The 106,461-nt window shown below is 41.4% G+C and overlaps 2 protein-coding genes across 7 annotated transcripts; one reads left to right on the forward strand and one right to left on the reverse strand.

Annotated features, from left to right (window-relative positions):
* Positions 1–8,695: 8,695 nt before the first annotated feature.
* On the reverse strand, positions 8,696–68,051 carry actr6 (actin related protein 6). Of its 3 annotated transcripts, XM_068059042.1 has the most exons (13): positions 67,815–68,051; positions 64,762–64,803; positions 56,201–56,395; positions 55,983–56,100; positions 45,969–46,037; positions 40,868–40,991; positions 40,616–40,751; positions 39,385–39,441; positions 33,745–33,843; positions 26,226–26,304; positions 12,386–12,557; positions 10,481–10,619; positions 8,696–9,155 (listed from the first exon to the last, which is right to left on the reverse strand). In XM_068059042.1, exons 3-13 carry the CDS (start codon positions 56,266–56,268, stop codon positions 9,026–9,028), a joined length of 1,191 nt encoding a protein of 396 aa, XP_067915143.1. In that variant the 5' UTR covers positions 56,269–56,395; positions 64,762–64,803; positions 67,815–68,051; the 3' UTR covers positions 8,696–9,025. The 3 variants fall into 3 exon arrangements, with proteins under 3 accessions (XP_067915143.1, XP_067915145.1, XP_067915144.1); XM_068059044.1 differs by lacking the exon at positions 64,762–64,803; XM_068059043.1 differs by lacking the exons at positions 64,762–64,803; positions 67,815–68,051 and having other exon boundaries at positions 56,201–56,524.
* On the forward strand, positions 67,480–102,139 carry tcp11l2 (t-complex 11, testis-specific-like 2). Of its 4 annotated transcripts, none has more exons than XM_068059038.1 (11): positions 67,480–67,639; positions 73,220–73,272; positions 74,947–75,113; positions 78,959–79,091; positions 85,135–85,255; positions 86,252–86,472; positions 86,721–86,857; positions 87,604–87,794; positions 90,954–91,135; positions 97,893–98,065; positions 99,881–102,139. In XM_068059038.1, exons 3-11 carry the CDS (start codon positions 74,954–74,956, stop codon positions 100,120–100,122), a joined length of 1,560 nt encoding a protein of 519 aa, XP_067915139.1. In that variant the 5' UTR covers positions 67,480–67,639; positions 73,220–73,272; positions 74,947–74,953; the 3' UTR covers positions 100,123–102,139. The 4 variants fall into 4 exon arrangements, with proteins under 4 accessions (XP_067915139.1, XP_067915142.1, XP_067915140.1 ...); XM_068059039.1 differs by lacking the exon at positions 67,480–67,639 and adding an exon at positions 67,725–67,930; XM_068059040.1 differs by lacking the exon at positions 67,480–67,639 and adding an exon at positions 68,082–68,250.
* The last annotated feature ends 4,322 nt before the right edge of the window (positions 102,140–106,461 follow it).

Genomic DNA, 106,461 nt, shown 5'->3' on the forward strand with positions numbered 1-106,461 from the left:
ACCTCAGTCCTTTATGATTTTACTGGCAGAATGAAGCAGTCTCACTGTGGAGATTATCTCATTCCCCCTCCAGTGGCATCATTTTGTTCCACGTATACACAACAATCATTTAGTTTTCATTTTTTAACCAAAAGGTGTGGCTATGCATATAAGTACGCAGGAACGGGAATAAGCCATTTAGCCCCTTGAGCCTGCTCGCCATTCAATGAGATCATGGTTTGGAACACAGGAGCAGGCGTAGGCCATTCAGCCCTTTGAGCCAGCACCGCCATTCTAGATCATGGCTGATCGTCTACCTCAGTGCCATATTCTGCACTATCCCCATATCCCTTGATGTCATTAGCAACTAGAAATCTATTGATCTCTCCTGAACTTACTCAGCTTCCACCACCCTCTGGGGCAGAGAATGCCAAAGATTCACCACCCTCTGAGTGAAGAAGTTCCTCCTCAACTCAGTCCTAAATGGCTTGCCCTTTATTCTGAGACTGTGTCCCTTGGTTGTAGACGTCACAGCCAGGGGAAACATCTTTTCTGCATCTACCCAATCTATCCCTTTTAAGAATTTTATAAGTTTCAATGAGATTGCCTCATTCTTCTAAACTCCAGAGAATACAGGGTTGATCTGTGAACTAACTCTATACACCCATCTTTGCCCCATATTCTTTGATTGATTTTTGTTAACCAAAGCTTTTAATCTCAGATTTTAAATTAACAATTGATCTAGCATCAATTGCTGTTTGCAGAAGAGAGATCCACACTTCTATCACCCTTGTGTTTAAAAGTGTTACCTAATTTGACTCCTGAAAGGCTATAATTTTGAAGACTATGCCCTCTAGTCCTAGAATCCTTACACAGCAGAAATAGTTTCTATCGACCCGGTTTCCCATAATATCTTGGGAACTTCAATCAAATTACCCTTTTAACCTTCTAAATTCCAGGGACTATAACCTTAGTTTATGTTCCAGGTATTATCTTGGTAAATCTACACTGCACTCCCTTCAGGGCCAATATATCCTTCCTATGGCGTGGTGCCCAGAACTCCTCACAGTACTCCAGGTGTGGTCCAACCAGGACTGTGTATAGTTGAAGCATGACTTTTAACCCCTTGTATTCTATTCCTATAGATATAAAGGCTAGTATTCCATTAGCTTTTTTGATTATGTTCTGTACCTGTCCATGACATTTTAATGATCTATGTATATGGACCCCCAAGTCCCTTTAGACCTCCACAGTTTCTAGTTTTTCAGCATTTAGGGAGTGTCCTGTTCCACCCTTTTTAGGTTAAGAGGAAGACCTCACATTTGCCTACATTTGAAATTCATTTGTCACAGTTTTGCCCATTCACTTTATATTTCTTTGTAATTTCATGCTTCCATCAACACCTCCTACAATCCTGCTGAGCTTTGTGCCATTGGCAAATTTGGATATGTGACTTTCTATTCATATAAGTCATTGATAAATTCGATGAATAGTTGAGGCCCCAACACAGATCCTTGCAGGACACCAGTAGTTGCATTCTGTTAATTAGAGTACTTGCCTATTACCCTTACTCTGTCTCCTGCCACTCAGCCAATTTCCTAACCAGGTCAATAAATTGCCTTCAATTCCATGGGCTTTAACTTTAGTTAACAAGCTGTTATGAGGGACTGTATCAAATGCTTTCTGTAAGTCCATATAGATGATGTCCATTGAAAATCTCCTACCCACTACTTTAGTCACCTCTTCAAAAAAGTTCAAACAGGTTCTTCAAGCATGTCCTACCTTTTACAAATCCATGCTGGCTTTCTCTGATCAACTGAGAATTTAAGATGTTCAGTCTACTTATCCTTAATTATAGACTCTAGTTTCCTGGCAACAGCTGTTAGGCTAACTGGTCTATAATTCCCTGGTTTCCCTCAGTCATCTTTCTTAAATAGCTGAGTGAGCTGCATAATTTTCCAATCTAAAGGTATGGTTCCTGAATCAAGAGAACTTTGGAAGATTATAGTTAGGGCGTCTGAAATGTTCTCACCTTCTTCCTTTAAAACCCTGATTGGAAACCATCCCACTCTAGGAATTGGTCACTCTTTTGTGCCATTATTTTATTCATTACTGTTACTTTGTTTATGGAAGATTTTATTTACTAATAGTAAAGCTCAATAGATTGGCTGGTGAGTATTTCCTATTAATTAAGTAAATAATTAATTAGTTATTTAAAACAATCAGGATGACAGGATAGGCAATGTGTTGCAATTGCAGTATGTGGGAAATCGTGGTTACCAGTGTGATCCACGGCAACCATGTCTACAGTAAATGCCTACAGCTCAAGGAGCTTTGGTTCAGAGTTGATGAGCTGGAGGCCAAGCTATGACACTGCGATGCATCAGGGAGAGGGAAAGTTACCTGGACACTTTGTTCCAGAAGGCAGAAACACCCCATAGGATAGGGTCTTCTGATTTGGTCAGGGACAGGAGGGTGTGACTGCGAATGAGGCAGGTAAGGGGATCGAGAAGGCTCAGCCCTTGCAATTGTCCAGCAGGTTTCAGGTTCTATCAGCTTGTATGGATGACAGCGAGGGCTGCAAGGTGGATGAGCAAACTGACCATGCTCAGGAAACCATTCAAGCAGAAGGAGTACACAGAAATGTAGAGGTAGGAGATAGCATAGTCAGAGGAATAGACACAGTTCTCTGCGGCCAAGAGACAGAGTCCAGTGGGCTCTGTTGCCAGGGTTCAGGATATCTGCTCTAGGCTGGAGAAGAACTTGCAGTGGGAGGGGGAGGATCCAGTTGTCATAGTCCACGTGACTACCAACAACACAGATAGGACTAGGAAAAAGGTTCTGTATAGGAAGTATGAACAGCTAGGGACTAAATTAAAAAGTAGAACCTCAAGAAACCACAAGCAAATTGGTATAGAGTAAATAAAATTAGAGAGATAAATGCATGGCTCGAAGATTGGTGTGGAAGAAATGGATTTCGATTCATGGGGCACTGACACCAGTACTGGGGAAAGTGGAAGCTGTACTGCTGGGATGGTCTTCACCTGAAACGTGCTGGGACCAGTGTTCTGGTGAGTCGTACAACTAGGGGTAAGAGAGGGCTTTAAACTAAATAGTGGGGCAAGGGATCAAGTGAGAAAAAATATGATAAATTGGAGAGGACAAGGCAGCAATAAGGGAAATAAAGTGTGGCAGGAAAGGACAGCTTGTACAAAGTTAATAGTGTGTAAGCAGCTTAGGGTACTGGTTGCATAAATAGTAAAATGCGCATTGCATTCATAACAAAACAAATGAATTGATAGCTCAAATAGAAATAAATATGTATGATCTGATAGCCATTACAGAGACATGGCTACCAGATGACTACCTGAATATTCAAGGATACATGACATTTTGGAAGAACAGGAAACTAGGAAAAGGTGGAGGGGTAGCTCTGTTAATTAAGGATGACATTAGTACATTAGAGAGAGATGACCTTCGTTCTAAAAATCAAGATGTAGAATCAGTTTGAACAGAGATAAGAAATAGTAAAGGCTGGAAGTCACTTGTGGGAATAGTTTATAGGCTCCCTAACAGTAACCACACTGTAGGACAGGGTATACAGGAAGAAATAATTGGGACGTGTGAGAAAGTTACGGCAATAATCATGGGTGATTTTAATCTACAGATTGGATGAATCAGATTGGCAAAGGTAGCCTGGAAGATGAGTTCATGGAGTTTTTTTTGAGGGACAGTTTCTTAGAGCAGCATATTCTAGAACCAACCAGAGAGCAGGCTACTCTGGATCTAGTAATATGTAATGAGATTAATTGATGACCTCATAGCAATGGTGCCTTATGTAGCAATGATCACATGATTGAATCTTGCAGTTTGAGGGCGAGAATAATGCAAAGACTAGTGTTTTAAATTTAAATAAGAGTAATTATGAAGGTTTGAAGACGGAGCAGGCAAAAGTTAACTGGGAAATTAGGTTAAGGGATAGGTCAGTAGAGATGCAGTGGCAGACATTTCATAACACTCAGCAAAGACACATTCCAGTGAGAAAGACTCTAGGGGAAGGACGCACCATCTGTGGCTAACTAATGAAGTTAAAGATAGTATCAAATTGAAAGAAAAAGCGTACAATTGAGAAAAGAGTAATGGCAGGTCAGAAGATTGGACAGAATATAAAAAATAGCAAAGAATGACAAAGAATAATAGAGAGAAATTAGAGTACGAGAGAAAGTTGGCCAGAAATATGCAAGAGTTTCTACAGGTATTTAAAAAGGAAAGGAGCAAGTAAAGTGAGCATTGATCCTCTAGAGAGTGTGTCTGGGGAGTTAATAATGGAAAATAAGGAAATGGCAGAGGAATTGAACAGATTTGTTTGCATCTGTCTTCACTGTAGAGGATACAAATAATATCCTAAAATAATTGTGAATCAAGGGAGGGAGGAACTTAAAAACAATTACCATCATCAGGGAAAGGATACTGAGAAAATTATTAGAACTAAAAGCTGACAAGTCCCCAGCTCCTGATGGACTTCATCCTAGGGTCTTAAAAGACGTGGCTGCAGAGATAGTGGATGCATTGGTCTTAATTTTCCAAAATTCCCTAGATTCTGGAAAGGTCCTACCAGGTTGGAAAATAGCGAATGTAACTCCATCATTCAAGAAAGGAGGAAGGCAGAAAGCAGGAAACTACAGGCCAGTAGCTTAACATATGTCATAGGGAAAATGCTGGAATCTATTATTAAGGAGGTTATAGCAGGTCATTTAGAAAATCTCAATGCAATCAGGCAGAGTCAACATGGTTTTGTGAAAGGGAAATCATGTTTGACTAATTTATTAGAGTTCTTTTGAGGAAGTAACAAGCGACGTGGATAAAGGGGAAACTGTGGATGTGGTGTACTTGGATTTCCAGAAGGCATTTGACAAGGTGCCACATCATAAAATAAAAGCCCATGGTAAAGGGGGTACCATATTAGCATGGATAGAGGATTGGTTAGTTAACAGGAAAGAGAGTAAGCATAAATGGATCATTTTCAGGTTGGCAAGCTGTTAGCTAGTGGAATGCCACAGGGATCAATGCTGGGGCCTCAACTATTTGGATGAAGCAACAGAATGTATGGTTGCTAAATTTGCTGATGACACAAAGATAGGTAGGAGAGTAAGTTGTGAAGAGGACATAAGGAGTTTGCAAAGGGACATATAGATAGGTTACGTGAGTGGGCAAAGCTGTGGCAAAGTGTGAACTTGTCCACTTTGGCCAGAAGAATAGAAAAGCAACATATTATTTAAATGGAGAGAGATTGCAGGACTCAGATGCAGAGAGATCGGAGTGTCCTAGTACACGACACACAAAAGTTAGTATGCAGGTACAGCAAGTGATTAAGAAGGCAAATGCAATGTTGTTGTTTATTGCAAGGGGAATGGAATATAAAAGTAGGGATTAAAGCAAAATACTGCAGATGCTGGAAATCTGAAATAAAAACAAGAAATGCTGGAAATACTCAGCAGGTCTGGCAGCATCTGTGGAGAGAGCAGAGTTAGCGTTTCAGGTCAGTGACCCTTCTTCAGAACTAGTAGATATTAGAAATGTGAAAGGTTTTAAGCAAGTAAAGTGGGGGTGGGGCAAGAGATAACAAAGGAGAAGGTGTAGATAGGACAAGGTTACAGAGAATAACTGACCAGAAGGTCATGGAGCAAAGGCAAACAAAATGTTAATAGTGTGTTGAAAGACAAAGCATTAGTACAGATAGGGTGTTAATGGACTGAAAACGCAACAGCCACAAATACAAACATGAAAAAAGGGTGGGGGGCCTGGAGAAGAACAAAAGGGAAGGTCTGTGATAGTGCAGAGGGCAGGAGAGATTAAAAGACAAAAGATGTCATGAATAAAAGGCAAAGACAGCAGTAATAGTTATAGTAAAAGACTAATCATTTGTCTAGATGGAGTGTTAATGGCAGAGTAATGAACCTCTCCGTCTGAAAGCAAAAACATGCAGAACAAGTTTAAGGCTGGATCATGGTCTGAAATTGTTGAACTCTATGTTGAATCCAGAAGGCTGTAAAGTGCCTAATCGGAAGATGAGGTGCTGTTCCTCGAGCTTGCATTGAGCTTCACTGGAACACTGCAGCAGGCTAAGCACAGAGCGGAGGTGTTCCGCAAAGCGGTCAACCAATCTGCATATGGTCTTCCCCACTGTAGAGAAGGCCGCATTGTGAGCAGCGAATACAGTATACTAAATTGAAAGTACAAGTAAATCACTGCTTCATCTAGGAGTGTTTGAGGCCTTGGATGGTGAGGAGAGCAGAGGTAAAAGGGCAGGTATTACACCTCCTGCGAATACACGGGAAGGTGACGAGGTGTCGGTGGTGATGGAGGCGTGGATCAGGGTTCTGCGGAGGGAATGATAAATTTGGAATGCTGACAGGGGAAGGGAGGGGAAGATGTGTTTGGCGGTGACATCATGTACTGGAAGAGAGTTGGGGGAAGAGGGTCCGAGCAGGACTGGAACAAGGAATGCTGGACATACCCCACAAAAAGATAGGCATAACTAGGACCCATGCGGGTGCCCATATCAACACCTTTTATTTGGAGGAAGTGAGTGGAGTTGAAGGAGACGTCGTTCAATGTGAGAACAAGTTTAGCCAGGTGGAGGAGGGTGGTGGTGGATGGGGACTGGTTGGGTCCCTGTTTGACTAAGAAGCGGAGAGCCTTCAGACTGTCCTGGTGGGGGATGGAGGTGTGGAGAGATTGGACATCCATAGTGACGAGGAGGCAGTTTGGGCTGGAAATTGTTGAAATGAGGAGGGCATCAGAAGGGTCACGGATGTAGGCGAGAAGAGACTGGACAAGGGGCGGAAAAAAAAAAGACAAGCTAGGAAAAAATAAGTTCAGTGGGGCAGGGACAGGCTGAAACGAAGGGTCCACCAGGACAATCCTGTTTATGGATTTTGGGAAGGAGGTAGAAGCGGGCTGTTTGGGGTTGCGGGATTATGAGCTGGGAAGCTGTAAAAGGAAGATCTCCAGGAGATAGTGGCTTGATGTTCGGTGGTGCGATCATAGTCCAGAGGGAGGTAGGAAGAAGTGTCTGAGAGTTGGCGCTCAGTCTCTGCAAGGTACAGGTCGGTACGCCAGACAACAACTCTACCCTCGCAGCGGGTTTGATCACAATATCGGGGTTAGCCCTGAGAGGACGGAGTGCAGCAACTTCAGAGGGAGACAGGTTACAGTGAGCGAGGGGAGCAGTGAAATTAAGATGGCAGATGTCACGCCAACGGTTCTCAATGAAAAGATCAAGAGCGAGTAAGCGGTCAAAGGGAGAGGTCCAAATGGAGGGAGAATACTGGAGGCGGGTGAAAGGGTCCGCTGGTCAGGGAGGACTCCTAGCCAAGGGAGTGAGCCCAGAGGCGAAGGAAGAAGAGCTCAATGTCATGCCGAGCACGAAATTCATTGAGCTGGGGGCATAAGGGCATTAAGCTGAGTCCTTTGCTAAATAGAGATCATTCAGCGTCAGAGAGGGGAAGGTCAGAGGATATTGTGAATACATGGCAATGGGTGAAATTGGAAGAGGGATGGGGTCAGAGGGAAGTGTAGGGGAAGAAAGATCTGGAGGGGCATTTGTACCCATGAGTTGTTGGAACTTGCAAACCTGAAAGTAAGAGAAAAGGTTTTTGTCAAAGTGTCAGATAAGATGAAGAATGAAATGAAACTGTGGAGTGGGACAGCTTTGAGATAGGGTGAGTTGGTGCTGCTGGAGAAAGGTCGAGTGTGTACATGTAGCAGCACATGGCACCGTGTGGATCTCAGGATGTGATGAGAACAGTGGTCTGAGGAGCGTTGTATGTCTCAAAGATACCTGTAATCCTGGGTGGATTTGAAACACAAAGATGGAACTTCAGTCGGAATCCACATGGAATAAGTTGGAGCTGGAGACAGTTGCTGAGGAAGGAGATGTGGCTGTGAAAACGAATTTCAGTGGACACCTTATCGAGCACCAGGAGGTAAACGGAAAGCAATGAAACTCTTGCTCTTTAGGGGTATAAACTGGTTCTGTATCATGTTCAATCATTTATTGAATACTTCTCACTGTTCTTCTGTTGTTTTACCCATTAACAGATTATCCACTAATTATATACAATAAAAAGTTGACACATCACACGTCAGATAGAAATTTCTCTGTCGCATCTAAAAACAAATAGGAAAAAAAATAGAAAAAAGAAACAAATAGAAAAACCCAGTCTAACCTTTGATATTTAGGATCTGTTGAGAATAGTTTGCCTGACTGACCCAGTGAAGGTGCTGCAATTGCTTTAAAGGGTCACATCAAATTACACAATAATAAATTGTGTATTACATGTGATAATTTTCCTGTTATTATAAATGCATCTTGTGTACTGTGAGCAGCATCACAGGATATCCACTATACATATCAAATTATAAATAAACTTATGTGATAAAAATGACAGAATAGCTAAATTTACACAAAAAACTAATACAGCATTAACTTTCTGCTTTCAATGATGTTACTCTATTTATTAAACATGTCAATATATTAACTGAAGAAAATGTGCATAAGTTGTCAAAAAGAAAAGTTTATAATACAGTATATAGAAGTCCAAAAGGAAGAGAAGTAGTTAGCCAAAATGAACAAAAGATTATTAAAAAATCAGATAAGCAGGGAAAAGTTTCCTTCATGCATTGTGTAGTGGATTCATAAACATGGACTATATTTATAAAAAGTGATTGATTTATTTACACAAAATGCACACAAAGTCCTTGCCGGTGATCTCTCTCCTCCCCACACCCCAATTTTCTAGATAAATTACAGAACTGCCTTTGACAAAACTATAGGGAATAAGCTGCAATATCAATGACAGTCAGAGGATCACACACCCACTGTTAAGGCAGTTATTCTGATTCATTATACAACAGTTCATAACTGCAGCATCAATGTAAGATACACATTTTCTCTATTCAAAAAGCATCACCAGTGTATCTGCAGTATCCTCTTCACTTTCTTTTAACTAACCAATTTCTCTCATTTGAAAATCTTTTTACTTCAGATATCAAATTTCTCTTCACAGATGCAGTGCCCATTTTCTTCATAATCATCTTTGGTAACAACCAAGTCCATGAAATCTGAACTTTCAGAAAGTAATTTTCCACCTTCCCATGAGTGTGTGATAGGGCTGCAAGAAAGAAAAAAATAACCCAATGTTACTGCTTCATTAAAGATTTGAATGATATAGTAAAGATCACTTGAATTCCACAACAGACTCTCATATTTTCACAGCAAAAATTGAAGAGTGGCAAAACACAACACACCAATCAATGTGAAAACTGAAATCACATAATTCATGGAGGGAGAATCCCCACTTGTCAAGAACTGAATTAACTCATTTTAGTGCTAGAGATGCATTTGGTTCTGCGCATAATGACACCAAGTATCTTTCTGGGTAACACGTGGACTGTAGCAAGTGACATCACCGTTATACCCTCTTCTCCCTTCCCGTGCCTACATTTCCCAACTGATATCTGTATTTCCACATCGGATCTCCTACCGATCCTTTTCTTTTCCTCCAGTGCACTCACGCAGCAGCAGGGCTGAGTGAAAACACAATATTCTTTTTGTTGGTACTACTACTGGGATGCCCCTGCTTCCAGGCATTCCATCATTAGAGCAATGCCGCAAGGAAGAATCCGCAGAGGGAAAGGTAGATAGCAAGAAGATTAAAGTGCAGATTGAGACAAGCAGCCAGGTGTGCATGTGCATGCATTTTGAAAATGTGAAGTTTTCAGTTAATTCCTACAGTGATCATTAGTAATTCCATCACAGATATTTCTGCTAATGCCCTTTTATACTTTGATTTGTGTAGCTGGGGTATACAAGCACTGGCAAATAAATTTAAAAATCACAGAACAATTACAGCCTTGAAATCACCTTAATGTATATTTGGACCAGTATTTCTGTGGAGTTTGTGGATGTAGTTTTAATACCTATTCAGTATGATGTCAGAATCAGCCCATGCTCACTGCATGAGTTAAATGGTAAACCCTCTGTAGAACAATGTGATCGTGAGATAATAACTTCAAGGTTATTCAGTGATAAATCACAGTTCATTATCAGAAAATAAAATCAGTATTTTGTGCAATGCATTAAGCATACGTAACCTGAACGACAATTTAATGTGATAACAGGCGAGAATTGACAGTAATGAAAAGTTATGACTGGAGTTTTTAAAAACATTATAATTTTCACTTCTGTCCAAATTTAAACATGATTAACAGGATTTCATATTGGGGACATATTACAGCTTGTCAGAATGGTTTTAGCAGATGCTGCGAGAAGACCCAGAGTCAACTGCCCATCCACTGACTGACATACAAAAGGCAGAATGTGAGAGTACGAAGGAAAGAAAATAGGAATATAGTGCATTCAAAATAAAGTTTAAAAAGATTCAAAAATCACATTTTTGAAATTAAAATAACTAATGGTATCCGAGACAAAACTTACTTTTCAGGCAGCAAAACAGATACATCATAATCGCTTGGAGTAAGAGATCGGACATCAGCATAAACACGATCTCTGAATCCTGGCAAGAGGGTGTTACCACCAGTTAGGACGATGTTCTTATAGAAATGTGGATGCATTTCTGGTTTAAAAAAAAGCAAGTTTAATTTTTTTTTTAAATTGGATTTCAACATATTCAAAAGAAATTATAGATAGCTTGCATGAATATTTTAGTTTTTTGATGAGGTAACAGAAAGGGTCGATGAGGGTAATGCTGTTGATGTGTACATAGGCTTTCAAAAGGCATTTGATAAAGTGCCACACAACAGACTTGTGAGCAAATTAAAGCTCATGGAATAAAAGGGACAATGGCAATATTGATATGGAATTGGCTGAGTGACAGTAATGTTAATAGCTGTTTTTCAGATTGCAGGAAGATTTGTAGTGGAGTTCCCCAGGGGTTGGTGTTAGTATCCTTGCTCTTCCTGACCTAGACCTTAGTGTACAGAACGTGACATGAAACTTGGAAGCATTGTGAACTGTGAGGAGGTTAGTGTAGAATTTCAAAAGTACATAGACATGTTGGTGGAATGGGTGGATAAGTGGCAGATGAAGTTCAATGCAGAGAAGCATGAAGTGATTCATTTTGGTAGGAAGAACGCAGAAAGATAATATAAAACAAAGGATACAATTCTAAAGGGGGTGCAGGAGCAGAGGGACCTGGGTAGATATGTGCATAAATCATTCAAGGTGGCAGGACAGGTTGAGAGAGTGGTTACAAAAGCATACAGTATCCTAGACTTTATTAATAGGGACATAGAGTACAAAAGCAAGGAAGTTATGTTGAACTTGTGTAGAACACTGGTCCAGCCTCAACTGGAGCATTGTGTCCAGTTCTGAGTGCCACATTTTAGGAAAGATGTGAAGGCATTAGAGAGAGTGCATAAAAGATTCACAAGAATGGTTCCAGGGATAAAGGATTTCAGTTATTTAGATAGATTGGAGAAGGTGGGACTGTTTTCCTTGGAGAGAAGGTTGAGAAGAGATTTGATGGAGGTATTCAAAATCATGAGGGGTCTGGACAGAGTAGATAGGGAAAAACTGTTGCCATTGGTGGAAGGATCGACAAGAGAGCACAGAATTAAGATAATTGGCAAAAGAAGCAATGGCTACATGAGGAAAAACTTTTTCACGCGAGTGGTTAGAATCTGGAATGCAGTGCCTGAGAAAGCGTGATGGAGACAGGTTCAATCAAGGCATTCAAGAGGGAATGGGATTGTTATCTGAAAACAAAGAATGTGCAGGGCTACGGGGAGAAGGCAGGGGAAGTGGGTAAATTGCTCCTTTGGAGTGCCAGTGCAGACCCAACAGGCCGAATGGCCTCCTTCTGTGCTGTAACAATTCTGTGAAATATGAATTATAATGATGCTGCTGGATAAACACATCATAAGACTTGTCTCGATTTTAAAATCTCATCCTGGTTTTCATATTCCTCCAGGACCTCACCCCCTCACGATCTCTGTAAACTCCTCCAGCCTTACAACCCGCTGAAAACTCTTGTATTCCTCCAATTCTGGCCTCCTGCACATCCTCAATTTCCATCACTGTCAAATCTGCCTTCAACTGCCTAGGTCCCAAGCTCTGGAATTCCCTCCTTAAACATGTCCACCCTGTCCTCCTTTAAGACACTTCTTAAAACCTACCTCTTTGACCAAGTCTGATCCTAATCTCTTGTTAGGTGACTCAATGTCAAATTTTGAATGATAGCAGTCCTGAAAAGTGCCTTAGGACTTGATATGTTAAAGATACTATCTAAATGCAAATGGTTGTTGCTGTTGCAGATCGGGATCCAAGAAATGTTTATGCAAAAAGTCATTTGAAACAGTTTCGATTCCTGAAGCTCCTCACCTTCAGGTAAACTTTGCACAGAATGAACTATTGCTTCTGGTATTCCCATCTCCTGAATGCCAATGTCAGAAGGGTGAAAGAGGATTTCAGGAACAGCAAATCTCTCATTAGTCAAACGCAGAATCTGTTCATTTGTCTTGTATTTTCCACTAAAAACCATCTCTTCCAGAGGCTAAATTAGGAAAAGTCAGAAGAAACCAACACAATTGAGAAATCCTTAAAATAAAATACACAAACAGATGAAAAGAGAGTCTCCAGTTCTGAAGCCCTAAGGTCATTATGCAAACTATTTATCAACAGCTAAATATCAATTTGAACAATTTCTGAAACCAGGCAATAACTCTGGAATGGATGATTTGAAGCACTGCTCTGTGCTTAAAAAAATGCATTAATTCAATAATTTGAGTTAAGTAACGCAAGTAAGCAGGAGTGAAGAGAGCAAGTCTGAAGGGAGGATGTGCAAGAGAGCAACAGAGAACCAGCAGCAGAGGGTCAGTCAGAACAATAAGTTAGAGTCAGAACACGAGCTGAATGCGGAACACCAAGAAAGAAATTCTAAAAAGTGACCTCACTGTTGCAGAGGAAGCGGATTTGGGGCAACAATTAAGCGTTTGTTTTATTAAATTGTCCATTTTTTCAATGTTGAAATACACTTGATGGTAGTTTCCATTTCATTTGAGATTTATAAATGTCATTTCCAGTGTTTGTAGTTACTTTTTTACTACTGTCTTTCAGAGGTCCGTTTCTCAAATTTGTATATGTCAGAATCTCAGTGCCTTAGACACAAGTATCTTAGATTGTTAGAGTTCAGTCTCAAGCATTTTAGTTGTCAGGGTCTCAGTAATTCAGAGGTCAATGATTTGACTACCATGGCAGGCCAGCTGGCACCCATTGCATATGCATCCTGTTCTACGTGAGAACTCCAGAACACTTCATGTATCCTGATGCGTCTTTCTTTCTTTTGGAATAACCATGAGTGCAGGAAATGCTACCAGTTACTTGAGCTCAATCTCCGAGTTTCTGGCTTCAGGAGCACCTGCAGTGCACCTGGGACTCAGAGTTTCCTTGAATGCATGTTCCATGAGGTGGTCACCCCACTGCTATAGAAGGTGCAGGAGGTGATAAAATGGATGATCACCAGCCAGGGTAGGAGGAAGACACAGGTAGTGCAGGAATCCCCCAAGTCAGTGGCACTCACTAACTGGTTTTTAGTTTTGAATACTGGGGAGGGTGACAACTCCTTGGAGGAATAGAGTAAGAATCACCACATGCCATGGCTCCACAGGAGATTTGACTGCACACAGGGGGGGAAAAAGGAAGAGTAGAAATGCAGTCGACATAGGTGATTCAAAGGAGCAGATGCAGGCCATTCAGCCCCTCGAGCCTGTTCCAACATTCGACTAGATCTTGGCTGATCTTCAACTCAACACCATTTTCCTGCACAATCCCCATATCCTTTGACATCTTTATTATCTAGAAATCTATCAATCTCTGTCTTAAACGTACTCAATACCTCAGCCTTCACTACCGTCAGTGAAGAGATTCCTCCTCATCTCAGTCCAAAATGACCTATCTCTTATTCTGGGACTGTGCCCGGAATTTTACACCACCCCAACGAGCCGGTATTGCGGGGGTCGGGTGGGGGTGACAAAGGGTCCGCCCGCCCCAGGCCAATCAAGGCCCTTAAGTGGCCAGTGAGAGCTGCCGGCCTTTCCGCGCCCTGAGTGGGTGTCGTGACAATCGGACACAGGGTGCCCAATTGAGGGCCGTCCCCGCCTCCCAACCCACCTCTGGGACCCAAGACACCCCACCCCCCACCTCCTTCCCCCAAACCAACACCCTTGCCTCACTGGGGCACAACCGATCACCCTGGTGAGGCATCCAAAACCTACCTTGGATCCCAGCTCCATGGCATCATCCTCGGTTGGCTAGGCTGCAGTCCCAGCAATGGCCACCGTTCCCAGTGATGCTGCTGGGACTAAGAGCTGCCGGCCTGATGACTGGCCAGCAGCTCAATGAGACGGGACTTCCTCCCTCAAGCGGGTGGAAGTCCCGACTCGGGACAATTCGAGCCCGGCGACCAGTAAAATGCGGGACGGATCCCCGGGCTAGGTGGAAGCGGGTTCGCTACTGACTTTCAGAAACATAGAAAAATAGGAGGCCATTTGGCCCTTCCAGCCAGCTCCGCCATTAATACGTTCATGGCTGATCATCCAAACTCAATAACCTGTTCCCGCTTTCTCCCCTGACCCCATTAGCACCAAGAACTATATCTAACTCTTTCTTGAATATATTTAATGATTTGGCCTCAACTGCTTTCCATGGTACAGAATTCCACAGGTTCACCACTCTCTGGGTAAAGAAATTTCTCCTCATCTCAGTCCTAAATGGCTTACCCCTTATCCTTTGACTGTGACTCCTGGTCCTGGACTTCCCCCACCATCGGGAACATCCTTCCTGCATCTAGTCTGTCCAGTCCGGTTAGAATTTTGTAGGTTTCTATGAGATCCCCTCTCATTCTTCTAAACTCTAGCGAATACAAGCCTAATTGACCCAATCTCTCTTCATACATCAGTCCTGCCATCCCAGGAAGCAGTCTGGTGAACCTTCGCTGCACTCCCTCCATAGCAAGAACATCCTTTCTCAGATAAGGAGACGAATACTGCACACAATACTCTAGATGTGGTCTCACCAAGGCCTTGTATAATTGCAGCAAGACATCCTTGCTCCTGTACTCTAATCCTCTCGCTGTGAAGGCCAACATACCATTTGCCTTCTTAACTGCCTGCTGCACCTGCATGCTTACTTTCAGCGACTGGTGCACAAAGACACTCAGGTCTCGCTGCACCTCCCCCTTTCCCAATCTATCGCCGTTCAGATAATCTGCCTTTTTGTTTTTGCCACAAAAGTGGATAACCTCACATTTATCCACATTATACTGCATCTGCTATGTATTTGTCCACTCACTCATCCTGTCCAAATCACAAAGGAACTTCTCTGCATGCTCCTCTCAGCTCACAATCCCACCCAGCTTTGTGTCATCTGCAAACTTCGCTATATTACATTTAATTCCCTCATCTATATCATTAATATATATTGTGAATAGCTGGGGTCCTAGCTCTGATCCCTGCGATACCCCACTAGTCACTGCCTGCCACTCAGAAAAAGATCCGTTTATTCCTACTCTTTGTTTCCTGTCTGCCAACCAGTTCTTTATCCATACCCCCAAGTCCATGTGCTTTAATTTTGCACGCTAATCTCTTATGGGGGACCTTATCGAAAGCCTTCTGAAAGTCCAAACACACCACATCCACCGGTTCTCCCTTATCTATTCTTCTGGTTACATCCTCAAAAAATTCCAGTAGATTTGTCAAGCATGATTTCCCTTTCGCAAATCCATGTTGACTTTTTCCAATCCTGTCATTGTTTTCCAAGTGTTCTGCTATTACATCTTTTATAATGGATTGTAGCATTTTCCCCACTACTGATGTCAGGCTAATCGGTCTATAATTCCCTGTTTTCTCTCTACCTACTTTTTTAAATAGTGGGATTACATTAGCTGCCCTCCAATCTGTTGGAACTGTTCCAGAGTCTGTCGAATTTTGAAAAATGACCAGCAATGCATCTACTATTTCTAGAGCCACTTCCTTAAGTACTCTGGGATGTAGATTATCAAGCCCTAGGGATTTAATCGGCCTTCAATCCCATCAATTTCCCTACTAATACTGAGTTCATACAGTTCCTCCTTCTCACTAGACCCTATGTTCCCCAACATTTCTAGGAGGTAATGTGTGTCCTCCTTTGTGATGACAGAACCAAAGAATGTATTTAATTGGTCTTCCATTTCTTTGTTCCCCATTATAGATTCCCCCATTTCTAACTGTAAGGGACCCACATTTGTCTTCACTAATCTTTCTCTCTTCACATATCTATAGAAGCTTTTACAGTCAGTTTTTATGTTCTCTGCAATCTTACTCTCATACTCTATTTTCCTCTTCTTAATCAATCCCTTTGTCCTCCTTTGCTGAATTCTAAACTGTTCCCAATCCTCAGGTTTGCTGCTTTTTCTGGGCATTTTATATATCTCCTCCTTGGATCTAATACAATCCCTAATTTCTTTTGTAAGCCACAGTTGAGCCACTCTTCCTGTTTTATTGTTGTGCCAGACAGGAATGAACAATTGTTGTAATTCATCCACGAGCTCTTTAAATGCTAGCCATTGCCTATCCACTGTCAACCCTTTAAATAACGTTCCCCAATCTATCATAGCCAACTCACGCCTCATACCTTCAGTTTCCTTAATTTAGATTCAGGACCTTAGTTTCGGAATCAACTCTCTCACTCTCCATCTTAGTAAAGAATTCTATCATGTTATGGTCACTCTTCCCCAAGGACCCCGCACAACAAGATTATTAATTAATCCTTTCTCATTACACAATACCCAGTCTAGGATGGCCAGTTCTCTATTTGGTTCCTCAACATATTGGTCCAAAAAACCGTCACGTATACACTCCAGGAATTCTTCCTCTATAGTTACTGCTAATTTGGTTTGCCCAATTTATATGTAGATTAAAGTCACCCATAATTACAGTTGGACTCTTATTACCTGTGTCTCTAATTTCCTGCTTAATGCCATCCACTACATCACCACTGCTGTTTGGGGGTCAATATACAACCCCCACCAACGTTTTCTGCCCCTTGGTGTTGCTTAGCTCCACCCATACAGATTCCATATCAGGACTCTCTGAGCTCATATCCTTCCTCACTATTGTATTGATTTCCTCTATTACTAACAGCGCTACTCCACCTCCTTTCCATTTTTGCCTGTCCTTCCTAAATATTGAATACTCTTGGATGTTCAGCTCCCATCCTTGGTCACCCTGCAGCCATGTCTCCATAATTGCAACTATATCATATCCATTTACATCTATTTGCGTGGTTAATTCGCCTACCTTATTGCGAATACGCTGTGCATTGAGACACAATGCCTTTAGGCTTGTCTTTTTAACATTCTTAATCATCTTAGCATTATTTCGGACTATGGCCCTATTTGTTTCTTGCCCTTGATTTCTATGCCTTCCACTTTTGTCTTTTTGTTTCTGTCCTTGTTTCCTCCTCCTCAGTCTCCTGGCTCAGGTTCCCATCCACCTGCCATTCTAGTTTAAATCCTCCCCAGCAGCACTAGCAAATGCCCCTGCATCGGTTCCGGTCCTGCCTGGGTGTAACCCGTCCTGCTTGTACAGGTCCAACCTTCCCTAGAACTGGTCCCGATGTCCCAGGAATCTAAATCCCTCCCTCCTGCTTTTTAACTAGCTCCTAACTCCTTAAATTCATCTTGCAGGACCTCATCCCTTTTTCTACCTATGTTGTTGGTATGGACATGTACCACGACCACTGGCTGTTCACCCTCCCCCTTCAGAATGTCCTGCAGCTGTTCGGAGATATCCTTGACCCTAGCACCAGGGAGGCAACATACCATCCTGGAGTCTCGTTTGCAGCCACAGAAATGCCTGTCTGTTCCCCTTACAATTAAATCTCCCATCATAATGGCTCTCCCAGTCTTTTTCCCCCCCCTGCTGCGCAGCAGAGCCATCTGTGGTGCTACAAACTTGGCTGTTGCTGCTTTCCCCTGGGAGGCCATCCCCCCCAACAGTGTTCAAAGTGATATATCTGTTTGAGAGGAGGATGGCCACAGGGGACTCCTGAACTACCTTCCTGCGCCTACTACTCCGCCTGATGGTCACCCATCCCTTTTCTGCCTCCACAACCATTACCTGCGGTGTGACCACCTCGCAAAACGTGCTATCCACGACGTCCTCAGCATCACAGATGCTCCACAGTGAATCCACCCACAGCTCCAGCTCTGTAATGCGGGTAGCCAGTAGCTGCAGCTGGATACACTTCCTGCACACATGGTCATCAGGGACACTGGAAGCGTCCCTGATTTCCCACATAGCGCAGGAGGAGCATATCACAGGTGCGAGCTCTCCTGCCATGACTTACCTTTAGATTACTTAGTTACTCCCTTTAATTATAAAATACTAATTACGCTAGGGGCCTTGTTCTACTCCAAACACTACCCACTGCGATCTAAAGTCCTTAATAAATTCCACTAATTAAAAAAAAAACACACTTTAGTAGTACTAACATTATCACTTATATGGTAGGTTTAAAGAAAGAACTTTCCCCTGATTTTTTTTTTAAAAGCTATTTCCAGGCACTAACAGCTGTTACTCACCAACCAATCATCTTGCAGCTTTCCTGTGATGTCACTGTTGACTTTTTTTTTCCAAACTCTGGTGCACCTGGACTGCTCTCCACTCCCAGAAGGTAAGGGTCGGGCCTCGATCCTCGGACTCAATTTATCCTCTTCTCTCGCTCGGCATTCTCCATTCGGTGGCGAACGCCCATCCAAATAAGGTAAAATTCCAGCCTGTGTCCCCTAGTTCTAGACACCCCCCCCAGCCAGGGGAAATATTCTGCCAATAGTTAAGGGCATAGACATGTTTCTGTAACCACAAGTATGATCCCGAATGGTATGTTGTTTCCTTGGAGCCAGGGTAAAGAACATTACCCTCTGGATGCGGGATATCCTGCCAGGGGAACAGCCAGAAGTCGCGGTCCATTTTAGAACATCGGTAGAGCAAGTGTTGAGGTCATTCAGGTAGAGTTTCAAGAGTTAAGAGAAAGATTAAAAACAGGACTTCAAAAGGTAGTAATCTCAGGATTACTCACAGTTCCACATGCCAGTGAGTATAGAAACAGGAAGAGAGTGCAGGTAAATGCTTGGCTGGAGAAGTGCCGCAGAAGGGACGGTTTCAGATTCTTGGGGCACTGGGACCAATTCTCGGAGAAGGGGCACCTGTACAGGATGAATGGATTGCCCTAAAAAAAAAAGCCGATACAAATTTTCTCGCTGAGTTTAACCAGTACTGTTGGGGAGGGTTTAAACTAGTTTGGCAGCGGGATGGGATCCACAAAAAAAAATGAAATCAGAGGTCAGCGAGATATAAACAGCAATAAAATTAGAAATATCCACAAATTGCAGGGACCAGATTGAGGAGAAAAAGCAAAAGTGACAAAGGAGGTATTAAATAGCATGTACGTCAATGTCCGCGGTGAGCTGCAGGCACAAATTGCGATATGGGATTATGGCTTAGTTGCATTAACAGAGACATGGCTCAAAGAAGACCAGGAATGCGCTCTTAATATTCCTGGTTACCAAGTATTCAAGAAGGAGAGAAAAGAGGAAGGGGTGTGGCAGTATTGATTAAGGACGATGTTACAGTTCTAAATAGAAAGGATTTACCAGATGATTCTAGGACTGAATCTACTTGGGTTGAGTCAAAGAACAAACTGGGAGCTGTTACATTGTTGGAGCTTTACAAAAAGAAAACTCCCAAATAGTGAGAGGCTGACAGATGAGCACATTTGTAGACACATTTCAAAGGCTTTGTAACAAAAATTGAGCAGTAATATTAGCAGACTTTAATTACCCTAATATAGACTGGGAAAAATATACTGCTAAGCATAGGGAAGGAGAGGAATTTCTCATATGTGCAGGAGAACTTTATCAATATGTCTATTGCACAACAGGAAGGTAGCAGTAATGAAGACAAAAAATGCTGGACATACTCAGGAGGTCTGGCAGCATCTGTGGAGAGAGAAACAGTGTTAACATTTCAGGTCAGTGACCTTTCATCAGTTAACTCAGTTTCTCGCTCCACAGATGCTGCCAGACCTGCTGAGTATTTCTAACATTTTTTGTTTTTAATTTCAGATTTCCAGCATCTGCAGTACTTTGCTTTTATTTTAGGAAGGATTGTGTTGTTGGATTTGGTTCTGAGAAATGAATTAGGGCAAATGGAGTGTGTTATCGTCAGAAATCATCTAGCTAACAGTGACCACAACACAGTTCAGTTGAAAGTAATTTGGAAAGAGGCCAGAAAATAGCAAAGGCAAAAATGCTCAACTGAGGAAGAGCAAATTTCAATGATTTAAGAAGGGAACTAGCACCAGATTGGATAAAGCAAGTGTAAGGTAAAGCAATAACAGAGCAATAGAAAGTGTTCAGGTATAAACCAGTCATATTGCCCTGAAGGGAAAAGTAAAACAGCCAAAGCTAATGTGCCCTGAATGGTAAAGGAAATAGAAGTTAAAATAAAATAGAAAAAGGTTTAGGACAAATCTCAGGAGCAAAATTCAGTTACTAACTAAGAAAATTAAGGATAATACTGGAGGGAATTGAAAAAAAGTTAATATGGGAGACAAAAAGGAGGTCGAGAAAAGAAATTGAACCCCAAAACATTTTATAAGCATATAAAATGCAAGCGGTTAGCTAAGGAAAAGGTTGGGCCTATTAAGGATGTGAAGAGGAATTTTCATGTAGAGGCAGAGGACAGGGCATAAGTATTAAAATGAGTAATTTGCATCTGTCTTCACAAGCCAAGGTAGATGATGTGAAGATTGCATTAAAAGAGAAAGGGAAGTTATGGACAGGATAACAATAGATACAGATGATGTACTAAAAAGATTAGCATTACTGAAAGTTGATAAGTCACCTTGTCCAGATGGAATGCATCATAGGTTGCTGATAAAAGCAAATTTAGAAATAGCAGAGTCATTGGATACAAGAGTAGTGCCAGAAGACTGGAGGGTTGCTAATGTTATATCACTATTCAAGGACAGGGAGAGGCAAAAATCAGGAAACTACAGGCTAGTCAGCCTAATATCAGTGGTGTGAAATTAATGGAAACCATTATCAAGGACAAAATAAACTTTCATTTGAAAAGGCATGCCAGTATGGATTTGTTAAAGGCAAATCATGTCTGACCAACTAGATTGAATTCTTTGATGAAGAAAAGAGAAGGTTGAGCAAGGTAGAGCAGTAGATGTATATATGGACTTTTGGAAGATATTCAACAAATACACACAGAAGGGTTATTAAGAAGATGGAAGCCCATGAGATTAAGGGGAAAATAGCAGTATGGTTATGAAATTGGCTTAGTGCCAGGAAGTAAAGGGTGGTGATGGATGCATGTTTTCCAGAGTGGGAGGTGGCATGCAGTGGAATTTCCCAAGGGTGAACTTGGGATCAATTACTCTTTTCAATTTTTATAAACGACCTAGACTCGGGTGTAGGGAGCAGCATTATAAAGTCTACAGATAATTCTAAACTTAGCAAAGCAGTAGATAGTGAAGATGACAGCTGTAGGCTTCAGGATGGTGAAATGGGCAGAAGCATGGCAGATGGAGTTCAATGTGGAGAAGTGTGAAGTGATGCACTTTGGGAGGAATATGGAAAAACAGTATATTATAGATGGCCTGATTGTGATACGTGTAGATGAGCAGAGAGAACTTGGCAAGGCAAATTGATATGGTGGTTTAAAAATTTATGGGTTACTTAGGTAAAAGCAAAGAGATTATGCTAGAACTTTGTAAGTCACTGGTTGGGCCTCAACAGGAGTATTGAGGACAATTCTGGGCACCACATTTCAAGCAAGATATAAAGGCCTTCGAAAGGGTGCAGAGGGGGTTTACGAGGATGTTACCAGGGATGAAAAGAGGTTGGAAAAGTTAGGACTGTTCTCCTTGGAACAGAGAAAGTTAAGCAGTGACCTAACAGTTTTCAACTGACCAACAGTTTTTATAGAGTAGATAGAGAAAAAACTATTCCTTCTGGCGAGTGGATCAATAACCAGAGGTCATGGATTTAATTTCATTGGTTAAAGATCTAGAGGGGAGATGAGGAGAAACATTTTCCCTCAGTTATCTGGATCTGAATATTCTACTCAAAGGTGCAGGAAGCCAATTCCATAAATAATTTAAAAAATGAATTGGATAGGCTATTTGATAATGAGGAATTTACAGGATTATGAACAAAATGTGGGGAAGTGTGACTAACAACTGTTCTAAAAGCCAGCATAGGCACAATGGGCTGAATGGCCTCCTTCTGTGCTGTATGTTGCTATATTTCTCATAGAAACTTAGAAAATAGGAGTAAGAGTAGGCCATTTGGCCCTTTGAGCCTGCTCCACCATTCATTATGATCATGGCTGATCATCCAACTCAGTAACCTGTTCCCGCTTTTGCCCATGTCCTTTGATCCCTTTCGCCCCCAGAGCTATATCTAACTCCTTCTTGAAAACATACAATGTTTTGATCTCAACTGCTTTCTGTGGTAGCGAATTCCACAAGTTCACCACTGGGTGAAGTCATTTCTCCTCTTTTACCCCCTATCCTTAGACTATGACCCCTGGTTCTGGACTCCCCCACCATTGGGAACATCCTTTCTGCATCTACAGAATAACACAAACGTAGTAATTTAGTAATAAAAAAAATCAGAGGTGAATTAAGTATATGAAAGTCAGGAAATTTTCAGTTACATTAACAAGTTACACACGTTAACAATAAAAATTAGCTTGTATTTAAGATTGTTGATTACAAGAATGAACTCTGGTACTAAATTATTGGTTAGAGACAGTCCTAAGGGGTGTTGGACAAATATTAAAATCTCTGATTTGCCACACCATTGTGTCGTGACCCAGCTGCTTCATTTGGTAGGTTAATTCTGAGGGGAAACTAGATATTGGTCAAGAGGGGGGGAAAAAATGAAAGGAGTCCCATTCCAGAGTTGTGCACACCCATTTACTAGCAGCTCACTGAAGCAGCTGATGCTAAGGAACAATTTAGGCATGTATTGCAGGGTGGCTGTTGCACGGAGCACAGGGAATGGAGAAGGAACATTGAGGAGGTTTTGCTCTGCAATATTAAAAATTGTAATTATTTGGAATTTTCTAGATCAGAGATCAAGGGTGAACTATATCCAGGTTTAGCCATATATACAATATATACAAAAGCACCCTCCTCAACTCCAAGCAACAGAAATAACCATCTATAGTTGTCATAGTAATGGTAATCAGAGTTGATGGTCTATTTCTCAAATCAACCCAAAATAGGGTGGATTTGTAAGCAATGGCTTGAAGGAAACCCAGTACTTAACATAATGATATGCTGATTGATGGGAAAATTGCACAGTGGCTTTATATTTGATTACTAGTCTGCACTGTATCCTGGAGAAGTTGCCCAGAGGATAATCATAAAAGATAATCTTACATCAAACAAACAGACTTCCTCTTTCCTCCAAAAAACTGACTTGCCAGTGAGCACTGTTTCAGGTCTCTGTTATGTAACCATGGACACGGTATGCATTTACACGCCCCAAAGTTACAATGCCTTGCTCAAGAGTTTCCCATAACAAATAGAAGGTTTCAAACAGGATACAAAGTTGGCTAAGTGACAGAAAATAGAGAGTCGTGGTTAATGGTTATTTTGCAGACTGGAGAAGGTATACAGTGGAGTTTGGTACTAGGATCACTGCTTTTCTTGATCTATATTAATGACCTAGACTTGGGTATACAGGGCACAATTACAAATTTGCAGACGACCCAAAACTTGGAAGTATTGTGAACTGTGAGGAGGGTAGGGATAGACTACACGAGGACATAAACAGCCTGGGGGGATGGGCAGAGATGTGGCAGATGAAATTTAATGCAGATAAGTGTGAAGTGATACATTTTGGTAGAAAGAATGAGGAGAAGCAATATAAAATAAAAGATACAATTCTGAAAGGGGTGCAGGAACAGACAGACCTGGGGTATATGTGCACCAATCATTGAAAGCGGCAGAGCAAGTTGTTAAAGTGGTTAGAACGGCATATGGAATCCTTGGCTTTATAAAGAGAGGGTTAGGATACAAAGGCAAAGAAGTTGTGATGAACCTGTATGATAGTCTGGTTTGACTTCAACTGAAGCATTTTTGTCCAATTCTGGGCACTGCACTTTAGGAAGGATGTTAGAGAGGGTGCAGAATGGTTTATGAACATGGGTCCTGGGATGAAAAACTTCAGTTACGCAGATAGACTAAAGAAGCTGGGGTTGTTCTCCTTAAAGGACAGAAGATTAAGAGGAGATTCGATCGAGGTGTTCAAAATCACGAGGGATCTAAAAAGAGTAGATAGGGAGAAACTGTTCACATTGGCGGAAGGGTCGAGAAACCAAAGGACACTGATTAAAGGTGATTGGCAAAAGAAGGAACAGCAACATGAAGAATTTTTTTTGAATACAGCGAGTGGTTAGGATCTGGAATGCACTCCTTCAGAGTGTGGTGGAGGCAGATTCAATCATGGCTTTCAAAAGGGAATTGGATAAGCACCTAAAGAGAAAGATTTGCAGGGCTACAGGGAAAGGGCAGGGGAGTGGGACTAGCTGCGTTGCTCTTGCAGAGAGCCGCCATGGATTCACCAGGCCGAATGGCCTCCTTCTGTGCTTTAACGATTCTACGACAGGTGAAGCAGAGGACATTGCAAACTACTTTCAAGTCAAACATTAGACCTTGTTTTGTATCACAATTTTACATTTGTAGCTCCAAGCCAGTACCAATGTGCGCTGTAATGCATATGAGCAGCTTAAAAGTTAATGTGGTCCGGTCCAGAAGCAATTTAAAACAAGAACTGGGTAGCATAATAGGTTACTCACCAACCTGCCACCTTGGCAACCGAATTCAAATCAAGGGATAAAAATCTCCTCTAGATGCTCACTAGAAGGAGTCTTGTATGAAATGAGTTTGAACAGACCTTGTTAGGCATATATGCACAGACAAAAACTGTCCCTAATTAGCAATCTCACTCATAGAGGACACAGAGAGCTGCTGTGGGAAATGGAAAAATTCTCTCACTGGTGCAGTAAGGGATACTATTCTGTGATTGGGACTGAGGTACACTGTTTGGACAGAGTGTTGGGAACTTTATTCTGTTACTGGTTATGCAACACACAACGCGGGGAGTGTTTGATCATGATGTTGTGGGCCTGAAATGGAAGAGTTTTTCTCCCCCAGCACCATCATCCTCATCTTGTTGAGCTCAAACAAAAAGGGAAAAAAAAAGTAACAAAAAAATTAGAAAAATTAAAAAACAGTAACTGCAGGTCCCAATGCAGACTGATCTCCAAACTTCACAGGTGAATTATCAAGAACACATTGTGGATCTCTAAACAAACTTCTGAAATTTAACCCTCACTAATCAGGGTGTTTTGCAAAGTACAAGAACTAGGCATCATAAATCGTTTTTAACCTTGACAAGATGGCATCAATGGCAAAAACCACTCAGACATAAAAATGACCTGATCACACAAGAACCAATAGTATTGTCGACACAGATATTCACACAAGCCCTCTCATTCTGCAGTGTAACCTACTAAGCAGAGAGCTGGTTCAGTATGTCAATACGCTGGTGTCATAGTACTATTTTGTGTCAACACCCATACCCTACAATTTATAGGACACAAAATTGACTTTCCAAATCAAGTTTGTAGTATCAAGTTGAAGCAATCAGAGGTTGAAAAAAAAGAGTTCAGTCTTTAACACTTACACTAATAAATGGTTGCTGCAATATATCATGAAATCATTCATGTATGTACAGCTGCAAAATTCAGACATGCATTAAATGTAGATCCACATAGCAAAACTGGCCTCCGTCAGGCCTTAATTTGAAATGGTTCAGGAATAAGGTACACAGTGGAGAGGGCACATGGAAGCTGTACTTTTATTTGAGCATTGCTGTCCCAAGACTCCAATCTAAATATTGAAGTGCCTATTGCTTTACATAATAACCTTCAAAGAGATTATACTACACTTGATAGCATAACTGCAGTAATACTAGACCATCAGTGGCAGTTAGTACATAATTCCAATGAACCATGTTGTGTTAAAAATAGGTTCTGAGATGAAATGCCAATGTTCAATCTCTGGGTGAACCAGCAACTAACATATCCAGGTGACTTACCTTACAGAAACCCTTCTTGATGGTGCTGAAGTCTGGAAGCACGTAATCTCTCATTACTGTGTTTGCTTTACCTTTCAGCCTAGATAAAATTTAAAAATTCCAATTATTCTTCTGATGTATTCAATGAAGAGCATATTCAAATCTGACTTGATGAATGACATAATAATATTCGCACTCTTCATTAGGGTACCAAGATCACAATCAGCATGTCCACTGGTTTTGCTTTTTTCTCAGCCAGGATCATCTGTGTGACAAAGCAAGCTGGAAAACTGTGTAAAGACAATCCAACTCTTGCCTGCTGGAACCTCACACCCCGCACCTGCTCACAGTGGGTCTATGAATAAGTGCCTCTCAATGTGCATGCCATCCTTCTTGGTACAAAATGCTGAATACAGCAATCCAACATATTTGAGAAAAATCAGCATACAACTTGTGACTTCTAATGGTGAAAATAAGCTTTTAAATTGTATAGGCAGGGAGAAGTGTTTTAAAAGTACATCCTCGTCCCTAGTAGGTGTCAGTGGTAGTACTTCCACCTCCGCATCAGAAGGTCATGGTTCAAACTCCAAATCAGAGAATAGGGTTCCGAAACTAGTTGGAGGCATTTCTGAATGTTTGTTCACTTGACATTTACAAATATTATTGCATTTACCTTGTAACAGTAGAGTACCCAGTAGTTGAGTATTTTTACTTCTGGTTTTGCACCAACAGCTGTTCAAGTTTCAAGAACTGGGAGGCCACCCATGAGCAGGCAAAGAGGGGAACTGGAGTGCGGGGAAGAGGATGGGAGGAACTTTGATTCCACTGGTAACTGATGGTAAACTATTAGTAACACTATAGAAAAGGATATGAAGGCTTGAAAGAGGGTGCAGAAAAGATTTGAGAATGGTTTCAGGGATGGGGGATTTCAGTTATGTGGATAGACTGGAGAAGCTGGGGCTGTTCTCCTTAGAGAAGAAAAAGCTGGGAGAAGATTTGATAGAGGTGTTCAAAATCATGAGGAGTCTCGAAAAGAATAGATAGAGAGAAACTGTTCCCATTGGTCAAGAACCAGAGAACACAGATTTAAAAAGGTGAATGGCAGAAGAACCAACAGCAACAGGAGGATTTTTTTTTAAAAAACGCAGCATGTGGTTATGATCTGGAATGCACTACCCGAGAGACTGCTGGAGGCAGATTCGATAATGGCATTCAAAAAGGAATTAGATAAGCACCTAAAGAGAAAAAAATTGCAGGGCTGTGGGGAAAGGGCGTGGAAGCGGAACTAGCAGAGTTGCTCTTGCAGAGAGCTGGACAGACACGACAGGCCAAACAGCCTCCTTCTGTGCTTTAACCATTCTATGATTGTAATTGGTAACTCACTGAAACTGCACTAATGACTAATAATAAAGCTGTAACACGCAGATTCCCCGCATAACCAACAGTAATATACTAGCTCACTGATAGTAATAAGTGTAATGTTCAGATATCTTACCTATATCTAGTAGTAATCCTATAACCTGCTGATATTCACCCTGAAACCATAACCAGAATCCCCCTGCACTGCACAAGGTGTGGTCAGGTTCCTCAGATGATGCGAATTTTAACTGTCTCAATGTATCTTCCTATCTCCTCTGACTCTGATTCTCTGTGAAGGTGACAACTCTGAAATGGGAACCTCAGTCACAGCCAATCTGTACTTGGACTTCACAAGGCAAAAAAGTAGGCTGCATTAAGAGTTTGCACAAAACTCTGTGTTTGGGGCACTTCTCAAAAGGTGCATTGTCCTTTTGAGAGAGAGAAAGAGAGAGAGAGAGAGAGAGAAGGGGCAATTTACAATGGCCAATTTACCTATCAACCTGCAAGTCTTTGGCTGTGGGAGGAAACCACAGCACCTGGCGGCAGCCCACGTGGTCACAGGGAGAACTTGCAAACTCCGCACAGGCAGTACCCAGAACTGAACCCGGGGCGCTGGAGCTGTGAGGCTGCGGTGCTAACCACTGCACCACTGTGCTGCCCACCCAGATCTTCTTTAATTCTTCTTTTTCAAATATTTATCCCAGGGCCTTTGAAATAAAGATTTAATCTCTGCCTCAGTAGACATACATGGTGAAGGATTCCATGGTCAAATAGCTCTCAGTTCAAGAACTTTGCTCCACCATTCCTCTGTTTCTTTCACGAGAAAACTTTGTTTCCATTCCCTAGTTCCTCATTTGTCCACCAGTGGGAATAATCTTTCACTATTTCCCCACAATAAGATCCCCAGGTTTCACTTATCCCTTCACTGATTGCTCCTCTCTAAAGTGCCACTCCCATTGACCAAATTATTGCTTCTCCTATCTCTGCAAGAAATTCTGGTCCCTATGCACACCCCCAACCCATTGTTAGCCCCATTCCTTACCACCGCTCACCCCCCCCCCCACCCCCACCACCACTTCAGTCCCAATACTCTGATCTCCAGGTCCCCAATCTCCCTTTTTCTCTGAGACCCCATTCCTCCATCTCTTCCATTGATCCTGCATCCTTCAGTTTCCCACAAACCACTACTTCCTCACCACCGAACACCCCTCTTTTCCTGAGCCCCATTCCCCCCTTCTCGAATCCCCCGGATTTCAAAGACCCCCCCGCGACCATTTCAGCCACACCCACCCATCACTTCAGAGACTCCCCTTCCTGATTACCAACAATCTCAATTTCCAACTCTCCAGCATGCCCTTCAGATGGCGATAGCTCTATAGGTGACATCACTGAGCAGAGGCTTTTCCAACAGTAGCCACTGACATCACAGAATGGGGAGGTGAGGTACGCACTCTGGGAAATTTGAATTGCTCATATCCCTGTCTTCTGGAAGCAGCGCTTGGGGGGGGGGGGGGGGGGGAAGTACCCCGTTCCAGGAAACTCCCAGTCCTTGTGGGAGGGTTGCAAATCCCAAAGACAACACATAGCCTAGGCAGATATGGCAGTGCAGTGTTGAGGGATGTTGTATCATTTGAGGTTCTCTCTTTTGGACACATTAAACTGAGGCCCCACCTGCCCTCTCAGGTTGGGCGTCCAAGATCCCATGGCACTTTGAGGAATAGCACGAGTTCTCCCAGTGTACTGTTTAATATTTAACTCTCCACTACCTTAAAACAGATTATCTAGTCAGTACCTCATTGCTGTTTTTGGGAGTTGCTGTTTGCAAATTGGCTGCCGCATTTCCCTACATGACAACATTCAGAGTTGTACAGCATAGAAACAGGCCCTTTGGCCCACCGCGTCCATGCCGACTATAATGCCTATCTATGCTAATCCTACCTGCCTGCATTAATTCCATATCCCTCTATGCCTTGCTCATTCAAGTACCTGTCCAGATGCCTCTTAAATGTCACTGCTGTTCCTGCCTCCACCACCTCCTCAAGCAGCTCATTCCAGATACCCACTTTGTGTGAAAAATTTACCCCTTTGATCCCCTTTAAACCTCCTCCCTCTCACCTTAAATCTATGCCCTCTAGTTTTAGTCACCCCTACCATGGGAAACAGACTCGGGCTAGCTACCCTATCTATGCCTCTCATAATTTTTATATACCTCTACCATGTCCCCTCTCAGCCTCCTTCGCTCCAGGGAAAACAGACCCAGCCTATCCAATCTCTCTTTATAATTCAAGCTCCCCAAACCAGGCAACATCCTTGTGAATCTTTTCTGCACCCTCTCTAGCTTAATCACATCTTTCCTGTAGTGCGGTGACCAGAACTGCACACAGTACTCCAAATGCGGCCGAACCAACGTTATGTAGAACTGTAACATGACGTCCCAATTCTAGTACTCAATGCCTCAGCCGATGAAGGCAAGCATGCCATACGCCTTCTTCGCCACCCTGTCTACCTGTGTTGCCACTTTCAGGGAACTACGTACTTGCACCCCAAGGTCTCTCTGCTCAACAACACTCCCCAGGGCCCTGCCATTCACGGTATATGTCCTGCCCTGGTTTAACTTCCCAAAATGCATCACTTCACACTTGTCTGCGTTAAATTCCATTTGCCACTCCCTTGCCCACTTACCCAGTTGATCTATATCCTGTTGTAACCTTAGACAACCTTCTTCACTGTCCACTATACCACCAATTTTGGAGTCATCTGCAAACTTACTAATCATGCCCCTTACATTCACATCCAAGTCATTAATATATATGACAAACAGAGGGCCCAGCACCCATCCCTGTGGCACACCACTGGTCACCGGCCTCCAATCTGAAAAACAACCCTCTGCTCCTATCACCAAGCCAATTTTGTCTGCAATTTGCTAGCTCACCCTGGATCCCATGTGTTCGAACCTTCTGGACCAGCCTACCATGCAGGACCTTGTCAAAGGCCTTGCTAATGTAGACAACGTCCATCGCCCTGCCCTCGTCAATCCTCTTGGTCACCTCCTCGAAAAACTCAATCAAATTTGTCAGACATGATTTCCCACACACAAAGCCTTGCTGACTATCCCTAATCAGACCATGCCTTTCCAGATGCATATAAATACTGTCTCTCAGAATCCCTTCCAATAGCTTTCCCACCACTGATGTAAGGCTCACCAGCCTGTAGTCCCTGCTGTCCTTCTTAAATAAAGGCACAACATTAACTATCCTCCAGTCTTCCGGTACCTTAACTGTGGCTAATGATACAAAAATCTCTGCTAGGGCCCCAGCAATCTCCTCCCTTGCTTCCCATAGCATCCTAGGATACACCTGCTCAGGCCCTGGGGATTTATCCACCTTATTGCACTTCAAAACCTAAAACACCTCCACCTTTGTAATGTTGATATGCTCCAGGATATCAGTATTCCCTCCCTTGAACTCACTCACTTCCATGACCTTCTCCACAGTAAACACAGACGAGAAATATTCATTTAAGACCTTGCCCGTGGCTCCACACATAGATTGCCACACTGATCCTTAAGAGTAAAAGGGTAGCTAGGGAGAGAGTAGGTCCCCTTAACAGTGACTACATTTCAAAGATACTTCTTGGCTGTGGTACCTTCCCCACAGCAGAGAGGTGCAGACTGTGTCGAGAAAAGGAAAAAATGTGAATGCTGTGTCCAACACTCTGATATGTTGATAGGGGAAGATGAAGTAAAGTGGACAAGGGCTCGTGTGGAGCATAAACAGTGCCAAAGACCTCTGGGCCAACGCTCTGTCGCTGTGCTGTAAAAAACTATGTAATACTTTTGGTGCAGCCAAGATGTTTGCCAGTAATTCCCTATACCAAGTGAATGGAAAAAGTATGGATGGCACAAAGTGTTTCCTCTCAACCAACCAGTCAAACCTTGACAGTGGTTATGTGCAAAGCACTCAAACAGTTCTTTCAGGATTCACAGTACATGCCCCATACTGCAGCAACACAAAGTTTCTAACTGTAACTTAAAGCAGGAATTGTCACACTAGTAACTGTAAAAGGAGGGTCAGCTCGCATTCTTGTTCAGTTGCAGTGCCTCGGGATTCAGGCCTCATGGGCCTGCATTTAAAAGGTGGAAACTACCTGATCGAAATGTAATTAACAATGAACAAAACATCTTGCTGGCCTTACAGCAACTGTGACAGAATGTGCTAGTTATTTGTGCGGAGTTATGCTTTACCACTTTACATCAGAGCCTATGGCAACTTCAAAGATATCTTGATTGCAGCCAACACTAACAAAAGTATATTTAACACTGCAGCAACATGCCTGCAGTATGTTCTAAAGGTTATCCTGGTGGCTCATGTGCCTCACTGCATCTTCACTTAGATGATGTTCACAGCCTTTGCAACAGTATCATGAACCAGTCCATCCTTTCAGTCAGCTTTCTCCTTCAGAAGTTTGTCTTAAAATGAAGGAACATATGACTGTCTCTTGGGAAAATAGGCATTCATTTGTATATGTGTTTCAGATTGAGAAAGCAGAATCCTTTACAATTCATGAAGCCCAAGTAATTGTGTGCATAAAGTCTAATATCCACATGAATGCCATCAATAGTATCAAGGACTCCCAGGGATTCTGCAATGTAGGAAAATAGCAGTGCCCACTTTTTCTGTTGTCAGTTCTCCATGGTAACACTGACAAAGTGCACTTGCTTTGGTGAAAAATGCATCAGTGAGCTGATTAATGCTCTTGGTGTACTGCAGATTTTCACGTATGCACTCTGTAAAAGTTCAGGACATTGGTGACCACAGAATTACAGAAGGAGGCTATTCAGCCCATCAAGCCCATGCCAGCTCTCTGCAAGTCCCATTCCCCTGTCCTTTCCCTATAGCCCTACAAATCTTTTCCCTTCAGGTGCTTATCTAATTCCCTTTTGAAAGCCACAACTGAATTTGCCTCCACCACTGCATTCCAGATCATAACCACTTGCTGCATAAAAATCTTTTCCACATGTCACCTTTGGTTCTTTTGCCAATCACCTTAAATCTGAATGTGCTCCAGTTCTCGACCCTTCTGCCAATGGGAACAGTTTCCTGGGTTTCTATCTAATCTGCTTGGACACCTCATCATCATTCTATCAAATCTCCTCTCAAACTTGTCTTCTCCAAGGAGAACAACCTCAGCTTCTCCAGTCTGTACACATAACTGAAGTCCCTCATCCCTAGAACCATTTGTGTAAATGTCTTCTGCACCCACTCTAAAGCCTTCACATCTTTCCTCAAGTGTGGTACCCTGAACTGGACACAATACTCCAGTTAAGGCCGAACCAGAGTTTTTACAAAGGTTCATCATAATTTCTTTGCTTTTGTACTCCATTCCTCTATTTCTGAAGCTCAGGATCCATAACTATCAATAGCAGTGCCTTCCCCACAGAGAAAATTGTTCAGCAGACAGCACAACTCTTTTGCAGCATCCCTAGTAACGTGAAGCCTGTGAAAGTAGTTGCGTTTAGACATTCCCAGGTAGACAGCTTTCCTACCATCACCACCCGCCACAAAAAAAAAACTCAAATTAAGAGCAACCTGTTTTATATCTAATGCAAACTTGAATAATCATTAATCTAAAAATAAGGATCTCCACTCAATTTCAAAAGGTCCATTCGCTTGTTCTGAGCCTCTGTGAACATGTCAACAGCTGAAAATCTGCCCTATAAAGCCAAAAAGGTAATGCAAGTTGGGATCTCCCAGATTGTATACAGGATAAATAAGGTTTCTCTCAGATTTAGAAGAACAAGAGTCATACTGATCATTCATATGATATTCAAATATACATACCATTTTCAGAAGTCATTTTAAGCATTTCATATCCCCCTCTATGTCCACACTCTCTTCAGAACTATCTAACATCCCCATAAACCTTCTCAATTGGGAGGTGGTCCAGCAAAAAGACATCCCACAAATAATACCAATAGCACTTTAAGTTGCCTCATCGGTCAATGTCCAGGAGAAACATGAAGTGTCTCTCTCACTAGGTTTTCCTCTCCATCTCCCAAATGAGCAAAAGTCACCTCAATGGGAAGCCCAATTGTGAAGATTAAAAGGAGCTGGCTCTGAGTGTTAGAATTGACTGACACTTTGACTTGACTCTCAGTTATAAATCAAGTGCTATTACTTACTGTGCTATTTCCATGTCTTTGTAGAAGTCTTGGGACACGTAGCATACATCTTCCTTCACTTGATTAATGACATGCGTCTCATCCATCACATGCAACTGTCTAAAAAAAAAAGAGATTTCAATCACTATAGTGTTGAACAACTGATTTGTACTGGATTCAAATGGGGTAAATGTGAATAAACAGACAATTTAAGAATCAGAAATACTAGTTACCAACACTCTTGGGATTTAATTATATTTCCAAATTGTTCATTTAGTATACTGATAAATGGTTTGATATAATGTGCTAAATTACTGCAGTACCCAGCATCAAATGGGTATACATTTACAAATTGTCAGATAGTATAGAGAAGTCCTGTTATGATATTATTTATATTTATGGGCTTTTATTATACATCTATAATAATTTTCCAGTCTCCACAGTTTGATATCCTGTTGTCATATCCTTCTCCCATTTTTTATGCCAACTTTTTATTATTAATTCCTCAGTCCACATTTATAATTTGTTTTGCCTGCATATTCAGAACTCGAACTACAGAATTGGCCTGGGTTCCTCCAAATCACTCAAAATGTTTTCTATTTTTTTCATCCACCTGTAACTAAAATTTCTAACTGGTTTAAACGCAGGATGTTTTAAATTACATATTTCACAATAACATGGCTTTGTTTGTACACTGATCTGCTACTGTGTATTCATGAAAGTTTCAACTTGATGTCCTCAAACTCTGTCAAAAGCCTGAACTAGGACAACATTTTTGCCCAGGCTAGTGACACTGAACTGAATTAAGATTGTGCTGCTGGATCACGTGCAATGGAAACATGTAGCTACTTGTTAAGTCTTCTCCAGATTTATTTTACAATAAAGCTAGAGGACAAATTTCAAAATCTAAATTCAGATAAAGTTTATATTGCCTGTTTTTTTTTTTTAATATTCAGATTTGCTTTCAGATTCTTCCTCCTCAGTGATGCCAGACTAAGGGACCCCTCATGCTGCCAAAACTGTAGGATCCTCAGTTCTCTCAAATGCCATGGATATGAAAATGTACACTATCCTCAATGTGAGTGCAACAAAAGCCCATTTTCCCACTCCTGTAATGCTAAACACCTGGTATCCAACTACAATTCATACATATCACAAACCATCTCGCTTTGTATTCTCAGCTTTAAAAACAGTTACTCCCCCCACCCCCACCCCACTTAAATGGCCCCCTGTACCACGGTGCTGTTGTTCATTTGCCCATCCTCCCTGCTATTGTCCACACAAGCTGCAAGAACTTTGAACCTGTTGAACAAGTGCAAGGGCTGAGGCTCCTCTATTGCTACCTTCTGGATTTCTATACCTGTCTCAATCATAGTCACACCCTCCTGTCCCTGACCATTGACAGAGTTGTAAACTTCAATCCCCCAAAGCAGCAGGAAAAATCTCTTTAAAAATAGAATTTGACTTATTCAGTGAAGCAGTAGTTGACATCTTCTTCATGGTATAAACATTAAATTATAAAACAGAAAATCCTCTGACTGAGGACCACCACAGGAGATCTACAAGCACGTCTTAAAAATCTTCCATTTCTGCTTTGTTTTGCTATTAGAAATGTCTATGGTTATAATTGGGACAACGCTGGACTTATCACACTGCAGTTACATCCTCTTGCCAGCGACAGTGATAAAGGACCTTGGTTTTATCATCTGCAGCTCCTCTCTCCATGTGACAGAGAAATTCCTATGCTGCAATTAACACTGCCTCACAAATTGCCACATATTTTGTCAAAGTATTGTATGAAATGCATAGAATTAATGACTTTACAATATAGACTGAATTGCATCTGAATGCTCAAGTCAATCTATCGCCACCCCAGCAACCTGGTCTTTACTCCCCAAGTGTAATGTCATAGAAGATCTACTAGCTTACTACTAAAGCTCGTTAAAGCACTTTTAGATAGAGGACTGAAAGTTGGGTTGGAGCACAGGGTGTGATCAGGGCAGAGGAAGGTGTAAGGGGAGCGCACAACAGCCACAAAAGGTAGCGACAAGGAGGGAAAAGGCACCATTGAGCTATCGGCTCTATTTAAGTGGCTTCAAGCCGATGGACAACAGCTTCGCATCACCGATTTTAGAGACAGAGCTGGGGAGTTTGTGCAAGTGTGTGACAGTGCCACCTACCTTGGATAATTCAGGGGCAAAGTACAATCATGACAGGAGAGTGTTGCAGAACACACATAAGACATATTTTATTCAGTTAATCCTCTGTTATGGTGATGCTTGGTTTATAAAGGAGAGAAGTGTTATATCATGTAACACACAATACACCATTTCACTGCTATGGTACAGTTGTGTGACCTCCAGGTCCCTTCAAGGCCACATGATCTAAATACTTTAAACAAAATCCTGTGCTCCTTTAGTGACTCTGTTTCCCGAGGTCTACTAGAGGTAAATGATTCTTTTTTAGACTTGCAAATCCCTGGCTCCTCTCCAAACCAGAAAAAACACCAGTGGCTAACTGGCTTCCTTCCTCTTATTTTAAATTTAAATATGATGAGCATATCAAAAAAAACTTACAGACTACATACATTTCCCATGATATTGCTCATAGGTTAGGTGATACATGGTCTATAAAGACTGCAATATTATGTCATGTGATGCATAATGTGTTCTTCTGCTTTAAAGTGAAATGGTGCCACTTTTAAGGCCATAAAGTCTGTGAAGTAAACACAACCTCAGGTCAATTAGAATCTAATTGTTGCTTGGTGAGGATACATTCTAGATTGCAAAGTTCCTGCAAGCTTCAGGCACCAATTGAGAAAAAGCCACCATCAAGTGACTAGTTTTCCTCAGATTATTTTGCAATAGTGCAACACTTTGAAGTTGACATCTAAAGTATGAATGATGCATACTAGGCATTTTATCAATAATACTAGAAGGTTGCCTATACCAGTATGCACAATGAGTCAGAGGTTATACTGTTGCAGGGGGCAAGTGAATGAAATACAAATGCAGATTGTGAAATTTCACAAGAGACAATCATTCTAAAAGTTGAGCATTTTTGTAAAACCTAAGTAGATAAACTTATTGCTTCACACACCATACTTAAATTAATAAAATGCCATGGCTCAGTTGGTAGCACTCTCCCCTCCAAGTCAGAAAGCGTGGGTTCAAGTCCCACTCTAGGACTTGAGCAGAAAAATCAAGGCTGACGGTGAAGTACTGAGGGAGTGTTGTACTGTCGGAGGTGCCGTCTTTCAGATGAAAGATTAAACTGAGCCCCTGTCTGTCCTCTCCCATGGCACTATTTTGAAGAAGAGCAGGGTAGTTATTCCCAGCGTCCCAACCAATAGTTATCCCTCATTCAACATCACAAAAACAGATTATTTGGTCATTATCACATTGCTGTTTGTGGGAGCTTGCTGTGTGCAAATTGGCTGTCATGTTTCCAACATTACAACAGTGAGTACACTTCAAAAGTTCTTCATTGGCTTTAAAACACTTTGAGACGTCCTGATGTTTTGAAAAGGTGCTATATAATGCAAGTCATTCTTTCTTTACATAATAAGGAGCAAATTATCTTGAATGTCCATCTGGTTAGGCTACAACATTTCATAGCAAATACGAAAAAATACCAAGAACTTAAGTTTACTCTCTTCAACTAACATCACTAAAAACAGATTATCTGGCCATCATCACTTTACTGTTTGCGAGACATTGCTGTGCACATATTGGCTGTCATGTTTCCTACATTACAACACTGGCTATGATTCAAAAGTACTTCATTGGCTGTAAAGCACTTTTGGACATCCTCAGATTATGAAAAGCGCCTTATATAATGCAATGTTCTTTGTTAATTATTTGTACTTTTCCTTCTTTACTGGATATCTCTGCAATATTACGGCAGCAGAACATTTTGGTTTCTGTTCCAAGCATAGATAATAGTAATATGATTCCATAACTTGCTACCTGTTTGTTGAAGAATTACATTCTTACGTATAGTTTATTAAGTTTTAGTTAAAAAGTAACAGTGTAAATATTTAGAATGTATTACAAAATCTAGATCACAATTCATTATATTTAGAATACCTTACAAATTATAGAGCCCACTTTGTATTTCATCGATCAAAAGGTCTTCCCTCTGGTATTGCCAATCACACTGCATACGTCACACTTTGAAGCACAAGTTTTTAAAATATAATCTGGCACGCTTTTTTTAAAACAAGAAAATCATCTAAGAAATAATTGAAGAGTTTGTGCTCCATCTTTTTTTTGATGTTTTAAACAAAATCAATCTTCGGTCCCAAAAATGGTTTCCTGGGGAAACTTTTCATTCTGCTTCGATACATCAGAGTGGAGGAGGTGCAGGATTACAAGGAATATGGCTTGGCGTGCTCCATAAACAGCAAACCTTGGAGTTTTCTGTAGCTTTCTGAACAATCCCCACAAGCTTAGCTTCCAACTGCAATCAGATCATGCAGCACAAGCCATTTTAATTAAATGTTTCCCAAGAAAGGAAACTCAACCCAGGTCATTTCTTTACACCACTTCCTGGCAGCTAGCTTTAGCGATGAACTAGTGAATGCCCAGCCGCCTCTTGTACTATTAGCGACTGCTGATGAATGGCGCATTGTGTAAGCTAACACAGTCCCCCTCTTAAGTCATCAGCTTTTACTTTAGTTGTAAGTTAGAAGGGACCTAATGAAATATTGAGGAAAAAGTATGAATGAATTTGAATAAATGAGTAAATTGCATGTGAAAAATCTTTCAGAAAGAATTTGCGTGATTCACAGGGAAAAGCGATCAGATGGTCCAATTTAAGAGAAAGTCAGATAAGTACATGAGGGGAAAAGAACAGAAGGATATGCCAATAGGGTTAGAAGAGGAGGATTGGGAAGTGGCTCATGTGGAGCATAAACATAGGCCAGTTGGAGTGGATGGCCTGGTTATGCACTGTAGCTTACAGACTGAAGCCAACTATGGTTTATAAAGAGGACTGTGCATGATTAAACTGAGTAACTATGCTAAATTTTAAGAGTAGGATTAGTGCATCAAGTTTCATGATCATTATGGGTGAGACAGTTTGTAAACTGAGAGCGTGCAAAATTCCCGCTTTTCTAAAATAAAGGATGGCGGAACGTTTTATATCAGTTTACTTATTGAATTACAAAACACTTGTCATTTTCACTGACTCATATCCCTATTATTATCCCTTTTTAAGATGAGCACAGAATTACCTGTTCAACCTCTATGCAGGTGGCCGCAATAAACCTTTCACAACTTAGCCTGTTACGCTATGAATATCCTAAAATAGGTTGTAGTCTTTTATTTGATTAATAATTCATTTTCCCTTCAAAACCTTTGCATTCTTCAAAAAAAAGCACCAGACTTACATCAATTAGGTTAGCAAATTGATACGATAACTAGACTCCGCAAAATTAAAATTGCTTTGGAGAATAATGAGTTTAAGATATTTTAGTTAAAACAATTAATTGACTTTCTCTGTAAAAAAACAATCCTTTGCTGACAATTTATATTGCCCAATTCTTTCTGGCAACTATCAATTGAAACATAATTCCCCATACAAAATTGTAGAACCCCCCCCCCCCCCCACATACGTCACCCACCTTGCCAAAGCTAATAATGTCTATAGAAGCCATACCTGTAGGATATTATTTCCTTGAGATGGTTAGAAAGTAGTTTCCCGCCAACATTAATCCTAAGGAGAACAGAATACAATTCAATTATTTTGTGCTTTTCTTGGTCAGCCAGATGTCCAAAATGTGCCAGAACCCAAGAAGTGCAATTCACATGAACAAGACTTCAATTTGCCAGATATGGAGTGTACAATCTATTCTAACAAGTACTCAGACCACTTACCCAAAAGTGCAGATAGTGTAGATACAGTTTGGCAATGGCTAAGACTTAAGGATCCTCAAGTGTTCAAAGGGATTTTGCTGAAAGTTAACTGACTAAAATCCTGCATCTTACACGTGCACAGAACTGACATTTACTTTCCAGCTAGGCAAGTCCTACCTGATAGGGCTAAGGCTTGCCAGGTGAGCTGGAGGCATGAAAGGATTCCCAGCCCACAGTGATCCAACTGGCTATACAGTTGATAAAAGTTAGCAATACCATAAATAAAGCGAGATTTCCTCTAAGTTTACTTCTAGTGAAAATGTAAACATTCTTTTAGACTTTTATGAGTAAACATAGAAAATCTTACTACATTTATGATGTTAAATCTTCCTTTCTACACCCCTCCTAATCCATCACTAAGCCAGAATGGTTGGTCAATCACCAATATTGCTCTGACCCTAATATAATTAAAAAAGAAAGTGCTGGAAATACTCAGCAGGTCTGGCAGCATCTGTACAGGCAGAAACAGAGTTCACTTTTTGAGTCGGATATCCAACTTGAAATGTCAACTCTGTTTCTCTCTCCACAAATGCTGCCAGACCTGCTGAGTATTTCCAACACTTTGTTTTTATTTCAGACTTCCAGCATCCGCGGTGTTTTGTTTTTATTTTATTGCTCTGACCCTCCCTGGCCCAAGTATTGGATTAGACTCTGCCATGAATGATGGCCTCAATTTCAACCCCTCACCAGCATGCGTATCATCTTGAAGTCACCACAATCCCAGAGAACCCACTTACCTCCCTCTTCCCCCTCCTAGGAAGATAGAGTTAACAGCTGATCTTCAGTGCATTATGCAATTTTTTAAATTATTAATTAATAGAAACCAATTATTAGTGAGAAAGAATATTTTATAATATATAATAAGCTTCACATAGTTGACTACAGTCAATATGGACTTGTTGACTTTGCTTAAATGGACATTGGCTTTGATGGCCATGATATTCAGCAGTACATGTGTAAACATATAGATTTACCTGCAAATACCTTCATTCATTTTTTTTCCTTTACAGTAAGGAACAATATGCGTGAAAGAGTAACCACTATCCACCACAAGACAGCAGAGTTCAGAATTGTTTTCTTGAAAATACTTGTGAGCACTCAGTGTCCCAGCTGAAAAATACATTTAAAATATTCAAATCGCATTCCTAGTTTTAAATGTCTATCAAATAAACTATTACGAAGACTAATAGTTGTTTTTTCAAAAAGGTCTAAGTATGAACGCTCACCATTTGTCCGGTAGACTGCTTGAAACTGGTATTCTTCAAATAAGATTTCATTCATTGATTCTTGAATGGAGTTAAAATTGAAATACGGTTCAGTAATGATTATAGTGGTTTCTGGAAAATCCACCTATATGGAAGTTTTAAAACAATTAGATACAGTCTGACAAAGCTCTATTAATTATTCCTTTAGCTCATGTGAAGTACAGGCCTGAATATTACTAGTGCGCCGCAAATTGTGGCGGTGCACTTTGAAATCGGCGGTCCGCCCACGCAGAGTGGCTGTCGCTGAGCCCCCATGATATTTTGTGCGGGAGCAGCTTCTCCATCCCCAGCAATGGTGTCTGGCAGCACCGCGCAGGTGCCGGCGCCATTTTTAAAGGGCTTCAAGCCCTTACCGGTAATTTAAGTTTTTTTAAAGAGCACAGCACCTTTACTTTTAACAGAAAACTGTTAATTGATCAAAGCCCCTCTTCCACGCCCACACCCCCCAGCCACCCAATGATCAAACAATATACTTATGTCCCTCTCCACCCACCCCCCCCCCACCCAAAAGAAACTATTTTTGCTGGTGACGACCTTTCACCCCAAACTTCATGATCTTTGCCCTTCAACCCCCTCCCACCATCCCCTCAGCCAATGGAAACAGGCTCCCCCACTGCCCCCCACCTCCAGATAATTTCACACCTCGGAACTCTGAATGGAATCCCAAAGGCACAGGAGTTCCGGCCGGCGGTCAGAATATCAGTGTAGGACGGCTGCTGGGCCAAGGCAAGTTAATTTGCATGTGTTTTAATTTATTTTAATATTAAGATGAAGGCCTCGACGCCACCGGTAAAATGTGGTGGGGCCTTCTTGGCGTCAGGGATTGTGGCGGGCTTCTCCCGGAAGAATTTTCCGGCCGCCCCCCCGGCCACAACCCCCGACGTCGGAGGGCTGGTAAAATTCAGCCCACTGTCTCTGAAATTAGCTTTGATCTAGACATTTTGAAAATGTCTCAAGCAAAGGGAGAGGGATATATCTGTAGCTCTATAGGTGTCAAGAGAACAGAACAAATAGACATGGACAAAGCTGGAAAACAACTTTACACATTTTGTTCTCAATTATGAAAATACTGTAGTTTTGTGGTATTCACAATGAAAATTCTGTTGGGATACATGCTACTGGCACAAAGAAGAAATTTCCATAAGATCACACACCCCATAAACGCCACCGATATATAGAACTTGCATTTATAGAGTGTCTTTCACATCTCCAGGATGTCAGTTAATTATTGTTGAAGTGTAGTCACTGTTGGGATGTAAGTAAACACCTACATAGATTATGAAGAACAGAACCGGTTTGTGCTTCAAGGTTAACAGGATACAGCGCATTTTGAGGGTGTGAATGAAATAAAAGCAAAAATGCACACAATAAGCACGTAGCCAGGAAAGGAGTGAAAAAAAAACACGAAAATGTTAGGAAGTCCAAAAACAACTAGGAAGGCAAAGATAACCTACGAAATTAAATTATCAAGGAACATAAAAGCAGTATTCTAGAGACATCACTAACAAAAGAAAAATCAGGATAGAGATAGGGTCATTCACTAAGGGATACGCATGATAAACTCACAGGTAACAACCGCAAAAATGGCAGAAATATTAAGTACTTTGCTCGGTCTTTACCAGGGAAATTAACATAGTTGGCATGACATTTGCAGGCAAGATCAAAAAGAACATAAAGCCATTTAAGATAGAAGCTGGGGGCAGGGAAGAGGGGGAAGGAGAGATTCGTGATAAAACTAATCAAACTTGGAGACAAGAGAAAAAAAGCTCGCAGTCCATGTGGTCTGCATCTACACATTAAAATTAAAAAATTAAGGAAGAAATAGCAGAGGCACCATTATATATATATATATATATATATACACACACACACACATATTTTTTGAATCATTAGACAAGGGAATAAAGCCAGAGGACTGGCAGGCAGCTAATGTGCTTCCTCTACAGAAAACAGGAGAGATAGAATAAGTTCAGAGAATTTTAGACCAATTAACTTAAGAGCAGTGTGAGGAAAGATAATGGAATCCTTAATCAAAGATGTAACAGAAAGACATCTAAAAACTGAAAATATAAAAAAGTAGTCAGTATGATTTCCAAAAGGGAGGGTCACGCTTAACCAAGAAAAAGTAGTACCAGAAAGGGTAGATAAGGGTAATACAGTAGACGTAATATATTCAGATTGCCAAAAAGTCTTTGAGATAAGGTACCATATAGTAGGCTCATGACTAAGGTCAGAATATGTGGAGTCAGGGGACAAGTAACAGAATAGATAGCAAGTTGGCTGCAAAAAAGCAAGAGTTTGGGTTAAAGATAATTATTCAGATTGGCATATAGTGGGAAATACTATTCCATAAGGATCAGTGCTGGGATCACTGTTGTTCATTATTTGCATAAATGATTTGGACTCAGGAATTATAAATATAATTTCAAAATTTGCAAATGACACCAGATTGGGAAGGTGTAATTACTACAGTGACAAAATACAGAAAGACATTAATAAACTTGCAGAATGGGCATGTAATTGGCAAATGAAATTCAATATAGATAAGAGTATAGTAGTACATTTTGGCAGGAATAAGGAGGCCACATACTCCTTGGAAAATAAGCGGCAAAACAGGGTGCAGGATCAGAGGGATCTGGGGGTATTGATGCACAGATCACTAAAAGTAGCAATGCAGATTAATAGGTCATTTAAAAAAGAAACACTGGGGTTCATTCCTGAAGGCTTATAGTTGAAAAGCAAAGAAGTTATGTTAAAGCTGTATAGAATCTTGGTTAGACCACACTTAAGAGTACTGTGAGCAGTTCTGGCCTCCATATTATAAAAAGGATATAGAAACATTAGAGAAGGTACAAATTTCCTGCAATGATACCAGAATTGAGAGGGTGTATCTATCATCAGGAAGGACTGAACTAGCTGGGGTTTTTTTCTCTATATAATAAAAAAGTGAAGGGTAACCCGATAGAGCTCTTCAAGATTATAAAATGGTTTGATAGGGTAGATATAGAGATGATGTTTCCACGAGAGTGAAATCAGAACTAGTGATTAACTTTTATTTATGGTCCCTAATAAATCCGAAAAGGGAAAATCAGAAGAAGCTGTTTTATCCAGAGAGTGGTTAGAATATGGAACTCACTACCATCTGGAATAGTTGAAATGAATAGCATAGATGTATTCAAGGGGAAGCGAGATAATTATGAGGGAGAAAAGAAGAGAATGTTGATGGGGTTAGATGAAGAGGAATGATTGGGGCTCGTTTGAAACCTAAATACCAGCATGGGCCTTTTGGACCATACTTTGTAATCACAGCCGTTGTGGTTTATGACATAATATCTGACACTCAATATACTTTTTTGTTCTAAGACCAATTTAATCCTTGTTCGTTGGGCATCAGGCAATCAGTAACAAATACCTGCGACTCAGACTTTGATTTGTTTTAAGTGTATCTTAAAACACACCGTATTCTAAAATGAAAACTCTTAAGCTCTAAATCAATTTTGTTTATAAGAAATGTTGTGTAGAAACATTTATTCTTGTTGGCTGTCATAACAGATGGCTATCAGGCTCTCCATCTGAGCTTTAATTGAACTGGCTTGATATTTCCAATCAATAGGGCTAAGAAGTAGTTCCCATCCAAAAATAAATCAGGAGCCATGCAGACAGTGTGTTGGGTACAATAAAGTAAATTAAGCTAAATGTAATGAGCTTTTAGATTGCATTTTCGTATTCAAAGCAGGGAGAATAATACATTTATAGTGCTCCATCATCCCTCTCGAATATGGCAAAACAATACAGTGGAGCTAATCTGGTTATGTGGGCAAACTCAAGGGCCCATAAACAGCAGGAGGATAAATAAACTTCATATGTGAAATAAAAATGCACAGCAGATCCATCAGCATCTGAAGAAGAGTATACACCAAAAGCGTAGGCCCTAAACCTCTCCTCCTCGCCACCTTTAAGACGCACCTTAAAACCACGAACCAAGCTTTAAGTCCCCCATCTTAATGTTTTAATTTTTGACTCCATGTCAATTTTTGTCTGAATAGGCTCCTGTGAAGCACCTTGCGAAATTTTTCTATGGTCAAGACATTATATAAACACAGGTTTTGTTGCTATTGCAGGACCATATGTGGGACTATGAGGGGTAGTGCCCACAGATCTGAAGAAATATGATGAAGACTCTAATACTTGTCACAACAGCAACTATATTGAATAAGACAACTGTGCTCAAGAAGGTCACCAACTAAGAGACTTTTACAGGAGGAAGAAGGTGCCTCTAGGGAACTCATTGGTATTGGCTGTGTTAGTTTTAAGATATTGGAATGCAAGAATCAGAAGGTTAGGTTTTCTTTTATTCTTTCATGGGATGTGGGCATTGCTGGCAGGCCAGAATTTGTTGCTCATCCCTAATTGCCTTTAAACTGAGTGCCTTGCTAGGCCATTTAGAGGGCAGTTAAGAGTCAACCACATTGCTATGGGTCTGGAGTCACAAATAGACATGACCAGGTAAGGACAGCAGATTTCCTACCCTAAAACGACAGTAGTGAACCAGATGTTTTTTTTAATGACAACCATTGATAGCTTCATGGCACCATTACTGAGACTAGCTTTCAATTCCAAATTTTTATTAATTAATAATATTTAAATTCCACCAGCTGCCGTGGTGGGATGTGAACCAGTGTCTCCAGAGCACACCATTAACACACCATAAACATATTGCTTGCCTTTGCTCCATGAACTTTTGATCAGCTATGTGGCCTTGTCCAATCTACACCTTCTCCTTTGTTATCTCTTGCCCCACCCCCACCTCACTAGCTTATAACCTGTGACATTTCTAATATTTGTCAGTTCCGAAGAAGGGTCACTGACCCAAAACGTTAACTCTGCTTCTCTTTCCACAGATGCTGCCAGACCTGCTGAGTGGTTCCAGCATTTCTTGTTTTTATCTCCAGAGCATTAGTCTGGGCCTTCCAATCACTAATCCAGTGACATTACCACTATACCACCATCTCTCCACAAAGCAAGAACCACCATAACAGGCAAACCATCATAGAGCACTCACCTGATACATTTCTCTGCCGAACAGGTGATCCCATACTTGCCTCTGAACATCCCAGTTTACCAAGTAGCCCTAAAAGTGAAAAATGGTAGATAATGTAATGTAAACGGTGCATTAAGAGACAAGAAGTCACATTTATACGTAATAAAACATCCCAAGGTGCTTTACAGGAGCATTACAAAACAAAGTATGACACTGAGCCACAAAAGGAGATATTAGGTCAGATGACCAAAACCTTGGTCAAAGAAGTAGGTTTTAAGAAATGTCTTAAAGGAGGAAAGCGAGACAGAGAAGTATAGGGAGGGTATTCCAGAGTCTGGTTCTAGGCAACTGAAGGTGCAGCCACTAATGGTGGAGCGATAAAAATCAGTGCTGCAACAGAGGCCAGAATTAGATTAGTGCAGGTATCTCGGAGGGTGGTGGGGCCGGAGGAGATTACAAAGATAGGGAGGGACAAGGCCATGGAGGGAATTGAAAACAAAGATAAGAATTTTAAAATCAACACGTTGCTTGACTGGGAGCCAATTTAGGTCAGTGAGCACAAGGGTGCTAGGGGAACAGAACTTGCTGTGAGTTAAGATGCAGGCAGCAGAGTTTTGGATGACCTCAAATTCACAGAGTAGACCAGCCAGGAGTATATTGGAATATAGTCAAATCTAGAAGAAACAAAGGGTTTCAGCAGATGAGCTGAGGCAGGGGCGAAGTCATGGAGGTAGAAATAGGCAGGTGTAGTGATGGCACGAAGAGGAGGTCAGAAGCTCATCTCAGGGTCAAATGTAACGGCAAGGTTGCGAACAGACTGGCTTAATCTCAGACTGTTGCCAAGGAGAGGAATGGAGTCGGTAGCTAGGGAACGGAGTTTGGAGCGGGGAACAAAAACAATGGCTTCAGTCTTCCCAACATTTAATTGGAGAAAGTTTCTGCTGGTCCAGTATTGGATGTCTGATAAGCAGTTTGATAATTTAGCAACAGTGGAGGAGTCAAGACAAGTGGTAGTGAGATAGAGCTGAATGTCGTCAGCATACACGTGAAAACTAATGGCGTACTTTCGGACGATGCTGCCGAGGGCCACCAGAGATAACAGTACAGGAGCAGGAAGGAAGCCATTGTAAGTGATTCTCTAGCTACGATTATATAGATAAGAGTGGAACCAGGGGAGAGCAGTCCCACTCAGCAGGATGACAGTGCAGCAGCGTTGGAGGAGGATGGTGTTGTCAACCATGTCAAAGGCTGCAGACAGGCCAAGAATGACACATATGCTGTCATTTGTGACTTTAATAAGAGCTGTTTCGGTACTGTGGCAGGACAGAAACCTGATTGGAGGGATTCAAACATGGAGTTCTGGGACAGATGGGAATAGATTTGGGAGTCCACAACATGTTCATGTTTTGGACAGGAAAGGGAGGTTGGAAATGGTAGTGTGCAAGGGTGGTGGGTCGAGTTTTTTTTTTTGAGGACAGGGGTGATGACGGAATGTTTAAAGGAAAGAGGAACAACACCTGAAAAGAGAGAACTGTTTAGAATATTGGCGATCACGAGGACCAGGAGGGGAAGTTAGGTGTTCAGAAACTTAGTGGGAATAGGATTGAGATGAGCTCAGAGAGGGCATGAGGGACATAGGACTGAGAGGGAGAGGGAGTACAGAAAAAAAGCTGGGGGTTATCTTTGCAGTCCAAGATGATCACAGAAAAGTGAGCAGTTTTAGCAGATGACAAAAGATAACTGCTTTTCTCGACACTTTCCAGGAAATCAAGAGTTGCCTTTCCATACTGAAAGTTTAATACAACCCAATACAGTCAATAAAATTGGTAAAACTGGAAGTTTACCCACAATAAAAAAAATTAACATGGAATCAGAAGAATGGTTACAGCACAGAAGGCTGTCCTTTAGCCTGTCGAGCCAGGCCAATTCTTTACAAGAACAATTTAGCTAGTCCCACTCCAGCCCTTTCCTCGTAGCCCTCCAAATATTCCACTGCTTATCCAATTCCTTTTTGAAAGCCAGTATTGAATCAGCCTTGACCACTCTTTCAGGCAGTGCATTCCAGATCATAACCACTTGCTGCATTAAAAATCTTTTCCTCATGTCGCCTCTTCTTTTGTCAATCACCTTAAATCAGTGTGCTTTAGTTATCAACCCTTCTGCCATTCTCTTCCATCTGCTCCTCTCTCCACAATAATACCAAGGAGGTTATCACTCTCCAACAACCACAGCAAGCAATGGTTCTAAATTAACAGCTATAGAGCTGAAGCTAGCCATTAAATGAGCACATATGAAACATTTTTATTCAATTATATGGCTGGCCCAGCTAGGTTTCTGGTCAATGGTAAACCCCCAGGATGTTGATCGTGGGGGTGCCCAAACCTGAATTTTGTTCAGGTCTTGCTGCAAGATGGCACAAACTGCTCACTATCTGAGGAATTGCAATCATCGGTGAACATCCCCACTTCTGACCTTATGTGAGGAGAAAGGTCATCGATAAAGCAGCTGAAGATGGTTGGGTCTAGGACACTACCCCGAGGAACTCTTGCAGCGATGTTCTGGGACTGAAATGATTGGCCTCCAACAAATACAACCATCTTTCTTTGTACTAGATATAACTCCAATCAGTGGAGCGTTTCCCTGATTCCCATTGACTTCAATTTTGCTAGGCTCCTTGATGCCACACTCGGTCAAATACTGGTTTAATGTCAAGGGCAATGACTCTCACCTCACCCCTGGAATTCAACTCAGCGTTTTGACCAAGACATAATGAGGTTTGGAGCATCGTGGCCCTGCCAAAACCCAAAGTGAGCATGGATGAGCAGATTATTGCTTAGTAAGTGCCACTAGGCAGCACAGGTCAATAACACCTTCCATCATTTTGCTGATGATTGAGAGTAGACTAATAAGGCAGTAATTGGCCAGATTGGATTTGTCCTGTTTTTTGTGGATAGGACATACCTGGGCAATTTTCCATATTATTGTGTAGATGCCAGTATGTAGCTGTACTAGAACAGCTTAGCTGAAGGCGTGGCTAGTTCTGGAGCACAAGACTTCATAACTACAGCGATGATGTTGTCAGACCCCATAGCCTTTGCCGTATCCAGCGTGTGCAACCGCTTCTTGATATCATGTGGAGTGAATTGAAGTGGCCGAAGACTGGCATCTGTGATGGTGGGGACCTCAGGAGGAGGCAAAGATGAATCATCCACACGACACTTCTGGCTGAAGACAGTTGCAAATGCTTCAGCCTTGTCTTTTGCACTGATGCGCAATGCTCCCCCATCATTCAGGATGGGCATGTTTGTGGAGCCTTCTCCTCCATTTAGTTGTTTAATTGACCACGAGCATTCATGACCGGATGTGGCAGAACTACAGAGCTTTGATTTGATCCATTGGTTGTGGGATTGGTTAGCTCTGTATATTGCATTTTGCTTCTGCTGTCTAGCATGCTTGTAGTCCTGTTTCGTAGCTTCATCAGGTTAGTACCTCATTTTTAAGTGTGCCTGGTGCTGCACCTGGCATGCTCTCCTGCACTCCTCATTGAATCAGGGTGGATCCCCTGGCTTGACAGTAATAGTCGAGTGGGGGATATGCCGGACCATGAGGTTACAGCTTGTGGTTGCATACAATTCGGCTGCTGCTGATGGTCCACAGCACCTCATGGATGATCATTTTGAGCTGCCAGATTTGTTCTGTATCACAGTAGTAGTGCTACACAATGATAGAGGGTGCCCTCCATGTGAAGACAGGACTTCGTCTCCACAAGGACTGTGCAGTGTTCACTCCTACTGATTCTGTCATGGACAGATGCATGTGCGACAGGTAGATTGGCGAGGACGAGGTCAAAAGTCAGTTTTTCCCTTTTGTTGGTTCTCTCATGGCCTGCTGCAGGTGCAATCTGGAAGATATGTCCTTCAGGACTCAGCCAACTCAGTCAGTAGTGGGGCTACAGAACCACTCTTTGGTGATGAATATTGAAGTCCCCCATTCAGAGTACATTCTGCATCCTTGCTACTCTCAATGTTTCTTCCAACTGATGTTCAACATGGAAGAACACTGATTCATCAGCTGAGGGAGGGCGATAGGGGGTAATCAGCAGGACGTTTCCTTGCCCATGTTTGACCTGATGCTATGAGACTTCATGGGGTTCGCATCCTATGTTGAGTACTCCCAGGGCCACTCCCTCCCTTCTGTATACCACTGTGCTGCCACCTTTGGTGGATATGTCCTGTCCCACCAGCAGGGATGCTGATGGAAGTGGCTGGGACATTGACTGTAAGGTAGAATTTAGTGAGGCTGGTTCTTGACTAGTCTGTGGATAGTTCTCTCAATATTGGCACACGTTCCCTGATGTTAGTGAGGAGAACTTGCAGGGTTAACTGGGCAGGGTGTGCCTTGGTTATTTCCAGTGCCTAAGTCAATGCCAGCTGATCTGTCTAATTTTAATACAACCAAGTGGCTTGCTAGGCTGTTTCAGAGGGCAAGTAAAGGGTCAACCACAGTGCTGTGGACTGGAGTCACATGTAGGCCAGACTCGGTAAGGCTGGCAGATTTCCTTTCCTGAAGGACATTAGTAAACCAGAAAGGTTTTTACACCAATCTGGTATCATTACTGAGATTCCAGAAATATTAATTGAATTTAAATTCTCCCAGCTGCCATGGTAGGACTTGAACCCATGTCTCCAGACTATTAGTCCACACCTCTAAATTACTAGTCTAGTAACATTACCACTGTGCTATCATTCTCGTCTTTGAGGCACTATGATTACGGACAGGTGGTAAGTGGTGTAGGTGGCTTCCACTTTTCACCTCCCAACTGACCGCAGATAGCGTTTTATTAAAATTGGGGTGTTAGTCCCGGAGAGTTTTTAGGGTCAAATAAACAGACAAACAACAGGTTTACTCGTAGGTTAAAATAAAACTATTTTTAAAGAATTCCCGAAATGGTCACAACCTTAAATACACACACACAAACAAACAGATAGTTAGAGAGAAAAGGGTAGGATGCAATTAGAGTCCAAGGTTATGTAAGAGTTTGTAGTTTACAGAATACTGTTGAATCTTCTTGGGAGGAAAGTCTTTTTTTTAAAAAGGTGCAGGCCTGGGTGTTTGTAGTCTTGAACTTGCTGAGGTGTTGTAGAGTACTAGTGGTTAAAGGTTGGTGGTGTGAATTTGGCTAACCTTCACAGGTGGAAAGTTTCAAAGTCATTCTGTAATTTCACTGTCGTAGTGGTTGTTCCATTCTTGTTCAGCAGGGTTCTTCTGTTTAGCTGGATCTCTCTTTCAGCCTGTGACTGGAAACTAGCTTTCTGTGGTCTTGGCTTGATCTCCTCTCTCTCTCTCTCCACAGGACTACCTTTAAAATGTAAAAATCCATCACATTTGAGTCTGTCAGATGACAAAGAGCCTCCCCCCTGCTGTGACCATACAATGGGCCAGGATATAAAAACCATTGCTGTCCATTGGTCTGAATGGGGACCATTCTGTTATAATGGTACTACTTCACAACTTATTCATCTTGGTTTGGGCTGTGGAGTCAGTTTACTGGATCTTTGTTTGTTCATTCCTATAGATAGGAGTCATCAATATATAATGGGATCCTTTCAATTTCAATGGACTCTCTCCAGAGGTAATTCAGACAAGGTTAACGAGTTTCATCTTCAACAGATGGATGTGTTTATTGACAGTACAAGAGGGGTCATCTGACTATTCCATTATGTCTTGGTACAAATGTGTCCACTTGTGGTTCAGTTCAACAGTTAACTTTTATTTCCATGATTCCTCCAGTTCATTGTTTATTTCATCATGGATCCTTCCAAGCATGACAGAATGAATAAAGATAGAAAGGAAATAATTGCGGGTAAGGAAAGCAGCATGCTGTAAGTACATGGACAGCAAAGGAGAGCTGAACAAGGCAGAATATGAAAAGATTAGGAGAGAAGACAAAAAAAAAAATTAGGAAGGCGAAGAGGAACTCAAACAAATAGTAAAATATTCTACAGGCACATAAATTAAGTAGTCAGGATGGGAATATGGCCATTAAAAGACAAACAGGATAAAAATCACAGACAATAGCAAAATGGCAGGATTAATTACTTTGCTTCAGTATTTACCAGTAAGGCATGACATCAGAAAGTGAGATTAGAAATTATATAGCCACATTTAAAATAAAGAGCGGAAATATTAAATAAACTAATCAAACTCAAGATAAAACCCCTGATCCAGATAGAACACATCCACCCATTTTAAAAGGAATCTAGGGAAGAGGTAGCAGAAACACTATATTGCATATTTAATAATTATAAAGAAAAAGGGTGTAGTGCCAGAGGACTAATAATATACTGATATTCAAGAAGGGAGGTGGAACATATCAAAGGAACTACCGACTAGTAAGCTTAACCCCAGTGGTAAGAAAAATAAGGAATTCCAACTAAAGGGAAACAAAAAAAATAGAACAACCAGAAGCCAAAAAATATAATACTGAATAGTTAGCACTGATTTCAAAAGGGAGGATCTTACTTAACCAATCTCACTGAATTCTTTGAAGAGGCAATAGAGAAAGTAGCCAAAAGGTAATGCAGTAATGTAATTTATCTACATTTCCAAAAGGCCTTTTATATGGTGCCACATAATAGAATAATGAATAAGGTCAGAGCATGCAAAGTCAGGACACAAGTATTAGAATGGATAGCTAGCTGGCTGCAAAGTTAATTTGCCAATTATCTGCCCATTCTGTAAGCTTAATTTCAATATGGAGAAGGATGAGGTATTACCTTTGGTCCAAAAAAAATAAGGACCATTATTAGAAATTATATAGCCACATTTAAAATAAAGAGCGGACAAATAAACTAATCAAACTCAAGATAAAACCCCTGATCCAGATAGAACACATCCACCCATTTTAAAAGGAATCTAGGGAAGAGGTTTTACTTGGAAAAGAAGTATCGAAATGGGGTAAAGGAGTATAGGCATCTGAAAGGACAAGTCAACAAATCATGAGAAGTAGTAATGCAGGTTAATACAGCCATAAAAATAGCAAACCAAACACTAGGATTTATTTCTAGAGGGACAGAATCAAACAAGTAGAGAAGTTATTCTCAGCTTGTATCATACCTTAGACCACACAGAGTACTGTGTGCAGTTCTGGTCACCCCATTATCAAAAAGGTTAATAGAGGTACTGGAGAGGGTCAAAAATAAGTTTTACAAGGGTGATAACAGAAATCTGAAATTACACCCATCAGGAAAGGATGAACAGGCTGAGTCTACATCTCTGGACATGTGAAACTCCTGAAGGTGTTCAAGGAGAGGAAACCAAGCACTGTTATTGATCCTTACTAGCTGCTGTTTATGCTGCATCTTTACAACCCCCATAGTCCTGTTGTGGATCTGCTCACTTGCCTTGCCAAGTACATCAAGATGCTGGGAACAACACAGAGGTCAAGGACCCATTCAGGATTTAGAAACAAGCGACAGAAGGGACCCATCCTTCACCCTCCTTCCAGCTTCACTATACAGTAAAGTCGTGGTTACTTGGTCTACATGAGGCAACCCAGAATTTGTTGCATCTGTGACAAATCTGGACAGGTGGCAGCCAATTGCAACACAGTTGTCTGTAAGAACTGAAAGTAGGAAGGACACTGGACAAAAGGACTGTAAGAAGAGTAAATGCTGCAATCTGTGTGGTAGAGGTGACCTCCTCCACAAGTCCTACGCAAAATGCTGCCTCAGTTATGCACAGGCGGCTAGAATCAAGGAGGGACACGAGGAAAGAACAGCGAACATGGCTGCTGCAAACGAGACCATCAACCATCCCCACGCCCCCCACCAAGACCCACAGTGAGGAAAGCATGACAAAGAAGGACAGAGAGGGACAAGAAAGAAAAGAGTGCTGCAGCAAGCTGCCAGACACCAACACTGTGCCCTGAGCCTCCTCCTCAGCAGACAGAATCCACGAAGAGGAGCCAGCAGGAAATACAGCCAGGTGAGTGGTAAGTGATTATGAGGAAAACCACAAAAGCAGGCGGCCTAAAAAGGAACAAATCACCACGCAAACCAGTAGTAAGAAGAGGCTCACGTATGAAACAGACTACAGTGGCTGCTCCGTATTGGAAGGACAAGAAAGACAACACCAGCAAAAGAAATGACAAAAAGCAAAAGGAGTAGAGGAGAAGACCCACCCACCCCCCACCTCAGCTCCAAAACACTGGAAGCAGCAAAGGGCCAAGTATACCCCAAACCCAAAGCATCGAGTGCAGTGAGGCACCCAACGCACCCCCAATTCCGGGAAGTCAGGAGTAGTGAAGCACCCAGCGCAACCCAACTCCGGGAAGCTGGGAGCAGCAAAATCCTCGATGAGGAACAGAGGGGAAAAGCGGCACAAGCAGAGATCACTCCACCCCCCCCCCCCCACCCCACCCGATGTCATCCCGGTGGAACAACACTCCCGTGGGGGACCAGGACAGTTTTCTCAGCCTTGCAACAGTTGATGAACACTATGGATATGCAGGAACATGCCCAAGGGTTGGTACTAGCACACAGACAACTGACTAGTAAGCAACACACAGTTTCAATGGTTCTAAAGATTTCCTCCATTTACATGTGTAGTGTTAAGGCCACTACACAATGTGTTTCAACCTTGGGGTTCCTTGCCAAGGTCAAAGTTGACCTGCTGTTTCTGCAGGACCGCAGAATATCGCACCTCAGCACCTATAGGTGCTCCGACAGAGGCAGGAGGAGTGCACTGTCTTTGTCTAGTTCCGCTTCTCTACAGGTCACAACATATTTAAATGTTCACTCAGTTACTGATACGGCCAGTTATATATTCTATTTTTATTTCAGAATAAAATCCACCAACTAGGTTTCTTTATTAAACAACAAAATCATCAATTTATTATAAAACAAGACACATTCAGTAAAGGTGCAAAGCATTAACACAGATTGTAATATAAAAGTTCCCTTCTAACTTAGCCCAACATACACACATTAAAGAAAAAGAGGGGTTTTCTCTGTAGAGATCACTTTACAAAAAAGACAAAATAATCCTTTGGCCAAATAGTTGTCAATTCTTGAAGGAAAAGGATAAGAAATGGAATGGTATCAGTTGTCCTGTTTTTGGCTTCCCAAATACGTATAGATGGCTGTCACTAGGATCTTTTTGGAGCAGTTCTCTTCAGACAATGTCAAGGATTAGACTGGCAGACTTTCCAGGAGAAATGCGGCATCAGGGGTTTCAGCTAAATTCTCCGTTTCTCAGAGAGGTGGAGAAAGGTGGTTGCTTCTCTCAGCAGACTGCACACCCAAGTGACTCAAAACAATATCCAAACTGAAATCAACTCTTGATCACCATAAATCTTGATATGTTCTCTGTAAACAACTCCTATAGTCAGGAGGCACCTGCTGTTTTAAAACTCACCAAAGGGAGTAGTTGAGGCAAATAGTGTAGAAATAGCAAGAGTTATGCTGATAGATGAGGAAGGATGGGAGGAGATTTGAGCAGTGAACTGTTTAGCCGGTTAGCCTGTTTCCGTGCTGTATACTCTATGCAATGACAAATGAGAAAGGCACCAACAGTTGGTATTTGATATTCAGCATATGGAAATGAAATAACAGTTCAGATGAGATTAACAAGTCTAAATTCTAACATTATACTACTACACTTCCAATAACCAGGCAAAAGTTATTCTGCCCACATTACCGGTGTCAAGAGCTCCACCTGAACCCATCCAAATGCTAGGAACATAGGAGCAGGCCATTCAGCCCATCGAGCCTGCCCTGCCATTTAGAAGATCATGGCTGATCTTCCACTCTGATGCCTTTTCCCCACACTATCATATCCCTTTATGTAATTGGTATTTAGAAATCTGTCAATCTCTGCTGTTGCTAAGTTTCAATCACTGGAGACGTGAATCTCACTCCCTTCGGAATTCGTTCAGGCTCCGACACCCAAAGTGGTGCAGGACCGGCTTACTCAATAACACCCCATTACAGCAGAGTATAACTAGCGGCCGGTCTGGCCTGGCCGGGTACCCACCTTCTGGAAGGGAAGGATGAAATACAAGCCGGAGGGATCCTTGATCTCATCGATCTGGTTGGAAGTGAAGGTTTTGAGACGAGCTGTCCTCGACCGGAACTGGCAGTTGGGCAAAACGCTGTAAGAAAGGGGGGAGAGGAAGAGATGAATGTCGGCGGCCTTCAGGCAGAGGAAGGAACGGCTGCAGGCCCAAGCCGGGGCCTCTATTTATCACGCACCTCACTCGCTTGTCGCTGAAACCGATCTTGGCCGTGTTCGCGCCGTTATCCAGCACCAAAGTCTCCATCACCGTATCACCATCACCGCCTGTCTCAGCGCAGCCGATCAACCGCCGTCTTCCTGTCCGCCCTCTTTATCATTCCCCACTCTTCAAAACATCGCTTTAAAGTTCCGGATAATCAGACGTTTGGTTGCTGTAGATTTAAAGTGACCCAGATGATGAAGCCAGTTTAACTTGACTTGGGTTTTTTTTAAAAAATAGGTTAATAGGTGGATCAAAATGAAGCATCTGTTATTTCTACTCATTTAACAGATCATCAAAATGATTTTCGCAGACTAGACAAGTTTGACCCTAAGCTAGGGTTGCCAACCCTCCAGGGTTAGCCTGGAGTCTCCAGCTTCTGAAGATTAATCTTCGTGATAGTGCAGCGAGCAACCATGGAGAAAAATCATAGGGGCATTTAAAAATTGTTTTTGTTCACTTATTAGTGATAAAATTATTGGAGATGTTTAAAAAAGGCTGTTTGATTGACTGTAAAATAATATCCAATTGGGTAATGAAGAGCCTTGTCGCTTTCCAATTGGCCTGAGGAGACAGTGGACCCTGAACAGGTATTTTGCATCGGTCTTCACCATAGAGGATATAAGTAACATCCCAGAAATAGCTGTAAGTCAGGAAATGGAAGGGAGGGAGGAACTCAAGAAAACTACAATCACCAGGGAAATGGTACTGAACAAATTGTTAGAGCTGCGGGCTGACATGTCCCCGGGTCTTGATGGAATTCGTCCTAAGTGGCTAGTGAGATAGTTGATGCGTTGTTTTTGATTTTCCAAAATTCCCTAGATTCAGGGAAGGTTCCATTAGATTGTAAAATAGCCAATGTAACTCCTTTATTCAAAAAGGGAGGGAGACAGAAAGGAGGAAACTACAGGCCAGTTAGCTTAACATCTGTCACAGGGAAAATGTTAGAAGCTATTATTAAAGATGCCAAAGCAGGGCACTTAGAAAAATTCAAGGTAATCAGGCAGGGTCAACATGGTTTTGTGAAAGGAAAATCATGTTCATAGAATCATAGAAAGTTTAAGGCACAGAAAGAGGCCACTCTGGCCCATCGTGTCTGTGCCGGCTGAAAAATGATCCACCTATTCTAATCCCACCTTCCAGCATTTGGTCCGTAGCCCTACAGCTTACGGCACTTGAGGTGCTATCTTTTGGATGAGATGTTAAATCCAGTCTGACCTTTCATAGGAGATTCCCAAGGCACTATTTTGAAGAAGAACAGGGGAGTTCTCCCTGGTGTCCTGGCAAATATTTATCTCTTAACCAACAGATTATCTGGCTATTATTATCATTGTTTGTGTGATCTTGTGTGCAAATTGGCTGCAGTGTTTCCTACATTACATCAGTGACTACACTTTAAATGTAATGTAAAGTGTTTTGGAGTATCCTGAGGTTTTGAAAAGTGCTAGATGAATGCAAGTCTTTCTGTCTTCTGTAGAAGTCTCTGGATCCTCTTAACACCTTCCCATCTTGAGTTGTCAATCCAACTGCCATTTTTCCCCATGTATGATACTTTTATAATTAATAAACAAAAGTGTTCAAAGATAATTACAATAACACAATTTTTAATGCCCCTATAATATTTTCTCCTGCATTGCTCCCAGCTGTGTCCTGGAGATTAATCCTTTATCAGGGCAATACTGGAGTGTTGGCAAATCTAATAGCTAGCTATAACAATCCTAACCACTCACTCACCTGGCTTGTTCCCATTGACCTTGCCTGTCTAAGATACTGTGGACCTTATTTCCCTTGCTGGTCTCTGGTCTATCACTGATCATCTAGTGCTGCCATTGGTTGTGCAATTGATGACGCAAGAATGGGAACTGGTAATTCCAGGACATATAGAAGGAACTCGGCAAGGAGAAAATTATTACATTGTCCCCCAGAGCACTTAAGCTTCAGCACCATCTACTGCCATAACAGAACATAGGATACTGAGCTGGAAGTGAGGGGATTTGGAGCAGGAAGATTACAACTCTGCTGTAAGATTAACAAATGACAAGACTCTCCTCCATAAAACAAGCTGACATTTGAAATTAAGGCTAGTTAAAAAGAGAAGCCTTACCTTAGAAACATCTAACAGGCCGAGTTCTACAGTAAAGATAGAAAAGATCTTTGAGAAGGAGAAGCTTTCAGAATTTGACCAACATGAAAAGAGAAATGGATAGCAGCACAGGTGGAAAAGTAAGTTACTATCCATTCCTAAAACTTAAGAACTCAAGAATGGGACAGAGAACCATCATTTGTGGAGAGACCTGAAAGCATGGTTACATGCTGCACACCACCAGTGGAGCTACCTCACTAGTCCACATTAAATAAACCATGGTCACAATAACAGAGCAGAACAGAGAAAACGACTTTGGCCAGTAATCATCAAAATGGAGCTATTGCCGCAACTGAAACCCCTAGATTGTATCATTGTTATTGACAAAGTATTCTCATTTGAAAGTTTATTTTCTTTTGAGGAGGAAGATATACTGATATTAGTATAACTTTATATTTGTAGTTAAATAGAGCAAATTCCTTGAATATCTCCTGTGACCCGGAAGTTTGTATGATTAGCAGATGCATGGTGTTATTGTAGATGGCTGAGCTATGAAGAGCATGTTTCAAACGTTTCTATTTGAACTTGATAGCAAATGCTGCATTCTGTAATCATACATTTTAACCAAGTGTGTGGTATCTTGAGTATTTGTTGAAGTGGCCAGTAGGTTTGCCAACACTAGCTGGATATATTCCTGTAGGTGTCATCACATGACTTCTAACTGCGCCAGCCCCCATACTCCTGCCATTGGTCACCCAACGTGCCCATCGTTGTGGCGCACCACCTTTCCACACCAATTGGAAAGCAAACAGACTCTTCATTACCCGATCAGATGATTCTTGTGAATCCAACAGCCAATTTTCCCCATGTATGATACTTTTATAACTAATAAACAAAAGTGTTCAAAGATAACTACAAAAACACAATTTTTAATGCCGCAATAATTTTTTCTCCTGCATTGCTCACAGCAATGTCCTGGAGATTAATCTTTAATCAAGTGTTTGCAAATCTAATGGCTAGCTACAACAATCCTAACCGCTCACTGCTCCTGGCTTGTTCCCATTGACCTTGCCTGCCTAAGATACTGTGGACGTTCTTTCCCTTGCTGGTCTCTGCTCTCTCATCGATTGTTCTAGTGCTGCCATTGTTGTGCAATCGATGATGCAAGAATGGGAACTGTTAATTCCAGGACATATAGAATGAACCAGGCAAGGATCAAATTATTACATTGTCCTCAGGGCAAGCTTCAGCACCATCTACTGCCACAACAGAACACAGGATACTGAGTTGGAAGTGAGGGGATTTAGAGCAGGAAGATTACAACTCATTCAGGAGTATTCAGATCCATCTGTGTGTGGTTAGTACTGAGATATAGATTAAGATAATAGAGTGATAAACGAGTGCAGGAGAGCGCAGGGCAATAGGACCCAGCCATGAGTAGATAAGCATGTGCCTCCGGAATGAGCTACACCACTATCACATAACACAGTATAGCAAGCGGTATCTGAGGATTAGAATCAGTTCATTATAGACCTGTGTATATATAGCACTATTTTTTTTCATGATAAGGTGCCACATTAAAGGTTATTGCGGAAAATAAAAGCTCATGGTGCAGGGGGTAACATATTGGTTTGGATAGTAGATTGGCTAGCTACAGGAAACAGAGAGTAGGCATAAATGGATCATTTTCTGGTTGGCAAGATGCAATGAGTGGTGTGCTACAGGGTTCAGTGCTGGGGCCTCAACCTTTTACAATTTATATAAATGACTTGGATGAAAGGACCAAAGGCATGGATGGTAAATTTGTTGATGACACAAAGATAGGTAGGAAAGTAAATTGTGAAGAGGACATAAGGAGGCTGCAAAGGGTTATAGAGAGGTTAAGTGAGTGGGCAAAGACCTGGCAAATGGAGTATAATGTGGGAAAATGTGAAATTGTCCATTTTGGCAGGAAGAATAAAAAAGAAGCTATTATCTAAATGGTGAAAGATTGCAGAGCTCTGAGATGCAGTGGGATCTGGGTGTCCTAGTGCATGAATTGCAAAAGCTTAGTATGCAGGTACAGCAAGTAATTAGGAAAGCTAATAGAATGTTATTGTTTATTGCGAAGGAAATTGAATACAAAAGTAGGGAGGTTATGCTTCAGCTATACAGGGCATTGGGGAGACCACATCTGGAGTACTGTGTACATTATTGATCTCCTTATTTAAAGAAGGATGTAAATGAGTTGGAAGCAGTTCAGAAAAAGTTTACTAGACTAATACCTGGAATGGGCGAGCTGTCTGATGAGGAAAGGTTGGACAGACTAGGCTTGTATCTGCTGGAGTTTAGAAGAGTAAGAGATGACCTGATTTTAACATATAAGATCCTGAGGGGTCTTGACAAGGTGGATGTGGAAAGGATGTTTCCTCTTGTGGGAGAATCTAGAACTAGGGGGTCACAATTTAAAAATAAGGGGTTGCCCATTTAGGACAGAGATGAGGAGAATTTCTTTCTCTCAGAGGGTCGTAAGTCTTTGGAACTCTCTTCCTCAAAAGGCAGTGGAAGCAGAGTCTTTGAATATTTTTAAGACAGAGGTAGATAGATTCTTGATAAGCAAGTGGGTGAAAGGTTATTGGGGGTAGGCGGGAATGTAGAGTTGAGGTTACAATCAGATCAGCCATGATCCTGTTGAATGGCAGAGTAGGCTTGAGGGGCTAAGTGACCTACTCCTGCTCCTAATTCATATGTTTGTATATGAGAAGCTGTTTGAAGCCATTTGAAAGTAGCGTTATAAGCAGGATCGCATTTAGAGGCTCTTTGCAGTGACCGTCTGCTTTTTAGGGCGGCACAGTGGCACAGTGGTTAGCACCGCAGCCTCACAGCTCCAGCGACCCGGGTTCCGTTCTGGGTACTGCCTGTGTGGAGTTTGCAAGCCCTCCTTGTGACTGCGTGGGTTTCCGCCGGGTGCTCCAGTTTCCTCCCACAGCCAAAGACTTGCAGGTTGATAGGTCAATTGGCTATTATAAATTGCCCCTAGTGTAGGTAGGTGGTAGGAGAATGGTGGGGATGTGGTAGGGAATATGGGATTAATGTAGGATTAGTATAAATGGGTGGTTGATGGTCGGCACAGACTCGGTGGGCTGAAGGGCCTGTTTCAGTGCTGTATCTCTCTATGACAACACTTAGAAAAGTATGATCAATGCTTGGAAACACATTGGCTAACAGTCTAATAAGTGAGACTGCAATCTTCTACCTCAGTGGCATGAAGTCAGACTAATGAAGGGTCTGTTTCACCCCGGGATACAGAGTAGCACAGGAAGCACCATATTAACAATATGTGTCGGTTTGCCACAGAAAAAGCCACCTGTCCTATTTGCACAGACTCCACCAGTCCTGCAATTTCTTCTCTCTAATGTGTCTTTATTTCTACAGAAAGATATAAGGGAAAACAGCCAGGTTTCTTTGTAGTCTGTAATGCAAGTGAAAATATTCTATTAAAACTGTTGGCTTATTGTTTTATTACATGGCTTTCACTTGTGCTATGGACCTTGTAACGGAAACCACACCTGCCAAAATGAGATATTAATTTTGTCATATGGAACATTATTTTTGAACTGTTACTGGACTTGAAAAAACTTGTTTAAAAAGACCACAACAGTGGCTGAAAACATGGCTGCACATTTGCATTCTAAAAGACAGTTGCATGAAGAAGACAATGGGAGTATTCCCTGATTCAATTAGCAAGATGGATTTTATCCATAGTGATGATCAAGAAACATTGAGAGTCATTGAGCCAGCATCCAACCCCCCCACTGACAGTGTCTGTTGAGCTTGAAGAAATCCACATTTCGCAGGCAAGGTGCTCTAAACAACATGACTAACCTACTGGCCAACCTGGGGTTTTTTTGAATTATGTCTGATACAGAACAGTTTTGGAAGAGACTGCAACTGAACTTCAAGATGAGAGCATCCCTCCCTCTCGCACAAAGTTCCAGGGACCCACGGAAGTAACTTAAGCCTCAAGACAGAAGACCAGCGAAACAAGTTTGAAAGTGTGCACTGGGCCCCAACGAGAACTGCAAGACTTAACTTCAATCAAAGACTTTACATCCAATCCAAAACCAGTAACTGAACTCCAGCTATTACTTCAAACCTTTCCCCTTCTTTCTCTGCGTTAACTCTGCTTCTGTCTCCATAGATGCTGCCAGACCTGCTGAGTATTTCCAGCATTTCTTGTTTTTATCCCTTCTTTCTCCTCCTCTGTCTCTATTTGTGTGTTTATCGCATATGCATGCTAGCGTTGTGTATTTTTAGTAGTTTTAACTGAATTAGAGTTTTAAGGTTAATAAACTTACACCTTGTTTAAATCTGAAAAAACCTGTCTAGTTGATTTCTTTGCTATTACAATTAGAGAGCAGTAAGCAAGGACTCACTGAGAGGGAAGCTAAAGCACAGTGTTTTAAAAAGTTAAACCCTGTTACATCCAAACCAGGAAGAGGCTGAGAGGAGAGCCCTAGACCCCTTCCTCACCTGGTCGTAACAACCTCTATAGCCTCAACATCATATAATTTTGTATTGCTTTTTTTCAGTTTCAGTCAGCTTGCAACTTATAACCATGTTTCCGTTAATAGCAGGAGGCAATGCTCGGCTTCCAACTGAAAACCTCATGGACAGGATTTGCCCAATGCATTCAATGATGCTGGTGTGGATTGTTAACTAGAATGCATTAGTGTGAGGACCAGGAACACTGACGTTTCCTCAGCTGAAACATAGTAAGTTCCACAAGACTACAACACATGGTTCAATCACTGGGTTAAAAGTTCTAGTGCTTAAATTATTAAACTAACAACTCTCCGTGGAATAGAAACAGCAGCTGGTGAATGAGATCTCTGTCCTGTTCGAAGGTGCAGATTGGGTTGATTTGTGTAAAAATATAACCATATACGTTTTCCAGTTGACATCTATTTGACTATATATATATTTAGAATTGGTATGAATAGTAAAGGTATTTTTCCAACTTTAAAAAGTATAGTCAATAAACAGTTGAATTTAACAAAGCTAGCAGTTAGTAAAGGACCATAGGAAGGTAATTTAACATCTGATAAGCACCAATTTTGCAATTATATTCATCAGCTGGTCAATGAGACAGAGCGTTATTGGAAGGCCATAGGAAAGGATACTGAAAGATTAGAATTGTATTCCATATAAGGTATACTGTTGTGTGTGTAAGAAACAGTAAAGTAAATCACCATATAACATTATTTAAAGGGTCCTGAAATTGAGTAGAATAATGAAGAAGAAAATTATATTAATAGGCCATTAACTAGAAAAGGTAATACCGATAAAAGAAAGTCTTAGCAGACAAGAGAAGTTGTTTAAGATTTCAAAGGGTAATTTGAAAAATATACAAGAGACTCTCAGAGCATGACATGAAAACAAAAGCAGTTAACATAGGACAAAAAAGCTGCAGATGTTAGAAACCTGAAATAAAACAGTAAGTATGGAAACTTTCAGCAGATCTGGCAGCATCTGTGGAAAAAGGAGAAAGATTAGTATTTCAGATCTTATGACTCTTCATCAGAACTGGGAATTGTTGTAGAAGAATGGCTCATAAGGAGGAACAGAGCAAGGGAAAAGGTTTGGCAGGGGTGGGAATAGCAGGGGAAAATGGCCACATCCAGAAGATAAAAGAAAGAATGATCTGTTAAGTGAAATGGAGAACAGGAGATGATTAAATTACTTCAATGTGAAAGAAAATTAGACAGAGTACAAATCGGACTGCTGATTTGCTATTGTTTGTTTTGCTATCTCCCAGGATGAATTATACCCCACATACCTTCTGTCAGGGGATGATGTAGTGCTGTGCAAGATAATTGGCATCAGTGTGTGGTTAGAAAGAAGTGTAAAAACTATATATTTAACATCTGAATGGGCTTTGGAGAATACATGAACTGTCTAGCAAAAATATTCTGCATCTGACGCCGGTGGGGTCCTTCTTTAAATATAGAGATGGGGGATCTGATGCCATCATAGGGCCGACCTACTATTTTAGCTGGAGGCCTGAGCAGGAAAGCCATTCCCTCCAGGTCCACCTAGCAGGAAAAAGAGTGAGGGTCGAATAGGCAATTTGTAAAAGCTTTTCTTTGAACTTTTTTTGTGGGGCCAGGACAGGGCAGGAAAATTTAAGGCTTTCCTGTCCCAGGCTCCCCCGCCCCCCACCCTCATCCTTGATCACAAGACCCTTTTGAAACCCCCTCCCCGTGATTTACTCTTAAAAGTTGACACAGCCTCTGCTTCAATCACTAACTCCAGTAATGCATTCCACAGCTCACAACAGTTCTCTTTTTTTTAAAAGAAGTTTCTCCTTCTGTTGCATTTAATCTTATATCTATATCCCTTCATTTTAGACCCCTCAACCACTGGAAACTGTCTGTTTCAATATACCATGCCCCATCCCTTCATATTTTACATACCTCTATCAAATCACCCTATCATTTCAGCAGGTCTGGCAGCATCTGTGGAGAGAGAAGCAGAGTTAACGTTTCAGGTCAGTGACCCTTCATCAAACAGAAGCAAGCTTGAGGAACAGCATCTCATTTACCGATTAGGCACACTACAGTCTGCCGGACTGACCATTGAGTTCAATCATTTCAGAGCATGACAGCCCCCCATTTTACTTTTATTTTTAGTTCTTTTTTCTTTTTTATATATTTTGTGTTTATTTTATTTTATCTTAATTTGTTCAGTTTGCCTACCCACTTTTCTCATGTTTGTACTTGTGGCTGTTCAGTTTTCAGTTCGTTAACACCCTATCTTGTCTTTCAACACACCATTAACATATTGTTTGCCTTTGCTCCATAACCTTCTGGTCGGTTATTCTCGGCGACCTTGTCCTATCTACGCCTTCTGCTTTGTTATCTCTTGCCCCACCCCCCTTTACTTGCTTAAAACCTTTTACATTTCTAATATATGCTAGTTCTGATGAAGGGTCACTGACCTGAAACGTTAACTCTGCTTCTCTCTCCACAGATGCTGCCAGACCTGCTGAGTATTTCCAGCATTTCTTGTTTTTATTTCAGATTTCCAGCATCTGCAGTATTTTGCTTTTATTTTACCCTATCATTTCATCTGTTCTATGAAACAGTCACAATTTTTCAAACGTCTTCAAATTTGTATTTGCTCAGTCAAGCATCATTGAGTCAGTCTGTGAAGTACTCTTCCTATTGCCACAATATCCTTCCTTTTGAGTGGTGTCCCAAAGTGCTTGCAGTACTGCACCATGTTATTAACATAGTTTTATATAGATTTGCCATTCCTTCTTGACTTTTAAATAAATAAAATATTTGCCATTCCTTCTTAACTTTTATACCATGCACTTCTTGCCATAACACCCAGTATTCCATTAGATTTTTATGGCCTTATCCACTGGAGATGTTGCTTTTAATGTGAACCTGAACCACTAACTTCTTCTGCACATCACCTAGTCTTCCTCATTCAAAGTATAAATATTATTTTTTTAACCATAAATGTACCACCTTGCACTTACTGACATTGAATCTATTTACTTATCCAAACATATTTTCTTGCAGCTTTCTTTGGTCCTCAGAATTAGTTATTATGCCTCAGAACTTAGTATCATCTACGAGCTTGAACACCATTGCCTCTAACCCTTCGTTCAAAACTGTGTATACGCAGTGAACAGAGTGGTTCCAGAACCAAACCACATTGGACACTGCTACCCATTCCCAACACTCTGAAAACTTGGTTTCCTCCCTTCTAACCATTTTTAAATACAATTTTCCACCCTTGCTCCTAATTCCGCAATACTTTCCAGTGTATTACCTTTCCAAAGGCTTTCTGAAAATCCAAGTATACCACATTCATTGCATTTTCACGCATCCACATTATCTGTCACCTTCTCAGAATTCTATCAGATTTGTAAAGCACAATCTTCCTTTTTGAAATCCATATTGGCTGCATCTAATAATTTTCTCTCCATCCTGATATATAGAAACATCTTTAATTAAAGATTCCACTGATAATTACCCAGGTTGGCTCTCTGATCAAACTGAGAAACTGATCCTAGCCCATTGTTGCAGCTTGCAGCAGACCAATTGAGCAAGTCTCTCATCTTGATTCCATTCTCTCCCTTCGACCACTAATAATGCTTCGCATTTCTACTGTCCCTTACCTTTTATGTGATCCCACAGACTCCCTTTATCTTTTCATTTAAAACTCTTTCAGGAAAGTCATGCACAAGTTCTCCTGTTAATATCGGTAAAAATCAGTACCCCTATCCTACAGCACAATAGTAGGTCTACAAAAATGTTACAAAGAAACCACTGATGGTAAGATATGTACACAGCTGTAAATAAATTGGTACTAATACAAGGGCCCTAAAACAGCTGCCACCAGTGTTTTTAAAAGAACCTTACACATTGCTATCTGCTTAGCACCACTTTCCTCCAGCTGCAAGGGACGTGAAAAAAAACAAGACCTGTATTGAGAGGAGTGTATGCAAACTTCTATTTTTAGTAATAGGTGTTGTGTGGCTTCGTATCCCAGTGCCATCAAAGGGTGGCAGTACAGCAGAAGACTCTCAAATACCTCAACTGACCTGAACCGTTAACTCTGCTTCTCTCTCCACAGATGCTGCCAGACCTGCTGAGTTTTTCCAGCTGTTTTTATTTCAGATTTCCAGCATCCGCAGTATTTTGCTTTTATTCTCTCAAATAAACCCTTGAATTAATTTAAAATGAATATTTCAGAATTTAACGACTGTCAGCTGGAAGTTTGTGTTCATGGTGCAGCGATAAAAACAGGACATTTGCATCCCGAATAGATGGGTACAAATTGTACAGTTCCTCCGATGGGTTTGCATTTTTGTTATAATTCAACGTTTCTTGATCAGTGCATGTGTGAACTTTAAGTGAGTAACTGTTCTGTGTGACTAATATTGGAGTGACAGTGCCTAAGTAGTGGTTGATGGAGTAGTAACGGCAGACAGGCAATGGTAACGTTTGCAGAGTGCTGGGGGGAGGAGGGGAATGAAACAGCGCCAAGCGGCAGCTCCGCAGGAGGACTGTGTAGCGTTTGTCGGTTCCCATGGAGACAGCCCAGCCCGGGCTATCACGTGACGCCGCTTCCCCTAGCAACAAAGTAAAGGTCTGCAGGTTCTACGTCACATCCGTCAACAAACAGGTCGAGCTCCTGAGTGAGGGCATCAGGAGGGGGAGGGCTGGCGGCAGCTGCAGGGACAAGGCTACATTTGTGGCAATATCATAGCGGCTTTACCGGACGGAACGCACTGTGAAAACAACATTAGCGGCTGTTGAAGCTTCTAGCCGCCAGGTAAGGTTGAAGATGTGCAGAGGGTGAGTCTCGGTGACTGTTTTCCCCCCCCACCCCCCGGGCGGAGTGGAGTCGCCGGGACCCTGCGGCGACAGGAGCGGGGCAGCAGGCTGGCGGAGCCCCTTTAACCGGGAGCGAGCCTGGTCCCCGGATCGGCACCGTCCGCTCTGCTCACCTGCCACGACTGGCATTCGGGCCTCGGTTCCTCTCCGCCTGGTTGCCCAACTTTGACACTGTTTATGCCCGGACTGCGCACTTTAAATTGCTGATAAACGAGGGGGTTTTGTTCGGGTGAGACTCTGTTTGGAAAGGGTCAAATTCCCCCTCCCGTGTAGACCGGGTGGGCTCGGGTTAGTGGCTGGGCTCTTCGCCTTGCCCTGTTTGTGCAGCTGCTGATTTTTTTTTTCTTGCTTGTTGTGGTCGCTCTGATCACATGAGTGCCTGCATGACGTGGGAAGAGGAGCTTTACGGCTGAGCATCAACTCGCCAAAGCCAGCCATCTATGGCCGTGTTGTTGAACCGAGTGCAGGAAGCAGCCTCCTGAGAGCTGGCATTGCAGGGAACTCACTCATTCCGTCACTGACCATTCTCATTCCTCCGGCTACTCCAGGGTTTGTCGCTGTAATTCCGGTTTGCCTCCTGTATTTGTAAACAGCCTTTGTAGTAGTTTGTACACGAGTACTTGCTGAACTGCAGCTGTCTGAAGTTTGTTTTTTGAGTATCAACCATAAAGGTCACGCATGAGCTGGTGAAAGCAATCATATATTGGCTGAAAGGACTGCTGTGTGATTTAGTGCTAAGTGTATATTCCTTATTCAAAACCGCATACAGTTACTTGGTACTTAAAACCAGGGGTCGGGGTGTGTTGTTACTGGGATTTTGATGAAATATAGTGATGGACATGTTTCCTGTAGGGTTGCACTGAGGGTCAAGACCAAGTGTGGTTTTCAGGTTAGGCGTGATGCGTGGGTGGGGGGATAATCAGACAAGGGTGTACAAACATAATTCAGCCCTCATTTTAAAGTCAGACATTATGTCCTTATTTTAATATTTATTATAAATTCATATGACCACGTTTGTTATATAAGCGTATCTTGTAATTGTACGCTCCTGCCAGTAGCTGCACTGCAGCACTTTCACTAGGGGAGGGTCTAGTTGCAGAACGACGTTTTCATAGGCAGTTAAATATGTGACCATGAGAATCCATAAGGAAAAGTGTTGAGAGGAAGTGCGTGCAGATGCCAGAAGTTTAATCTGACTGACCGGTTCAGTTTCTGCAGCATAGATTGTGTACTATGAAATCAATTCTAGAAAGTAATGAACAAACACTTCAATCGCATAATTCTGCAGTTGAAATTAGCGGAGATAAAGATGTCTAGGGAAAAGACTGGTATGCAGAAAGACTATTAGGAAATTGTGTTGGGATATCAATGGACACGTTTGATTTACTGTATTTTAAGCATTCTCAGAAACATCAGATTCTTCTTTCTTCTTTGGCCTCCTTGTCTCGCGAGACAATGGATACGCGTCTGGAGGTGGTCAGTGGTTTGTGGAGCAGCGCCTGGAGTGGCTATAAAGGCCAATTCTAGAGTGACAGACTCTTCCACAGGTGCTGCAGATAAAATTGGTTGTCGGGGCTGTTAGACAGTTGGCTCTCCCCTTGCGCTTCTGTCTTTTTTCCTGCCAACTGCTAAGTCTCTTTGACTCGCCACACTTTAGCCCCGCCTTTATGGCTGCCCGCAAGCTCTGGCGATCGCTGGTAACTGACTCCCACGACTTGTGATCAATGTCACAGGACTTCATGTCACGTTTGCAGACTTTAAAGCGGAGACATGGACAGCCGGTGGGTCTGATACCAGTGACGAGCTCGCTGTACAATGTGTCTTTGGGGATCCTGCCATCTTCCATGCGGCTCACATGGCAAAGCCATCTCCAGCACTGCTGGCTCAGTAGTGTGTATATGCTGGGGATGTTGGCCGTCTCGAGGACTTCTGTGTTGGAGATACAGTCCTGCCACCTGATGCCAAGGATTCTCCGGAGGCAGCGAAGATGGAATGAATTGAGACGTTGCTCTTGGCTGACATACGTTGTCCAGGCCTCGCTGCCGTAGAGCAAGGTACTGAGGACACAGGCTTGATACGCTCGGACCTTTGTGTTCCGTGTCAGTGCGCCATTTTCCCACACACTCTTGGCCAGTTCTGGACATAGCAGTGGAAGCCTTTTCCATGCGCTTGTTGATTTCTGCAGTGAGAGAAAGGTTACTGGTGATAGTTGAGCCTCGGTAGGTGAACCCTTGAACCACTTCCAGAGCGTGGTCGCCGATATTGTTGGATGGAGCATTTCTGACCTCCTGCCCCATGATGTTTGTTTTCTTGAGGCTTATAGGCCAAATTCATTGCAGGCAGCCGCAATCCTGTCGATGAGTCTCTGCAGACACTCTTCAGTGTGAGATGTTAATGCAGCATCGTCAGCAAAGAGAAGTTCCCTGTTGAGGACTTTCTGTACTTTGGTCTTCGCTCTTAAACAGGCAAGGTTGAAAAACCTGCCACCTGATCTTGTGCAGAGGAAAATTCCTTCTTCTGAAGACTTGAACGCATGTGAGAGCAGCAGGGAGAAGAAGATCCCAAACAGTGTAGGTGCGAGAACACAGCCCTGTTTCACGCCACTCAGGATAGGAAAGGGGTCTGATGAGGCACCGCTATGCTGAATTGTGCCTTTCATATTGTCATGGAATGAGGTGAGGATACTTAGTAGCTTTGGTGGACAGCCGATCTTTTCTAGTAGTCTGAAGAGACCACGTCTGCTGACGAGGTCAAAGGCTTTGGTGAGATCAATGAAAGCAACGTAGAGGGGCATCAGTAGTTCACGGCATTTCTCCTGTAGCTGGCGAAGGGAGAACAGCATGTCAATGGTCGATCTCTGCACGAAAGCCACACTATGCCTCAGGGTAGACACGCTTAGCCAGCTTCTGGAGCCTGTTTAAAGCGACTCAAGCGAAGACTTTCCCCACTGTGCTGAGCAGGGAGATTCCACGGTAGTTGTTGCGGTCACCCTTGTTCTTATAGAGGGTGATGATATTGGCATCGCGCATGTCCTGTGGTACTGCTCCCTCATCCCAACACAGGCAAAGCAGTTCGTACAGTGCTGAAAGTATAGCAGGCTTGGCACTCTTGATTATTTCAGATTACGAGCCTGATAATCCCAGAATTAGAATAGGAAACTGTCAAACCCTTTTTAACTGGGTTTCATCTTTCATCGTGACCTACAGATAGTCTATTACCCTAAACTGTTGCTGCTCCTTGACTTGAGACATGTGATGGCTTGTCTCATGGCACCTCTTAAAAGATAGGGAGAAAGTCAGTGGATGGCCCATAAAACCAGAAAGATTCCAAGTTTGATTCCTGATTTCTGCTGAGATAACTGAGCTCAGTGGGGCAGCAGTAAGGATGATAATATTGGCCTCAACACCCATGGGTTAGACAGGAAAAACTGGCAGTGTCCTGTTTCTTATTGACCCTTTTTGGAAATATACAGCTGTCGGTTGAGGACACAATCTGGTTTGTCCTGATGCTTCCTGTGTCAAATAGTGTGTCAAGATTCATGTGTGACTGATGTTTGTGGAGCTGGACCATGGTAGATGAAATTGGGGGAAATTTAATGTCGCGAAAATCAGACTACAGGAAATGTAAAAAAGCCTCTAAGTAGCATCCAATTCTACAAATTTTTTTTATGGAGACTGGCTCTGAATTGAAGCAGCGTATGATATTGCTGTTAAATTGTTTTTGTATGATCTAAAAAGAAAGACTTGCATTTGTTGGCTGAAAGTTGCTAAATAAGTACTTTTTGTAGTGTAGTCAGTGCTGTAATGTTGAAAACATGGCAAGCCATTTGCACACCTCAAGGTCTCTCAGATATTATAATGACTGGATAATCTGTTTTTGTGATATTGAATGAGGGATAAATATTGGCCCGAGCACCAGGGATAACACCCTTGCTCTTCCTTGAAATAGTGCCATGGGATCTTTTTTGTCCACCTGAGCGGGCAGAAAGGGCCTCAGTTTAACGTCGCATCCAAAAGCCGGCATCTCTGACCAGCACAGTACTGAGGGAATGCTGTACTGGGTGTCAGCTAAGATTTTTGTGCTAAAGTCCAGGAGTGGGACTTGAACCCACAACCTTCTGACTCAGAAGCAAGAGTGCTACCAACTGAGCCACAGCTGACATTTAATGTAACTGCCAACTATATCCAATCATGAATTAAACTGGACACAAATATAGTACATTTAAGATCCTCTTGGCTACTTTCATGTTTTCAACAGTCTTTCAAATCCTACCCACAATTTTCACTTATTGGGACCCATTGAGTGGTCACTCATTATTTCTCCAGTCCACACCTAGAGTCATAGAGTCATACAATACAGCAACAGGCCCATCGTGTCCATGCCGGCCATCTAGCACCAATCTATTCTAATCCCATTTTGCATCACTTGACCTGTAGCCTTGTATGCTATGGCAATTCAACAGCTCCTCTAGATACTTCTTAAATGTTGAGCGTTCCTGCCTCTACCACCCCTTCAGGCAGTGTGTTCCAGATTCCAGCCACCCTCTGGGTGAAAACATATTTCCTCAAATCCCCTCTAAACCTCTTGCCTCTTACCTTCAATCTATGCCCCCTGATTATTGACCCCTCCGCTATGGGAAAAAGTTTCTTCCTATCTACCCGATCTATGCCCCTCAATTTTGTATACCTCAATCAGGTCCCCCCTCGGCCTTCTCTGCTCTAAGGAAAACAACCCTAGCCTATCCAGTTTCTTTCTTCATTGCTTAAATGCTGCAGCCCAAGCAACATCCCGGTGAATCTCCTCTGCACCTTCTCCAGTGCAATCACATCCTTCCTATAGTGTGGTGTCCAAAACTGTACACAGTACTCCAGCTGTGGCCTAACTAGCGTTTTATACGGCTTATAGAGTACTGCTTATAGTTTTGGTCTCCGTATTTGAGGAGGGATTCACTTGCATTGGAGGCAGTTCAGAGAAGGTTCACTAGGTTGGTTCCTCGTATGAAGGAATTGTCTTATGAGGAAAGGTTGAGCATGTTGGGCTTATACTCAAATGAGAAATGATCTTATTGAAACATAAGATTCTGACGGGGCTTGACGGGGCAGATGCTGAGAGGATGTTTCCTCTTGTGAGGGAATCTGGAACGAGGGGTCATAGTTTCAGAATAAGGGAAGAATTTCTTCTCAAAGTTGTGAATCTTTTGGAGTTCTCTATCCCAGAGAGCTGTGGGAGCTGAGGCATTGAATATATTCAAGGTTGAGATTGACAGATTTTTTGAACTATAAGGGAGTCAAGGGTTATGGGGAACAGGCAGGAAAGTGGAGTTGAGGCCAAGATCGGATCAGCCATGATCTTATTGAATGACAGAACAGGTTGAGGGGCCATATGGCCTACTTTTCCAATTTCTTATCTTTTTATGTTACATGCTGTATCATCAAATGTAACATAAGAGAAAATTCTCTAAGTTTGACTTTTCATTTAAAAACTTGCAGATTTGATGAATTTTTTGTTTATTTTTAAGGTGCACCTCTTGAATTACTTGCAATCCTTTTGTAGAGCTACTACACTTGAAAGGTAAGCGATACTTTCATTTTGGGAGTGAAAAGGAATAAAGAGACTGATACTAACAAGGGCTTTTATTTCTGCATCAGATGTCCCATGCATGATTGAGCAGATAATTCATGGAATCGTAAAATGGTTACCGCACAAAAGAAGGCCTTTCATCCAGTCAAATCTGTGTCAACTCTTTGCAAGAACAATTTAACTAGTCTCACCCCACCGCCCTTTTCCCCCCTGCAAATGTTTTTTCTTCCGGCGCATATCCAATTCCCTTTTGAAAGCCATGATTGACTCTGACTCTACCTCCACCACTCTTGTGCAATACATTTCAGACCCTAATCACTTGCTGGGTAAAAAAGTTTTTCATGTTACCTTTGATTCTTTCGCGAATCACTTTGAATCTGTGTCGTGTTTGAAGCAGACGGTGTCAAAGCTGCTTGATTTTGGACAGGGTTGGTAGTGCAGTGGGGATGGTGGGGGCAATAGAGTCTGTGTGAATAAGAGAAGTTCGAGTTATTGGAAGGTTCCTGGGCCTGGCCCAATGTTCTAATGAAGAATGCATGTGGGTGCTGATGAATCCATGCTTTCACCCCATTTTCTCCTATTAACTGTGTGCATGGATCTCTCTTCAGTTCTGATATATATTGCTCCCTGCTCCGCTGTTTGTTTCCTTGCTCTGCTCTCTGGTCCCATCTCTAATCGTCTGAGTTGAGACAAATGCCACCTGCCACAGACCCATTATGGGGGAGAAAAAGCAATGATGTTTGGATCAGACAGAGCTCACTGTTCTGCTGCATCTGTCTGTTTGAGAACAAACCTGCAAGAGTTAATAAAATTCTGATTAATATATACTAGAATCTGCGAATAAAAAGGGGAAAGGCTGAAACTGACAAATGGCAGGAGTGATAACAGCTTCACTTTCACTGCTGCCACCTCTTTATCGCAGTTTAGGTTTTTATTTTTCTCAACTTATTAGAATACAAGTGTTAAAATTAGCCAGGACTGCTGCTGCTCAGAAATGGGATAAAGTGAGAGGCAAATGTTGGAGGTGGCAGGGTAGGGGAAGAGAGGGTGGAAGGAGAGAGAGAGAGATATGCTAAAAATGAAGATTAACAGAAAGGGAGCCAGTTTTTTTACATTTGTTCATGGTGTGTGGGCATTGCTAGCAAGGCAAGCAGTTATTGCCCATCCTTAATTGCCCTTGAGAAGGTGGTGGTCAGCCACTTTCTTGAGCTGCTGCAGTTCATGTAGTGTTGTAGATTGATGCTTTTTTTAAAACATGAGCACTACCATGGTCAATTAGTTTTGTCAAGAAAAGTACAGTTTTACATTTTTTCTTGTACCTGCCCCCTTTGACTTGTGGCATATGGAGAATAGCAGAAAATTGATCACACTTCCTGCTTGTTTACTGGACCGGTTTATTCAGGCTTTTTTGTTTGGGATTAGAAGTTGACCAACTCCCCTGCAGCTGGTAAGAGATTACTAATTTTTGTCTGAGGATCATACAAGTAACACTTGCTTTTTCTTTGCTCCTTCCATTCTGTGTTTGTTTGGTCTATTGTTTCAAATGCTTATTGTTTCTTTCAAGTTATTTTATGAAATCCCAATTAAATGTGTTAATGAATCCAGAAAGCATAGGAACAGTTTTCAGTAATGGATTTCTGAATTAGCACTTTTGTTTTTTTACAGTGAGAAGATGCCTTTCAGTAATGAGAAACATTCCTTGAATGATGAATCATTGAACAGTGACACTGAATCTTGTGAACGGTCAGATAGTGTCAACTCTTCCAACGACTACGAATATGCTCGACAAAGCTTCAGTAGTGATTCTTCCAGCAAACCCAGCTCTCCAGCCTGTAAGTCTTTGAGCTCTATCTTTCACAACAGTTGCAAAATGTGGTCTGTGATAGATAGTAATGTATCTGAAGCTATTATTACCTTCTGCACATTTAGGTTGAATGCAGCCTTGCTTTATTTTACTGTGCAAGAAGCACCTAATATTAGAATTAGAACATTACAGCGCAGTACAGGCCCTTCGGCCCTCGATGTTGCGCCGACCTGTGAAACCATCTGACCTACACTATTCCATTTTCATCCATATGTCTATCCAATGACCACTTAAATGCCCTTAAAGTTGGCGAGTCTACTACTGTTGCAGGCAGGGCGTTCCACGCCCCTACTACTCTGAGTAAAGAAACTACCTCTGACATCTGTCCTATATCTATCACCCCTCAACTTAAAGCTATGTCCCCTCGTGTTTGCCATCACCATCCGAGGAAAAAGACTCTCACTATCCACCCTATCTAACCCTCTGATTATCTTATATGTCTCTATTAAGTCACCTCTCCTCCTCCTTCTCTCCAACGAAAACAACCTCAAGTCCCTCAGCCTTTCCTCGTAAGACCTTCCCTCCATACCAGGCAACATCCTAGTAAATCTCCTCTGCACCCTTTCCGTAGCTTCCACATCCTTCCTATAATGCGGTGACCAGAACTGCACGCAATACTCCAGGTGCGGTCTCACCAGAGTTTTGTACAGCTGCAGCATGACATCGTGGCTCCGAAACTCGATCCCCCTACTAATAAAAGCTAACACACCATATGCCTTCTTAACAGCCCTATTAACCTGGGTAGCAACCTTCAGGGATTTATGTACCTGGACGCCAAGATCTCTCTGTTCATCTACACTACCAAGAATCTTCCCATTAGCCCAGTACTCTGCATTCCTGTTACTCCTTCCAAAGTGAATCACCTCACACTTTTCCGCATTAAACCCCATTTGCCATCTCTCAGCCCAGCTCTGCAGCCTATCTATGTCCCTCTGTACCCTACAACATCCTTCGGCACTATCCACAACTCCACCGACCTTCGTGTCATCCGCAAATTTACTAACTCACCCTTCTACACCCTCTTCCAGGTCATTTATAAAAATGACAAACAGCAGTGGCCCCAAAACAGATCCTTGCGGTACTCCGCTAGTAACTAAACTCCAGGATGAACATTTGCCATCAACCACCACCCTCTGTCTTCTTTCAGCTAGCCAATTTCTGATCCAAAGCTCTAAATCACCTTCAACCCCATACTTACGTATTTTCTGCAATAGCCTACCGTGGGGAACCTTATCAAACGCCTTACTGAAATCCATATACACCACATCCACTGCTTTACCCTCATCCACCTGTTTGGTCACCTTCTCGAAAAACTCAATAAGGTTTGTGAGGCACGACCTACCCTTCACAAAACCGTGCTGACTATCGCTAATGAACTTATTCTTTTCAAGATGATTATACATCCTGTCTCTTATAACCTTTTCCAACATTTTACCCACAACCGAAGTAAGGCTCACAGGTCTATAATTACCAGGGCTGTCTCTACTCCCCTTCTTGAACAAGGGGACAACATTTGCTATCCTCCAGTCTTCCGGCACTATTCCTGTCGACAATGACGACATAAAGATCAATGTTTGTTTGTTTTACTTAACAATTGAGTGATGTCCAGTTACCATGATGATTAAAAAAAAATGTTCAAAGGTATAAGATTGATACAGTATTTAAATAAGTACTAAAGGACCCAGTCAGATTTGATGTTCGTACCTTCTAGACATTGGACTACCCAATTTACATCAATTAGCCTAAATGGTTTTGAACTTATTGAATTCAGGAGCAAGAAATTTGTGTTTTTTTTTGTTCTCCACAATGCCAAATGGAGTTAAAATATTCCATCACAGGGTTGAAGGAACAGTGAGGTTGCTAATATTGACCTTCTGAGTATTTGCAATCTTCTGCAATTTTCACCACTTGCTTATCCCAGTGTAAATCACCAAACCAAGAATGTGAATGCTTGTTTATAATTGAACAGCACTCACAGTCCAATGAGTAGAAGAAGGCCAATATTGCAGACTGAAAGTTACTGTCTTAGTATCACTGTGCTGTAGATAACCCATCTTCTGTTTTATGTCTGTCTAAAGTGATTTGATTGTCCCTTATCTTGGATGGCTAGGTGACGGCACCTTCTGCTTATTGAAGACATGCACTTGGTTAATGGCATCCACCACATCATTGATTAGGATAGTAAACCAAGTATATTTACCTAAAGTGCACCTGTATAGATGCAAAATAAAATGGAGGTTTGTTTTATCGTGACCTAATGTTTACGTCCTCCTGAGGATTGTCCGCCCGAGGATAACATGCATCTAATTAACAATTCACTACAAGAAAAGACCAGTTTCTCTCAAGGCAAGAATGCTGCACGCCAGTAAAGGCCCCAAAATTCCAAGGGCTGCTGTTGTAAGTTCTTACTAGATATGGAGAGAATTTCTGTGTTTCTGCACTGTGAATTTGACCATATCATCAGTGATCAGACTTGCTTTCAAGCCAAATTGGCGATCAAAGGTGATTTTTAATTTCAGATAAGCTTTTCATTCAGTATGATTTTTATGGCCTTTGACACCATTGTCAGGGAGATTGAAGGCCTGGGCCGTTAAAAGCATGAAGTTGAAAGCAATGGAGAAATGAAAAATTCTGAGGCAGAGTAAACATAGGGTGAAGGAAGAGATTCAGAAGTTAGGACTATTTCTGTTGCCTGTTATTCTTGCGATTGAAACACTATCTCCTCATGCTCTTAGAGGTACATCATTCTGTAGCTGGAGTTCAAGTTTGAACCTTGAATGAGCCACTAATAGGTGGTTGGAGACATTAATTTTCTTCCTGCTCAAGGTGAGGGACTAGCTGGAGAGTGAAAAGCTTCCACCTTTTAAGTCTAAGCCGGATACGAAATAAAATGCTTTCTATTTCAGCTCAAGCTGCCTTAACATCAGCTTCAGAAGAGAATCTTATACTATGCCGGTGTGGCATTTGTTTCTCATATCAGTGTGGCCGCCTTGTCTTCCTGAATAAAATTATTCATTTTTGTAATTGAAAGAAGTCTTCTGATGTGGATGGTTGGCAATTAGGAGCTGAGTTGAGATTTCCTCATAGTCATTTAACTTGGGACTCTTACAGCTAGAAGAAGAGCCTTTGATCCCATCCATATAGGCTGGATTCAGATTCAGGTTCCAAAAGTTAGAGGATGCTGCCTTAACCCACTCTACTATCCAACCCCCTTGTTTACTTCATTAGACAGGGGAAATGAGCATTTGGGCATAAATCCAAAAATAGTAATTGCTGAGACTTGAGTAGGAGTTGAGCCTTGGGGAAACTGGGACACATGGGACATGGGTCAAAATCCTGGAACTCCCTTCCTAACAGCACTGTAGATGTACCTACCCCACATGGACTGCAGTGGTTCAAGAAGGCAGCTCACCACCACCTTCTCGAGGGCAATTGGAAATGGGCAATAAATGCTGGCCTGGCCAGCGACGCCCACATCCCATGAATGAATAAAAAAAAATAAAATCAAGATCTATCTGGAATTCTGAATGTAATCTTGGATATGCTGCCACATGGCAGGAAAATGTTAGCAAGTGCTTATGCAAGATAAAAAGCCATCTTACTCGCATTTTTGCTACATGTGTGGTATGCATTCTCACACTTTCCTCCTCACCTGGTTTTAATGGAAGTACTAAATTGTAGATGTTAATGTTGAATAGCTGGAGTAAGATGTGTATTCCTACACAAGTGATAGTTATGAGCAGTTGCATGTTTATGCTGAGACTTTCCAGAGTATGAATCGTCAAAAGTTATTTTTTGGTTTTGTCACTGCAGCAAGCCCTCCTAAATTGGTTTCTTTTGATGACCTGATGGAGACTGCAAAAGGATTGTCAAATATGACTCTGGCTCATGAAATAGTCATGAATAGCAACTTTCAAATGAAACCAATTGATCTTCCTCCACAAAGGTAAGAAAAGCTGCTAAGTTTCTCTAGTTGGGATGATAGGTGTATAAACTTGTTCATGGCCATCCACTAGTGTTGTACTTCAGGAGGTATAGGATGGAGATTAATTATCTTTAATGTTTGATCTGCCACCCTTGCCAATATTGATGCGACTGATCTTTGAGTGTCAAGCACAGCTCACAATGTTTTAGTGGATATGCCACCAATTCATTTGCACTCATTTCAGTTTCAACAAAGAAAATCAGATTCTGTTTTAGATTTTTTTTTAAAAATCTGATATAAATATGCTATCAAACTTCAGTGGACTGTTTCTAATTTTGTTCACTAAAATGTCAAGAAGTTACAAATGGGGGGTAAAACAAGACCAGTGAATTTTTCATTTAACCTAAGACTAATTTAAGATGGAGATGCATTTCTATTAAGGGGAGAAGAAAGGTATTTATGGTGCTGTATCTGCTTTATAATTTGATATGTGATCTCTGACAAATCATTTAAATGATGAAGCATTGGCCTCCCAGTGAAAAAGGCCAGATTCACATTTCAGCTTTGAAGGTTAATGTTACTTCACGGAGGAGGAAAGCATAAATAATTTAAATGTGAAATACATCCATCCCTCAAGAATATATTATTCCAAAATCTTCTAACAGTGAGGTAATATTTTCGGTCCAGAAATGAATTGGCAGAGATGATTGGTGTCTCAGAAAGGGTGATAGTTTGGAAATTGTCTGAAGAAAGTTAGTGCAGCCCATTTCCACAAGTGTGGATCTCAGACTGCCAACTCCAAGCATGGTGTGAAATTCTGCGACATGATAAGACTGGAGGTTTTAGGACCCACTAAAAATGGATCTGCCTGGCAACCAAATTTAGGGCATCATGTCAGTTTTGGAATTCAGCTTGCAACTGACTGAACAAGATCTGTGTTTCCAGGTGGCACTACTGTGTGTCTTATGCAATGTAAAATTATCGAGCAGAATTTCTTCTTTTTAAAAAAAAAGTCAGCCAGCTTTTAAAAAGCGAGTTACTTGGTAATCTATTTGAATGGTAAATATTTTGATTTTAAGTGCTGCTCTCCTGCTTTAATCCTGATGCAGCCTATTTCATTTTGTTACCTTTATTTTTTAAGACAGTTGAGTAGGAGCCTTTCAACCTAACAGCATGAATGACAGTGTCAGTTTGGCTTTGGTTTATATTTCTCTATGATGCAATTCAGCTGGTCTAAAACTAAACTTGAATATGTAATTTGGGTTCTTTATCTCTCTTTGAAAATAAAATTCAGATTAGCAAAATCTCAAAATAGTGCCCATGTTGAGATTTGATCTAAATGCCTGTTTTGAGTTTAAAATTCTCTTTTTTATCTCCGTAACTTGAGGCAGTCCAATTCAGACCATCCATATCAACAATGTGGCTACAAGAGCTTTGTAGAGGGTGGGTATTCCGATGAGTGGCTCACCTGCTGACTTCCCAAAGCCTCTTCAAGTACAAGGTGCAAGCCAGGAGTGTGATGGAATGCTTGTCACTCGCCGAGATGGGCGAGGCCAGAACAACACTCGTAGCTCGACACAATCCAGGACAAAGCAGCCTCTGTCACTGGACCCAATATCCACCTTTCACCGCCAGCACACTGATCAAGTGTGGGCCATCTACAGGATGTAATGCAGCAACGCAATAGGATTACTTTGACGACACATCTCAGCCCCACAGTTTCAAACACAGGGTGACAATATCAACAACATCTGGGAACACTAGCCCCTGCAAGTTCACTTGCTTCCTTCAGTGCTTCCTCGAAGTGATATTGAACATAGGAGTATGGATTCACCATATGGAGTAGAGGGTTAGTGGTGGTATAGGTTATAGGTGCTAATCAGCATGAGGTTTCCTTGGCTGCCTTTTATTTGAAGCCATGAGATGTCATAGGGTCCTGAATATATGTTGAGGGCTCCTACCAATGTGTATAACACTGCCCTCACCTTGATGAGTCCATCCTGCCAATGGAGAAGTACGTCTCCAGGACTCTGACATTGACTGATGGGTGTTTGTTTAAGACTCCGTCAGGCTGTTTGACTAGTCTGAGACAGTTCTCCAAACTTGCACACCAGTTCTCGGGTGTTAGTGAGCAGGTCTTTGCAGAGTTGTGTCCTGATGGGTACTGATAAGAACCATCCAATATTTCTCTTTGATTGTGTTCTGTAGCAATTGTTTTACAACTGAGTGACATCGATTACACATTGTGGGACTGGATGCATGTGTAGACCAGACCATGTTCCCTTCCCTGAAAATCTGGCTGCTTTCATTGTGGCTTTTACTGGTGCTATATTTATTACCAGATGTATTGCATTTACAACTTGCCACGGTGGAGTTTGAAGCTGTGATCTCTAGGTTGCTAGTCCAGTACCAAAGCCATTACAATACTCAACTATGTGTTCCTACAGGAATTGGTTGAGAACATTATGAGCAGGATTTAGTATGTTAGAGTTCAATGTTTCTATAGTGTCATTCCTTTTTATAGAAGCTTACAGAAGTAATCATTCCTTGGTTCTAAGCCAGCAGACACCAAGGATTATATGTCTCCTCTTTCTGATGACCTTTCTGGGCTTAACCAATAGTTAAACATAGTTCATCCTCTAACATTCATGAGATACATGGCAGGGTGCCTGTAAGACCACAATCAGCAGAATTAAATGATAACTAGGACTTTCCTCCCTGCTGTGAATTATGATTGGTGACATTTTTCCACTAGCGTCATTTTCTTTTTTTGTTTATATGCCACTGATGAAATTGTTAGGAATGCTGCCAAGATTATTGGGCCCAATCACAAGAGTGGGTTGAAATAATTATACCATTGGTGTTGAATAATCCATAGACTTGCACATCTTTAATTGTACTTCCTCTGCATCTCCTGCAATGGCTTCTCTTTGTGCCCCTACAGTGTCATTTCCTAGGGTGTCCCAAGATTATAAAAGTATATCATTAATAATATACTATTATATGGCCCAGTAATTTATATATGGAAATTCACTTTGTTCTCATTTTACGTGGACTGTGTCACAGGAGATGCACTCATTACTATAATCTACCAATCTTAAAGCCATTCCAATAAATACTAGGCCTGACCAGCTTCTCATAAATCTATAAAAAGAAAAATACTGCAGATGTTGAAAATCTGAAATAAAAAGAGAAAATGCTGGAAACACTTAGCACGTCAGGCAGCAACCCTGGAGAGAGGAAGGTAGAGTTAACATTTCAAATCAATGACTTTAGGTTTAAATGGAAGGTCATTAACCTGAACTGTTAACCTTACCTTCCTCCCTCTACAGATGGTGCCTACAAGCTTACTGTTTCAAGCATTTCTGTTTTTAGAAATACAATTGGCTTTGAATTGCATTTATTTCTGGTAAAATTGCTTGCATTTCTTCCTTATAAAACCTGTTTTCAGTTCTTACTTTATAATCATGACATTTTAATAGGTCTATTATAGGCAGGATGAAGCCTCTGAGTCTAAAATTTAACAGTTGCAATTTAAAAAAAATAAACTTCAACTCTAATTTCCATATGTGTTTTTAGTTGCATTCTATTTTTGATGGCTGTCTTTAGTATTCAGTACCTCATTTTTGATGGCTGTTTTCTATTGTGCATATGACGGTCAAATCTTATACTTAGAAAGTATGAATCTATTAATACTCTCCAGCTAATTACCTACGCTTAAATAAAGTCACACAGGAAACATTTAGCCCATTGCTTGAATTTGGTTTGGGAAGGGGTCTTAAAACCACTTTTTATTTTTCTCCAATATTCTCCCAATCTCTCCTGGAGGTACAGCTTATGTTAGGATGTTTGTTTGTTCTCATGTACCTTTCTCAAATGGCCATTATCTACTGGTTGCCTTGATCTTGAGTATCAACAGATAACTCAACAGTGGGAATGGCAGAAATCAAATGAGTGCCCAATTCTGTCCTCACTTGATACTCATGTGCAACTCCAGCATAAGTCACTGGATGATGATAGGAATAGGAGCCCTGGCCCCGATTCATGGATGCTGTGGCCAAATGTGGTATTCACATTGCCACTTTAGCTAAGATCAACTAGTTCAGTATGGATCAGGGATTGAACCCTTCAAATTCTGTAGTAGTTGATTACAGATGACTAATGCGCAGGGGAGACTTGGTAGAAGAGAACTGCCCATGAGTCTCATGGCTGAATTTGGCTGACAATGAAATGAAGCTGCATTGGTCTAGTGCAGGGGTCGGCAAACTGCTGCTCTTTAACATCTCATTTGTGGCTCCCAACCTTTTCCAGTTGGCCTAAAAAAGCCTAAAAAAATGACAAAGAACTCGATGGTAACACAATTTTCCTTATTGAATTATTCATTTGCTTAGTCAAAAATTTTGTTTCTTCGCTGTCGAGCTTCAAAATAGTATTTTCTGGTGATTGTTTTGGAAAGTATATGGTAATTGTGATCGTAAAAAGGTAAATTAAAAGTTCAAACTGCCCTTAACTGTGTCGTCTTCTAGTTGACAGTTTATCTCATGATTCGATTCATAGAGGTTAAAGAATTTAGCATTCACAATGATTTAATGCTAGAATTTACTAAGTTATATAAATGATATTTGGAGAAATATCACATGCAGGGATTTGTCTCACTTGCTGAGAAGACTAGATTTTGTATTGTTATCACGCCAAACAGGACTCGTGTATCTCTGATATGGGAGGAAATGGTTCATGTTAACAAAAAATCAAATTCTGTCTGGCAATTGTTAGCAAAGTTCAAATCCTTTGCCGAAAAATATCCACCGTTATGATTCTCCAGGAAAAAGTTGATAAAGCCGAAGGCAAACTTAAGATTTGGATAACATCAAGATTCAATATTGAAAACAAAAAATAATGGTTTTTACCTATTCTTGGGATGCAGAAACCAGACTTTTGCCCGATCTATATACAAGATTGAAATTACATGAAATTCAGTAATAACTGCGGTCATTCTTATAAGCGTCAGAGAAGTCAAAGCAAGTGACTTTTTGCAGCATCAAATAAGTGCATAATGTTTCCTAGCATTTTGATAAACAACTTTTTCTTAAGGTATGCTTATGCGTTTACTCCATTCTTTAATTTTTTTTTGTCTTGAGGCTCCCAATAATTTTTATTTTAAGGAGAAAGGTTGCCGACCCCTGGTCTAGTGTTTGTTGAAGTTAATGGATGCCATTTAAGTAGTGTTTTCTAAAAATTGGATATAAGCGCCTGTGGAGTTGAAATGGTTGGTAATAATATCAGTACTTTGTTAGTTACTTTAGTTACTTTCTCCTTTTAATGGCTATTGTGCCAGGTTTCTTTGGAGTTGACAAAATGGTAATTTTTTTTATTCGTCTCTGTAATGTTAGCAGGCTTGGGTTGATAGGCTTGTTGTGTCACACTCTGAAAACTTGATGACTGTATGCCTGAATGTTATGTAGAAAATACATGCAGTACTGAACGCTTTTTAAAATCTAGTTATCATTACCATTTCTTCCGAACTTTATTTTGCAATCTTTCATTGACCGGCTGCAGTTTTCTGCTTTCTTGAATGTTTTTTCTTCTCTCAAGGGGGAGGGTGAGATTTTGGCCTAAAATTTAGATCTCACCTGAATCGAAATGCAGGACACATTGCACACACCAAGTGAGGCTGGCAGCAGAACCACAGCAAATATGTTCATTACTGGTGAGCTCTGAATGGAAGTTGTGACCCTGTAGACATCTTGCTGGTTGTGGGGGTGGGCGGGGGGGGGTGGTGGAAGGGGAGGGATGGGCACTTCCCCACTTCCTGTTTCCAGTTGCATTAACTAGGGAAGCACTGGAGAGTGATTAGGTGCTAAATCAAATTTGCTGTGGTGCTGCTGCCAGCCTCATTTGGTGTATATATATATATATATGTGTATGTAATTTCTGGAGTACTGCAGCTTCCCAACATTCTTCTACTATAGCCCTCAAAGCGTTTAAAGTGTAATACTTAATAATTGAAGTGTAAAATAAGTGTTAACTAATCCACCTGAGACCACTGCATTTATTTAATATACAGTTTACAGAGGAGAGTGAAAGAAATAGTTCACAAAGCATTCTGGGACTGCCTGGAGGCTCAGTTGAACAAGGATCCTCCTGAATATCATCACGCCCTCTTGCTTTTGGGAGAAATTAAAGAGGTAAAGGATTGAATGTTTTAATTTCTCTTGTTGTTTTGAAGACCCATCACATCGGATTTAGTCTCCCCTCCCCTCCAAATCTTTGATCTGGGATATTGTCTGATAAAGGTGAAGAAAATATCAAAGAAGGGTGATGTATATAAGTATTTCCTTTGTCATTAGTTATTTTTCATATCAACACTAATTCACACATGTATCAGTAAAATCTGTGATATGCTTGCATGTTCTCTTTCCTCCTCCTTTTCTAATTCCACCAGACTGAAATGCGAATGTGGGGTGTTTATACATTAGTAGACAAGTTTGTTTTTTAAATTTCAGGTATAATCAGTTCGGTCACCATTTAGGGAGCAAGTACCCTACCTAACCTGATTTATTTTTTTTGCCGTGTAGACCAATTTGACAAGATAGCTAATATGGTGGCAATTTTAATGATCTAGTACAACCAGTTTCATACAGTAACAAGGCAATGAGTCCTAAAGATGGATAGTACTCCAATCTTTCCGAAGCCATGGACAAGATTTGGACTTATTCAAAATCCACCCATTTGTACAAAGTTAAAATCAGCCCCATGTGTTGAAGCTGTCTGGTTCTTTGCTCCTGTTTGCACTTTCTCCTTAAGGCAGTTCTTTTATATAGCCCTAACTCCATGTGATATCCCTAAGAACATTGCATCTTTCACCAGCAATAATCATTAAAACGTAGCCCATTTTACCCATATACGGACATGCTCCCACTCCCCGATCCTCTTTCAGCAGTTTTCCATCAGATACAACTTGAAACAAACTACAACAATACAGTTTAGTATTGCAACTGCACCCAATTATAGCACCAAATCTCAGTTTATGCGATGAATAAGTGCTGAAAACGCCATTATAAAATGAACCTAATAAGTGGAGTCTCTTACTACAAATGTAACACCAGTGAATCTAATGTTGTAGATGCCCAGATACGAGATGAAAGCTTCTTAATTTATGTAACTTTTTAAAATCATTTTAGATACTGCTCTCATTTCTGATACCTGGCCAGAACAGACTTCGGAACCAGATCTCGGAGGTCCTGGATTTAGATCTAATCCAACAGCAGGCCGAGCACAATGCTATTGACATTCATAAACTGGCTGTTTATATAATTACATTAATGGGAAAGTTCTGTGCCCCAGTCCGGGATGATGATGTGAAAAAATTAAAATTGGTTACTGGAATAGTGCCACTGTTCAGGTAAATAAGTTTTCTACATGGCTAGGGGAGGAGTGGGGCGTGGGTGGTGAAATAGGAGGTAGATTTACAAGCTCCTACTTTTGAAGTTTTTAAGTTTATTTAAGAAATTGAAAACCTTCCTCTTTCCGATTACTGGTGTTGATTTTTGAAAAGGGGACCAGCCCTTTGTACATTTGTGACCAGAATGTTGCTTTTTCTGACATACTTCTGTCATAAAACTTTGTGTGAGCTTTGTATTTCTTCATTAGAGAGATATTTCATGTCCTTGATTTGATGACTATGGATATGGTCAACTTCACCATTCAAAATATCCGACCACACATCCAACAGTGTTCTGTAGACTATGAACGAAGCAAGTTCCAGGATTTTCTCAACAAACAGCCCAGTAAGTTTGGTAGATTTGATGTTAACTAAACAAGTAAACATACAATATTTCATCAACAGTTTTTTCTCTCTGGTCCTTACTAATACCGTGCAGAATTAATTTTTGATTGTCTGGGAGATCGAGCAGACATATATTTGAATAAAATTGGGTGTGGCCAGATTCATCCCAGGAGCAAGGCATTTGACATCTTCCAGCTATGGAATGGCAGCTGACCTTTTAACATAAATTAAGGTACAACAGAATGAAATCAAAAGCATCTGGGGCATTAATTGGTAAAGGTCTAAAGGGAAGATATCCCAATGAATGCAATAGTTTTTTTGCCACTAGAAGGAGGTATTGCCAGTAAAGAATGGGAGATCAGATTTGAATAATGCAGATACAGGATGCATGAATATTCAGGATATTTATTTGAGGACTAGGAAGTATTTATCCAGAACTTTCCCTTGAGATTAAATGGGATGGGAGTGTATGATGCGGTAGATTCTAAACATTCTGCAATAGGAGTAAATTTTAGTTGAATGGCTTTTCCACATTCTGTTTTTTGTTTATCCATGGAGAAATTGGCAGTGACCCAGTTGGCTTATTCACCCATTTGAATTGAAATGGCACTCCTGTCTGCGAAGCTGAAGTACTCTTTTACTTTTTAAAAATAGTTTTAATTCTGCAGGATATTAACATTTCTGATGACTAGCCCTACTTGAGGAATACTTTAATTTTTATAAAAACATGAATATTTCTATTTATAGATGCTCTTGATTACACAACTCAGTGGCTAAAGGAGTCTACTGCTGAAGTTTCAGCCTCAGTGCCCTCCTCAGACACATCACCCTCTGATGCTGGCGGGAGTTCCTGTCTTTCCTTAAGCCCATCTTCTGTGCTAAACAATGGTTATTTGAAATTCTTGCAGTGGGACTACGACAATAAGCCAGTACCTGAGGTAAATGCTAGATTTTTGTAGAAGGGATCCTGAAATTCCTGTAAATTTGGAGATCTTTTTCCAAGTTGCAGCAAATAGTAAAGTTGGAGGAACCGACATGGAACTCTAGAGCTCTCTAGGATCTTTCTGGCTGAGATGACTCTTTAGGGTCTAATGATTTGGTGTGCGGTGGAGAGGAGGATGAGAATACATTTATTCCAAGAACTTGTAACTGCATCTTCTGGGAAGATCTTTTAATGAGTATAATGCCCAAATAGTTTTGGGAAGAAAAAAAACTGAGCTGCTGTTGGATGTATCCTGCAGACAGTCAAAGAGACTGTCTCCCCTTCTGTTGGCAGCAGAGGTGCAAATGACATTTTAAATGAGATGGAATCTAAGAGTTGTCCATTAAATGTATTGTTTTCAATCCAAGAATAATGTACGGGGCATTGGCTGCTGTTATATGTGGTGTTACTGAAACTGGACTTTCTTTTTGAGTTTTCCGTTATTTGTATCTGTCTTTATCTTAGCACAACTTCTCCTATTGTCATCTCCCATTAGAATATGGGGATGAAGTTGTTAATTCTTAACTGCATGGAATGCATCCTAAACAGAAACAATTTGCTGATTCCCTCTGCCTGATAAACACTCTCCAGAGAGGAATATTTCACCCCAGACTGGTCTGGAAAGTTTGGACCCTCAGCCAGTTAATTCATCTGCACAACATGTTGAGAAGTAGAACAGAATTATTTCCCCTCCATTGCAGATAACATTATGGACTAAAACTTTGTCTCTGCCGGTGGCCTAAGATGGGACATATCAGATTGAATAGCGCCTGCTATTCAGTTCCATTGCAGCCAATGAATTAAATATCAGACGCTGCGTATAACGGGCAGCTGATCGATACGTCCTGTTTTGCGTCACCGCCTGAGACAAATTTCTAGCCCTGTAAGTCTGCTGAATATTCTTTATATTTCTAAAGAAGGGAATAGATATTTAGCAATTCTATTTGTGCCTGAAGTGATGTTGATTTCACTTACAAAGGTGTTGACTCTTGATCTGCTAGAGGCAGATAGATGTCTTTTGACTTCAGATGTCTTTCCAAATAAAAGTCTATTAATTGAAGGTGGTTTGTCTTTAATGTGGAGTCTATCAAAGATCAGGCCTCCTGTTTGACACTTCATTGGAGGAGGCAGTGTAGGGTGGAATCTTTGCTCTTCACAACCTGTGTGTGTTCCTATTGAGTCTGTCATTTTGTGATATTCTTGTGTTTACAATGACACCTACCCATGGCTGTCAGCCTGAAGCATTCAGATTTGATATCATTGAAGATCCACCAAGCTTATCTGGTATTTAGTTTGGTGGTGGAGGTGGTTATTAGGCGTCAATCAAAACTCCTTTCCCTCATCACCACCTCACCACCACCGCCCACCCCATATTCCAATCTTTCTATTGTAATACAACCAAGTTCCTGGAGTCCTCCATTCATATAACAAACAAGTCAAATTTTGTGGCACATCTTCCCACTTGCTGTAGAAAAGTTTTAGTTGTAGTTGCATATTTGTCTTAAGCAAAGTGTAGCAGTGGCAATTTTAAAAGAAAGAGATGCTTCAATTAGAAACTTGGGAGCGCTTTGATGAAAAGAGGGGACCAGGACATTGAAGCAGCAGAGCTGAAAGTCACAGTAGGCAGCAGCACAATGGAAAAGGGTGACCTGGAGGAGCCAGCCATCTGCCCACTGAATGGAGCCCCGTATTAGGGTTCCCCAGGGGTTGAGAGCAGGATTGTGGAATAATGGACTTGACATATGTGGAGTGGATGCCGAAGAATTCCATGCAAACCAAGGGCTCGCTCAGTGCAATTTCTTTTATTTTGGTTTAATTTCCTGAGGCTTTTTACTATTTTCAAAGAATCAAAGAGAGTAAATTGATGTTGCATGGTGTTTGTGTCTGTGTACAACACATGATATTTTTAAAAAATCCTCCTTTTTTCCTTCTTGTGGGAAAAGAATGAATTTTGGGCTTGTTGCCTTTTCCACTCCATTTTAATATGTAATTTATTACTTGTCATTCCTAATGAAGATCAGGTGAACTGCTTCCAGGTCCCTGACAATAGTACCCTGTAGCCGTTTGGAAATGCAAAGAAGTATCCAAAATTACATTTTTTTAAATACTCCTGCATCACAGTGCATTAGAATGTCACCCATTTCCTGCAGGATTCACTTTGTTGGAAGTCAATAGCCATCTCGCCAAATGCTTCTTCTGAAAGCACAGAAGATGTGATATGATAATTACTTGGACATAGGCACACCATGTTAATGCAGCTTAGACACAATGCAACAGGGCTGATTACCTTGGAGCAGAGAAGGCTGAGGGGGGACCTGATGTAAACAAAATTATGAGGGGCATAGATAGGAAGAAACCTTTTCCCTTAGCGGAGGTCTCAATAACCAGGGGGCATAGATTTAAGGTGAGGGGCTTTGAGGAAAAGCTTTTTCACCCAGGGGTGGTTGGAATCTGGAACACTCTGCCTGAAGGGGTGGTAGAGGCAGGAACCCTCACAACATTCAAGAAGTATTTAGATGAGCACTTGAAATGCCATAGCATACAAGGATACGGGCCAAGTGTTGGAAAATGGGATTAGAATATATTGGCTTGATGGCCAGCACGGACACGGTGGACCGAAGGGCCTGTTTCTGTGTTGTGTTACTCTATGACTATACACCTGAATGCACAGTAAGTTCTGGTATTGGCTATGTGGGAGTTGTGGGCATTGACCTACATCCTGACTGAATGGTATGATGTGTTAGACCACAAATTTGCCATTCATTACCAACTTTCTTTTGTCAAATTACAATGCAGTGTATACTGAAGGAAGGGAATGTCGGAAGCTTGTTATCTCCATGTGGCTGGTTTAAGCAGCAGTGGTAGAGGTTTAGGAGCTAGTCCTTTCGCCACAGTTCGTGAACGGCCTGCTAAGACCAGGGAAATGCGAAGGAGAACTAAGTTTGCATTTTGACCCCCATGAAAAGTATTCAGAGTTGTGCTGAAGTGCAGTTCCTCGATACACAAAATTACTGTAGTGGGAGAGCATCTTTTGTAGGATCATAAAACCACAGAAACTAATTGCAACAAAACATTTAAGCTCATGGCATTCAAACTATAGTTTATTCTCTTTTAGACTCTGATGACTGATCGATCACGTCTGCAAGAACTGCAGCAAAGACTCAACCTGCAAAGGCTTGTGGCCTATATAATGCTGATCATTTACAACATGGTGGGGGCAACCATTTCGGGCCTACCTGAGTTTGCAGACAAATTAAAGCGAGTTATTGTTGTCTTACTTGAGGGCATGCACGACAAGTGAGTTTGATTTTCCTTTCTTCGTCCTAATGTTATAATTGATTTTGAATTCAATGAGCCACTATAATAAGCCTGTGTGCCATGATCAGTGGTATTGTCTGGTGTCAGGTTAAAACCAAGGATGAGAACCTGCTTATGCAGTATTGAGATGGGTACCGACAGTATTCAGATTTTCAGTTTCCTGATTTTTTTTTAAAATCCCGGATGTAAGAAATCTGGGCTGGGGTGAGGCAGTTTAGTATAAAATCACATCACTGCCTATGAGGAAAACACGATTCATGTGCAGGATCTGAATAAGCTGAATATGTTATGAAACTGGACTATCCCTTTACTAAATATTGTATTCCACAGGCTGATGGTACGTTTTCAATTTCATCGAATCATACAGCACAGAAACATGCCATTCAACTCATCATACTCTTTGAAAAAGTTATCTATTTAGTCCCATTCCCCTTCTCTTTTCCCATCGCTGTGTAAATTTCTCCTTTTCAAGTATTTTTCTAATTCCATTTTAAATGTTACCATTGAACCTGTTTCCACTGCTTCTTCAGGTAATGCATCTTGGATCATAACAATTAACAATTTTCTGTTTTTATATATTCTAATTTCCCCCTAGATTTTTTTTTTTGCCAGTTATCCAATTTATGTCCTTTGGTTACCAACCCACCTGTCAGTGGACAGTTTCCCCTTATCTATTCTATCAAAATCCCTCAATTTCTAATGTTTCTTTTAAATCTCTTAATATTCTCTCCTCCAAGGAGAACAGTTTCTCCAGTCTCTCCACATAACTGAAGTCCCTCATCCCTGGTACCATTCTGGTAAATCTCCTCTGCAGCCGCTCCAAGGCCACGACATCCTTCCTAAAGGATGCGGTGGCCAGAATTGGACACAATACGCTACTTCAGGCCTAGCCTTTGATTTATAAAGGTTTATCATAACTTCCATACTTTTAAAATTAAACCTCAGAAAAAATGGCAATGCAGTGTATCATGGCGCATTTGCTTATAAATGGTTTCTCAAATAAAGCATTGTTCTAAATTTATGTATCTTTTGGATATATTAAAATACATCTTATAACAATCATTCACAAGTGTTTCAGTGGCTCAGTAGGTTCAATGCATCATATGATTATTGAGCCACAGAGAACCGAATGGTCCCAGGTACAATCTCTAGTCTGTTTAAATTAGTTAATCTCAGCTAAGGTTGCATTGAAAGCATGATAATCGACTTCTATGTCCCATGTTTGTGGGGCTAATAATTTGGGATTCCAGCTTCCACTGGCCTGCTGAAATTGCATGTCTCTGGTTATCTGTAGTACATTGAGCTTGCCTGATGGTCCCTAAGGTGATATATCATTGTAGGCTCTCAGATGAAAAGATACCAAAGGATTGAAAGCAATGAATTTTTTTTGAAAGCTGAGAGGAGCAACTGCACTTGCAATTGTGAGCAACCTGTTAGGTCACTGAAATTCCATGATCACAATGTGTGTTCAAATAATGCTATTCAGGTCAAGTAAGTAGCCCTGTGCTTTAAACAAAAGTAATCCAGTTTAGCCATCTTTAGAGTGCTGAAAACTCTGTTAAATTCTTCAAGCTTTTCTGATGCAGTTTTTTTTATTTGTGTGTAATTTGTGTCTCTGTATAATTTTTAATAACTTCAAAGGAATCGCTGACCATGGACATGAAGAATGTGTCAGCTGTGGCTCAGTTGGTTGTGCTCACCTTGGAGTCGGAAGGTTGTGAGTTCAAGTCCCATTGCAGAGACTTTGGCACAAAAATCCAGGGTAACACTGTTGTGCGGTACTGAGGGAGTGCTGCACTGTCAGAAGTTGCCAACTTTGGGATGGGCATTAAGCTGAGGTCCCGTCTGACACCTCTCAGGTCAACGTGGCAGTATTTTGAAGAAGATCAGGGGAGTTATTCCCAGTGTCCTGACCAATATTTATGCCTCAACCAACAACACTAACAACAGATTATCTGGTCATTATCGTATTGCTCTTTGTGGGATCCTGCTCTGCACAAATTGGCTGCTGCGATTCCTACATTACAACTGTGACTACAGCTCAAAAAGTATTTCATTGGCTGTAAAATGCTTCGGGATGTTCTGGCATTGTGAACGGCGCTATGTAAATGCAAGTTTTTTTTTTTTCTTTTTACCCTAATATTGCCTGTCATTTTTAATAATTTGCAGTCAGTTTCCAACCTTAAGATCTGAATGCAAATAGCGTAAACTTGATTTGCTGAATAACAGTCAAAGGAACAAATCACAGAATCGTAGAATAATACTGCACAAAAAGAGGTCATGCCTCTTTGTGCCGATGTCAATTAATCCCACTTCCCTGTCTTTTCCCTATTGCCCTGTAATTTTTTTTCCCTTAAAGTATTTATCCAATTCTCTTTTTGAATGTTACTATTAAATCTGCTTCCACTGCCCTTTCAGGTACTGCATTCCAGATCTCTCAAAGTAGTGTGTTTTAAAAAAAAATTGATGCAAACATTGGCTTTGAAAATTAAAAAAAAAAAAAGACAGAAATTTGACTTTCCTCTCATCTTCCAGGGTGGTACATGCTTTCAGGTCTCAACTGAATCTGCTTTTGAGTTGGCAGGTGGGAGGTGCACAACAGTGGCTAGGAAGCTTCTGTGTCACAATATGTTGTCACAACAAGCTGCATCATCAAGCTGTTAGGAAATTATCCAATCTGATTTTTCTTTTTAAATAATTTTTTAACATTATGAAATGTTGAACAAAAAATGCCATTTGTCCTTGTATCCAGCATAAAACATTCACTATGATTCACCTGCCAAAACTGAGGCACACATTATTTTGCCACATGAACATTAAAACTTAAAATCGCAAGCCCCTGACTGGAAAGACATTTTTGCATAGTAACTAGCAGTGTTGGAACAAAAGGAACCCAGCCATTGCTTCCCCAACACACAGTAGAAGTGGTCAGACTAGTTTTAGTCACATGACTAGCTGGCTGTTGAAATTTGAACTTCCAACAGGAAAATAGATCAGAACGCCATGTGCTCCTGGAACTGAAGCAAGAATTGCAGCCTTTCCTGTCTGCCTGCTCCCATCTCATTCCCACGGAACTGAATCTTGTGAAAACATGTGAAACTGAGAGAGAAAAGTCTTCTACGTGAACAAGGTTTAAGAAGAATACTAGGCCCCCAATGAAACGTAAGACCATATCTTCAATCAAGAACGACAGCGAGCTCGAAACACAGTAACAAGATATTGCCTCATACTGTTCCACTTTATCTTTTCTTCTGTTTTCTGTCCCTAACTGCATGTGTATATCGCTTGTGCATGCTAGCGTGAGCGCGAAGTATATCCATAGGCGTGAACCGTACTAAAGTTTAAGTAAGTTAATAAATTTCACTTTACTTCTTTAAACCAAAGAAAGCCTATTTTGTGCTCATTTCTTTACCTTATAATTGGAAAGCTGTGAACAAGAATGCACAAAGGGGAGCTCAAAACACACTGTGGTTAAAATTAAACCCTGTTACAATAAGACCAGGTGAAGATAGTAACAGATCCCTAGACACCTTTCTCACCTGGTCGTAACACTGAAGTAAATTGAAATGCAACATTTGACACAGATTTGAACATTTTTTTTGTAAAAATGAGACCTTGTTTTGCAAGATTAAGTCCAGTATGTATTATTTCCTTTACAATCCTGTGGGTGAAGACGTGTTGAATTTGGTAACAGGTGGTGCATTTGTACTGTCGTAGTGGAGTTGAGGCCTAACCTGAGTCTAGACTGCATTGGTGGGAGACTCTCCAGGGAAGGGTACTTGGGTATGACAGCACATAGCATGTGAGGTTGAATCTGGTTTAAAAAGGGGTCCGTTGGGCTTCCTATGGATCTTTTCTTTTATAACACACTTTAAAACTTTAAATACTGGAAGGCACTGTATTTCTGCACTTAAGGATTTGTGCACACAGCTTTCTTCTGGGCAGGAGTAGCAGAATAAACAAGATTCTGTCTGTTTACAATCAACACACATTGGTTTCTTCAGTTACAATAAACCATTTACAACATATTAAAATTCTTGCATCTGGTAGACCTGTCTACAAAACTTTTTTTTATTAGTCATAGAATTATGCAGCACAGAAACAGGCCCTTCAGCCCATCATGTCTATGCTGGCCATCATGCACCTATCTATTCTAATCCCATTTTCCAACACTTGGCCCGTAGTCTTGTATGCTATGGCGTTTCAAGTGCTCATCTAAATACTTGTTAAATGTTGTGAGGGTTCTTGCCTCTACCACCTCTTCAGGCAGTGCATTCCAGATTCCAACCATCCTCCGAGTGAAAAATATTTTCCTCAAATCCCCTCTAAATCTCCTGCCCCTTACCTTAAATCTATGCCCCCTGGTTATTGACCCCTCTGCTAAGGGAAAAAGTTTCTTCCTAGCTAACCTATCAATGCCCCTCATAATTTTGTATACCTCAATCATGTCCCCCTTCAGCTTTCTGTGCTCTAAGGAAAACAACTGGAGCCTTTTCAGTCTCTCTTCATATCTGAAATGCTCCAGCCCAGCCAACATCCTGATGAATCTCCTCTGCACCCTCTCCAGTACAATCACATCCTTCCTGTTGTGTGGTGCCCAGAACTGTACACAGTACTCCAGCTGTGGCCTAACCAGCGTTTTATACAGCTCCATCATAAGCTCCCTGCTCTTATATTTTATGCCTCGGCTAATAAAGGCAAGTATCCATATGCGTTCCTAACCACCTTAGCTACCTGTGCTGCTGCCTTTAGTGATCTATGGACAAGTGCACCAAGGTCCCTCTGACCCTCTGTACTTCCTGGGGTCCTACCATCCATTGTATACTCCCTTACCTTGTTAGTCCTCCCAAAATGCATCACCTCACACGTCTCAGGATTAAATTCCATTTGCCACTGCTCTGCCCATTTTACTCGTCCTGTAACCTAAGACTTTCCTCCTCACTATTTAAGACACCACCAATTTTCGTGTCATCTGCGAATTTACTGATCATACTTCCTATATTCACATCTAAATCATTAATGTACACTACAAACAGCAAGGGTCCCAGCACCGATCCCTGTGGTACACCACTGGTCACAAGCTTCCACTCGCAAAAACAACCCTCTACCATCACCCTCTGCCTCCTGCCACTAAGCCAACTTTGGATCCAATTCCTATAGTGTGGTGCCCAGGACTGTACACAGTACTCCAGCTGTGGCCTAACTAGCGTTTTACACAGCTCCATCATATCCTCCCTGCTGTTATATTCTATGCCTCGGCTAATAAAGGCAGGTATCCCATATGCCTTCCTAACCACCTTTTCTACCTGTGCTTGATTCAATGGGCTCTTACCTTTTTAACCAATCTCCCATGCGGGACCATATTAAAAGCCTTACTGAAGTCCATGTAGACTACATGGACCACACTACTTGTGTCACCTTTTTCCCAATTTATAAATTGTATCCCTACTTCTAATGGGAACTGCCTATGTAGATCTTTCATGTATAATTACACCCTCCTGCAAGTGGTAACTTGGTAGCACTCAGTTTTTTGCAACTCTCATCTCTTCAGCCTGTATAACATGAAACTTCTATGCTTCAACCAGCTTTTTAGATTTGCTTTCTAAATTGCTGTAAGTTTTGCTTAGTTTGCTAAGTTTAAAGAATCAAAGCATTACACAAAAATAAGAACCAAATGCATTAGTTTAAAATGAATTACATTTGCTTGCTCTGCTTCAATTATTTTATGCATGTTAAATCTGCTTCACCTGAAGACACCATTTTAGTCTGGTTTGCTGTATGGAACACCACAGGAGATCAATTGGTTCATTTTGTTGTGATCCCCATGGAGATCACAAACCAAAAGACCCCAATCCACTGATTGACCCCAATTTAGAAACAAAACCCCAAATGGACAAGATTTCACTTTTACAAATGTTACTTTAACACTCAAACCAAAATCAACAAAAATTAAACATGAACTAACAGTTAAATCATGGTTGATGAGATTGCTTGTTAATTATCAGGTGCAATAAAGATGGATTTCATGAGTCTTTTTCGGCAGTTCTCTTAGCAAAGATAGCACCATTTACAGCCACAAAGTCCTTCAGATATTTGAACTTTTCAAGTAGATCTCCAGATCCAGTCTTCCTAGATGCAAACACTGATTTCCATTCAATAGTTACCCTGCAATCCTGAACTCCACCGATACAGTCTCCACCAAAACTGTGCACCCTTCCAGAACTTCTGTAGTTTTGCTCACAACAGTCTTGATGGTGTAGCTGCACCAGTGTTGCCTAAAGTAACTCTTTCAATCACTGAAAATAACTGCACAACTCGTATTTGCCAAGGGCCAGCCCCCAGAATCAATTCCAATCACAGCAGCCCGTCTTTTTAAAAACAACAGCTTGCTGTTTTCTTCAAATCTCTGCAATTTGTAATCTTGTAAACTGAAATCTGAGCTCCAGTTACAAGTCTCTGGTCACACCTCTGATCATATGACTGTTTGTTTTAACTGGTCTTAACCAGTTTTGCCTTCCCCAGAACTTTGAAGCTTTCAGTTTCCTTTTCCAGTAAAGGACTGTCTCAGAAAAAATGCAAGCTTTGAATCCAAAGTCAGTGCACCTGGCAGTACATTCAATTGGTCAGCTGCTCAGGTAGTAGTCTGCACACATGGACTCCATCACAATTTTGATAGCCAGCATACCAACCACTAATCTGATTATTCTCTCTCTCTTTTATTGGTTATACGGTGAAGAAATTTCAATCTTCAAGAAACACTCAACACCATAGGTGTAAAGGTTTGTTCTGAAATAAACCAATCCTTGACTGAACGGGGTTACCCTGTGCTTAATAATGAAAACCAAGCAAACCTCACAGGACAAATCTGCAGCATTGAGCAAGAGAGCAACCCCGTCCGTATCCTGATCAGTAAGTACAAAAATTAGCTTTGCTTATGTGTTTGTTAAATTTTCTGTCTTAATTATATGGTATAAAAAGATTTTACTGGAACTTTTTATTTCCCATTTAGTGAAAGTATGAAAGTAGTTATAATAACAAAACACATTTTTGTGATCGGGAAAGATCAATTTCAAGCAGACTTTTGACTTTTTAAAAACAAAATTGAACTTAATCCATTGTTATTTGGATAATGTCAGCTCTGGTATTTGAGTTCAGATCTCCACCTCATCTCTCTTTCTCACAGATGTGATTCTCTGCAGTACCAATCAGGAAGTATCTCTTAGTGATGTAGAATGTTACAGCACAGAAGGTGGCCATTTGGCCCATGCCTCTGCTGACTCTTTGAAAGAGCTATCTAATTAGTTCCACTCCCCTGCTGTTTTCCCATAGCCCTGCAAATTTTTCCCCTTCAAGCATTTATCTAATTCCCTTTTGAAAACTATTATTGAATCTGCTTCCACTACCCTTTCAGGTAGTGCATACCAGAGCACAACAATTCCACATCTACCCTGTGATTCTTTTGCCAATTATCTTAAAGCTGCGCCCTCTGGTTACTAACCCTTCTGTCACTGGAAACAGTTTCTCCACATTTAATCTGTCAAAATCCTTCATGATTTTGAACACCTCCATTATATCTCCCCTTAACCTTATCACTTGCCTGAAAGGACTTAGATGACAAATGACAGTTAATCACACTTTAGCAAGGTGCGAGCAGTGGCTTCAACTGCCCAAAATTAATGTTGGGGAAATAAATTTTCCGATCATAGGTGGTTACCTGTGGTAAGTGGGGAAGGTGTAAATGGTGGGGACAGTACAAAGTTCGACCCTCAGCTAGGAATTTACAAAAATTCTAATTGATTCACTTCTCTGAATCCAGCAGTTGTAGATGTTGAGAATCTCACGAGTGTCTAACCTCCTGGCAGGGTGCCAAAACTTGGGGACTATTTGCAATAGCCAAACTTTTGCAGTGCATTACAGGGGATCAACTGCAGTACCTCCATGAATCAAAACCTTGCTATTCAATGTCAATTTACACTATTAGAAATTAGGTAGCATGGGTAAAAACTTAGACTTGGAAATTCCATCTCTTCTCTTCTTTGGCCTCCTTGTCTCGGGAGACAATGGGTAAGCGCCTAGAGGTGGTCAGTGGTTTGTGGAGCAGCGCCTGGAGTGGCTATAAAGGCCAATACTAGAGTGACAGACTCTTCCACAGGTGCTGCAGAAAAAATTGGTTGTCGGGGCTGTTACTTGGAAATTGCATCTATATTTCAGAAAAATAACTAGAGCAGCAGGCAGGTGCCCATCAAAAATGAAGGGGAGTAGGGAGTGATAACTATTTAAGCCTTCTAGATTTTTGACTTTGTATGCAGTTATGTAAATAGAACAGTACGTTTTTAAAGAATATGCTTGACTTGGATAATGGGAAAAGTGGAGAAGATCCTGGAGCGATTGAGGGAAGGTAAGCAAAATTTGGATCTGCATTTAGACTTTTGACAGGGTTTCCTACTTGTGTGTTCACCAGCCTATAATATTCCTGTCCATTTAGAATGAATAGGGTGTGAGGCAAAATTGTGGGCTGGCATAAGGACTTTGTAATTTTTTAAGTGTAACTATACCTAATCTAGAATTGTGTAAACTTGCACATTTTGCACAGTGGCTATTGGGCTTGATTTTAATCCATTCATGGTCAGTGGGTGGAAATTATGGCCCAATCATGACTTTAAATATGATCCAACTTTCTGTGCTCCTTTGATATTTAAGATGAATGCCTTAATTAATTTTCAGATAACCGGATTGAACAGTATGTAAGAAACTTGCTCAGCGTACCAAATCTGCCAAAGACTGTTTCAGTTGTTCCAGGAGGTCTTGCACCCATTCAAGCTGAACTGGAGGAGATCGGATCCCAGTATGTCAGTATTATTAAATACAACATACAGGTGTATGGGCCATTTTACTCTGGCATTTTGCGAAAACTGCTGTTCAATAATCTAGCATTGGCAGGTACCACAGCATCACATTCTCCTTGAGTGGAGAAGGTTAATAAAAGGGAGCACGCATATTCTGGTTTGTAGTGTTTTTTGTATTGCATCTTTGTATGTTGACTGTGTGGAATAGTCTGCTTATCACTTAAATGCATTTGGATAATTGCAAATATATAACATTTACTGCGCTTTTGCAAAGCCACCCAATTATATCATAAAACTTATTTAATATCATTTGAAAATAAATTTATACATTGTATTTGTACTAGATAATTGCGGCCTTACTCAATTTTTTTTTAAATTGGCCGTCACTTTTAACTTGTGCCCTGATTTTAAAAATAAATTTTAACAGGATTATAAAATTGCTTAGTATTTTTCTATTAAGTGAGAATCAAAACATTTCTGTTTTTAAAGTAAATTAATACTTTTATATATGATGTCAAAGACTGAAAATTAGCAGTTTGGTTTAATGACTGAAGAAAGAATCCAGTGAAATCTGTTTCAGATTGGTTGAGGTAGTTAATATATCAGCAGCAACTCCTCATTGTACAAACTGCATTTATTCATTGGCCCTCAATTTAACATTTTGCTTTTCACTTTTCTGTATTTGGGGTTTAATGGTGCTTCAGGAGCAGTCCATAGGTTTTACAAACATTTATGATCAGTAAAAACTTGAAAGTAGCTTCAACATAAAATTATTTTAAAAAGTAGCACTAATTGTTTGTTGTATTCTTTACATGCATTTTTCCTATGTATCTAGTTTGGGTTTGTTGCGTAAACTTTTATTCTGTAAATGTTGTTTATAGTTCCACTTGCTTGGAACAGGATTTGTAATGTCAAACTACAACATGTAGTTGGTGCCACACCTTTGTTGTAATTGATGCATTTTCTTCATTGCAGGAGACTGATTTGTGCATGTTTTTTTGATTTGCTTAACATGAGACCTGAGCTGGTTGGAACAGTGTTGCACGACTGTATTTGTTAATCTTGTCATTTATGTTGCAGACTGCTGACTGTCAAACTGGTGCTAAGTTTACTGTTAACTGACATGAGCAGTCTTTTTTAAAATCAAAAATATACTTTTTCATTTTACAGTAGCAGGTTTGTAGCCAATAACTTGTAAATTTTAGGTACTGAAGTACTTTTTGTTATGAACTGAACGTGAGTAACATTGGCTGTTGTTCATCTGTGGCTTTTCTTGAGTAACTTTCCTGACCAAAGCAAGAAGAGCGTTCTTCACCACCCCCTGTACTTGATTTATCTGTGGTCTTTAAGTTTTCAGTAGTGGGTAGAAGATTCATGTAATATACAGTTTAAAATCATTCAAAGCTTTTTAAAAAAGCAACTCAATTTAATATTCACATTTACAGTATGGGATGGATTTTCATCTTTACTGGCTGGTAATTCAGCATCAGCTTGATAGCGTGCAGAGAAGAAAATCAGACTGCATGATTGCATGGTTATACTGGAGCAACTTAATTGGAAGGAAATTAAGATGAATTCCATTAAGGGCATTCAATTACATCCACCCATTTTTCTTCTCTATTCTGTCCAAACATTAACCTAAATCTACCCCTTTATTTCTTGGACTGAATGGAACTTAAGACTAACCCTTAACTTAATAAAAGCGAGTCATGTTATTGTTGTGTAAAATAAACAGTAGAAAAGGCTGCAATTGTGCTTTGTTTATCCTGCCCCAAACCTCAACTCAAAAGAGGCCAATACCCCTACAGCTTTATCCATTACTGGCATTTATTCAAGGCTGAGGTAGAAGCAAAAATCCTGGACATTGATATTAATTTAAGTAGGTGAGATGGATATTTGGAAATGGAAGCCTTGTTCAGTACCAATCTGAAGGACAGCTGTGGAGGAAAAAGCTGATGTTAAACCTCAGTCAAATTGAGAACAAAAATCCAAAACTGCGTGGAAAGAGATGGTGCTCTCATTCTATTTGCTATGCTTCAAATCTCTCCTCAGTTCTTCGTAGTTGATGGCAAAACTGATACTGTATAAAAATGAGGTTATAACTAAGTATGAAGTTTTATATTTAATAAAATCATAAATGGAGTCTGTGTTTTAATATTTATTTCATAATCTTGAAAGCAGTTTTCCCAATATCTCCAAAATATAGGCAAGGTACAGAACATGATAACTTGTGAATTTCATGACTTCTGTATCACGTCTTTAAAAATAGACTTGCATTTCCATAGTGGCTTTCATAAACATAGGACGTTCCAAACCACTTTACAGCCAATGAAGTGCAGTTGTAATGTAGTAAATGCAGCTGCCAATTTATGCATAGCAAGGTCCCACAAACAGCAATACGATACTGATCAGATAATATGTATTTGCGATGTTGACTGAGGGGAAAATAGTGGCCAGGATGCTGGGAATAACTTCCCTGCTCCTCTTCAAAATAGCACTACAGTATCTTTTACATCCATCCAACAGAGGGGAGATGGGGCCTCAGTTTAACTTTTTTCATTTGAAAGACTGTGGGCTGGTTTTACCTTAGGCGGACGGGAATTCGTCACCGATGTAAAAGTCCGTGGCAAACCCGCTTCTTCCTAGCTCAGGGATATGTCCTGCATTTTACGGGTCCCCGGGCTTTAATTGTTCCGAGGCGGGACTTCCACCCGCTTGAGGGAGGCAGTCCCGCCTCAGTGAGCTACTTTCCAATCAATAGGCTGGCAGCTCTGAGTCCCAGCAGTGCCACCGGGAGCGGTGGCCACTGCTGGGACTGCAGTCCAGCCGATGCCATGGAGCCAGGACTTCAGGTAAGTTGGTCATGCCTCACCAGGGGATCGGTCGTTCTCTGGTGAGGCTGGAGGGGGGGTTTCTTGGGTCCCAGGGTGGGTTGGGAGGTGGGGGCGGCCCTCAATCAGGCACCCTGTGCCCGATTGCCATGGCCCCCCGCCCCCCCAACCCCTGGGCGCGAGGAAAGGCTGGCAGCTATTGCTGCGCAGCCTTTTATGTCCCCAACAGGCCTGCTTGCCACAGGCAAAATACCCATGGAGGTGGGCGAGGGCCCTTAAGTGACTACTTGAGGGCCTTGATAGGCCATGGGTGAGCGGGTTGTTTCCCTCCCCCCTGCCGCCCCCCCCTCCCCCAACCAGTGAGCCTCCTGCTCAATTTTGCACCACTCCCCACGCCACAATCCGACCTACTGGGACGGTGTAAAATTCAGCCCTGTGCCTCCAACAGTGCAGCACTCTCTTAGTACTGCATTGGAGTATCAGTGTAGTTTTTGTGTTCAAGTCCCAGTGGGGGACTTAAACCCATAATCTTCTGACTTGGAGGCAAGAGTGCTACCAACTGAGCCACAGCTGACACTGATCAGCTAGCTCCCTGTCCAAATTTCTGCTAATGTTGGTTGGGGCCAGAATCCACAAGATGACTCCATAACCAGCAGAGCTTTCATGAGCTGATGTTTCTAATCTATCTCCTCATACAATGAGACAATGTATGTACACTAGATGTGCATGATTCTGGGTCACTTGAGATGCTAATGGTGGAAATATTAAATCTGAAGTTGCTCTTGTTCAAAATATCATTTTTAGCAGTAGAGCAGGAAGACACATGATTGTGCATCAATAAGAGAGCACGTATAGTGTAGGACAGCCTCAAATTGTTTGTCATTGTGCTTTTCCAGCTTTTTGTGTTGTAGTCTAGCTCTGTTCATATGAACTTTTAAAAAAAAACATATGAATTAGGAGCAGGAGTAGGCCACTTGGCCCTTTGAGCCTGCTCCACCATTCAACAAGATCATGGCTGCTCTGATTGTAACTTCAACTCCACATTCCCACCTACCCCCCAATAACCTTTAACCCCTTTGCTTATTAAGAATCAATCTACCTCTTGTCTTAAAAATATTCAAAGACTCTGCTTCAACTGCCTTTTGAGGAAAAGTTCCAAAGACTCGCACCCCTGTAAGAAAAAAAATTTCTCCTGATCTGTTTTAAATGGGCGACCCTTATTTTTAAACAGTGATCCCTAGTTCGAGATTCTCCCACAAGAGGAAACATCGTTTCCACATCCAACCTGCCAAGACCTCTCACAATCTTATATGTTTCAATTAAGTCACCTCTTACTCTTATTCTACAAGCCTAACCTGTCCAACCTTTCTTCATAAAACAATCGCCCATTTCAGTTATTAGTCTAGTAAAACTTTCTCTGAACTGTTTCCAATGCATTTACATCCTTCCTTAAATAAGGAGACCAATACTGTACACTACTCCAGATGTGGTCTCACCAATGTCCTGTATAACTGAAGCATAACCTCCCTACTTTTGTATTAAATTCCCCTCACAATGAGGCACAGAAAAATTCTCCATGCATGTTGCAGCTCACATTGATCCTGGTCTACTCAGAACTGGTTTCTGTAGATTAATAATAGGGATCCAGTTGGAGATTAGTGAAAACATGTAACAGTTCTACTGAGATGGACTGCAGGGGTCGTCATCGGCTGTCCCTCGATTTGAAGATGACATCTACTCAGGGTCGCAAGATTCTGGCATGGGTCTGCATGTGACTGAACAGGCCGATTCTTGACCTGCAGATCTTTGGGCACGTGGGACACTACATCCCACAAGGTAGTGGGATCTGGAGAGCAGGATTTGCTTCCTCTTTGCTGCCGCTCTGCCTCATCATTAAGGCGTTTGGACTCAAAGGACTGCATGTGTACTTGGGTCCTTGCATGCTTACTTTAAAAAAATGAAATTAGTGTTCATCAAGGTGAATGGCAGCAATCCAACTGTCTGATAGCTTTTGTACCCAGTATTTCGAAGCATAAGTAACAGTAAAATAAATCTTAGTATGCCAGCTATAACAGCAGTGTTCTGCTTTAATTTCTCTACACTTGGGCCATTTTAACTGAAATTATTTAGTGCAAATTTATGGACAATTGCACAAATGTAATATGGTTACTATGCAACAACTACCGTGGAATCTCCCTGCTCAGCATAGTGGGGAAAGTCTTTGCTCGAGTTGCTTTAAACAGGCTCCAGAAGCTGGCCGAGCGCGTATACCCTGATGCATAGTGTGGATTTCGTGCAGAGAGATCAACCATTGACATGCTGTTCTCCCTTCGTAAGCTACAGGGGAAATGCCGCGAACAACAGATGCCCCTCTACGTTGCTTTCATTGATCTTACCAAAGCCTTTGACCTCGTCAGCAGACGTGGTCTCTTCAGACTACTAGAAAAGATCCGATGTCCACCAAAGCTATTAAGTATCATCACCTCATTCCATGACAATATGAAAGGCACAATTCAGCATAGCGGCACCTCATCAGACCCCTTTCCTATCCTGAGTGGCGTGAAACAGGGCTGTGTTCTCGCACCCACACTGTTTGGGATTTTCTTCTCCCTGCTGCTCTCACATGCGTTCAAGTCTTCAGAAGAAGGAAATTTCCTCCACACAAGATCAGGGGGCAGGTTGTTCAACCTTGCCTGTCTAAGAGCGAAGACCAAAATACGGAAAGTCCTCATCAGGGAACTCCTCTTTTCTGACGATGCTGCTTTAACATCTCACACTGAAGAGTGTCTGCAGAGTCTCATCAACAGGTTTGCGGCTGCCTGCAACGGATTTGGCCTAACCATCAGCCTCAAGAAAACGACCATCATGGGACAGGACGTCAGAAATGCTCCATCCATCAATATCGGCAACGACGCTCTGGAAGTGGTTCAAGACTTCACCTACCTAGGCTCAACTATCACCAGTAACCTGTCTCTCGATGCAGAAATCAACAAGCGCATGGGAAAGGCTTCCACTGCTACGTCCAGACTGGCCAAGAGAGTGTGGGAAAATGGCGCACTGACACGGAACACAAAGGTCCGAGTGTATCAAGCCTGTGTCCTCAGTACCTTGCTCTATGGCAGCGAGGCCTGGACAACGTATGTCAGCCAAGAGCGACGTCTCAATTCATTCCATCTTCACTGCCTCCGGAGAATCCTTGGCATCAGGTGGCAGGACCATATCACCAACACAGAAGCCCTCGAGGTGGCCAACATCCCCAGCTTATACACACTACTGAGTCAGCGGTGCTTGAGATGGCTTGGCCATGTGAGTCGCATAGAAGATGGCAGGATCCCCAAAGACACATTGTACAGCGAGCTCGCCACTGGTATCAGACCCACCGGCCGTTCATGTCTCCGCTTTAAAGACGTCTGCAAACGCGACATGAAGTCCTGTGACATTGATCACAAGTCGTGGGAGTCAGTTGCCAGCGATCGCCAGAGCTGGCGGGCAGCCATAAAGGCGGGGCTAAAGTGTGGCGAGTCGAAGAGACTTAGCAGTTGGCAGGAAAAAAGACAGAAGCACAAGGGGAGAGCCAACTGTGTAACAGCCTCGACAAACAATTTCTACTGCAGCACCTGTGGAAGAG

Source organism: Heterodontus francisci, chromosome 27, assembly GCF_036365525.1.
Source record: "Heterodontus francisci isolate sHetFra1 chromosome 27, sHetFra1.hap1, whole genome shotgun sequence".
Classification (NCBI taxonomy): domain Eukaryota; kingdom Metazoa; phylum Chordata; class Chondrichthyes; order Heterodontiformes; family Heterodontidae; genus Heterodontus; species Heterodontus francisci.

Bases quoted from the DNA above. Each gene is read 5' to 3' on its own strand.
- actr6 (XM_068059044.1), bottom strand. From the start codon at position 56,268: ATGGAGACTTTGGTGCTGGATAACGGCGCGAACACGGCCAAGATCGGT. The intron at 33,844-39,384 runs GTATGGCTTCTA...TTTTTTTTTTAG, and splicing joins AAGGAAATAATATCCTACAG to ACAGTTGCATGTGATGGATG. The intron at 10,620-12,385 runs GTGAGGAGCTTC...TTTTTAAACCAG, and splicing joins TGTGCAAAGTTTACCTGAAG to AAATGCATCCACATTTCTAT.
- tcp11l2 (XM_068059038.1), top strand. From the start codon at position 74,954: ATGCCTTTCAGTAATGAGAAACATTCCTTGAATGATGAATCATTGAAC. The intron at 87,795-90,953 runs GTAAATGCTAGA...ATTCTCTTTTAG, and splicing joins ACAATAAGCCAGTACCTGAG to ACTCTGATGACTGATCGATC. The intron at 98,066-99,880 runs GTAAGTACAAAA...ATTAATTTTCAG, and splicing joins CCCCGTCCGTATCCTGATCA to ATAACCGGATTGAACAGTAT.